The 144,179-nt window shown below is 41.1% G+C and overlaps 3 protein-coding genes, 2 long non-coding RNA genes and 2 pseudogenes across 16 annotated transcripts; 3 read left to right on the forward strand and 4 right to left on the reverse strand.

Annotated features, from left to right (window-relative positions):
• Positions 1-1,392: 1,392 nt before the first annotated feature.
• LOC309621880 (uncharacterized protein) lies at positions 1,393-7,148 on the reverse strand. Of its 3 annotated transcripts, XM_082409187.1 has the most exons (6): positions 6,980-7,148; positions 5,977-6,048; positions 4,926-5,054; positions 3,102-3,131; positions 2,123-2,284; positions 1,393-1,603 (listed from the first exon to the last, which is right to left on the reverse strand). In XM_082409187.1, exons 1-6 carry the CDS (start codon positions 7,131-7,133, stop codon positions 1,521-1,523), a joined length of 630 nt encoding a protein of 209 aa, XP_082265313.1. In that variant the 5' UTR covers positions 7,134-7,148; the 3' UTR covers positions 1,393-1,520. The 3 variants fall into 3 exon arrangements, with proteins under 3 accessions (XP_082265313.1, XP_082265315.1, XP_082265314.1); XM_082409189.1 differs by lacking the exon at positions 5,977-6,048 and having other exon boundaries at positions 7,016-7,148; XM_082409188.1 differs by lacking the exon at positions 5,977-6,048.
• On the forward strand, positions 3,138-27,632 carry LOC309621886. Of its 4 annotated transcripts, none has more exons than XR_014240307.1 (3): positions 3,138-4,363; positions 16,987-17,602; positions 27,281-27,632. It is a non-coding gene; the product is annotated as an uncharacterized lncRNA (long non-coding RNA). The 4 variants fall into 4 exon arrangements; XR_014240308.1 differs by lacking the exon at positions 27,281-27,632 and adding an exon at positions 26,367-26,833; XR_014240309.1 differs by lacking the exon at positions 27,281-27,632 and adding an exon at positions 26,467-26,833.
• LOC309621881 (uncharacterized protein) lies at positions 15,050-35,095 on the reverse strand. Of its 2 annotated transcripts, none has more exons than XM_082409190.1 (3): positions 34,924-35,095; positions 15,856-15,977; positions 15,050-15,306 (listed from the first exon to the last, which is right to left on the reverse strand). In XM_082409190.1, exons 1-3 carry the CDS (start codon positions 35,063-35,065, stop codon positions 15,118-15,120), a joined length of 453 nt encoding a protein of 150 aa, XP_082265316.1. In that variant the 5' UTR covers positions 35,066-35,095; the 3' UTR covers positions 15,050-15,117. The 2 variants fall into 2 exon arrangements, with proteins under 2 accessions (XP_082265316.1, XP_082265317.1); XM_082409191.1 differs by lacking the exon at positions 34,924-35,095 and adding an exon at positions 16,993-17,130.
• LOC309621887 (thioredoxin, mitochondrial pseudogene) lies at positions 22,617-23,665 on the forward strand (annotated as a pseudogene). Its single transcript has 2 exons — positions 22,617-22,628; positions 22,913-23,665. The product of its transcript is annotated as a thioredoxin, mitochondrial pseudogene (transcript).
• An 8,646-nt stretch (positions 35,096-43,741) lies between the features above and the next one.
• On the reverse strand, positions 43,742-50,468 carry LOC309621885. The gene is made up of 3 exons (XR_014240306.1): positions 49,389-50,468; positions 47,018-47,840; positions 43,742-46,702 (listed from the first exon to the last, which is right to left on the reverse strand). It is a non-coding gene; the product is annotated as an uncharacterized lncRNA (long non-coding RNA).
• Positions 50,469-63,455: 12,987 nt separating this feature from the next.
• On the reverse strand, positions 63,456-88,456 carry LOC309621883 (cyclin-Y-like protein 1). 4 transcript variants are annotated; one of them, XM_082409194.1, is made up of 4 exons: positions 80,991-81,233; positions 71,822-71,896; positions 69,901-69,935; positions 67,594-68,537 (listed from the first exon to the last, which is right to left on the reverse strand). In XM_082409194.1, exons 1-4 carry the CDS (start codon positions 81,214-81,216, stop codon positions 68,490-68,492), a joined length of 384 nt encoding a protein of 127 aa, XP_082265320.1. In that variant the 5' UTR covers positions 81,217-81,233; the 3' UTR covers positions 67,594-68,489. The 4 variants fall into 4 exon arrangements, 1 of the variants encoding a protein (XP_082265320.1); XR_014240303.1 differs by lacking the exons at positions 67,594-68,537; positions 71,822-71,896; positions 80,991-81,233 and adding an exon at positions 63,456-63,850 and having other exon boundaries at positions 69,901-70,485; XR_014240304.1 differs by lacking the exons at positions 67,594-68,537; positions 69,901-69,935; positions 80,991-81,233 and adding an exon at positions 87,986-88,456 and having other exon boundaries at positions 71,285-71,896.
• LOC309621884 (10 kDa heat shock protein, mitochondrial pseudogene) lies at positions 66,447-67,113 on the forward strand (annotated as a pseudogene). The gene has a single exon. The product of its transcript is annotated as a 10 kDa heat shock protein, mitochondrial pseudogene (transcript).
• Positions 88,457-144,179: the final 55,723 nt, after the last annotated feature.

Below are 144,179 nucleotides of genomic sequence, written 5' to 3' on the forward strand. Positions count from 1 at the left end.
GGGTGCCCCTTCCCAATCAAGTCTCTTGCTTTGCCAGCACCTGTGTCTCCTTGGACAATTCATTTCCAAGTGTTAGACAAGAGCCCACTCTCAGGACCTGGAAGGGGTCCCCCTTCTTGCAAAATAGGATCTGTGATAGGGTCATGGTCATATTGAAAACCCTTCAGTGTTTCTCCAAAACCCTCAGGATAGAATCCAAGCTCCCCTTCCCCAATATGCTTGTTATGGTCTGAATGTTTGTGTCCCCCCAGAATTCAGAAGTTGAAATATTAACCCCCAAAGTGATGGTATAAGGAGGAGGAAACATTGGGAAGTGCTTAGATCATGAGGGTGGAGCCCTCATGAATGGGATTAGTGTCCTTCTAATAGAGGCCACAAAGAGCTCTCTTTCCCCTTCCATCATGTGAGGACACAGTGAAAAGACAGCCACCTAGGAACCTAAGTCTGCTGCAGCCATGATCTCTGACTTCTCAGCCTCCAATACTGTGAGGAATAAATTTCTGTTGTTTATAAGCCACCCATTTTATGGTATTTTTGTTATAGCAGCCTGAACGGACTAAGACACTGCTGTTATGTGCCTTCCCTCTGGGCACCCCCAAAGCCCTGGGCTGGCCTTTGGTGTCATCAGAGGGCAACATCAATGGCTGTCTGCCTGTTGGTCCACCCACCCAGCAGACCAAGAGTGCTACCTAGGAAAGGCCAAGTTCCCTAGCACACAGCCCAGTGCCTGACCCACAGCACACGCTCAAAGAGTTTGTGGAAAGGAGGAGTGAATCAACATGTAAGCGAATTTTCTGATGTTCTGGGATAGATCCCATCCTGGTGATGAGAAGTTTCTACAAGACCTTGTACTGGGGGGAGAAGGATATTTAGGGACCATGGCCCCGAAGCAGAAAGATCAGAGCCCTTGACAAACTAGATTTTCTTTCTAGCTGTTGGGGGGAAAAGGCCAGGGCACTGGACTTTGACTTTGGGAGGAAGCAGTGACATCCGGGGGCTGTTGCTTTCTGAGCCTCAGCCAGGCCACTTAGGAAATAGCCATTGCAATGCAGAGGGTGGGAGTGGGGTGCGTGCAAATGAGGCTCCAAAGAGGATGCCCCCTCCCCTTCCATTCCTGACTCTGCACAGGAACTGAGCCAAAACACCCACCCTGGCTGGGACCTTTGAGGTCTTTCAGACCAACTCCCCATATAGAGAGGGCCGAATGCAGGCCCAGAGCGGAGGTGACCCACCCGGGGTCACACACAGAGTCAGAAGCTGGGCAAGGGCAGGTTCCAGGCTTCACGGTTTGACTCAGTCCATCTCTGGGCACCCCGACACCATGTCGCTCTAAGAGAAGTGAGCCTTCCCCGACCCCGACTTCAGGCAAACAAGAAGGAAGGGATCCAGAGGGGCTGCAACAACTCATTTTTATTTCTTATTTTCCTCTGGGGGTGCAGCGTTTGGTCCCTTACTGCATCAGGCTGGCGAGCAGGGCACTACCTGGTCCTCTTCTCTGCAAAGGGAGTGACAGGGAGCTGTCACAAGCCCACCACGAGGGACACAAGGGCAAACCCAGCGGGTCCCAGGAGGACTCTGGATGACAGGGAGAGTCCAGCTGATCCTGGGGGAGAAGCAGAGGGTGAGTAGAATGGGACAGGCAGCCTGGGGCAGCTTGTGGGGCAGAACCATGGGGTCCGAGACTCCAGGGCCTGTCAGGAGGGCCTCAGGCCCAGAGATCCCACCCAGAACCCTTCTCTGTTTCCCCAACCCCCGAGGATCTCTGTTTCGGAAAGGCTGCTGCAAGCAGGTACCCAAAGGCATGAACTCCAGTGGTGAAACCGATGGCTGGGAGCTGCCTCACTCTCTGGGAAAGAAGGCTGAACCCCAGGTGGGACAGAGATGCCCCAGCTAACTCAGAAAGTCTGCTTTGGGCAGAGTCAGCCTGAGCCGAGCACACCCTAGGCCAGAGCACCTGCCCCCGGCAACATGCCTGCTTCAGAGACCCAGAGAGAGAGTGACCACGGAGGGTGAGACAAAGGCACAGGCAGACTGGGGCTCACCAGGGCTAAGGTCAGGGCTGGATGCTCTGAGGCTCTTGTCCTCCCTCACCCTCCACAGCAAGCCCATCGGGGACACTTACCCACGGACTGGAAAGTGGCCACGAGGCTGCCGGCGGCAACTCCGCCCCCATTGGCGATGGCGGCCGCTGACATCATCTTGGCCGCTAAGGAGGAGGCGGCGATTCCTGCCCCGGTGAAGCCCATGGCGCCCAGCACCGTGGGCACAGCCCCCACGGCCAGGGCTGTAGGGGGAGAGGAGCTGGGTTGAGGGGGAGATGGACACGCCCCCAAATCACACACGCACAGCACATCAAGCTTGGGGGACTTCAGGGAGCCTGGAGAAGGGGTAAAGCCTGAGCTTGGGAGAGATTCCAGGCACGGCCCGCAGTCAGGAGTCGAGGAGGGCGGCACAGCTGGTGGGGAAAGCGGAGGGGAGGGCCGCGGGGTCACGGGGGTCGGGCCTCTGATCTTCAGCAGGACCTTCCTGGGGAAAGGCCTCAGTTTCTGCCTTAGTAAAATCCTGGAACTAAGTTGGGGGCGGGGCGGAGGTGTGCAAGCTTCTTGTGTTCGCTGAGGAAATCTTTAATACAAGCAAATCTTACCCAGGGCCCAGCATAAAGCAGGGAGCACGGTCTGAGCCCTGCTTGGATCCCAACTCTGGGTGTCCACGGCGTCACCGCAGAGCAATCGGAAGCCAGAGTCGCTGAGCCAGTGGCTTCTCCTTAACACACCTCCTGGGTCCAGACTGTGCGCATGTCTCATCCTACGTAACCCTCACAATAACCCTGAACGGGCAGCCTTGGCCTGTTTTTCACAAGGAAAGCTGAACCCAGAGGAGTTCAAAGCCACATCCGAAGCCACGCGGTGGAGGCTGGGCAAGGAGGTTGGGCCCCTGCTGGGGCTGCCTCTGTGCGAGCAGGGAAGCTCCTCATTTTTCTCATTCCAGCGCCTCCCACCCTACAACGTACAGGAAGCCTGGGGCAGGTGCAAGGCCAGCGGCTCCCCAGGTCCCAGGGCCTGGGGATGGGCCAGGAGCAGGTTCTCGCGGCAGGGACTTACCTCCTCCCACCACAGCTGCAGCAGCCTTGGCTGGAAACCGAAAGAACATTCCGTGAGTGGATCCACACTGGTTGCCCCTCCACTCCCTGAGCCCACAGCCCGCCTACGGGGGGGCTGCCCCAGGCTGGGAGACACAGGGAGGGAGGACCCCTGCCTGCTTCTTCCTGAGAAGGTGAGCCACAGCCCTGAGCTTGGCAAGGGCTGCTGGGGAGGCGGGTGACCTGTCCTCAGTGGACCTGCATGCGTGGGCCTAGAGTAATCTGGAGACGGGGTTTGCGGGCCTTGTTCCAGAAAAACCCAACCATCAGATAGGGGTTTTGTTGCGTGTCTTTTTAATGTCTGCGGACTGGTTGGTTGGGGGTTGTTTGTGGGAAGCACAGAAGTTCTTTTTTCTCTCTGCCTTCCAAGCCAGGTTTGGTCAAAACAAAAACAAACAAAACCTTACAGATTTGAGAAGGAAGGCGTGCAGCTACAGCCCCCTTCACAGTGAATGCGGGACTCTTGGCAAAGTAATTTAGGGCATGGTGGTTTGACTCGGGCAGGAAGAGGCGAAGAAGGAAGTGAGTGTCACGCCCTCTGAGCCGGGATGTTAGTTCATCTGAAATAGGGTTGGTGATTTATGAGTGTGTGTCTGGGGGGCCGTTATATAACCTTCTCCTTTCGTCCAGAGAAACCTCTTCCGACAGCAGTAAGTCCGTGTGGAGAGGTGTGTTTCATTTTGCAGGACCCGACTGAAATCAGGGCAAGCACTGCTGAAGGCCTGAAGGCTGCTTGAGAACAGTGCTGGAACGCATTGAATGTTCCTGATTCTGCCAGGCCCCACCTGTTGCCCCTTCCTCTGGAAAGCTGACCCTGACCCTCCCAATCAGAACCACCCTTGATCCCCTGTGGCTGGAGCCCCTCACAACACTGGACCAGAGTTGCCTGGCTCCCCAACACTGAGAGTCCCTGGAACTCCCTGGCGGAGCTCTCGGTCTGCAGCAGCCATGGCAGCCAGGACCGCAATCCTTGGGGCCAGTGGGGACCAGGAGTTCTAACACTAGCAAGGTGTGCAGGAGTGAGCTCAGCCAGCGCCCCAAGAAGAGCGCTTTGGGGTGGCAGCGAAGGAAGTAAAGAGATTAAGGGGTATGAAAGCTAAACCCTAAGTGACCAGTGGGCCACCTGGTTGGGGTATGGAACCAGAGACTCAGGAATCAAGAGCCCAGTTAAAGGGTATCTGAGGCTCAGCATTATTGTTTGGGAGGAGAGATGATGCCAGGCTGGCCAGCAGCTTGGCATACCTGGACCCCAACACACAGACGGCCCAGGGGAAAGGGTGCTGTCTGTCTGATGGCCTGCCTGCAGGGCTCCCCCAGTGGGCATCTCCGGGTGGAGGAGCATGGCCCTTCTGGGCTGTTCAGAACCTGCCCTGCCCTGAGCCTTCCTCCCAGGCCCCGGCGCCTGCATTTCTGTTCTACTTCCTGTCGCAGGCTCCGGAGCAGCTACCCACCCCACCTCACCTCCCAGCCCAGGGCCCTTGGACAACGCTTCCTTCATTTGTAAATAAGGGGCAATATCATCTTTCTCTGGGGTTGTTATGAGAATTAAATGAATTGATAAATGTCAAGCGCTAAGCTTAGTGACTCGGATGTCACAGCGTTTGATCAAATTCAGCTATTCTGATTCTTTTCATCTTATGAATTGTTTCTCATAAGCTGAGGAGTCCTCATATTTCTGACCATGAGGAAGACTGCCAGTTGTGGCCCAGGTCTTAACTTTCTTGTCATACTCCCATGTGCTGGGTAGGGGTCCATGGAGGGGTGTCTATCACCCAGGGCCAGTTACCTCCTAGTGGGAAAGCGGTCAGGGCCGCAGCAGGGCATCCTAGCAGGTAGGAGCCGTTCAGTGTCCCCAGCAAGGATCCCAGGGCAGATGTGGCCCCAGCCAGGGCAGCGCTGGATGACATGGTGAGCCCTAAGAACAGAGGGTGATGCACAGGAGTCAGAGGTCAGAGGTTGGGCGGTGGTTGGAGGCTGTGTCACCGCCCACCCCCCCCACCCCCAGCCAATTCCATGCTGTACAGTTTCTGTTGGCAGAGGTGGGAGGACCCCGGGGGTCCACCCTAGGGGCAGAAAGTTGAATGGTGGCGGATGCACATTGGAGCACTTTGCAGCGCTTGAAAGCAAGGATTAGAAGCTCACCTATCGACCCTGAGGGATCTCAGAAACATAGTTCTCAGTGTCGAATAAAAGAAATAAAATGAGATATACAATACACTTTTCTGTATGTAAATTAAACCACATCCAAACAAAAAGCAACACCCATTTTACAAAAAAAATACGAAAAACAGATACATGTTCAACATGTTAGAAAGGCTGACTTTCTAATATGAGAGGGGGGAATTGCAGGCAAAAGGGAAGATAAACAGCGAGAATAAATAAATAAAACCAGAAAGGGGGCTTGCAAGAACTAACTGAAGAAAACGGGCCTGAATTGAAGAATTTTGTTCAAATCAATGCTCTGGATCTGAGATCCATCAGGACAAACTTACGAAAGGCTGGTTGGACGCTTAGGTAAAAAACTAAAGGAGGAGAATTCTGGTGGTGAATCCCGGGGAAGTGAGAGCCAGAGAGCGGGCCTCAGTCGCAGGGTCCCTTAGGGTCCCCCCTCTCTAGGCGGGAGAGGGCAGGGGGCCCAGATCCCCTGTGCCCAGGGACCTGCCTCCCTCTGACCCCTCTCAGAGAGAAAGCCAGGGCAGACGCCCAAGGGGAAGGACAGGGGAGGGAGAGAGACTGAAGGTGATGCTATTGTCCCCTCCCATGGGTCCTTGGGCAGGACCCTGTGCCCTCCCTAGCCCCCATGCCACCTCCCACCAGTCCCTGCCAGGAACACTCACCCAAGGAAGTCCTGCCAAGATACCTCCAGAGGCTGCCCTGCCCTCTTTGACCAGGCTCCCTGCAGACAGTATCTGGGAAGCCAGGTTAGATGCTAAGAGGACAGTGCTGGTAAATTCTATGGCACAGAAAATGACCAGCACCAAAACTGCTGAAACAGTGGAGCTTTGATGGGGAGATGAGGACACCAGAACTGGGGTCACACCCACTGCCCTTAAAAATCTCAAGGGGCTCCAAGGGGTAGAGAGGCTGCTCTGAGCTTGTGGAAGATGCAGGCCTGGGAAGGGTCCAAGATATGGTACCGGGGTTACAGAAGGACCTGTGTGAGGGGAAGGTGGGGAGGGGGCTGGAGGGAGATCTTACTTCCCGAGGTGGGCTGCTTCCCTCCTCCTGAAACACAGATTTCTAGAACTCCCTTAAATCTCCATGGAGTAATTTAAAATGTGCCAGAATTAGGAAATCAGGACGAATTACGTTTTTAAGGCCTATACCACGGTCAGGTTGTTCTGGGTTCCTGTTCTCATGCACTCTCCTCACTAACTCAACGGGAAGGATGAGATTACTATCCCCATTTTACGATGAGGAAATACTGGCACAGAGACGGTAAGAGATTCATCCAAGATCACAAAGCTTGGCTTGGCAACGCGGGACTCGACCCAGGCCCAGCTGCTTCCAAAGCGTGGGCTTGGAATGGCTCTGATTTGGTTCCTCCTAATGCTTGTCTCTTCCCCCTGCCCACCTCACCCCTACCCAGGCTCACGGCTGGAGGGTCACCCGGGCACGGACTAGGCTTATGGCTTCCAGAGTCCCAGAGCCCAGCTGGGGGCTTAAGTCACTTCCCTACCAAGGCCCAGCTTCTCTGACTGCAGCCACCCAGATGAGAAACATGAGACAGTTCTTCCAGTGGATCCACACGGGTCTTCCCTCCACTCGCCGAGCCCACCCGCCCCCCGAAGGTAGGGGCGTCAGGAAGGAGCAGCCCCTGCCCACCCCTGCCTGTCTCACCCAAACGAGCAGACTTTCTGAAGATGTGGAACTGACCTGTGGGTCTTGAGCTTGTCTGTGTTCTGGGAAGGCCTGAGGCAGGATGTTTATAGCAGTTCCACCCACCTGAAGTACAGCCCAAAGGAATGCAGGCAGCCAGAGAGATAGCTTTCATTTTCCCAGGAAAACGAAAGCCAAGCCCATTTTTCTCCTGTCTTGGTAACCTTGCAGGGCCCTATGGGGCCTTCCCGGGACACCCTTCCCCCATGTCCTCTGCTTTAGCTCCTCTGAGAAGCACCTAGATAACAGTAGCTGATGCATATTTCCTGAGTTTTTCAGATGCTAAAACCACCGCCAAATGGAAGACGTTAACTGCTGGATGATTGTGAGCACACAGCCCCCAGAGCTTCTGGTGCTTAAGGATTGATCACCATCAGCCAACCAGAGAATTGTGCAGGAGCTGACTACATACCCTGGGACGCCCCTCCCTTACCTGGCCTTTAAAAATACTTTGCTGAAACCCTTCAGGGAGTTTGAGGTTTTGAGGGGGCTCAGCCCAGCAATAAACATCGCTCTACTCCAAACTCCAACGTTTGGGTTTGTTTGGCCTCCCTCTGCCTGGGGCACACGAGCTTGCGTTTGGTAACATCTTCCCCGAAGGACAAACTTATTTATTACAGAGATCAATTTTCTAATCACTTCCTGACCCCAAGATCTTGCCGAGTGCCATTTCATTTCTCTGCTGCCTTTACTACAAATTGTTGAAAGAGCCATAGACAGCTGCTCTTCTCTTTTTCACCTTACTCTTAAAATATGAGTATATACTATGACATATTATTATATAATCTGTCTAGAACATGAAATATTTTCAGGTATCCAAAAAGCTATAGATAATAATAAAACAAACACTTCTTTGCCCACCCCTCAGCTCAGGACTTCAAGCGTTACAGATACAATTTACATGACGCAAGAATCCCTTCTAATCTCCCTCCTTTCTCTGCCCCCTTCCCCACAGGGAGTCACCCTCCAGAATTTAGAGTTGATTATTCCCAGGCATGGTTTTATACTTTTACCACATACGAATGTTAAATGCAGAACTTTCTTGGAACTGGTTGAATGTTCATTGCTATCTTCAACTGAGGTTCAAAGACAGGGAACGGGTCAATCATGGGCCAAGAACCTCGACCTTCTAAGCTCTGCTGTGAAGCTATGCTAAGACACTGGAAAACCAGTTTTAAAAGTAGAGGATGAATTAGGGAGTTGAGATTGGAGAGGAAAGGAAAGGGAGAAGGGGAAAGAACAAGAGAGCACTGGTGGCCGTTGCTTTCCTTCAAGTGCCATAGGTGACAAGAGGGAAAGTGCTTTGGCCAGCTGCACCTCAGTGGGACCCCTTTTGGAAAGCTGGACATGAATCCCTTGGAATTTGAGGGAAACAAGGACAGGTGTCAGAGTTGGGCCTATAAGGGCTAAAGGCAGAAGACAGTAGCTGACAGGCCTTCCTGAGAAAGTGTTGCCGAAATCTCGGCTTCTCTGTGCACCGATGCCTTACAGAAATACAGAGACAGAGATCTTGGAGGATAAGGGAGATAGCTTTCTTCCTCTGCCAGGCAGAAGGGAAGACACAGCAGGCTAGTGCCTCAAAAACTGTGCCACCCCCTCCCTTCCCCACCCCTCCCGTCCCCTCCCTCACCCCTCCCCACACCTCCCCCACCCCCGCCTCAGGGACTCGGAGATTTTATATGTGGGGCTTGCAGTCCAGGGTATATGATAAGGATCAAAACAGTGAAGGTCTTGCATTCTTCTTCTTCCTGCATTATTTCAAAACAGTCACAGCTGGCATCAGACAGCCCTGTAATTGGGTCCCTTTGTCTCAGGGTTATTGGCAGGTGAACTTTTTGAAATGCAAATGCTACAAGGGTTGATTTGCTACAAGGCAGGCCAGGATGTAATTCACATAGTGTTAAAGAGTGATAGATTACCTTTGTGAAGTACAAATCTAGTTTTAGTAACAGTTAAAATAAAACTAGGCATGATTAACTCTTTCAGGCCAGGTTGTGTTTCTTCTCTAGCCTGTTCACTGTTGCCTTTATTTTCCTTGTTCTCAGGAAAGGGGAGACTTTATTTCTATTTTTGCTGCAACAAAAGGAGGGCAAGGGGACCACTCTGGGCGGGGAGCTGCTCCTTTAGAGCTCCTGACTGTTTCCCGTGGCCCAAATGTGGAATCAGGCAGGCAGAGCTGGAAGAGCTGAGAACTCGGACATAAACACAGCCCAGAAGGTCGAGGGGAACCCAGGATGCGTGGATTGCTGGAGAGCGGTGGCCGGAGACAGAATTGGAGGTGTCCAGCCAGGGGAAGCTTCCCCTTGGCAAGGACCCTGTGGGTGAGTGAACCCTGCTGACCGGAGGGTCCAAGAGCCTACAGAGAGCTGGCACTTTGAATCTTCCCCACCAGAGGGCGCCAAAGACAGATTGCCACAGCATCGGCAGAGCTCTCCTACAAGGGGACACTTTTGGGCCCGACTCTTGCTCTGGGCCAAGCACTGTGCTTGCGGGTATTAAGTATTTTAATCCTCACAACAACCCCCTGAAGAGGTCCTGTTATCCCCATTTTACAGATGAGCTAAAGAGTCATGCAGGGAGTTCTTTGCCGACTCCCCGTGGGGCCCTCCCATTTTGCTCTTTACCTGAGTTCTCTGGACCCTTTCTCTTTCTTTCCCCGTCCCCCTGCCCACTGCGCCCTGCCGCTGCTGCATCCATTTCTTCCCGGGTCTCCACACCTAGGCAGGCACCCTCCTGGCTGAGTCTTTTGAAGATGGTTCGAACCCCATTGCCTCTCCAAGCCTCCATGTGACCCTCAGGAACGCAGCTTCCTCATACTGCCAAGCTCCAGTGGTCCAACCTCTCCTCCACTGCCCACTCTGTGGGTAGACAGCCCTGGATGCACCCAACTGTCGCATGTGTGAGAGATCTCATACTGCATACCGCTGGGGCTCTGAGATCCGGACCAAGAAAAGCTAAAGCATCCTCCAGGCCCCCATCAAAGCTCCATGAGGACAGAGGTCTCTGTCCCATTAAACCCTGTGTCACAGCACTCAGAGCACGAGTGGGCATTCAGCAAATATTGGTTGAACGAATTGCTTTTAAAGCATCTTTTTCAATGAATCCCAAGCCCTCCCACATATAGACTGGATATAGGTGCTAGGGGCTGATAGTCACAGAACTGTTATCCCCAAGGGGCATGGTCAGCAGCGCTCTTTGGAAGTAAAGGTCCTTGTGCCCCACTGTTCTCAGCTCTGAAGTTTCAGTTGAGATGTCTCCAAAACAGGAAACGTCTTATTTTTTAACATTAAGCTACACGAATATTAGTAAAATGAGAAAAGGCTAAATAAAATATGGTGTATAATAACCATGGAATGCCAAACAGTAGTTAAAAATAATGAGAAACACCTATAGAATAGACAAAGGCCAGCTGCACAACAATATGTATGAGTTAAAACAAAACTATATCAATAAAAAATGCATATAACAGCACTACATTAAATGTATTTTCTGGGGCTTCCCTGGTGATGCAGTGCTTAAGAATCCTTCGAGCCCAGGTCCGGGAAGATCCCACATGCCGCGGAGCAGCTAAGCCCGTGCGCCACAACTACTGAGCCTGCACTCTAGAGCCTGTGCTCCACAACTACTGAGCCCACGTGCCACAACGAATGAAGCCCGTGCTCCGCTTCGTTCAAGGGAAGCCACCTTAATGAGAGGCCTGCACACTGCAACGAAGAGTAGCCCCCAACTCGCTGCAACTAAAAGAAAGCCCGCGTGCAGCAACGAAGACCCAACGCTGCCAAAAATTAATTAATTAATTAAGAATTTAAATAAATAAATATATTCTCTGAAGTCGTCTATCTCTCACGTCTATCTACCTATCTATCTATCATCTATCACAGGAAGTCACTATAAAAGAGAATGGAAACTATTGGGTTGGCCAAAAAGCTCGTTTGGGTTTTTCCATAACATCTTGTGGGAAAAACCTAACGAAATTTTTGGCCAACCGAATATTTATCAAATTGTAGCAGCACTTACTTCTGGGAGTGGGAGTGAGGGACTGTGATGATAGGAGAGGATGGTTGTCAGACCCAAATCAGCTGTAGCCTAATCTGTAGTCATTCAGATGGTTAAGAGCAAATGTGTTTATTAATAATATTTCTCAGGTGTGAATGTATTATTAGAATGAATATATATTAGGTAAATCTTTACTAGGTAATTGTTTTAATAGACTTTATTTTTCAGAGCAGTTTCAGGTTCCGAACAAAACTGAGGTTCATGGCAGAGATTTCCCCTATACTCCCTGCTCCCCAACATGCACGGCCTCCCCTGTTATCAACGTGCCCCACCTTAGGTAATTTAAGTGCAGGAAAATGTTAGTTTTCATTAGCAAGTCATAAAAACCCCGTTTTGTAACATTAAAGAATAAAAAGACAAAAACCTACCGATGGCCTGGCTTCAGGTCCATCATGCTCTTCCCTAATTGCTGAAGCAGTAGGAAGATTTTTAAAAGACAGAGAAAGGCACAGCCAGCCTGGCCGGGAGACTGCTCCGGTTTCCCCTACAAGGGCCAGTCTTCCGCCAGAGGACAAGCCTTGTGCTGTCTGTAGGGGACAGTCACTGTCTTCGGCCACGTAGCGTCCCAAGTTCCTGTCCTCTTAGAAACAGGAACTTACTTCTCTTTCGGGTACTGGAGCCCCTGCCCTGAGTCTGGGTTTATCAGAGGCCTGGGCTCTCCTCCCAGCCTCCAAACGCGACCCCAGACTGAGTGAAATCAATCATCACATCCATCCCTTGGGCCAAAGTAACCAGTTTAGGAATAAATAGATGACTCCGTTTAAGATACTTACAGGAACATCTGATTTTTAAAAATAAAGACTCATATTTAGTCTATTTTTAAAAATAAATTTATTTATTTATTTTTGGCTGTGTTGGGCCTTCATTGCGGCGCGTGGGCTTTTCTCTAGTTGCGGCGAGCGGGGGCTACTCTTCTTTGTGGTGTGCGGGCTACTCATTGCGGTGGCTTCTCTTGTTGCAGAGCACGGGCTCTAGGAATGCGGGCTCAGTAGTTGTGGCTCGTGAGCTCTAGAGCGCAGGCTCAGTAGTTGTGGCGCACGGGCTTAGTTGCTCCGTGGCATGTGGGATCTTCCCGGACCAGGGCTCGAACCCTTGTCCCCTGCATTGGCAGGCGTATTTCTAACCACTGCGCCACCAGGGAAGTCCATAAGATACTTACAGAAACATTTACCAGAGATATTTGGGAAGGAAGTTTCCTTGCTTTTCAGCAGAAGGTTCCTGAAAATATACTCTTTTGGGGGGAGACGTGAAATAGAAGGAGGTAGCCTTCAGCGTGTGCTAACAGCCCTCTTGTTAACCATGAGAGTCGGCAGCCATAGTGTGAAGCTGGTGCTTCAGAAAGCAGATGTAGCTGAGCAGGACCCTATAGGGACTTCGCGGGAGGGACAGACCCCTCCCCAGTATCCTCTGCTGTAGCTCCTCTCTAAAGTGCCCAGATAACAGTATCTCGTGCATATTTCCTGAGGTTTTCAGATGCTAAAAACCACCACCAAATGGAAGAGATTGATGACCATGAGCAGGTAGCCCCCAGACCTACTGGCATGTAAGGACTGATAATGTTAACTGCCCTGTTACCTCCACATCAACCAATCAGAGAATTGCGTGCGAGCCGATCACAGGCCCTGGGATGCCCGTCCCTCACCTGGCCTTTAAAAATGTTTTGCTGAAACCCTTTGGGGACTTGCAGTTTTTTGGGGCATGAGCCACCCCGTTCTTTCATGGCCCTGCAATAAACCCCAAACTCCAAAATTTCGGTTTGTCTGGCCTCACTGTGCCTCAGGCACACAAACTTGTGTTGGGTAACAAAGAGAGGAGGGATAGAAAAAAACAGGTCCTTGGCATCAGTGTTGAGCTGCTGAATCAAACTTTGCCTGAAGCCAAATGACTTTTCTATTGTTCAGTTAGCAAGCCAATAAAGTCCCTTGCACTCTGAGACAGTTTTAATCAAAATTCTATTATTTATAGCTACATAATCCTTAAATAAGCAGCACCTCCTCCAAGCAGTCTTCCCAGATAGCTACAATTAATGTCTGTCTTCTCTCTCCTCCAAGCAATTTAGCTTGAATCTCTCAATGGCTTGCACACATTGTGTCAGGTTATCAGTTAGCTATTGGTATGTAACAAATGCCCACCAAATTTAATGAATAAAGATATAGAGAGAGCTCAGGATTCGGTGGGTCAGCCGTTTAGACAGGTGGTTCCTCTGGTCTCAGCTGGGCTCCCTCATACATCAGCAGATAGCTGTGGGCTGGCTTTGTGGATCGTAGCTGGGCTCAGTCGTGTGTCTGGACCTCGTCTGGAAGAAATGGGTTGACTCCTGCATTCCGTTCTGTCCGTGTGTTTGTTGTCCCAGCAGGCCAGCCCAGATTCAGGGAGGGACAATAAATACCAGCCCTTGGTGAGAGGAGCTGCACAGATACATCGAAAGGGCTAGGAGAATGTGGTCATTACTGTAATTGACCACAGGTCCCTTAACGCCATCAACTGTGTGCTTGCCTCCCCCCACCCCTACCAACACTGCACCTGTTACCAAGTCTAAGCTCCTATGGCTTGCCACACGACAGGCCAATAAATTGAGAGACAAGTTGTTGGGGTGAATAGAGACTTTATTCGGAAAGCCAGCAGACCAAGAAGATGGGAGACTCCTGTCCCAGAGAACCATCTTCCCTGAGTTAGAATTCAGGTTTCTTTTATGCTAAAAGGGGAGGGGGTGTGGCAGGTTGTTGCAATCTTCTTGGTGCCTTTATTCTTGCAGCTGTCCCCCATAGGTCTGGTCACAATGTTCCTATAAACCTCCAAGAAGACAAATGTTATTCTCTGTTCTCCAGCTTTAATGGAGAAGTATTATACCTTTAAGGGTCAGAGCCTTGAGAATGGGCTGTCCTGTAGATTTCAGGCAACAGGAATATTCTGTTACAACAGGTGCAGAACCAGCATGACTAAGCACAGGCAATAGAGCACAGAGGTTAGAGCTCAAGGAATAGATCCATTGTGGAGTCAGGTTTGTTCTTCTCTGTTACACACCCTAAGCAGATAGGGACCCCTTGGATCCACTGAAGCCACAGAGCCTGGGATGGAGCCCTTGAGGCTAGCTGGGAGCTGTATGAGTGAGCTGAGGCAGCATCCGAGGGAGAGAGCCTGGTGGAGGAGGGGCAGTAAAGGAAGACAGGGGTGAAGGCCAGAGTGGGGACCTGGGCCGGGGTCCTGGAGCCAATAGGATGAGATCTGAGAGTCAAGTCTCAAGTGGAAGCAGGGCTGCCAGAAGCTGGGTGTGGGTTATCTGCATGGGCAGGCAGGCAGGTGGCAGAGGCCAGGTCAACACACGTAGAATGCCTGCCACCTGATCCAGGGCCAGGCAGCCAGTGGGCCTTAGGAGATAGATGAGTGTTCTGCATTGACAAGCCTCTTGGGAGCCCTACCAGGGGTGGGAGGCCTGTCTGTCCTTGCAGGTTCCGGCCAGTCTCCCTTGGAGCCTAAAGACCCTGAGCTCTACACCAACCGGGACAGAGCTCTCTGGAGAAATGCAAATTCTCTACCTACCTGAACAGCTCCAAAGGCCACCAGGCCAGGCAGACAGTGTTGCTGAGTTCCTAGACTCATGGTACAGTCAGACCCAGAGTCTTGGGTGGAGAGGGGAGGGGTCAATAATCCCTGAGGATAAAGTGTTTCATAACTGAGGGTCAATGGCTCAAACTGACCCCAGGGCCAAGCTATCCTATAATGCTGCCTCTGGCTGACATCTTTGAAGACATGTGATCCACGATCCCATCCAAGGAGCAGCAAACTGAGGCTCAAAGGGGAGACATGACCTTCCCAGGGTCACAGCTGGGTGGCAGGACTGCAACAGACGTGGCTTCCTGTTGCAGATATCAGTGCCCATTCTTACAGAGTTCCTGCTGCCCCCCAACCCGAAGCCACGGCTCTGCAGATGCGCTGCACCCTGCCTGGTAAACAAGAAGGCAGTGCGGACACTCGTGAAGGTCACAGCGTCTCGTCTTTATTTCCTGTGCTTCTTTGAAGAATTTTGGGAGGCAGAGGATTTGTCATTGGGGGACTGACATCCTGAGGCCCTGGAGGGTCCTCTCCAGCACGGGGGCCCCTCTCTGCTTCAGTACTGGATTCCGGTGGAGGAGACGAAGGGGCTTTCTTTTTTCTATCCCACAACCAGGCCCCCAAAGCTGACCCAGCCGAGCCCAGGATGATGTTGGATGACGTGGAAAGTCCGGCTGCCCCTGGGAGAGAGAAGGGAGTTAGAGCACAAGGGGACAGGCAGCCCCGGCAGCTCCCGGCAGGACAGTGGAGGTCAGAGAACCCAGGACCCTCAGGAGGCCCAAGACCCAGATGTCCCAGTCCTGTTCCTCCTCTACTTCCTGAAACCCCAGGAGGTCTGCTTTGGGGAGGGGCTGCTGCCCATGGCTGCCCGAAGAGCAGACACGCACTCTGGTGGTGACTCCACCAGCGACAGGACAGACCCTCTGAGAAGTGGCAGAGGGGCTCTGCCTCTCCCTCCCCAGCACGAGGCTGGGCCCAGCGAGGGGAGGGCCCGACGCAGGTTTTGTAGGGCTGATGGGGAACGCGCACCTGCTGCGCGGCACGCCCCCTGTGCCCCCAAACCCACCCGCAACCAGAAGAGGGGACAGTGAGGGAGACACAAAGGACCAGGGACACTGATGCCCACGAAGCTGGAGGAGGAGACAGGCCCTCCCTCCGGCTTAGCCTCTGGCCTGAATCCTGTGCTGGTGTGTCACACCCTCCCCCCCTCCTCCCGCCCGGACACTTACCCACGGACTGGAGAATGACCACCAGGCGAACATCAAATTGGTCGCTAAGGAGGAGGCGGCGATTCCTGCCCCGGTGAAGCCCATGGCGCCCAGCACCACGGGCACAGCCCCCACGGCCAGGGCTGTAAGGGGAGAGGAGCTTTAGGGTTGGCCCCTGGGGACAGACTCCCCAGATCTCCCTGATACCTTCCTGGGGGGATGAGGTGAGGGGTCCACTTGGCTTTTGTGAGACCCACGGGGCCTGAAGCAAAGGAAGGCTGTAGAAGTGGACACGAGTGGACTGGGCCCCCCCAAGAAGCTGGATCCCAGGCCTGTGCATTCCTCTGTTTTGCTGTGGTCCTGGAAGGCTCACCTGTCCTCCCTGTGCCTCAACTGCCCTTGTGTGAAATAAAATTAAAGGAGTGGTGGTCTTCAAGCACCCCCTTTTGGCAGGGAAAATAGTGTCTTTCCCCCAATCACAGGGCCCACAGAATAAGGACAGAGCTGCTCTTCTTAAGAGGTGCTGGTGTGGTAGCTTCTGCCCTCTGCCCTGCAGCTGCCTGTGGGCGTCCCCCCAGGGGCTCCCTACATCTCCAGAGACTGCAGTCATAGAACTTTCTGCAACCAGGAAACGTTCTGTATCTGCAGTGTCCAACACGCTGGCTGTATGTAGCCAATGAGCACTTGAGACTGTGGCTGGTGTGACAGAAATATTTTCATTTTCTTGAATTCTGGCCACCGTGTTAGAGGATGCTGGCCAGGGGCACAGCTGGAAACCTCTGGGCTCACAGGATAAGCTAGAAGGTTTGTAAACCAGTCCGAGGAATCCCTACAGCTCAGCTTACACATCCCCTACAACCCTCTGGAGGTACCCCTGGCCCTGCTTTCTGGGGAGGAATCATGGGTTCATACAGATTTAACAACCTGCCTGGAGAAGCTGAGATTAGACCTGGGTGCTTTGAATGGCTTTGCTTCGGTTCCTTCTTGGCAAGGTTCTTGTCACCTCGAGTGTTCCAACTCTGTCCCCTGCCCACTGCACCCTTACCCACCCATGTCCTGGGGCTCAAGGCAATCTTGGGCTTGGTCAAGGCCAGGTGGTCCCGGGGGCCCAGGGCCAGGGTCAGATGGGGGCTTGAGTTTCTTCCCAAAGAGACTCACCTCCTCCAATCACGGCTGCACAGGCCATTCCTGGAGACACAAAGCACGCCCATGGGAGCATGGCACTGGCCTCTCCCTGCACCCCCTGCTGCTGCCACAGTGGGAGGGGTTCCCTGGAGCTGGGATCAGAGAAGAGAGCAGACCCTGCCTGGCCTCTTCCTGCTTTTCCCGAGAAGTCTGATTTTCTGAGAATGCAGAGGTGGATGGACGAGAGTCCGGAGCTCTGTTATGCTCCAGATGACGAGGGGCACCTGCCTTGAAAAGGTTTCATGCTGCTCTGTGAAGTCAATACATTTGGCATCATTTTCTCAAAAAAAAAAACCCCCAAAAAACCCCAAGAAAAGCATGCTATTTTCATTTGCGATGGAATAAATTGGACTTTTCTGGTCTTTCCCTCTTCCAGACACCCTATACCCATCCCAGGCTACAGCTGGAGTGAAAGCCCCCCATCCTCCAGGGCTCAGCCTACTTGTCACTTTCTGCAGGAAGCATCTCTAATTCCCCCATCAGAAGTCACTCTGCTTCCTGACAGTCATCGCCAGGAAGACACTGGAACTCACCAAAAAAGATACCCCACATCCAAAGACAAAGGAGAAGCTGCAAAGAGACGGTAGGAGAGGCGCAATCACCATAAAATCAAATCCCATAACTGATGGGGGGGTGACTCACAAACTGGAGAACAATTATACCACAGAAGTCCGCCCACTGGAGTGAAGGTTCTGAACCCCACGTCAGGCTTCCCAACCTGGGGGTCCGGCAACAGGAGGAGGAATTCCTAGAGAATCACTGTGAAGGCTAGCGGGATTTGATTGCAGGACTTTGACAGGACTGGGGGAAACACAGACTTTGCTCTTTTTTCTTTTTTTATAAATTTATCTAGTTATTTATTTTTGGCTGCGTTGGGTGTTCGTTGCTGCAGGCAGGCTTTCTCTAGTTGTGGCGAGCGGGGGCTACTCTTCGATGCAGTGCACAGGCTTCTCATTGCGGTGGCTTCTCTTGTTGTAGAGCGTGGGCTCTAGGCGCGGGCTTCAGTAGTTGTGGCACGCGGGCTCAGTAGTTGTGGCACGCGGGCTCAGTAGTTGTGGCTCACGGGCTCTAGAGGCAGGCTCAGTAGTTCTGGCACACGGGCTTGGTCGCTCTGCGGCATGTTGGATCTTCCTGGACCAGGGCTTGAACCCATGTCCCCTGCATTGGCAGGCGGATTCTTAACTGCTGAGCCACCAGGGAAGTCCCAGACACTTCACTCTTGGAGGGCACACACAAAGTAGTGTGCATATCGGGACCCAGGGGAAGGAGCAGTGACCCCAGGGGAGACTGAAGCAGACCTACCTGCTAGTGTTGGAGGGTCTCCTGCAGAGGCAGGCAGTGGCTTTGGCTCACCAAGGGACAAGGACACTGGCAGCAGAAATTCTGGGAAGTACTCCTTGGTGTGAGACCTAACAGAGTCTGCCAATAACCCCACCAAAGAGCCTGGGTAGGCTCACCTCAGGCCAAACAACCAACAGGGAGGGAACCCAGCCCCACCCATCAGCAGACAAGGGGAATAAAGTTTTACTGAGCTCTGCCCACCAGAGCAACACCCAGCTCTACCCACCACCAGTCCCTCCCATCAGGAAACTTGCACAAGCCTCTTAGATAGCCTCATCCACCAGAGGGCAGATAGCAGAAGCAAGAAGAACTACAATCCTGCAGCCTGAGGAAATAAAACCACAATCACAGAAGATAGACAAAATGAAAAGGCAGAGGACTCTGTACCAGATGAAGAAAGAAGATAAAACCCCAGAAAAACAACTAAATGAAGTGGTTTCCAGAAAAATAATTCAGAATAATGACAGTGAAGGTGATCCAGGACCTTGGAAAAAGAATGCAGGCAAAGATCGAGAAGATGCAAGAAATGTTTAACAAAGACCTGGAAGAATTAAAGAACAAACAGAGATGAACAATACAGTAACTGAAATGAAAACTACACTAGAAGGAATCAATAGCAGAATAACTGAGGCAGAAGAACGGATAAGTGACCTGGAAGACAGAATGGTGGGATTCACTGCCGTGGAACAGTATAAAGAAAAAAGAATGAAAAGAAATGAAGACAGCCTAAGAGACTTCTGGGACAACATTAAACGTAACAACATTTGCATTACAGGGGTCCCAAAATGAGAAGAGAGAGAGAAAGGACCCAAGAAAATATTCGAAGAGATTATAGTTGAAAACTTCCCTAACATGGGAAAGGAAATAGCCACCCAAGTCCAGGAAGCACAGAGAGTCCCATACAGGATAAACCCAAGGAGAAACACGCTGAGACACACAGTAATCAAATTGGCAAAAATTAAAGACAAAGAAAAATTATTGAAAGCAGCAAGGGAAAAACAACAAATAACATACAAGGGAATTCCCATAAGGTTAGCAGCTGATTTCTCAGCAGAAACTCTACAAGCCAGAAGGGAGTGGCACGATATATTTAAAATGATGAAAGGGAAGAACCTACAACCAAGATTACTCTACCTGGCAAAGATCTCATTCAGATTTGATGGAGAAATCAAAAGCTTTACAGACAAGCAAAAGCTAAGAGAATTCAGCACTACCAAACCAGCTATACAACAAATGCTAAAGGAACTTCTCTAAGTGGGAAACACAAGAGAAGGAAAAGACCTATAAAAACAAACCGAAAACAAGTAAGAAAATGGTAATAGGAACATACATAGCGATAATTACCTTAAATGTAAATGGATTAAATGCGCCAACCAAAAGACACAGGCTCGCTGAATGGATACAAAAACAAGACCCAGGGCTTCCCTGGTGGCGCAGTGGTTGAGAGTCTGCCTGCCAATGCAGGGGACACAGGTTCGAGCCCTGGTCTGGGAAGATCCCGCATGGCACGGAGCAACTGGGCCCGTGAGCCACAATTACTGAGCCTGCGCGTCTGGAGCCTGTGCTCCGCAACAAGAGAGGTCGTGATGGTGAGAGGCCCGCGCACCGCGATGAAAAGTGGTCCCCACTTGCCGCAACTAGAGAGAGCCCTCGCGCAGAAATGAAGACTCAACACAGTCATAAATAAATAAATAAATAAATAAATAAAAGAACGTGAATTTCTTAAAAAAAAAAAAAGAGAAAAAAAAAAACAAGACCCACATATATGCTGTCTACAAGAGACCCACTTCAGACCTAGGGACACATACAGACTGAAAGTGAGGGGATGGAAAAAGATATTCCATGCAAATGGAAATCAAAAGAAAGCTGGAGTAGCAATACTCATATCAGATAAAATAGACTTTAAAATAAAGAATGTTACAAGAGACAAGGAAGGACACTACATAATGATCAAGGGATCAATCCAAGAAGAAGATATAACAATTATAAATATATATGCACCCAACACAGGAGCACCTCAATACATAAGGCAACTGCTAACAGCTATAAAAGAGGAAATTGACAGTAACACAATCATAGTGGGGGACTTTAACACCTCACTGACACCAATGGACAAATCATCCAAAATGAAAATAAATAAGGAAACAGAAGCTTTAAATGACACAATAGACCAGATAGATTTAATTGATATATATAGGACATTCCATCCAAAAACAGCAGATTACACGTTCTTCTCAAGTGCGCACGGAACATTCTCCAGGATAGATCACAATTTGGGTCACAAATCAAGCCTCAGTAAATTTAAAAAAATTGAAATCATATCAAGCATCTTTTCTGACCACAACGCTCTGCGATTAGAAATGAATTACAGGGAAAAAAACGTAAAAAAGACAAACACATGGAGGCTAAACAATACGTTACTAAATAACCAAGAGATCACTGAAGAAATCAAAGAGGAAATTAAAAAATACCTAGAGACAAATGACAGTAAAAACACGACGACCCAAAGCCTATGGGATGCAGCGAAAGCAGTTCTAAGAGGGAAGTTTATAGCTATACAAGCCTACCTAAAGAAACAAGAAAAATCTCAAGTAAACAATCTAACCTTACGCCTAAAGAAACTAGAGAAAGAAGAACAAACAAAACCCAAAGTTAGCAGAAGGAAAGAAATCATAAAGATCAGAGCAGAAATAAATGAAATAGAAACAAAGAAAACAATAGCAAAGATCAATAAAACTAAAAGCTGGTTCTTTGAGAAGATAAACAAAATTGATAAGCCATTAGCCAGACTCATCAAGAAAAATAGGGAGAGGACTCAAATCAATAAAATCAGAAATGAAAAAGGAGAAGTTACAACAGACACCGCAGAAATACAAAGCATCCTAAGAGACTACTACAAGCAACTTTATGCCAATAAAATGGACAACTTGGAAGAAATGGACACATTTTTAGGAAGGTATAACCTTCCAAGACTGAACCAGGAAGAAACAGAAAATATGAACAGACCAATCACAAGTAATGAAATTGAAATGGTGATTAAAAATCTTCCAACAAACAAAAGTCCAGGACCAGATGGCTTCACAGGTGAATTCTATCAAACATTTAGAGAAGAGCTAATACCCATCCTTCTCAAACTCTTCCAAAAAATTGCAGAGGAAGGAACACTCCCAAACTCGTTCTATGAGGCCACCATCACCCTGATACCAAAACCAGACAAAGACACTACAAAAAAAGAAAATTACAGACCAATATCACTGATGAATACAGATGCAAAAATCCTCAACAAAATACTAGCAAACAGAATCCAACAACACATGAAAAGGATCATACACCATGATCAAGTGGGATTTATCCCAGGGATGCAAGGATTCTTCAATATACGCAAATCAATCAATGTGATACACCATATTAACAAATTGAAGAATAAAAACCATATGATCATCTCAATAGATGCAGAAAAAGATTTTGACAAAATTCAACACCCATTTATGATAAAAAACTCTCCAGAAAGTGGGCGTAGAGGGAACCTACCTCAACATAATAAAGGCCATATATGACAAAGCCACAGCAAACATGATTCTCAATGGTGAAAAACTGAAAGCATTTCCTCTAAGATCAGGAATGAGACAAGGATGTCCACTCTCACCACTATTATTCAACATAGTTCTGGAAGTCCTAGCCACGGCAATCAGAGAAGAAAAAGAAATAAAAGGAATACAAATTGGAAAAGAAGAAGTAAAACTGTCACTGTTTGCGGAAGACATGATGCTATACATAGAGAATCCTAAAACTGCCACCAGAAAACTGCTAGAGCTAATTAATGAATATGGTAACGTTGCAGGATACAAAATGAATGCCCAGAAATCTCTTGCATTCCTATACACTAATGATGAAAAATCTGAAAGAGAAATTATGGAAACACTCCCATTTACCATTGCAACAAAAAGAATAAAATACCTAGGAATAAACCAAAAAAAAAAAAAAAAACTGGTAAATGAAAACAACATTTAAAATTGTGTTGTCATTAGAGTATACACAAAGTAATTGAAGCTGTAGGTATAGAAGTGATTGCCTTGAGAAGACATGTATAATAAGGGAAGGAAGGAAAGAAGGAAGGAAGGAGGGGAAGAAGGAAAGCAAGAAGGAAGGAAGGGAAGGAAAGAAGAGGTCTTCAAAAATAGGGAGATTTAAGTGGCATTTAAGTAAACCTGCCAAAGGGAGCAGTGGCAATCAAGGGACCTGAGTATTAATTAGGAATGACTGATCACGTGAGTCCCATGAGGGTAGGGATCACATCTGCTTCTCATTTCTGGAGCAGAGCACCTAGCACAGTACCTGGCCAGTAGATGCTCCATTCGCAATTGTCCAGTGTTGTCCGTGGGGCAGGAAAGCTACAAATACCATTGGCTGCGGCAACTGGGTGACTGGGGATGTGTGCAAGCTGGATGGCAGGCAGTGAGTAAAGAAATGAATAGGGAACAGAAGTGCCCTTGACCGGTGGGGAGGGCCGCGCTGTGCACCCCTCTGCTCTCGCTGCAGGGAGATGGCTTAGCGACTTCTCCTGGGGAGGTTCCTGGCCTCCATAATCTGCAGGAAGCCCTCTCAGAGTCAGTGGGCGCCCCTTGCCTCCAGGGCCCTGCAGACCCCACAGCGCAATCCTAATAACCTGACAGTAACACCCAGCCAAGCCCAGTCAATATACACCACCAGAGTCTGTACAATGACCTTTAACATCCAGGATGGACCAGACTTTCAAGACTGAGTTGTCAACAGTGAGACACCAGTGGTTGTGGATTTCCATGCACAGTGATGTGGTCGCTGCAAGATCCTGGGGCCAAGGTTAGAGAAGGTGGTGGCCAAGCAGCATGGAAAGGTGGTGATGGCCAAGGCGGATATTGATGACCACACAGACCTCGCCATAGTGTATGAGGTATCAGCTGTGCCCACCGTGCTGGCCATCAAGAATGGGGATGTGGTGGACAAGTTTGTGGGCATCAAGGATGAGGACCAGCTGGAGGCCTTCCTGAAGAAGCTGATTGTCTGACAGGCAGGGAAGCGTCCTGACTGCCCCTGCCCACCTGGGCCCCGTGGTCCCGGGGGACCCAGATAGAACTCACAGCCCTTCTGTGCCGGCCCTTCCTACCTCCTCCCTCTGCCTGGCCCCTGTGGGTCCGTGCTTTGGAGACCAGGCCTCCAAACACAGGAGCCTCAAGTGCTCCCAACCTGGCTGACCGCCAGGGTGGCCGCCCAAGGAGCGGTGCCGCCACCGAGCTGGGACAGCCATCTCCTCACCCACTCTCTGCTCCTTCTAGGGCTTGTTGCCGTGCTCCCAGGATGCTGGGACAGAGTCCCGGGGCCAGCCTGCAGTAACAGCTTGGTCTCCCTGCTCCCTTCTGATCTGAACCCCAGTGCCTGGCTCATCTGCCTCCTGCATTTTTCTTTCCTGCTGCTGTTTTGTAAAAAAAAAAAAAAAAAAACAGAAGAAGCAAAAAAGAAACCCAGGGCTTCCCTGGTGGCGCAGTGGTTGAGAATCTGCCTGCTAATGCAGGGGACACGGGTTTGAGCCCTCGTTTGGGAAGATCCCACATGCCGCGGAGCAACTGGGCCCGTGAGCCACAATTACTGAGCCTGCGCGTCTGGAGCCTGTGCTCCGCAACAAGAGAGGCCGCGATAGTGAGAGGCCCGCGCACCGCGATGAAGAGTGGCCCCCGCTTGCCACAGCTAGAGAAAGCCCTCGCACAGAAACGAAGACCCAACACAGCCATAAATAAATAAATTAATTAATTACAAAAAAAAAACAACCCATAGAATACAGTACCAACAGCGGACCCTAATACAATCCACGGTCATTGGTGATAACGATGTGTCAATGTAGGTCCATTGATTGTAACAAATGTACCACTCTGGTGTGGGATGTTGATGATGGGGAAGGCTGTGCATGTGTGAGGGCAGGGGGAGTATATGAGAAGTCGCTGTACTTTCTACTCATTTTGCTAATGTTTTGTTATTTGTAATTTCTTCTTCTAAAAAAAAGAGGATATTAAAAAAAAAAAAGAAATGAGTTATCAAGCCATGAAAAGACACGAAGGAACCTTAAGTGCATATTGCTAAGTAAAAGAAGCCAATCTGAAAAGGCTGCATACTGAATGACTCCAACTATATGACATTCTGGGAAAGAAAGTAAAAAGATGTGATAGTCAGGGGTCAAGGGTCAAGGCGGGGTGAGGAAGTGATGATTAGGTGAAACACAGGAGATATTGAAGGCAGTGAAACTATTCTGTAGGATACCGTATTGATGGATACATGACATTATTTGTCAAAACCTACGGAACTGTACAACACAAAGAGCGAATCCTAATGCAAACTATGGACTTTAGTTAGTAATGGTATATGAATATTGGTTCATCAATTGTAATAAATTGTAACTGCACTAAGGCAAGAGAACTAAGAGAGAACTAAGAACCGCACTAAGGAGAAACTGTGAGTGGGAAAAGGAGAGGATATATGGAAACTCTCTGTACTATCTGCTCAATTTTCTTTTTTTTAATTTTATTTTACTTTATTTCTTTATTTCTTTAGTTTTGGCTGTATTGGGTCTTCGTTGCTGCACGCGGGCTTTCTCTAGTTGTGGTGAGCGGGGCCACTCTTTGTTATGGTGCACAGGCTTCTCATTGTGGTGGCTTCTCTTGTTGTGGAGCACAGGCTCTAGGCGCACAGGCTTCAGTAGTTGTGGCACGCGGGCTCAGTAGTTGTGGCTCACGGGCTCTAGAGCGCAAGCTCAGTAGTTGTGGCACATGGGCTTAGTTGCTCTGTGGCATGTGGGATCTTCCCAGACCAGGGATCAAACCCGTGTCCCCTGCATTGGCAGGAGGATTGTTAACCACTGCACCACCAGGGAAGCCCTATCTGCTCAATTTTCTGTAAACCTAAAACTGCTTTAAAAAATTGTTTATTAATTTTGTAAAAAGTGCAACCCATGGCTTGACCAGTTCTGTATATACCACTTTCTTAGGCAGTAAATTATCTTTGCAGAGCGCCTTTGGGCAACAAGCAATGATGCAGCATAGCCCACATAGACAGAAGGGTTTTGAAGACAACAAGCCTTCAAACTCATCCCCCCGCTAGAGTGTGAGCAGGAATGACAGAAGGGGGAACAGAATGTGGTGTGTGGAACCCTGGGTCCCCCTTTTAGCTACAATCAAGGAGTCACTGAGCACACGAAGGCAGCCTCGCAGGGGTAGCACCGCTCTAAGAAACAAGCGACACTTCTGACTTGTTTTACCCAAATAACTTAAATAAGCAAATAATAACCAAGTGATTCATCCTACATGATCTTCAGTTTTCCCATTGATACAACTGACAGTATTATGCATTATAGATGCTGCTGTGCTGTTTTCAAGCCTTCCTTGAAAGCCTTAACAAAAACGTCAAAACATCCTCGCATATGATACTGATGATAAGGAAGTGGATATGTGTGATCACATATGAGATATCTTATTAAGGAAAGTGTGGGTGGGAGGGTTCTTCTTTAGAATAGTTTCAAAAAGCTCTTCTAAACACTAGATATATTTTTTATTACTTTTACTGCTGTTCTGAAGTTTTGTCTAAGGACCGCAGGGGTTTTCTTAACCTTACAAGTAAGTTTCTGTTGAGTAGAACCTCGTCATGCTACTTGTTGCTGTTGATAGAGTTTGTTAAGCCAACAGTGAAAGCAATCTGTCCTCTCAATGCATGGTAGCACTTCAATAGTGGAGATTCTGTAATGAATTTTAAAATCAGAGATGAGAAGCATTTCCCCCACCCACCTGGGATTGGAAAGAGAAAATTCAGTAAGACAAAACAGGATGCAGAGCTTAAGAAGTGGGTTAGAGCCCACGAAGTTCTAAGAATCACAACTGTTGAAGAAATATTAAGCAGACCAGAAAATTAGTGAAATGAGTCCAGGCTGAGTGAGACTGAATGCTTTCCCCAAGTCCCACGTGGTAACTGCCTTTTTTCTTCTGTAGGGAGAGAAAGAATTGGGAAGAGATTTCAGATTTCTAGAGATTCACTTGAATAGTTCCTACTGCACTGCTCACTGGGACAATATTCTTTCTCCTCCCCAAGGTGGCCATATGCAGCAGCAGTTCACCCCATCCATTCACTCTCATCACTTAGAATGGAGTTGTCCCCATGCAAACATCGAGCAATGGCACCGTGAGAATTGATAGGCTCATGAAAGCAAGGCTGATGGGAGCCCTGGGGTGCACCCCCAAACTAAAAGGACTCAGGTTGCAAGACCTGTCACTTAACAGTCACAGCAGGATATATTTTTGGTAATTGAAGCCTAATTTGGATTGTGTTTTTGGAAAATGATAACATTAGTTTTCTAAAAACTAGAAAATTTTTTAGGGGGGAGTGGTGGTTCTCTCCAACTCCACTTTGAAGCTAAAATGGCAAACTGTTTAGAATACAAACTTTTTCTTCCCGTGGATTTATGTAGTAGATGTTTCAAAATGACTGGCAAATACATAGAATTCATACAAAGTTAGAGGCAAAAGGGTGCTCCAGAACCCTCTGGTTGAATCTCTTCACTCTACAGTTGAGGAGAATGAGGTCCAGAGAGGCTAAGTGTTATGCCCAAGGGCACACAGCTGGCTCACAAGATGAGACTTGAATCCGGATTGCCTATGTACTGGCCAATGCTCTTCCCTTTCTACTGTGCTCTACTTCCCAGCACCACAAGAGGACACCTACTGTGTCTTGCAGAATCTAGACTATTTTTTGAAAGCTTGGAACTAAACTTGTGACTAATTAGAATACCGTGTGCCACCACCTTTAAGTCACCAGCTAAAATCCACTGCTCCCCGTCGCAGCACGCCCGAGGCCTTCTGGGTAACCAAAGAAAGATTATTGTCTCAACTCAGTTCTCTGTGTCTAGGTACCCACAAAATGGAAATCACTTTACCTGGGGAAGAGCAAGAGGACAAGATGAGATGAAAAGGAAGCATGTTTAAAATGGATAAAAGGAGGCACTTTTTTCCCACTACACACAATTGAACTGGGGAACTCACTGCAGCAGGATATTAAGATCAATGGTGAAGATTTGTGTTTTAAAAGATTAGACATTTCACATGCATATCATCAACAGCGACACTCAATGGGATGAAAGTAAGATGGATGAAAGTTCTCAAGCTTCAGTGCGTAAGCTGATCACCAACTGGGTCAGGTGAAAAGAAAACAAGTTGTCGACTGGATTAAAATTTCACAGAAAGGCAGATCTGGGGGGTCCAGTCATTGCTGCTGTGTAACAAACCACTCCAAAGTACTGGTGTGAACCAACAGGCATTTTATTATGTGCATGGATACGGTGGATCAGGAATTTGGAGAGGGCACAGCAGGGATGGCTTGTCTCTGATTCATGACATCTGGGGCCTCAGTTGGGAAGACTTGAACAACTAGGAATGACTTGAGGTTGGGGGCTGGAATCATCTGGAAGCTTCTTCACCTAACCTGGGATGACTTGAAGGCTCACTCAGCTGGGACTGTCAAGTGGAGCATCTATATGTAGGTGTCAAGAGGGAGTGTCCCAAGAAAAAGCACTTCCAAAAAACAAGTGTCCCAAGAGACCCAGGTAGAAACTACACGGCCTTTTATGACCTATCCATGGAAGTTTTAGAGCATCACTTCCAACACAGTCCATGGGTCAAAACCGTCACAAGCCCCCTGAGATTCAAGAGGAGGAAACTTAGGACCTCCTACATCCCTCCCCTATGGGGAATGGCAAGATCACATTGCAGAAAAACCTGTGGGATGGGAGAGGTTTTCGCAGCCATCTTTGGAAAATGCAATCCTCCAGGGAAGTGGTGGGTGATGTGAGGTTACAAGAACACACAATCTAGTGGAAAAAACTGACATATGAACAGAGAATCACAGTACAATAAAATAAATTTCAAGGTAGTTATTTCCCCCTCTTTTACAAGAATTCTTTTTCTTTCCCTTTGATAAGAGTCATCACATTAAAATTTTTTCATTCATTGTCTGTCTTCTACTAGATTGGAATCTCCATGCATTTAGTTTCCTACTGTAACCCCTGTGCCTAAAACACTACCAAGCCCAAAATAGGCACTCAATAAATATTTGCTGAAAGAGTATATGAGTAAAGTGCTGTAATAGAGAAGTAGTGGGAGGGCTGTGGGAGTACAGGCAATAACAAAGCACTCAGCTTGACAGAAATGACATTTGAGTGGGTCTTGAATGCTCTTGAAGGATAAACAACAATTTTTCTGGTGGAAACAAAAGGGAATAAATTTTTCTCCTTAAATCTCCTCCAGAGACTTCATTAGCCAAGTTTAAGTGGGCAGATCTCATCCTAAGTGTACAGACTGCATGTAGTAGTTACAATGTTCTTGGTTGCAAGTGAAAGAAAAGAGGGACTCAAATGTATTAAAAAATAAGCAGCGTATCGTATCACATAACAACAAGTCTGGAGGCCAACAGTTCAGGCAGCCTCAATGCCATCCTTCTTCACTGGGTCCACTTAGCTCCTTTGTGGTTGCAAGATGGTGCCCACAGTGGTAGGCATCACAGGCAGACAAAACAATACCCAGCAGGGGAGAGGACTACTTCCCCTTTGGAGTAAGATCTTTCCCGTAAGCCCCTGACAGACTTAGCTCACACTGGCCCCCACACCACGCCTTATTGGCTAGAACTGTGTCCCATGCATGTAGGTAACCTAAACGCTGATAAGAAGAAGGGGAGAAACACGAGCAGTTAGACTAATCACGTGTTACTCCTTGGGGCTTGACCTGAAGCTCCTGCCTCTCCTGAAGCACAGGGCTATGCAGAAAAGGGTGGATTCCCCAACAAAACAGAACAAAACAAATAACGGGGGTTTTGTTAGGAAGGAAAAAGGGGAGATGACTCCTCGGCACATAATCAACAGTGTTTGCAACATTAGGCTTGGGGAAGGTTAATGTTCTGTTTTCTTTGTGGATGACTATTACCTAACAATTTTATTTATTCTTTTTCATGCTTTTTGCTCCTTTCCTTTCTCCTCTGCGCTAGTAGTCAGTTGAATAAATCAAGCGCTGTATCAACAGGAAAGAGTGTCATGTGTACAGTGTACATACGAATCTAATTAATCAAAAATATGTTGATTAGACGTGAGTGCACTTTCAGGTAAAAACCTTGATTCAGATGCTTCTGATAGCATAGCCATGCCCAGCTGTTCACCACTTGAATCGTGCTCTTTCATGGCCTTGTGCCCGTTACTTGTGCTGATTCCTCTGTCTAGGAAGTCCTTCTCAGTTTCCTTACCTATAGTGGATACTAGTGATTGCCTCTCCAGCGTCCATTCTATCCTTCTAGTAATTTGCTTGAAGAGATGGCGAACTGCCAAGCTACTTTTTTCAGACTCCCTTGCAGCTAGGGTCTTGATCTGAAATAAGTTCAGTCAATCAGGTGCACTTGTGTAAGATTTGGAGGCAGATGCAAGGAGAAGGCATCATTCTGTTGCTGTTGCTGTTGGCCAGCAAGGTTTGAGCAATAATGTTAAGAGGCATTTAATGCTGTTGGACTCAATGTCCTGTTTCAGTGTCTAGTCACCAGTTTCATGGGTGTGAAGAGCCCTTGCTGCAGCACCATCCCAACTTCTGGAACATAGCTACTGTGGTAGGCCCGTGAACTCAATAGCCCAGGGGTACCCCCCTGACTTCTGCCCCTCCAGCTCATCAATTTTGTAAGCCTCTGTTTGGTTCTCAGTATTAAATATTTCTCTGTTTGAAACACCTAGAGTGGTTTCTTCCTGTACTAAACCCTGACTCATAGATCACCTAATTCATATTCAGCCTTCCAGGCACAGCCTGGGTCTTCCCTGAGCCACCAGGTTGGGCCAGGTGCTTCCTCTGTGCTCCCACCACGTCCTGCCTGGTAAGCCCATGCCTCTTCATCTTTGCACCCCTGGCACCAGTGTTTGGCTCACAGCATGTGCAGCAATCAATATTTACCGAACTGAAGCTCCCTCTGCCAAGATACCAGACAGGTCCTGAAATCTAGTCTAAAGGGTGCCCCACCTCATGCCTGGTCTGCAAAGCCCAAAGAACAAGTGGCTCTAGACTTACACTGGATTCTAGATGAATCCAGAGCCCTCAGCTTTTCCGTACTTTAGTCCCCCACACAAGAGGCCACACCAGAATTGAAAATTTGACCTGGTCCCCAGGAAAAGGATGATAAGGAACAAGGGAAGTTGCTTATCTCAAGAGTTACCATCTGGTGGTTTTCAGGACCCTCTACTGCTGGGCCTACAACGAGGCCTGCAATCAATGGCAGCATAGTCTTTGGAGCGAGGAAAACCCAAGTTGGAAGGTGTGTGCCGTTGTGTAGCAAGTTACTTTCTGAACCTCAGATTCTTAATCTATAAAATGGGGTTGATAATATCAACCTCACAGGATTCTTGGGGGTAAAAGAGATTATATATGTAAAATGCTTAGCACAGTGCACGCACATGGGAAATGCCCGATACCCATCAGTTACTGTTACGGCCACCATTGTTGTTGACTGTGCCATCCCTGTACCACAATTCTGTTACATATTTTTTACTTCATATACATATACTTTCCTTCAGCCCAAACAGACTCACATGCAGTTAGACTAGAACGTACTTCTCTATACTTTCTCCCGAGGTGTTCCATTTTACATCATGATGTGATTAACCCTTTTCTGCAGAAGATCCAGCTAGGCCCAAGTTTGGGGCTGTGCTGAGGAAATAACAAAACCATCTATGTCAGTGGCTCTCGACCCTAGCTGAAAATCAGGATCACCTGGAGAGCTAAAAACAAAACGGCAACAAAAATAAACAAATAAAACGAAACCAAGAAACAATGTCTGGGTCCGTCAACCAGAGATTCTGATTCAGTAGGGCCCAAGCATCAGTAGATCTTAAGGCTCCCCAGGTGATTGTAATGTGCAGCTGAGAGCCATGGCTGAGAGTGGGAAAGATTAGCGCTTCCATCGCCTCTGGGAAAGAAGAAAGAAGCTCTTACTTTTCTATAATCGCCACCACAGTGGAGGAGGGGAGAGGACTAAAGATTACAGTTGAATGATTCCACTTATAATGTGAACAAGGCATTCTTATTATGAACCTGGATAAATGACTCATCATGTTAATCCTCTGATTAGTGTCTGGGTTTCTCATCTAGAGGTGTCTGATCTGATGAGAAGAGGAGTTATCAGAAATGCTCTAGGACATGGAAAAAGCTAGCCTGGAAATACCTGTGAGGGATTTCAAGTTGGCTTGTGGGTGTCTGTCCTGTGCCAGCCCTGTGCACACTCGCACACTTGCGGGCTGGTTGCTGATGTCAGGTGTACGCACTTTGATCCAGGGCAAGTGAAATGATCCCTGCTTTGGCATAAAATCTAGCTAATATCTAAATGCTAGAGATAGCTGGTGACAGCTGGGAGTGTGCTCAGACATAAAGTACAGGCATACCTCATTTGATGGCGCTTTGCAGACTTTGCTTTTTCACAAATTGAAGGTTTGTGACAACCCTGAGTTGTCAGATGATGGTTAGCATTTTTTAGAAATAAAGTATTTTTAAATTAAAATATGTACTTTTTTTAAAGACAGAATGCTCTTGCACACTTAATAGACTGAAGAATAGTGTAAACATAAGTTTTATAGACATTACTGGAAAACCAAAAAATCCATGTGACTCACTTTATTGTGATATTTCCTTTATTGCAGTGGTCTGGAAGCAAACCCACAATATCTCTGAGGTATGCCTGTACATCTAAAAAATGTAACTTTTTTCCCATTATTAAAGTGATACACAAAAGAAAATAGAGTGAGAAAACAGAAAAATAGCATGAACCCAGTAGAAACTAATAACAGACTTACATAGAGTTACGAGGTGCTAGACATGGTTTTAAGCTCTTCACCATATAAATTCATTTACCCCTCACTACAACTCTATGAGGGGTAACTCCACTTTACAGATGAGGAAAGAGGACCTGGAGCTGTTGTGTGACTTGTCCAAAGTGGCAGCTAGTAAAGGAAGAGCCAAGGTTTGGACTCATGCTGCATTTAACAGGGTAGGGTCAACCTCAGAGATATATATAGCTCATAAGGTAAGCTTTATCCAAGGATTCAATGCCACTTGCTAAAGTTTAAAAAGTTAATCTCAGTTGCCATTTATTCATCCATTTATTTCACAAATATTTACCAAAGGCATCTATGGGCAGCACACTGTTCCAGGCTTGATTATCAAGATACTGAAGAGTATACAGAGGCTACCTGTCCAGTCATTCCTATAGCATTGAACTCTCAAGTGTCTCAATATGTATAATCAATACAAGTATAGTAAGATTAGAAATGCAATAACTATTCTCTGATTACAAAATCCAAAACCAATACTTCAAAACTTTCAAAATGTCACAGTCTTACTAGATGGAATGTTTGGCACGATCCTCCGTATTTTCATCAATTAATAAGTACACCTTGGACAGTAATTTAAGTTGAACCTCATGAATTCCACTTTGTAGCAACACGTTTAATATAACAGTAGTGTCTTCAAGTCAGAAATTTGGTGTTTTTGGATGGATGGATGGATGGATGGATGGATGGATGGCTAGATGGAAGGATAGATGAGTGAATTAATAGCTAAGAATGCCTGGCAATGTTCTGGTTGCTTAAAAATTGCATCTTTAAAAATAATTCAGTGTTTTCCAGTTTGTTAAACAATAACTATGACTCAGAAGAAAATTGTGATTTCTGTCCTTTCCATGGACTAAATATGTAACTTCAAGGAAGCCATTATGATGCCAGTCCCATCTGATTGTTGTGAGGATCAAATGAGCTAACTGAAATGAATTATGTAGCACCCTGCCTAATACATGTTAAACAGCATATTTTAAACTGCTTTTAAAGTGAAATACTATATGCAGAAAAGCAAAAATTCAAATGATACAAAAAGCTATACAATGCAAAATACGTTTCTTTTGGCCAAGTTTTCCCGCTATTATTACTACTATTATTAGAGATCTCCAAGCAAAAATAACATCTCCCTGTTGATTAAGAAGGGAGAGGTTTACAGACTAGGAGATAACATCCTTTGAGTCAGAACCAAGTGAAATAACACATGTATTCTGGTTAAATTCCAGCATGAGTGATTAACATTCTCCAACTTCAAATAATTTTTATTATTAGCCAACACTTGTCCATCCCCAATAATACACATGTTGCATACAGGCCACAGAATGAGGCAGCCTCTCTTGGCATGGTCACAATCTGTGCATACTTTCCACTGAGGTGAGGGTTTCCCTTTCTTTTTGATTGCTATTCCATAGCTTTCCAACTCCCACTACTTTCAACCCTGGGATGTTTGCCGACACTGAGTGCCAAGTAGTTCCAAAAACACCAAAACAATATAAGCACCTGTAGAATCCCAGGGAATGAAAGAGGTAAAGTACATTTTAAACATATTTATTAACGGTTTTAATGTTTGTGAAGAGATTTATATTTATTTCTTTTAACTTTGAGGCTGGGATTAATACACGTATTCCTCATTATTTCTCACAAAGTCTTGTTGATAAGCAGGAGGAAGAGGGCTATTCTGCAATTTTGTCTCCCAGTCTGTGGAAGTGGGATCCAGGACACAAGAACGACTCAGCCCTAAAGTGCAGTCCTGAGTCCCTCAAGAACTCAGGCCCTCCTGCCTTTTTCCCGCCTTCTTCCAGTAGAAGGAAGGGGTGGGGGGAGCGGGAAACAATTCAAACCCTCTTTGTAAGCGTGTGAATGAATTTCAAGAATGTTAAACACCTCAGTCTTCCAACCTAATTAGAACATGTAGAAAAGAGGCATTTTTAGGACATTTAAAACTTGCAGAGTAATAACCCATCTGGAGAGCGCCACAGTGCGTCCCAGTGGTCGAGGCGCCCAGCAGGTCTTCGCGCGGGCTCCCGCAGCTCCGTGCGCTCCGGATCCCCGGCGGCGCGCGGGTGCGCAGCTAAGCAGCGGGTAGCCCCCGGCGGTGGGGGGGGGGGCCGGCCCCTGCCCATCACAGAGCCCGGAGCCAGTGTTGCTTTTCTCTGCGGGCGACTTCGAACTGCCTGGATTTTTAACCCGATAAACTGATAAAGGACTAACATGTCTGGAGTCTTCCAAAGACAGAAAGAAAATCACTTTCTTGTCGCAACAGTAAGATTTTGTTACGAAATGCAAAAGTAAAGGTTAAAGCCTGGGAGATAACCGGTCGCATATGGGGGGAGGGGGGAGGAGGTGGTAAAAACTGTGGCTGTCGCGTCCCAACTATCTCGGTTCGAATCCCGGGTTTGCCATTTGAGAGCCTACTCTGTGCTAGGCGGTCGGAATACCGCGCTGAACAAGATTATCTAGGTTGTGGCTTTCTTGGGGGGAACTATCATTAGCTCGGTTCCCTTGGTATGCTTCTAAACTCTGTTTCTTCACCTATAAGAATTGTTGTAAGGATCTGAGACATCCTGTATTAAGATGAGAATGATTAACGCGCCGTCTGACACACAGTAGGGGCTCAGTAAGCATTTGTACTTCTCTCAATTTGAGCTCACCTGGTGAGGGCAGCGCAGAGAGGAGACAGGTGCCACGGTTAAGAATGATTCTTTGAGCAGTTCTTTTAAACAAGCGCTGGACTCTAAGGATGCTTAGCTGCAGATAGGAGAGCTGGTAGGTGCCCTGGAAGCTAGGGTTCATAAGCTAGAACATTACGGGAAAGTGAGCCCCGCACCACTGGACGCCAGCAGAGAACTCAGGAGGGACTTCTAGCTAGGGTTTCCCGCTCCGGGTCTCAAGAAGGCGTGATTAGCATTCGCCCCGCCCCCCCATAGCTTCCCGGCCGGCGATTGGCCCACGCTCCTCGGCTGCCAGCTCCAGGCGGGGCCGGAGGGCGCCTGGGGAGAGGCTGAGCCCGCGGGGCAGTGGGCGGGGACGCGCGGAGAGCGTGGCGGGGCGGCCCACCAACCGAGCCCCAGCGCGAAGGGGCGGGGCCGGGGCGGAGCCTCCCGGCGGGCATTAGAAGCAGGTGACCCAGGCTGGGCGGGAGAGGCCAGTCAGTCCGAGGCCGTGACTCCACTGCGGCCAGCGCGGCCGCCGCCGCCGCCGCCGCCGCCGCCGCGCGCAGTTCAATACCCGCCGGAGGTGGGCCAAAGGGTGCTAGAGCGCGGGGGAGGAGCGGAGCCCGGCGCGTCCCGGGAGAACCGCCACCGCCCCCAGGAGTCCGCTGGAGCGCGGATCCCCCTGCAGGGGAGGAGAAGAGCGGCGGGCGGGACGCGGCGGCGGGCGCGCACCATGCAGTCCTGTGAACAAACACTGGCAGCGATGGGGGAAAATAAGTGTCCCTGGACTTTGGACTAGATTACAGCCAGATATTCCAAAAGCATTGAGACACTGCTCTCTGCGGCCTCTGAAAACAAATGAGACCCATAACACCCTTGCATAAGCTTTTAAAACATGGATCAGTGTAGCAAAAGGAAAGCTGTTCCCCCCCCCCCACCTCAATATATTTTTCTCTTCCTCCTCTTCTGAGAAAGCCTATATAGTGATGAGCACACACTTTACTGTTAGAGAATTCTGTTTGCTTTTCTAATCTGTTGAACCATTCCCTCATTTATATATGAAAGCCTATGTATTGATGAATACACACGTACACACACCACGCATACATACTTTACTGTTAAAAATTCCGTTTGCTTTCCTAATCTATTTAACCATTCATTCAAGAAGAGTGTGAGGCCATTACTGGGGAAGGGGGTGACATTGCATTGGCCAGCAGAATACCAGTGACCAGGACTGAGTGGGGACTAAATTTAAGAAGCTAAAATGGCAAAAACAATTAAAATTTGAGGATGTCTCCCTAGAAAAACAGCAAGTGTAGGGATTTGCGCTTCATTTATACCAAAGTTGGAAAAGTCAGATTTAAGCCCAGGTCAGTTTTTACATTATGGATATTAAGTAAACAAGTGTATAGTTTCCATAGTGTATTTAAGCACTTTGCTGGTGGAAAGAAGCCTGGTGTTATAGTTTTCATGGACTTTCAGAAGCTATTCACGTTTATAAAAATGCACTGCTCTTACACACTCATCCTCTGAATCAAAATTTCAGTATATTCGACAAAACCTTGTACACAGAGCTCCAGAACTTTTTGCACATCTAATTCCTCTACTTGTTCAGAAGCTTCTTAGAACCTTGAAATAGATCCCCTGCCTGAGGGCCAGTTCCTCTCTTGTTTTTCAAATGAGGAACTTTTCTGATCACCTTGACCTCTTCCCTCAGTTAACATGTCTTCCCAGAAAGTACATAGATTATTCTGCTGCCTTAGGTCATTGTGCCTAATTTGGGTTTGTCCTCTTCCTTTTTTTTTTTTTTGTGGAGGAGTGTAAAGATGATGCAGAATGTATCTAAAAGTCGTGGGATGATGTGGTTGAAGTGATTTAATTCTTCCTGTTAAAACAACTATTTTTCATTTTGGCAACATACCAAACCTAAAAAGAACAACCAATTTACTTAAAAAAAAAAAAAAAGACAGTTAAGACAAAGGATACTAAGCCAAGGAGAGGCAATACAGGTAATGCATTTGGAGGTCTAGGTCCAGGCCAACTCTCAGAGCTGCCTCTGTTTTCAGCCTCTGTTCTCACCGCTGCTCTCCCCCTCCCTTCCCTCAAAGATGAAGCCCACCTGCTTCCCTCAAGTCTTACCTCAGCCACCCCTCCCGCTACCCAGGGCAGAGAAGCCCATCTATTTATGGTCGCCCCCTATTTCCATCTCATATGCTGTTTTCTTCTGATTTTTATTTTTATTAGGCAAACAATCCACACTCATGAAAACAATTATAAAATGGAAGGTTGTGGGGTGGTTTAGCAGCTTCTTCACAGCCAGCTCTGTGATTTTAGTGAGGATTTAAGGCCCAGTTTAGTTTCACATGTACAGCTTTTGGGCTGTCCCTTTCATGGTTCAATTGTAAGCAACGTCTCCCATCACAGATTAGGGGGTAAAGATTTAGAAGGAACTAATATGTGACCTCTCAGTAAATCAGTTGATAAGACTTAGGAAGTCATTTTAATTTCTATTATTAACCTCACACTTTGAAGTTGTCTAAATTGGCTGAAAATAAGTATTCTTGGTGCCTTATTGGTTTATCCTTGCAAACCTTTGTCTTGTTTTCTCGTAGTCATTTCCAGTGATAAGCCTGTGTGTGTGTTGTGTGTAATTGTGAGCAATGTACAAGCTTAAGTAACGTGCTGACACCACTGTTTCCAAGTTGGTATTCATTAGGCCGTTTCCTCCTGGGCTAGGGCTGCACTAATCCTGACACCGGCTGCCAGGAGAAAACCTCATGGATCCCACACCGCACCTTAATAACAGCATCCGTGACCTGCAGTCTCAAGTACAGAATGGGAACCCCAGAGCTAGGAAATGTAGTTGTATATTTTAATGAACTGCTACCCCTGCTAAAGAGGCTTCTTTCACTTTTGTGCTCTACAGAAAGACCAAGGGGGGTAGGAGGGACAAAGCTTTGAATAACTGCTTTCTAACACCGAATGTGGCCAACAGGACAGAGAACATCACAAATCTAGGCAGGTGTGAGGTACAGTGGCTGAGGATTTCCTGCTCCCCCTGCATGCCCTTTCTTGCCTCCAAAGTCCGATCAAGTGATCCTGGGAAAGAAATACGCCTGGGTTGAGGAGGGTGGTTTTGAAAGAAAAAGCTACCAAGACATTAAAGCAGGGTGAATGAAGGGTAGGCAGGATGAAAGTAACTAAGTAACCTGGCTCAGAACTCTCAAAAGCTTCTAGCAGCTTGATGACAGTTACAGGATTTATTTCAGTCTGTGGTACATCATTTGAAGACAATATTACTTCATGTTGTTCCAAACTGTATGTATAGTGTGTATGTGTTGTGGGTGTGTATCTAAATAATATCTATTATCTATACGAGAGATTTAGTGACTGTTGATTCGGGTCTGGTGCAGGTGACTTTATTACTGAGCCGAGCGAGGCACATCCTGCGTCAGTAGTGCGAGTCCAGGGCGTTCAGCGCTTTTTCTGACTTCCACGTGTGTGTAGTGCCTGTCCCACGCGGTATTGTCAGTGTCACGTCAAACCCAGAACTCTCAAAGCAGAGCCAGCGATACTTTCTTTGTAGACAATCAACTAGAATCTATAAAATTATTACTGGCAGGTGATTATAATTCCAGATCCCTAACACTAGCAAAAGGAAACCCAGAGCACCTTGATAAGAAGTTTTCTGTTTTTGTTTTGTTCCTGGAAGTCAGTAGAATAGCAGTTGTATGTGGTTATATTAGTGTCAAGATACTTAATTTGCTGACCTTATTATTTCAGAAAAAAAAAATTGTATGTATTATATTTGTGGGAAGTTAAAATAATGCTTTGAGATTTTTATCAACTCTGGAGAGTAGTTATTTATGAAAAACAAAGAAATGTCTATTTTTGTTTCTTTGTTCCCAATTACTGTAGATAAATTTTAAAGTGCATTAAAGCAATGGTAAAGCAAATAAGATGCTGTACAAGTATTTTTCTCATGCTTTCATGGAGAGACACTGTTTTCTAAGAGTATCTGAAGGAGGTATGTGCATTCTAACTTCATGATCCGATTTCTCGGATGTACTTTGAATATAAGTGGCAACGTTTTTATTGATAATAAAATCAAAGAAATTCCAATCACCAGAAGGAGAACTAATGAAAACATGTTTTACCTGAATATACTTCCTAGGTTTCTCCTGCTGATCCTGTGATTGTTTCATGATTCACTTGAAGAAATGAAGGAAAATACACATAAGAACAGAGACATTACCTGAGATTGTGTTCTATTTTATCAACCCTCCATCTATACTCTGTACTGAAGCAATTTGGCTAGAAGTGCTGCTGTTGTTGTGTGTGTCTGGTTTGCAGTCAGAAACTCCCAAAACTTCATCATTCAGCAGTTAGATCCACAACTTTGTATTAAGGTCTAAATACAAGTCAGGGAACCCAGATAAGATAAGAGGATATATGGTTCTCCCTCTGTATTTGTGGGTAATTGGTTCCAGTCGTCTCCCTCCCCCCCCGTGCCACCCCATACCAAAATCCATGGATGCTCAAGTCCCTTATAGAAAACGGTGCAGTATTTACATATAACCTACGCACAATCCTCCCATCTTCCCCCGCACCCTCCTTTATACTTTAAGTCATGTCTAGATTACTTATAACACCAAGTACAAATCCTAAGTAAGTAGTTGTAAATATAATGCAAATGGTTGGTGGTGTGCAGCAAATTCAAGTTTTGCTTTCTGTAACTTTCTGAAATTTTTTTCCCTAAATATTTTCAGTCCATGGTTGGTTGAATCCACTGATGCAGAACCTGTGGATACGGAGGGCCAACTGTAAATTGATTTAGAGTTGGCACTTCCCTGACAATCTGGACAGATGCTTAGTAAACCTGAGATAATTAATTTAGCATCAAAGTGAGTACTATGAGCATTATTAGATTGGTACATGTTAGGGCATTTGGGAGAAGAGAAAATACAGCAGTTGAGCTGGATCCTGGTGCAAGAGCCACTGTGCCTTACCCGTACAGGTCTCTAGTTGGCACATCTTCCCAATGCTTTCTCATTGTTCATTCCCCCCAGTGGAAAAGGGGGGCACTGTTGGACTTAGGAAGTTGGAGAAATAGGTAATAATGCTTCTTTTAGTGATTTAGTTACAGAGCTCTTACGTGCAACAGAATGAGAGGAAGTAGAATGGTTCTGTGCATAGATTTGGGAGCTAGACTGATTAGGGATTCAACTCCCAGCTCCATCATTCATGGGCTGTTGATCCTGAACAAATTACTTAAGCTCTTAGTACTTCACTTGTGTACTGCATCTGAGTACTTTCTCATCTGTGAAAGGGGGATAATGATAGTACTTATATTTTAGGGTTGAGAGGATCTAAAAGATTCAATCAGGTTAAGGTAAGTAAAACAAGGAGGAAGCAGCCATTCAGGCATGGAATGGAAAGGGAATTGAAAGACTAGTTTTCAAATTTGTGTCTGCATAAGAATCATTTGGGGTTCCTATTAGAAATGTAGATTCCCAGGCTTCAGCTCCAGGAATTGAGATTAATTTGGGATCCCAGAATTAGGTCTTTTTGTTCTGTTTTAGTAAACTTTTAGAATTATTTTAGGTTTACAGAAAAGTTGCAAAGATATATCCATTTTGCCCTAATACTAACATATTATCATAGCACATTTGTTAAACTAAGAAGTCAACATTAACGCACTACTGTTAACTCCAGACTTCATTTGGATTTCACCAGATTTTCCACTGATGTTCTTTATCTGTTCTAGGATTCCACATTGCATTTAGAGAAGCTTCATTTCTTACAGGGACTTTCAGCCCATGAGAGGCAGGTGGTCTGGAGACCACATCTTGAGAAACACTAGGACATGTCAAGGGCTGAGGAAGGTCAAATTGCCCCATCCTCACCACCATCCTGGTGGTGGGGGTGTTGGATATAGAAATTTGATTTGAAGAGTTGGGATGGAATCCTCTCCCTTAGATGAGAGGGGTTACCTTAAGAAGTGAGGCATCTATTCCTAATGCCAGATGAAATGAGTTTTGGAGTTTGGAAGGTGGGGTTGCTGCCTAGCCTGAGGAGATACATCTAGGGTTGTGGGCAGATCAGGGGAGTGAGTGCAGCAAATTGGGAACAACTACTTTGTGGGAACACAGGAGGGCTCAAGTAGTTGATTAAAGGGGATTACAAGGGGCCAGTTAGCCCGTGAGCCATATAAATCCTGTATTTCCTGGAACCTGGTGATAGTGTTTTAGAAATGGCTCATAGTAGTAACCAACATCAAGCACTGCCACATTGGACACGAGCAGAGAGTCAAAGGGTGAAGCTGAGATGACCTTGTTGAGAGAGGGCAGTGGGAGGTGGACAAAACACTGATGCCCTGCGTTTGGAAGAGTCGGTTCCCACAGTGAGGAGATAAAGGGCCACCATCTGGGGAGCTAGAAGTAAAGGTCAGTAGAATTGAGAACGGTAAGATGAAGGAATAGATGTTGTAAGAAAAAGCTAGCAGAGTAATTTGAGGTCTTGAAGTAGAGATCGACATATTCTTGAGGACCTTAGGTCCTGAGGCTGTCACTGACTTTCTCTAATCACATTCAAATTATTTAGCTGCCCTCACAGCAGTTAAGTAATCACCTAACCTGTTCCTTTTTTTTTTTTTTTTAAGAACATTAACCTCTTCATTTGACTCTGGATTTCTCTTAATTTCTATACTACTTCACTTTCCTGGTTCTTTCTGCATGTTAGAGATCCTAAACCATAAACCGGTATTCATAACATTTCTTTCACATGAAGTACATGTTATCTCATCTGCCAAACCCATTTAAAATGGACTAGTGGAAATTGCCTCAGAAGCCAAACAGATTGCACCTGTGTACAAGGGACCAGGTGTCTCTGAAGGGCTCCTAGATCTTTTGTCTTCTTGCTGGCACGGTGTCAGGCTGGCCAGGCTGGTGAGTGGCTAACAGTTAAGATTTTAGGTGATCTAATCCTTAACTTGATAGATGCTGGGTGTAATCTACAGATTCTGCATAGAAATTAGCACTTACCCCTGGGAGAGCCCCTACCAGCTGTCAAGTGCTTTACCAAATAGCTCTATACTCAAGAATGCGGCTTCTGGGTGAGGGAACAGTCGTAGTCATTTTACATGTGGTTAGAGAGAAGTCTTGGGTGATGAAAGATTTTAGCTAACCTACACGCTATAGGTAAACATTTCCAAAAACATTGCATAACCTGAATACAGAGTGAATTGTTTTCCAGTAAATACTGGCTTCAGCATTTTTCAAAAATCAAGGAATGGTATATTTTATAGAATGGGAAAACTAAGAAATGAAATTTGACCTGTTGTAAAACTAGGATTTAGTGCTGTTGAATTTCAATAATGGGCATACAGGGTACATTAGGAGTAAATGTGAAAGAATAGGGTCATGATGGAATCTGATACAGGGTGGAAAACATTTCTCTTAACCAGAAACACTGGGCCCTAAGAAGTTGTCTTAGGGTCAACCACATGAATTTAACATACAAAAATGGCAATTTAATTTGGTTCAAACATACATTTCAAACTTTTGTCTTTTCCTTGTAAAGAATAAAGTTCAGTTCACGGTATACCAGAGTTAAAATTGCACAGATGTCAGTATTCCAATAGAGAAAAATAATTTTTTTTAAAAAGCGAAAAAGTAAAATTTGAGTTCAGGTAGTCAGATATCCTTTTATAGTCTTACTACTTTAGGGAACCAACCCTTCCTCGGTATAAAAATCTGGAAAAAAATGCCATAGTTGCCACCCTCTTAATAACTAGTTTCCATGCCCCATATTTGTTGGAGAACCTACTTTGTGATGTTTAAATTTTTACCTTAAGTTGCCTCAACTTCCCATTTATTAAAATGGCTGTATTGCCTCTAGAATGAAAGCTGAAGGGGAAAAGCAATTTTTAGCGATTCCCCTTATTCTACCAACTTGTTCTTGAAGCTACAGTCATGCCCAATGTTCCTACCCCCAATTTTTTTTTTTAAACCTTCGACCACTCGAGATATGTCAGCATTTCTGCTTAGTAACTGGCATATTACTACGCGGTGCAAACTATTGATATAAACAGTGACTTGTGATAGATTTCTTTTCCCTTCTGTACTAAATCAGATCATTTCTCCTCATCAGCAACTTAACAAGAACAAAGTTAAAGATGTGACCTCAGGAAGGTAACTAAGGTGGATGAAATACTACGGCAATACTATCAGGACTGATGGAATATTGCTCAAGTGCAGTGGCTAGGGTCTAAAAGAAACTTTAGAGATCTGGTATATTTCCAACTGAATGTTAAGTGAAATAGCATGTTAAAGTCAAATTACGTGGCTTGTTTAAAAGTCACCCTCTTAACAGCAACCACAATTCTACTGCTTCCTGTTCTTCCATTTTCTTTCCTGTTCAATTGCTTGAAACCCTCAAACAACAAGTTCTGATTCTACAGTATTCCTGTAATTCCTTTCTCTGTGTATTTACCTACTTTTATCTTTCAATGTGCATTTCCATCTTGGCACCATAACAAACAATTCAAAAATGCCATCTAATGCATTATGCCACTGAGCACTGTAGCCAGTGATTTTAAGTGTACTAGATTATCTTCAGGTTGAAAAGAGCGTAAGCTGAAGAAATAAATGTCTACATCTTAACTAAAGGCAAAACAACTTATGAATGGTTAGTTTGAAAATGCTTTAAGGCCCGACTATCAGAGCTGACTGAAAACATTTGAGTTAGGCAGAGTTGTAATGTTATGTGAATAGTGAGAAGTGTTACAAACACAGTAGCCATATATTTTAATTAAAACAGAGTTTATTAGCTTTTCTTTTAATATAAACATGAGGAAGAAAAACCACATAAGTTGTAGCATTCTTTTCAAAATAAAACTGCAATCAGTACTTGAATTTCCAAGCTCCAAACTCCATAAACAATATTTTTTGAGGTGGTAGATTGTAGTATTTTATATACCATAATTTATCATTTATGTCTCTGTCCCTTAAAAATGATGGAACCTGCAGCACTCAGTATAATGTGAAGCCTTGCTATAAAGAGAGAAAGTACTTCTGGCCCAGAAATGCTTTGTTTACAGGCAAAATTCCTAGGATTACATTTGAGAAGGTAGGAGGAGAAAGATTTCACATAGTTGAGAACACTTTTTTTTTTTTTTTTTTAATATTTCGAGTTTAGGTGACATCGTTACCAATCTCCAAAAAGACTGATTACTGGACCTCCCTGCCTTTTAAAGCCTGAGGTAAGGGTTCCTAAGGTTTATATGCTTCCTCTTAAATAGAACTTGAAGTGAGACACCTACAGCCAGGTTAACACACAGGATAGAAAAGCTGTTTCGTATCACTTGCTCTCCTGTCCCTACTATTAGGGTCCAGTTCCTTTCAATTTATTACATGTGAATTAACACTGTTGTTCATAATTCCTTTACCAAATCTAGAAAAAAGAAACTTAAGTGATCAAGCAGGTAAGCAGCCCAGCCTTGCAAAGGACTATTTTAAAAAGAGGAGGGGAGGTATCCCCTCAAGTCTTAGTGCAATTTTAAGCTTTGATACTTGTAGAAGTATAAATGCCACAAACTTACAAAACATCATTTGAAAGTTTAATCGAATTTCTTCTAAACTCATTTAGTTTTGTAAATTTTAAACGTTAAGCGTTTATTGTTTTACTTTTTATTTTTTAAAATTTATGTATTTATTTATTTATGGCTGTGTTGGGTCTTCGTTTCTGTGCGAGGGCTTTCTCTAGTTGTGGCAAGTGGGGGCCACTCTTCATCGCGGTGTGCGGGCCTCTCATTATCGCGGCCTCTCTTGTTGCGGAGCACAGGCTCCAGACGCGCAGGCTCAGTAATTGTGGCTCACGGGCCTTCCCAAGCCAGGGCTCGAACCTGTGTCCCCAACAAGAGAGCCTGCGACAGTGAGAGGCCCGCGCACCGCGATGAAGAGTGGCCCCCGCTTGCCACAACTAGAGAAAGCCCTCACACAGAAACGACCCAACACGCCATTAAATAAATAAATTAATTTAAAAAAATAAAAAATAAAAAAATAAAAGCTTAATGTTTAAAATGTACAAAAGTAAATGAGTTTAGAAGAAATTCGATTAAAGTTTCAAGTGATGTTTTGCCAGTCTAGCATTTATACTTCTGCGACAGTGTTCTGGAGTATCTAAGCACACTATATTAAAGCTTAAAATTGTTGTAAGACTTTTCGGACACCTTCTATTTCATCACCGGCTTGTTAATTACTGGACCACCATGTTGGCTGGAATTATGAAAATATCCTTTAATACAAGTATATAACAAAGAGGAAAATCATCACAAAATCAGAAGCACCATTATAGTTAACAAGAAATGCAGCACAGACCCAACAGAAGGAAATAACCTACTTTCTCTGTTTATGATCGCAAACATGCTAATACGCTAATAAGTACTGCCTGCAAAGAATTTGGATGACATGTGTTATTCAGCAGCTTTTTGGTTTAAATTGATTGCCAATAATGACTAGCAGCTTCAATGATATAGTAGGGAGGAAGAACCCTGCAAAACCTAACGATGCTACGACAGTCTGTTCCGAAGTTTGGCTTTATGAGTTGTTAGGAGTCCCATGTTTTTTTTTTGTTTTTTTTTTCTTTCTCTGTTTATGATCGCAAACATGCTAATACGCTAATAAGTACTGCCTGCAAAGAATTTGGATGACATGTGTTATTCAGCAGCTTTTTGGTTTAAATTGATTGCCAATAATGACTAGCAGCTTCAATGATAAAGTAGGGAGGAAGAACCCTGCAAAACCTAACGATGCTACGACAGTCTGTTCCGAAGTTTGGCTTTATGAGTTGTTAGGAGTCCCATGTTTTTTTTTTGTTTTTTTTTTCTTTCTCTGTTTATGATCGCAAACATGCTAATACGCTAATAAGTACTGCCTGCAAAGAATTTGGATGACATGTGTTATTCAGCAGCTTTTTGGTTTAAATTGATTGCCAATAATGACTAGCAGCTTCAATGATATAGTAGGGAGGAAGAACCCTGCAAAACCTAACGATGCTACGACAGTCTGTTCCGAAGTTTGGCTTTATGAGTTGTTAGGAGTCCCATGTTTTTTTTTTGTTTTTTTTTTCTTTCTCTGTTTATGATCGCAAACATGCTAATATGCTAATAAGTACTGCCTGCAAAGAATTTGGATGACATGTGTTATTCAGCAGCTTTTTGGTTTAAATTGATTGCCAATAATGACTAGCAGCTTCAATGATATAGTAGGGAGGAAGAACCCTGCAAAACCTAACGATGCTACGACAGTCTGTTCCGAAGTTTGGCTTTATGAGTTGTTAGGAGTCCCATGTTTTTTTTTTGTTTTTTTTTTCTTTCTCTGTTTATGATCGCAAACATGCTAATACGCTAATAAGTACTGCCTGCAAAGAATTTGGATGACATGTGTTATTCAGCAGCTTTTTGGTTTAAATTGATTGCCAATAATGACTAGCAGCTTCAATGATATAGTAGGGAGGAAGAACCCTGCAAAACCTAACGATGCTACGACAGTCTGTTCCGAAGTTTGGCTTTATGAGTTGTTAGGAGTCCCATGTTTTTTTTTTGTTTTTTTTTTCTTTCTCTGTTTATGATCGCAAACATGCTAATACGCTAATAAGTACTGCCTGCAAAGAATTTGGATGACATGTGTTATTCAGCAGCTTTTTGGTTTAAATTGATTGCCAATAATGACTAGCAGCTTCAATGATATAGTAGGGAGGAAGAACCCTGCAAAACCTAACGATACTGCGACAGTCTGTTCCGAAGTTTGGCTTTATGAGTTGTTAGGAGTCCCATGTTTTTTTTTTGTTTTTTTTTCTTTTTTTTTGTTTTTTGTTTTTTTTTGTTTTTTTTTGTTTGTTTGTTTTTTTTGTTTTTTTTTGTTTTTTTTTTCTTTCTCTGTTTATGATCGCAAACATGCTAATATGCTAATAAGTACTGCCTGCAAAGAATTTGGATGACGTGTTATTCAGCAGCTTTTTGGTTTAAATTGATTGCCAATAATGACTAGCAGCTTCAATGATATAGTAGGGAGGAAGAACCCTGCAAAACCTAACGATGCTACAACAGTCTGTTCCGAAGTTTGGCTTTATGAGTTGTTAGGAGTCCTATGATTTTTTTTTTTTTTTTTCTTTTTTTTTGTTTTTTTTTTTTCTTTTTTTTTTGTTTTTTTTTCTTTTTTTTTGTTTTTTTTGTTTTTTTTTCTTTTTTTGTTTTTTTTGGTTTTTTTGTTTTTTTTTGTTTTTTTTTCTTTTTTTGTTTTTTTTGTTTTTTTGTTTTTTTTTTGTTTTTTTCTTTTTTTTTTGGAGTCCCATTTTTTGATGGTAATACTGCACTGATTCTAAAGGAATATGCAGCATTATGGGACAGTGAGTCAAGAAAAACATAGAAGTTATATAGTTAGTGTCTTTAAAGTCTAAAAATTTAAGCTATTAATTAAAAAACCTCACATAGTTTACAGCTATCAGATATCTGTGTGTGGATTGGGAGCAGATATCTGTGCATGGATTGGGAGCTTTTAGCTTTGGAGTGGTTTTTGTAACTCTGTTTACAATAAAAAGGACAGAAGAGCGTGTTACATTGACGAGGTCCCGTTCTTTCCTATGAGCATAATCTTCGCTTGTCCATGAGTCTCTTGAATTCAATGTCTTTCTTTAAGGTGAAAATACTAACTTTGCTGGTTTCTGAGCAGGAGAGGTGATACTTCTCCAGTCCTTGTTTCGAGGGGTTTATGATGTTACAACCCCTCACTTCTCCCTTAAGAGAGGATGGCATTGGAGCGCCGAATACCAATGAAATGATCAGCGCTGAAAGACCTTCTCATAGCAGCTCTACACACGTCTTTGTATTCGTCGTCACACAATCTGGAAATGGCCTAGGAGAGTCAATCAGGTAGAACATAGGTATAATTAGGGGGAAAAAAAAATGTTCGGACCTTAAAAAAACAAAAAAAGCATCATTGATAAGCCACACATCTACATTCGTTTAGATAGTTCATAGTTACTGCTACTTTGGATAGCTGATATCTACACTAACTGACAATTCCCTAAGGTAATAACCTTTAAGGGCTATGATTAGATTGCTGGGGCAAGGGGTAACTTGCCCTAATAACTTAGAGTTACTTAAAAATTGGGTTCCTAATGATAGGCTCCTAATAGCAATATCATCTGTTACCTACACGCGTGATCCTTAAACGTAATGGACATACACTTGGGCAAAATCAGTGTTTACTCAGCTATTCAACTTCTATTCAGTTTTCATTAGTTATTACATACTCTAAGAAAATTTTAATCAGGTAGGTATGTGCTGAAGGTAGGAGAGGTCTAATGACAAGCTCTGAAAGGTGCTATTTCACTTGCACATAAATTATGGTAGAAAAACATCTTATTCTAAAGTACCACCAAGGTACCACAGAAAGTATCAATTTTAAATGTGTTCATTTCAGTTGTGAATTTTGCTGTATACCCACCAAAAATCATAAGCCATAAGTATTACTTTGTTCCATGTACGTTACCATTTATATTAAAAACTCATGTACTTTCTACAGCCAGTATCTGAATCCACATTATACCTTCCAAGTATAGGTCTCTCAGGTTAGCCACGGATGCTTTGTCTAATAAACTCATGGGACTGAACTGTGATACACATACACACACACACACACACACACACACACACACATGAACTGCAAGCTGAGTAAAAAACAGTTAAGAGGGAATTCCCTGGTGGCGCAGTGGTTAAGAATCCGCCTGCCAATGCAGGGGACACGGGTTTGAGCCCTGGTCCGGGAAGATCCCACATGCCGAGGAGCAACTAAGCCCGTGCGCCACAACTACTGACCCTGCGCTCTAGAGCCCGTGCTCTGCAACAAGGGCAGCCACTGCAATGAGAAGCCTGCGCACCGCAATGAAGAGCAGCCCCCGCCCGCCGCAGCTAGAGAAAGCCCGCGTGCAGCAGCGAAGACCCAATGCAGCCATAAATAAATAAATACATTTCTTTATTTATTAAAAATATCAAGACAGTAGAAATAGTCCAAAACATCAATTATTAAAAAAAAAAAAAGACAGTTAAGAGTGGTAAGTAGATTATGTAGGTACATATGATTAGGGATACAATTTTAAGAAATTATTCATGTATGGTTATATGTAAGTGTAGAGGTTCAAATGGAAAACCATTAAGAACAGATTAAATATGATTTAAAGTATTCTGAATTATGGTTACAGAAGAGACAATTTTTTTTTTTATAATGTGGGATCCCTGTATAAACCATAAAAGACACAGGAAATATGATGCCAACGGGTCAATAAGCTCTTCAAACTGTTAACAGCTTTCCATTTTCCTAATCACTGCTTAATATAATTTAGCTACAGATGTGGCTTCCGTGGCTGACAGAAAACCCCAGTTAGTGATTTCACAGCCTTACCTGTAAGTTCTGTGCTCTTTCTTTGCTAAGAGGAGTGAATAGAACATTCAGGTTGTTGTCATCTGCTAAGGAGCGAAGGTCAAAGTAGTATTTGGCATACACTCTGAAAGGAACATGAATATTATTCAACTGAAGTAGCTCCAGGAAGTGCCTTTCCATCTCATTCCTGGGGGAGGAGGAGAAGACAAAACCAACACAGGACAATTTTAGTCAACTGGGCTATCTTCAAAAATACCATTCTGAGCTACTAGGATGGCTCTAAATACTGTTTTGAAACAAATAATGGCTACCCAGCTGGATTAATACCCTAATGTTCAAACAAGGTACAGCTATTTGTGGTCCTTTCTGCGTCCCAGCACTTTGAGTCTGGGACAAGGGGGAAGAGGTTATGGCCCTCTTATGCACTCATGCTGCTGACTCAGGGGCTCATTCTTCAGAGTTCCATTAGTGCAGCTGTACGATTCATGCTCCACACTCACTCACAAGGCCCCGCTATAGTGATCAGATGAAAGGAATGATGTATGCTGTTTATTAGCTCTGAAGAACTTGCAGACATTTTCACCGGGCTGATGACAGGAAGGGGCTTACTGAAGTAGAGACGAGCCAACAAAAGGAGTGGGCACATCACCACGGCAACAAAATGGATCCATCGAGAGCCACTGCTATTATCTCTGAGGGGGGAAAACTCTTGAGGCAACAAGGATTCATCTCAAGTAAATAAATAAATAAGCTACATTCGATGGGAAAGGGAATCCCCCCACCCCCACCCCGTGCATGGGGCTGTGTCAAAGGGCATAATGCAAGTTTTTGTTCACCTTAAAACCTTACTAGGGTGAGTTGTCGTCACCATGACAGGACAGGATGCACTTTTTAAGCTTAGGAAGGCAGTAAGATTATGTCTCAGCTAGACTAAACCCACTTTACGATACGACCTCTGATAGAGCAGTTGTTTCCCCCGGTGTTAGGAGAGCAGCCCAGAATGTTCAGACCTACCGCCCCTTGCCAGGACAGACTGCACACGCCCACAGAGGGCGAATTCAATGAAGTGGGAAAGTAGAGTGCTGGGAGCAGGCTTCTGCTCTATGACCACATCCAGCCATTTGCTTGCCAAATGTTTAAGTAAATAAATATAAAATTAGAGTAAATCTTACCACTTTCCACAGCAATCACTTTAGAGAGTTGATTATATAATAATGATAAATACCCAAACAAACATGCAAGTGGCTTATTTGACAATACATTTGGTTTCCTGGTTTTAAAGTGTTAACATTTTATCCATTGGATAAATCAACAAATGCTCCATGTTCTCCTGTATGGAGAGCAGAGTATGAGCAGAAATGAGGTTTCTCATTTGTTGAACTTTAAACCTAACTGAACCTACTTCCAAAATTCATTTCCTGTTCATACGGCCAGAAGTCTATAGAAATGTAAACCAGATAATGTTTTGATAATCAGCTAATCAGGACTTAATTTACTACAGGAATAAATGCACTTCACTATCCCTTTTATATTTTCTCCACTAATACATTTTAATTGTGTGGAAATACAGTACTTCATAGGATTAACATGTCTATTCATAGAGCTTTAATCACTGAAGAAAAGCATTATGCCTACAGAATATGCATCTTCTGTGTTTTTTGCTGTTTTTAAATGGCTAGGTGGCTGAAGAGCCTACCACTTACAGGCGCAGCAAACTGTCTGAACAGCAGCTGCTCAGTTTAACTTACTCTTTTGAAGGGAAATATATATTTAACAAGACACAGAGATGTTAGAAAGTTTTAAGGAAAAGCTGATAGACAGCAAGTTTTCAATTCAGACTCAAAATGAGACCATTACGAATAGTAGTCAACAGCAGAGGGATGAAACAAATGTGTATTAAACACTTTGTTGTAATGCTTTCCAACTCCCAAAGATCATAAACAAAAGCAGCCTATTATAAACATAACTCCTGGTGATTCTCCGTTCTACACAGAAAAGCGTTTAGAATTAGTTTCTTCATAGCTGGACAGTGCCGCCAATGCTCCTGGGCTCAATGTCTATGAACACCCACACGTTTCCCTGCATGTTCTCGGATCTTGTACCTGGAACCAGAGCCCCAGTCAGCTCAGTTGCAGATTCTGAGAAAATTTCAGCTGCCATCATGGCAGGGATGGTGTTCACGATTACAAATTTTCCTTCCTTCAAGGGACCAGTTTAAAGACTGATGATAGTGTTGGTCAACGTCACTTTAGTTTCTGCAACTTCCAAAAGTACTTCTATTCATTTCAAATTCCTTATCTGCTGTTACACTGTTTGCTAAGATTGCTACCAGCAATATCACCATGACCACCTGGTTTACATGATCACCAAACTGGGCATTTTCACCAAAAGCCACTTTGACAGCTACTGACAGTCACTGGTCCCTTCTCTTAGTCACAACTTTCCTCGCTTCAGCTGTAAATATGCACTTTGGTAATTGTGAATTATCTAGAGTAAGGGGCAAAGGTAACAAAAACCAACTCTTGCCCCTGCCTGCCATCTTGATCGGCCTCTGCTGTCCAATATAATCAAGAGGTGTCCTTTCCCATTTTCCTGAATGCCACCCACAAAGACAGGTTCACTGTCAAGCGGGCACTTCGAGAGTCTGCTGGAATTACCTCTCTGGCTCATCCTGCTTCCCACCCTTGGGGCCCTTCACCAGAGCCAGACTGGAAGCCTGGCGTTTCATGCCAATGTGAGCGTGCCATCTGTGAGGAGAACCTGCCTAGTTAACTCAAGGCCCCACAAAGTGCCGCTGTGTTTGCTGAGTGCCCTGGGGGAGGCCCCAGGGTTGCTTCCCGGACTACCTGAGAGGTAGGTGTTTCCTAACTCAGCAGACTTTAGGGGAGGAGACAGGAACACAGGGATCTGAAACCTTTATATGTGGCTACCTGTACATCATAGTTTCTGTAACAACAGAACCTCAGATAAAAAGGAGAAAAAGACCAGCAAAAGCAAATACACAATGTGTGACTCAGGTTGAAATTATAACCTGTCAGTAGTCTAGAGGCCCTAAGACCTTAACAGTGGCCACTTGCTTCAAAGACCAGGCATGTGCCCCTTAAAAATGGACTGGACCTGGTAGACAGCTTTAAGAAAGCTGTCAAGTTACTGACTGTACCATGTTGTTCTGGTAGTGAGCTTGTAAAATGTTTGGCAAAAACCACCAGAAAAATAATTTCAATTTATCAAGCAGAATATTACAACAATAACACATCAAGACCTACCAATTAATGAGGGGAAATACAAATTGTTATACTACAGCTAGATAGAAAGAAGTCTGTCATTTTATGTCTATTTCAGCTCTCTGCACAAGGTAACCTTTCTTAAAATGTAACATTTCTTAAAAATGCAAACTTTATGAGAGCAAATGAGGTATCGGAAAATGGTTAGAAAGTTCACGGTAACCTTACAAACTCACATGTCCTCAACTGTAACGTCCTTGAGGATCTGTCTGTAGTCCACATTCTGTACAGTGTCATCGCCCCAAAGCTCCGAGGCAAGAAGAATGGCTCCCAAAACAATTCTTTTCCAGTTAGTGGGGCAAATGTCGATCTCAGCATAAGTTAAAAGCCTTTCTAAGTAAATCTGCAAAAGTAGAGCACTGATCTTTGATTTTAGTTCAGTTTAAGTGCTGTGATAAGAATTGTTAGGAATGACAGATTTCATCTCTTTTTGACACCCCTTTTATTCCTAGGTTCTACAAAGACTTTGCTCAGCCAAGCCAAGGCCAGAGGCCAGGTCACAGTTGTAAGTCAGATATTTCTGTTAGTCTGATATTTCTACTCTGCCCGTGTGAATTTCCAACCCAATTTTGGTCACAGGAATGAAAGGACCTCTCAGCAAAGGGCATTCTAAAGACACGCATTGTATTATTACCTTCCCACTTGTCAAGGGCAGCACACACAGCCCAGTGTCGACTTCAACTGTTCAGTAAATGCTTGAGTGCCTATCACGTGCAATGTTAACTACAAGACTGGTGGTGGTTGCATGGCGATTTTACATAACGCTTGAGTGTGTAAAATTCTGGTAAGACTGAGCACATCTTTACCTTCTCTTCAGAGTCACCAGTCCTTTTGTGGCATGAACTTGAAGATAAAAACTGGTGGTCAAGAGAGCCTCCCAGTGGCTGCTGCGTGGCACAGCAGGACAGGCAGTACAGAGGGGCTTTGCAGCTGTCAAGTATTCCCATATTTGAGTGCCTTTTTCAGGGACACACATGCATACAAAGGGTAGTCCTTTTCATATCCCCAATTTTTCACATCTCCATTATCATTTCATTATTCATTTCTGTCTTACATAATCTGCAGCTTAGTCAATTCTTTTGGTTTTAAGGTGGGAAGACCTGCCTGTGTCTGTATCCCTGGGGCTCCTCTAAACCTGCCGGTTTGTGAGATGATTTCATGGTTTCTTTTACATGTATCAAATGTCTACCCTACAAAGAACTGGATGGAGTTAACAGCTGAGCAAAGATTTGAGAGGTAAGCTGTGATTTGTTGTTACCTCTGTAGAAGAGTGTATATGCCATTTGACAAAAAGAAAAATGTCCAGTTTTAAAGAGTCTGTTTACTCTCTGAAGGGTTATCAGATTGACAGCTCAGATTCGCCCATGCCCTCCAAACTCTACTGTGTTTTCAAACACGGGTATTGAGATTATATGTCCTTAGTGAAATTCGGCTCCCATTCCCCAAAGAACTCAGCACTCTCTAGTACCCTAAGAACGACTCTCCCCGCAAGGTTCAACTCTCTACTTTATGGGACTAATCAGAGGCACTGAAACGACACTGGCAATCTCTCAACTTCCTCTCACCTTTGTACTGGCAAACTTGGTACACGTGCCGACATTCATTTACCCCACTTGCCCTCCTGTCTCGGAGGAAGCGAGACGTCTTTCTTTTCACTGAAGCTCGCTCTCCTGCGAGTGACGTTGATCCCACCTCGCTTCTGCAGAGCACTGTGCCCACAGTTAGTCTCTTTTGGAACAACTTCTCCCTCTCTGTCAGAGGCTTCCTCCAGTGTGAATGCTTCCATGTCCCCAGCCTGTCCCCCACTGCCCCTCGACGGCGTCCTCAGGGCTGAGGCCAGCTCCTCATCTCCCATCCTCTCCTTAACCCACTTCAGTCAGCCTCCTGCTGCTACCACTCTACAGAGACTACCCTTGCCGTGGTCACCGGTGCCTTCACACAAACCACCCAGAGCTCTTCGTCCCAGAGCTCCACTCCCCAGGCCTTCCCTCATAAATGAAAGAGCACTGCCACACGCCCAGTCGCTGAGACCAAACACCTGCACTTGAGTGTATCCTGCTCCAATCTGTTAGAACTTCTTGTTATCTCTACCTTCACTGGTACCCTGACCGCTTTTCTGTCTGTCACTTCTGACTTGTATCGCTGCCACTGCCTAACTTCTCTGCCTCCCAACAGACTACAGTCTGTTCTCCCCAAAGCAGCCAGGAGAGCCTCTTAAATTAAGAGTACTTTATGCGCCTGCTCCAGATCTGCCAGAGGTTTCCCATCAAACAAATACCTTCTTCCCGTGGCCTGCAAGTTACGAGGCCCTGTGCGGTACGGCCTTGTCCTTCCGTGACCTCATCACCTATGCTCTTTCCCTCATTCCCCGCTCGGATCACAATGGCCACCTTGCTTTCCCTTGAACACACAGAACAAGTTCCTGTCTCAGAGCCTTGCACTTGTCCCCTCTGCCCGTAATGCCAGCGTACCTGATCTTCCTCAGTTCAGCCAGGTCCTGGGTTCAAACATTACCTCTTTAAAGAGGCTCTTCCTGAGCTTTCTAGTAAGCCCCTCTAATCACTTTATCCCTTTACCTTGCTTTCTCTTCATGGTTTTTACCACTACTTGAAATAGTCATCTTTTAAAAAACACTCATTAAAAAAAAACACTTATACTTTGCTATACACCTGAAACTAACACGACACTGTAAATCAACTGTACTCCGATTAAAAAAAAAAAAAAAAAAAAAAAATTTACGTCTTCCACACTTGCTCCATAAAGGCAAGAACTTTATTTATCCAACTTGTTCTCTCCTCCACCCCCCACATGTAGAAAAGTGACACAGAGTAGGTATTCAGTGACATGGTATTTATGACATGAGCAACTTCTTGGTAGCATTTAGCGTACTCTCCTTCTTGAACCTCTCCTGGTGTCTCTTAGGGTTCTCTGCTGGGTTTCCTACCACTGTAGCCACTCCTCTGGGGGTCTGTCCCTTAAGTGCTGACAGTCCCTACAGATCTATCTTCTACCCACTTTTTATTTTACATACTTTCTCTGCATTTGAACAGCTACACTTAATTCCCTCCCTCTAGCTCAGATTCATGCTCCAATCCCATATATTCAAATGATTACTAGACACTGCCATTCTGCTGTCTCGCAGGTACATCAAGCTTAACTTGTCTACAAAGAAATGCCCCTCTTCCAACCCAAATACTCTCCTTCCTGCAGTTCCTAGCTCTCCATATGCAAGCACCATTCCTGCCTCTCTCAAGCATGTGCTAAGCACTCCAAGTGGCCTGTAGCTCCAAGAAAAGGCCTGTGTCTGATCCAGTACCCGCTGAGGGGTCTCTCTTCAAAAGGACAAGCCTCCCGTCCTCAGTTCTGCCTTGACAGGCGCCGGCAGTGAGGGGCCTAAGTATTCCTTCCCTGCAGACCACGCAGCTGACTTCCCCCCTACAGGTTTGCTATAGGGAGGAGTAAAACAATCCCAGCTACCTCTCACTTGAATATGATTTAGTATTCAAATGATAAAATCTTACCATAGGAATTAGGAATGGATGACAAAAAGGTCCTTACACAGCTGTAGCTTAGCAGGCTAACTAGAGGAAAGCCTTCTGAAGTCCTACTGGCACCCTAGTCCTGGGCAACTTCACATGCAGGCAATAAGAGGACAGCAGGGATGGTTAACACCATTATCCATTACCCAAGGAACAGAGAACTGAGGGCAGTAGTTCTCAATCAGGACACACATCAGAACTGCCTAGGCAGTACAGTCTGGGACTCAGCTTCAAACTACCCGGCACCTGCTTCTGCCTGTGGACCAGAGCGTTCAGTTATGGCCCCGCCCTAGCACCACAACATGCGCCGTCTGTGTGTGCGTGTGTGCACTGTGCGTGCATGTGTCCCCTCAGGTGTGGAAGGAGAAACCAGAAATCTCTCCTGCTGCCTTTAATAGCAATTGTTTTGTGATGAGAAAAGCAATGGCAACATTTTAAATCATAATGATTATTAAAGCTCAAATGTGTATACTTTACTTTCTTTTGATAGGTTTCTCTTAATAAAGTTCTAATGATCATTTCAGGAACCTACTTTCATTTGGGAAAAACAGGACCATACCATGTGTACAAGACAGAAATTTCTACAGATGCTTTATGAAAGAAAAAATATCTTACCCAAGTTACTATTGCACAGTCAGCAGTTAGCAGTGCGGCACTACAAAGAGTATGAACAAATCTGTAAATGACTTCGTGTTCAGGATCGTGCTCGAAGTATTCCTCTGGAAGCTTTTCTCGCTGAAAGGAGAAAAAATGCAATTTAAGTATCCATGGAAGAAAAATACTTAAAAGTACCCTTAAGATAGCAGTCTTCACACTTGGGCCCACGTGCCCCTTAAAATAATTTTGGTTGGGTGACATGTCTTGTAGTCTTTTAAATATAAACAATGGGATCCTAAAATACCACAGTGATCCAGTACTCACCACCATTCATTAAAGAAAAATACAGGCACAACCGCAGAAAATTTATGTATTTCCACGTTCCTCCCCACAGAATTCTAACCAAATGTAAACTATTGGGTTGGCCAAAAAGTTCATTTGGTTTTAAGTAAAAATAAACGACACAGTTTTCATTTTCACCAAGCATTTTATTGAACAATATATTCACTAACCAAACAAACTTTTTGGCCAACCCAATATTTTTAGGCTCAAAAGTCTTGCTGATCACCATATGTCATACTTTTCTGTAATCAACTTTGAAAACACATTCCCAGTGTCCTGTAACCATAAGGCTCTAAGAATGTGCTGTCCTGTACAGCAGTCGCCAGCCACGTGTGGCTACAGAGCACCCGAAGAAGTGAATTTTAAAACTTTGTCATTTTAATTCGTTTAAAATTTAAACAGTTTTCTAATTTTCTTCTTAGAGGCCTTATCATATTAGGTTTATTTACAAATATTTATATTGTTTGATGCTATGGAAAATCATCCTTTAAAAAGATACATTTTCTGTTACTTGGGTATGTTTACTTACCTGCTCACTATTCATACAAAGTGCAACTCGGTTCATATCCATCAACCCCTTATACAACACGCCTTCGGGAAAATGACTAGACACAACATGGCGTGGGGAAGAAGACTTAAAGGAAGATGAATTTGACTTCGAGCTGGAGGAAGTAATTTTCTTCTAGTAATTAATTTCAAAGCAAATCAGCATGAAATAAACACAACTGTATAAGAGAAAAATACCACTTCAATAAAACTGACACTCACTGTGAGTGGATGTAATCTCTCATCAAAAATATCCAAGGATCTATCTGCATCTCTATAAAATAAGAATGTGCATTTAAAAAATTAATTCAGGAGTTACTATCTTAGTAAAATATCTGCTAGGAGTAGAGAGAGGGGTAGAGGAAGCTTAACCTTCAACAAAGCAAACAGTTTTATAAATTCTTCTCCTGGATTCCACCCTTAGAAAGGTTTCCTGACCTATTTTTACTCAGCACATCAAGTTCCGTGAAATCTTTTCTACAACAACCAGCCAGAGTTGCCTCTATAAGCACTGACCCTCCCTAACAGGCAATGCTAGTAAACCAATATATTTTCACTCCTCTAACCTCACACTGGAATATGCAAGAACATTTTATAAAGCAGTGGTGGTGGGCAATAAATTCTTCTAACTTCAATCAATGTGAATATGAGATTCATGGTTTTTTCCCGTTTTTTTCTCTTTAGTTCTTTATATTCTGATTGTGTATTTCTTCTTGTCTCTTTTAAATAGTTTGAGTTAAAAATGTAATTGTCTTTTTATTTTAAAAGAAACCAGGCTTTTTAATTTAAAATTTCACCACACTAATACACTGCGCTCATTTGAACAGCGGTTCTCTAAATGTGGTCTGCAGGCCTCTGGGATTCTCCCCTATCCCCTCCTTCAGGAGGCCCAAGAGGTCAAAACTGCTTTTATAAGAATACTAAGACACTACCTGCCCTTCACATTGTGTGACATTTGGTATGGATGTATAAAAGCAAAAGTGGGTAAAACTGCTGGTTTCTGAGCATGAATCAAGGCAGTGGTACCAAACTGAATTAGAAGTCATTCAATTATTCACTGCCACTTGCAGTTAAAAATCTGCTTTAAGAACATCCTTGATAAAAGAGTAAAAATTAATAGTGTTCTTAAACCTTGGTCCTTCTTTTTAATATTCTGAATAAGTGGAAAGTATGCATTAAGCACTTTTACATACTGAAATATGGCTGTGTTAAGGAAAAGCACTTGTGACTTGGCGGTAAGTCATTTTTTTCATAGAACACCATCTTTATTTGAAACACTTTTTTCATCGAACACCATCGTTATTTGAATGTACAACTGACACAGTCATTCTTTCACAAATGAACAAAGTGAGCCTGTCACTTCAAGGAAAATAACTCTAAAGTTATTTGTTGCCAATGACAAAATTCAAGCCATCAAGCTAAAAATATCAGGATTTTTGGAAAACTTCTACCTTCTATTGTGAACTTGACAACTTCTCAACACTTAAAAGACTTTTCTGGTAAGACTGGTGGTGATACTAACAAAAGTGAGTTTTTGACACTGTCTAAAGAAATGTGAACCAATACTTTCCAAATGACCAATGTATAATATTATAAAGTCAGGTACAGGTAAAAAGATCTACTCAGTATGCATGACAGATCAATGGGTATTAATTTAACATAGTATTTATTACAAGTTCATTGATATGACTTAGAATTCCATTTTAACTAATTTAAGAAACTAGCACATGCAGACTTTTGGTAGAGTATCAAAGAATATACCAAATTATCTGAAGGCTTTAAAAATACATCTTTTTCCAACTATATATCTGCAAGCAGCTGGATCTTCTTCATATTGTTTCTTCAAAACAAATGACTGAAGACAGAATAGATATGAGAATCAGCTGTCTTCTATTAAGGAGATACTTTTCTCTCAATATTTTTTGTTGTGGAAAATAGTTATTTTTCATTAAAAAAAAAATGACTTATGTTAAACACTGGGGTTCCCAATCAGGGGTTATTTCGTCCCCCAGGGGACTTCTGGCCATGGCTGGAGACAGTTTTGGTTGTCGTAATGTGGAGGGAAGAAGGTGCTACTGGCATCTAGTGAGTAGAGGCCAAGGGTGCTGCTATATATCCTATAACACACAGGACGACACCCCACAACAAAGCATTATCTAGCTCAAAATTTCAATAGTGCTAAGGCAAACCCTGTTTGAACATACAATGGATTTAATTTTTTAAATTCTCAATTTCAATTTCTAATACAGTAAATTATCAATATAACCCATATAAACAAATACTCTTTGGGATGCTCAGTAACCTAAGAATTAAGGGTCCTAAGATAAAAATAAATGATTCACTTCTATATTGTAATAAAAGCACTCGAATAATAAAAGCTTATGCCAGTAACACCTATAGTTATTACCTAACACTAAACTTGATACCTTGTAAATTAATTAGCTGGAATAACAAGATAGGTTTTAAAAGAGCTCACCTGTTCTTTATGTGGTTATATATTGCTAAGGTCATACTGTGGAGGAAAAAAAAATACATTGTAATAACTGATTTTTATCATATCAGGCCTGAAGACATTTTTAAAAAGGGGTTAGCAAGGAGGGAAGACCTTCCAGAGGCCCAGTGGCCCCGAAATCCTCGAATTCAGAACAGTACCACATGGGTGCTTTCCCCCTTGTTTTAGGTTCTTCAGCTTTTAGCAAAATTAGGAGACCCAAAATGCTAGATATGCTGTTAGAAGGCATGTTTTGGTTGATTATTATAATATATAAATTATTACATATTTCCCCTGTCATTTGTCCTTCTACCCACAAAACCTTCTGTCCTGTACAAGTTCTATCTATCTATACACATGCTTAAATTTAAGCCATATAGTAGTTTGTGTGTGTGGGGGTGTGTGTGTGTGTGTGGTTTTTCTGTTAGCCCCTGAATTTCAGTTGATTTAGTTCGCTATCCACCTACCCATCCGTTTTCCATTATTTCCCTAAAAGTAAATAATAAAAGTGCTCTATACCAAAATGATTTAAAATCACTTTTACATAATTATTAGAAAATTTAATAGCAAAATTTTATAGCCACAAAACTGATGATAGGTCTAGCTATCCTGAAATAAGCAGTGCTAATAATACAGCATAATACTACACAGTATACTATTAATGACAGGTATTTCCAAATTATTTCAAATAAAGTATTAACGAACAGATAGATACAAGTCCTTAGGTAGTCTTTTTTAAGTTACTATATTCCTAAGTTATTCACAGCTGTTGTATATTAGGCAACAAAGGGGTTCTCTGGTTAAGTTATATGCTCCCCTTTGTTCTCAGTGTCTAAAATGAAACTCAAAATAATTGAGGGAAGGCAAATCTGAATTTTATAATAGGTCTATAGAATCTTAGCACTTGTATAAAGGCCTGTAACAGCGTTAGCATCAAAGATGGACACTTCTATAGTGCTTCAAAGTTTCATCTTCAAATTGATTTTAAAATCACAGCATTAGAAGTTTTACGATGGAAAGGACCACTGAACCGTAGATGACATTTAATTAAACAACCCATTTTACAGAGAAGGGAACCAAGGCTTAAAACTGACTTACCTAAGGTCCCACTAATTATCAGAAGCAGTTCTCTTTCTCCTGCCCTCTAACCAAATAGTGGCTCCCAAGCTCAGCTGCACACTGGGATCATCTGAGAAGCTTTAAAAACTGCCTGGCTTCTGCTTCAAGATGTTCTGATTTAACCGGCACTGGGTATGACTTGGGCATCAGGACTGTTTTTAAAGATTCCCAGATGACTGCAGCGTGCAGCAAAGTTTAGGGATGAATGAGTTAGGGTTAAGATCGGAGAATCACTCGGGATGCTTTTGTCCATATAATCATGCTTCACATCATTCCCCATCTTGTCAAAAGGTGTGTGTGCGTGGGTGAGAGAGAGACAGACAGACAGACAGACAGACACACAGACACTGTGTCTTGGAGGCGGGGGCAGGCGGGTGGACTTTGTGCATCCAGAAACATATATCTTGAAAAGTTGCATAAGTGATTCTAATAAGGCTCACCTACCCCACTGAGAACAACTACCCCACTGAAAACTAACCCCATGATAAACATTTTCAAAATCATTCCTAAAAGCCAGTTGGCCCTATTAATTTTCTCAGTAAACCTTTATTTCACCAATAATGAATGTGATGAATGATCATTTTTAAAACTTCATGAGAGCAAATTAAAATTTACTGTACTTCCAAAAATTAGACTAGGTCGGGAAAAAAAAAGGATGACACCTACTTGTCTGAGCAAGGTTAATCTTTTTTTTTTTTTTTTAATTTTATTTAATTTTACTTATTTTTGGCTGCATGGGGTCTTTGTTACTGCGCGCGGGCTTTCTCTAGTTGCCAAGAGCGGGGGCTGCTCTTTGTCGTGGTGCGCGGCCTTCTCACTGTGGTGGCTTCTCTTGTTGCACAGCACGGGCTCTAGGTGCGTGGGCTTCAGTAGTTGTGGCACACGGGCTCAGGAGCTGTGGCTCGCGGGCTCTACGGCACAGGCTCAGTAGTTGTGGCGCACGGGTTTAATTGCTCTGCGGCATGTGGGATCTTCCCAGACCAGGGCTCGAACCTGTGTCCCCTGCGTTGGCAGGCAGATTCTTAACCACTACACCACCAGGGAAGTCCCTGAGCAAGGTTAACCTTCAAAGGTACTTTTGAATTATATACTGGACATCAGACTCTTTTGAATTCAAAAGAAGCTGCGACTCTAGCCAAAGTAGAGTGGTTTTTGTACCCACAGATTCAGTGTCTTGGCTGAATAAAAACATTCAGTGATGATGTGATAAGTGCCCAAACTCAGGACTTTAGAGATGGGGCTCAGTTTTTGCTGAAACATGATTTGACTTCAACTATTATTGTAAGCAAGAGAGGAAAGTTACATTATTATGACTGTGAACTTGCTGTCTTTAATTAAAGTAGAAGTTACTGATAATTTAAATAGCTAAAAAAAAAGCTGGCACATTAAAAACCAATTAAAAATATAATTAGCTTTTAAAATTAAGACAACAAATAAAATTAAGGATAAGGACATTAATATTTTCAAATAGCATTTCCCAAACTGTGTTCTGGAAAATCAACATTCATATCCTAAGGAGATGTTAATGTTTCGTGGACAACCGCGAGGGAGGAGGCAAGAAGCTCTGCATCCCGTTTGGTTTTTCTCTCTTAAATAAGCTTGAAAGGTTCATCATTAGGGTGTTTTGAAAGTGCATCTCCAATTGTGGACTATGAGGTGCTCCCAGAAATTAAAGAATAGTTTCCATCATCATGACACTGTTCGTGTCTCCTTAAGTATAAGCCTGACGACAGCCATGTTTCCGAAACCTCACCTCTTTTATTGTTCTCTGCTGTGATTGATACAGTGTGTTGGAGATATATTTATATATATAAACAAAAATTAAATGTGTCTATTAAGTTAAAACCTCAGTTGAACAAATTTCGTCTACACAGAAATTAAGCTTGAGTGTGTATTTCTTAAGACTGGTTTGATATATTCTCCCCCTCTTTGGGGGACAGGAAGGAGAAGTAAAATTTCATACAGAAATAGTGCAGGAAAAAAAAAAATGCACAGTGGGATAAATCTGACAAAATCCAATTAAATTTAAATGCAGATTCGCTTTGGTGCCAGTAGGGGACAAGCTGTTCCTTCTTCTAAGAGTAGCTTCCAAAGTAGTATACATTGTTTGAGGACTACAACTCATAAAGAAATAATTTTTTCTAGAAATAGCCAATAAAAAGTACCTCTCTTTCTCATTATGTTCAACAATGGCTTAACAACAGAAATGCGTCAAATAAAGATTTATACTTTTTCTGGGATTTCTTATTTGCTAACTGGCTTTCCCTTCTATCATGCGCTCTAAGATTAAAATGGAAACTGAAAATTCATATTTAGGTCCTTGAAATCAATGTATAGTTGACACCAGTTTTTTAACCTGATCACTGAAAAGGACAATTCAAATGAATGAAATTATGTATGGCTAGGATGCTTTTAGCGATAAGGGGGTCTGTCACTCAGCCCTTGGCAACCTACTTGTACTCACCATTTTACTGTGGTTCTAAGATTAGGACGGCTGATTGTGCTGTCATCTAGAAATATCGTTGAGCATGAGCTATACTTTTTAGTAAGCTGCCCTGGAGATACCTGAAGGGGAAGGGAAATAGAAGAAAATGTCACAGTAAGTTAAACCTATAAAGTGTGTTTTTTTCCTTGGTTAAAATGTCAAACGATAAAGCATTAAGATTTTTCTTACACTCCATGAACTGCCTGAGTGTGATATCATGTGCAGCTCTATGGGAAACCTCTATACTCTGACTTCCACAGACGAGCTTTGAGAAATGGGTTATAAAATGCTGCCTTGATATAGTACCTATAATCAAACCTGGCAAGCGCCTATTATAAATTACCTTTATAATAATGTAAAAAGTTTAGAATAAGATTTCAGGGTTTTTTCCTTAAGCAATGAAATGCAGCTGAGATTTCCCATTTCTATTCATTTACTACAATAAAACGTCATGCTTTCTGTAATACCGATGTCGGAGCATTTCACTGCAGTCAATGCACGCCGATAACAAATGTACTCGTTCAGGAGACAGTGTGACGAGACAAGCGTTTTCGAATCAGAGGCTGGGCATGCCAGGGCTGCTCTATCACTAAAAAGCTGGGGGCCGTAAGTCTCTCTGGGCCTCAACTTCCTTATCTGGAGGACAAATAGGTACTGCTTAAAGATTCTCTCGCATCCAAAAAAAACGGATAAAACAACTCTGAGAATTTAACTTCTCACTTCATGTTTAAGTAAGACTGCCATTACATTACTCAAGTGAGAACCTCAGAGAATACTTGCCATTCATTTCAAAATTGTACTACTTCTGTTCTACGTGTTATTTGACACTCCTGCCTCACCCATGCTGCTCTCTGCCTGCAGTGCCTTTTTCTTCCTCCTGTCCCAGCAAGCTTGACCCCATCTTCCTCTAGGATCCCTTTGCCAGCAGGCACACCACAAAACTTCTCACTTCCTGCACACTCACTCATCTAATTTACCAACTGTTCCATGGTCTCAGCTGCTTGCATAGTACCACCCTCTTAAGTAAACAAGCTTCTCCAGGTTAGGAAGATTCTTCTCCTACCTCCAGCTACTGAGCACAGAATCTGGGACAAATTAGGATTCAACAAGTGTTTGAGAAATTATTTAAGATCAGTTACAACTGGAGGTAAATCTTACTAAAGATACAAATTCGTGAGACTTTATCTACAGTGGTGTTGGATAGGTGACAAAGAACTTTTTGAGACCCTCTAGAGAATGAACTATCTTTAAAACACTTTAGAAGTATCCATTTATTTGTGAAGAGCCCATGAACATGGCAATAGTCAAATACTAAAATGGCCTAAACTATGTTAGGACAACTCTCTTCCTTAAAGTAAGGCCAATAACCAAATCCCAATCACTGAAAGCCACTGGAAGGAAGAGTAGCATTCTTTAATACCACAGAATACAAACAATTTTAAAGCTGGGTTTTGTTTTTGGTTTTTGTTTGTTTACTAATTCAGATGAGCCTTCCTTCCTCCTATTAATATAAAATAGTTTTCACCATGCTGTCACACTCTCCCATCAATGTCCTCCACAAATACATGAAAGGTGAGGCAGGGAGAAAATCTAGTTGATGCTTTTTAAAATACAGAGCATTTAAATAAAAATTGCCAGTATCCAATAATCAGAAATATCCAAATGGCATATATAAAACACCATTTTGCTTGTTTCAGATGCTTTATGCAAAGCCACTTATTCCTTATTAACAAAAAGTTCTAGATGTAACATATTTGAAAAGTATCACTATTTGGAAGACTAATTTCTCCTTCAAGCTAGAAATGTTTTAAACTAAAACTCTGATATGGTCCTTAAGCTATTTGGTTAATGTGTAATTTTAGAATCTCAAAAAACAGATACAGCATGAAAAATGAAAATTCACTCATTCAAATACTTTGATTCTAAACGAAGCAGGTTATCTTTTAAGGTCACTACTATTAGGGTATAATATGACATACACTACACGTAATAAAAGTCAATTCTGACCAAAAATCTATATATATGAGGGGAATAAAAATAGTAAGGAAATGTACCAAAATATAGACTAGTTGGTAGAGCTTTGGGTGCTATTTATCCTGTTTTCCTCTATTAAAAACTTTTTTTTCTATTATGAATGTATATTGATTTGTCTTTGGAAATATTACTGCTAAAACATTTAAAATTTTTAATTAGATGTGGTCTATAGTCCTATGGGGGCTCATTTAATGTATCAGCAACTTACAGTCTACTGGCTCGATCCTACAAAAGAAACACTTCCACAGGCCTACTCCTGAAACTATTCAAACTTTCCAGCATCTAGGGTTCACTAAAGGATGGCAGAATTGAAGCCTCTGAGCAAAGCCTAGATATGTTAGCTGCCAGCAGATTACTTTCCTCTCATCTTGCTTGAAAATTTAAGATAACTGTCCTTTATGATTAAAGCCTTACCATTGCTGGCTCACAACCTCAATAAACTGCACTGACACACATAAGGGTATAAAATGCAAATACAAAAAAAAAAAAAACAAGTAGCAAAAAACACTACTGACAGTTTAATGTTCATAGGTATTATTTCAATTGGTCACTGAAGAAGAGTATTTATCTTCATTCAGCACTAAGGACAAAATACATGGACTTTTACAATCTTTATAAGGGGAAAGGTTGCTTAAAGTAGACTTCAGGTTTAATGGTGAAGACTAGAAAATAATCATACCTAGGAGGCTAGTAAGTAACAACCCTCAAAGCTTATCATTAAAGGTCAAGTACCTGTTGAAATCCTGCCCCCACCCAATGACTCTTCCCATTGTGCCTACTGCCTCTGATTTTAACCCATTAAAAGAATAAAGCTGGAGAGAGCGAGAGTACGAAGTGCGGCAACCGGAGTCATGGCAGGACAGGCATTTAGAAAGTTTCTTCCCCTCTTTGACCGAGTATTAGTTGAAAGAAGTGCACCCGAAGTTGTAACCAAAGGAGGCATTATGCTTCCAGAAAAATCGCAAGGAAAAGTATTGCAAGCAATGGTAGTAGCTGTTGGATCAGGCTCTAAAGGAAAGGGTGGAGAGATTCAACCAGTTAGTGTGAAAGTTGGAGATAAAGTTCTTCTCCCAGAATATGGAGGCACCAAAGTAGTTCTAGATGACAAGGATTATTTCTTATTTAGAGATGGTGACATTCTTGGAAAATATGTCGACTAAAATAAGTCACTATTGAAATGGCATCACGTGAAGCTGCCCGTTCCCCCAATGGCATCACGTGAAGCTGCCACTGAAGTTCTGAAATCTTTCATCCTGTAAATAATTTCCGTGTTTCTTTTATAATAAAGTAATGATATCCAAACTAATGATATTCAGTGTCTCTGAAATTTAGTTTTCTCTGTATTGATTTAAACATTCCCAAATAAAAGTATATAAATGAAAAAAAAAAAAAAAAGAGAATAAAGCTGAAGTTCACTTTTTTCTTCCCCCTTTTCACAAGTTTTGGATACGTTTATTAAGAATCAATGACTTTAACTGAAAAGTCTGTAATACTCCATCTATGTTGCACACTAATGGACAATATGGTAGGGTGAGTGGTTTGAATAGAATTCATACTCCAGGCCTTAGTAGAAAAGTATAATATTCTAATTATAGGTATAATCAAAAATATTGTCTGAATTAATATCGTTAATTATATTGAATTAAACTTCAAACTCAGAACCTATATTCAAAGAATAAATCTAAGTTTGAGTAGACTGACCACAAACCTATTTCCTCTCCCCCTTCTTTCAGATATCATCTCATTAGAATTAAAGGCATTTTTTAAAAAAGCTATACATAAGACAGGATAAACAGCAGATGATTTTTAATGTTTGAAAGGTGAAAAGACTAGATAAAGGAGTGGTAACTGACATGGCAGAACAGAGGAAGCACAACCTTGGTACCTACAGAGAGTGACTAGGACAGGAACAAGAAAACCAGTTTGTCTTACAGAACCCAAGGCAGGCTCAGAGTTCAGAGGCGTGGTCCCCAAATCCTTGCAGTGAGGCCCATCAGTTAACGAGTTGTCCAAGTGATGCTTCCAATTAGATCTTAACAGACAGCCAAGGACCATCACACGTTTGAGGGAAGCCCCCAACAAGTAAGAGATCAAAACAGGAAGAAGGAATGGGACTTCCCTGGTGGCGCAGTGGTTAAGAATCCGCCTGCCAATGCAGGGGACACGGGTTCGAGCCCTGGCCCAGAAAGATCCCACATACCACAGAGCAACTGAGCCCATGCGCCACAACTACTGAGCCTGCGCTCTAGAGCCCATGAGCCACAACTACTGAAGCCCACACGCCCTAGAGCCTGTGCTCCGCAACAAGAGAAGCCACTGCAATGAGAAGCCCACGCACCCAACAAAGAGTAGGCCCAGCTCACCGCAACCAGAGAAAGCCCACGTGCAGAAACCAAGACCCAATGCAGCCAAAGAATAAATAAATAAAATAAAATATAAGGATGCTTTAAAAAAAAACAAAACCAAACAGGAAGAAGGAATTGATGGGAGTGATAAAAACTCAGGAGCAAATGAAAACTTGAAATTGCATCAGTGAAAAAAAGAATGACAGGATATAAGAGAACTCTATAAACTGAAAATAAGGTAGACAAAACAATATATTCAATAGAAGGATTAGAGCACAGTCAAGGAAACCTCCAGGAAGCAGGACAAAACGACAAAATGCAAAGCAGGAGGGGAAAAAAGTTAGCCATCTGGTAAGTCTAAGACTTCCAACATCCGAATAATAGGAACCTGGAAGAAAAAAACAGAATATCAAAGAAACACACAAAAAAGGTCTATACCAAACCAAATTATGAAATTTCAAAATCCCAGGGAGAGGGAAGGTACTAAAAGGTTCCCGAGAAGGAAGGGATGGGGGGAAATGACTAAAATCGGTAATGTACAATGTACCATACAATGTCAACAGGTTTAAGAGCAACAGTGTAAATGAGAAGATGAGAGGGAAGTGTCTTTAGAATGGCAAAAATTAGTTTCAGCTGAGAATTCTATACTTTATCAAATAGAAGGAGTTTCAGAGAGGCTAGATCTCTATAAACTTTCTGCCCATGTGCCCTTTTCCCAGGAAAATGTGCTCCAGTAAAACAAGGAAGTATAACAAGACAAGAGGGAAACAGAATCTAGGACATAGGGGATCCAACATAAGAGAGCAGAGTTATGTGAGATCCCAGATGACTTCACACAGATATCCCAGGAAAAGAGGCATAGAGCAGGCCTAGGGGAACACTAGTCTATATGGGAGTAGGAAGACAAAAGATTGGGGAAAAGTGTCTCCAAGAAAAAAATGGAACAGATGTGGCTTAGTAGACGGAAAATATTTTTGATAGGCATGTGACAAATGTTAAAACATTTGGGGAAAAAAATAGCTGTTAGAAAACAGGCAAGTGAATAGAGTCAGGAAATTAATTCCACAGAAAAAATGAAGAATGTGAAAGCAGGGAGACCGGGCAGGGAGCTACTTACTGCATTTGGCTGTGTGAGATCACGTTGGCTAGGAAAAGGGGGGTTGGGTTATCCTAGAGAAGTGCAGAAGTGCTCCAATTTCATTAATATTTAAGAAGAAGAATGAAGGGTGTACAAGGAGGAGGCACAGTCAGAGAACTATATGGCTCAGCAATGCACAATATTTGCAGAGTCGTAGTAATGTAAACATTGATTCTGATTTAATAAAAACTGATACATGTTGAGGGAACACAGGGAGGGAAATAACGTCATGGTGGACCGAAGAAGCTAAGCTGTCACCTGCTATGACAAGAAGTCAATGGACAGTGCTAAAAATTAACTTACCTGTTATACTTTTATTACTTTGGTTAAAAAATGAGATCAAAAAAATAAGGCAAAAGAATTTAAGGCAGATCTTTATACTACAACCATATTAGTGAAATTTAACTTAAATGTCAGAACCCTTCAAAAATGGGCACTACTAAGTCAAAGACTTTCCTGAATACATTTGATAATTAGGAAAACAGAGATTTAGAAAATCTACCAAAAAGAGGTCCATGCTAACAGTATTGGATCCATCATATTTTTAGGAATCATGGCAGACATATTTTTAATTCAAACTATTAATTTCTTAACTTTTCAACTGTTTACTTACATGGTTTAAATGGTTGCTCTTCCTCTTTTCCCGCACTAAGAATAAAAAAAATTAACTGATGAATTCTGATACAAATGCCATAGAAAAATAAAAGTAGTCACTAATTATTTGATGGATTACCAATAACACAATGAGATAAAATTCCATTCTATTTTTTAAAATAATTTCCAACAAAATATATAATTTAAATCACCCAGCAAGATGAGTCCTATAAATAAAATCTAAAAACTTAGTTTCACTTTTTTGACCTAATAGATATTCTGGATTAGGTACAAATGAAAGACTCCCCATTTACAAAAGAAAAGGACAAAGCAAATTAGGCCAGGTGAGAAACTTAGCTAATAAAAAAATTTACCTGCTGCATAGCTGAACTACTAGCCAGGAGTATTTTCTAATTCTTCATTTACACACAGCTTACTTTAATTACCACAATCTACAGATGACAACTCTAAGAACCAGTTTCTGGCCAGGCACTCATCTCCGAACGCACCAGTATCTCTGGAAGCATCCTGAACCACTTAATGGTAACCTACTCAAATACCTTACTGAAAAAATACACAACTGGAAAGTAACCTACGTTAAACGTAAATTGTAAAATGAGTGTGCTGACCTAAATGAACATATCTACAGCACACAAAACTGTTTTGCTCCAACAAAGGCCAGAAGAATAAAAGCCTGAAGAGGGTCTTAGGCCACACTCTTGCTCACATTGCCTCCTTTAACTCCAGACAGGCATCACAGGCACGGATTCCTTAAGGCTGAAGAGAGAGACAGGCATGGGACAGCTTTTCTTTTACTGTCTCCAGCGCCCCTCTACATGTGAGCAGCTCATGGCTCTGGAAGAAACTGAGAAATAGAGCAATCCTAACCAGAAATGAGTGGCTCAAGTACACACACTAGAAAAATGCAAGTTAGAAACCCCAGGAGCTTCCAGGTTGGTGAACACGTAGTACCCTTGCAGAGGGCATCAAAGCTCTGTGCCCTGTCCCCATGCCTGGCCCTATGCATCTCTTCCATCTGGCTGTTCCTGAGTTATATCCTTTTATAAAAACCAGTGATCTAACGGAAAAAAACAAAAAGCAAAACAACAACAACAAAAAACCAAACCTCCGTTTTTTATTGTGCTGCTTCACTTTAAATATTATGGAATGTTCACTTCTTGTATTCCTGCCCTCGTAATCAACTGAAAAACTTGGTCACGTATGGCTTTTTAGCAAATAAACTAGGATTTAACATAACATTAAGGAAGACAAGCAGGCAAGCAGGAGTGCAAAAAATTCTACGGTTCTGATTCTCATCTTAAAACAAGGAGGACACAGGAAATTTATATGAGTTTCACATGCTGAGGATAATCTTCTGGAAAACCCCATATGGCATGTTGCTCTTATTACCCTGGCACAGCACTACATTAGGATGAGAAAGTTTTGAATAGCTTAAAAGTTCTGAGTAGCATAAATCTGGATGTGAGATAGGCTCGTCTGGTTGAACACTGTGGAAAACAGGGCCAAAATCACAAGGCTCAATTCCCATATATAACAACTGATTTTTCTGATTTGATCAAATGAAAACCTAACTGTGACCTAAACCCTATCATTTGTCTTTAACATATGTGCTCTTCGGAGCAAGGGGAAAAGGACAAAGTAGCATGGAGAAATAGACCACATCTAAATCATGTGGCCAGTTGACTATGTTGATAAAGAGGTGGCAAAATGTATAAACAGATAGTCTAAGTGTTCTCCTCCCTAAAACACTGACAACTAAAGGAAACTGTATCATCAACATATTAAAATAAGACAAGTGAATACATAAAAAAAGTGAAACATTTAAACCACTGTAAGAGTTTTTCTAAATACCTCCTATAATACACAAAACAAAAACAGTTTTCACTCTTTTTCTCAGGGAAAAAAAAGCATTGCCTTACCATCTGTTTGAGGTTTGCTCAGAAAAACTGTGCTTGCCCTTGGGTGGTCAGAAGGGTTTGGTTCCAAAGCTAAGTCTGTATAGGAAGAAGAGAAAAAGGTGTGGTGATTTAGTTGAGTAGAAAAATACATGATTTTAAAGATAGCTACACATTGATTGAAACCACTTTTAATAGTCTTGAGAAGAGCTTTTAGTAATGACAAAAAGGCAATTTTAGTAAAGGCACAATATAAAAATTCTATTGGGAAACAGCAAAATTGTAGAAACTCTCCATACATGTGGAATAAAACCATGGCTATGTCTTAGACTTCTTTAACTTGCACCTAAATAATCTATGCCATTTTTAGATGAATCATATATGTGACTCCCCTCCTATTTATCAATTAAAAATTCAGTCACCCTCTTTTAAAGCTGATATTACTAGCACATTCCAGGAACAGTCTCAAGAAGCAAGTTATGCTGTGGCCAACTACTGTCAGATACCAGCTCAATATATCAAATATGCCAAAACGAAGTGAGTTGCTTTTGGCAAATGTTCTTCAGACAATCAAATGGCTAATTCTAACTCCATTCAACAAATGAACTCATTTAATTGGCTGTGGTTTATCTGGGGGCTATTCATCATGGCAGATTTAAGAGGACTACATAAAAGTTCAATGTTCTAATCTAGAGGAACACTTCCATGATAGTGATTTTTAACTTTGCCCTCTATTTCCAAAGCTAAACTCACTTCTTCTTCATTCCACGCTGCATGATTAATTGGGGGCTTCAATAAGAGTACTTTCTGGAGCAGATCATAGGGCTACTAGAAAAAAATTTTGGCCATACCTACACGAAAAGGTGGGTCTGCCTGTAGCCCACCTTGCACCAAGGTGGGATAGCGTCTTCTATTTAGGCAGAAATACAAAACAAGCACAAGCTACCACACAGGATAGTAAGGTTGTTGTTTAAAACAAACAAACAAACATAAAAGCCCTATGACACTTCCTCAGCAAAGTCCATCTCAAACCATTTAACCAATCTTTTAAGAAACTGGACCAAGATTCAGATAAAGAGTAATGGTTAAGGCAATTATTTCCCAAACCACATAATAACTGATCTGTTTTTGAAAGATGGCTTTGATGGTCAAAGTGAAATACAAATATATCCCTGCCTCTTAGAGAAGCCAAAGAATACACACATTGATATATTAAAAACGAATTAGTCTAGTAGTGAATTCTGTCTAACCCAGCATTCCACAAATGTAGCTACCTAGAATCCCCTTTTCCCACCCAGAAAGAATTTTGCACGAACAGTAATTTTGGACTTCCCGTTTTAACAGGAATCTGAGCCATCCATTTTAATGTCATTGCCAGCACTAGTAATTTACAGAGCTAAACCAACTGCTTTGTTCTTCATGAAAATTCCTTCACTGAATTTGAAGTTTATCAAGCTGCTTTTGGAGAAAATATTCTATTCAACATTTTTATGTAAAAGACCCATATAATTATTTTAAAGTTTTTTTCTCCTACATATTTGAAAAACTAAGACAATGGGAAAATAAATTATTTCAGCTGTACACAAAATGGCAGGCAGAGACTTTCACAGCTGCCTCTAACCTATAGCTTCCGAAAGAATTCATGACTACTTACCTATACCAAAAAGAAAGTAAATAGACTACATTTGAATCTAAAAAATAAGCAGAAATGTTTGCAAAGTAGCTGTATTATTTATCAGTGTCTATGGCATGGTAAAACTTAACAATTTTCAATGGAAGTCCAGGAAAATTAAGTGCCAGAATCAAAGAGAAGCAAGCTTTAACACACACACACACACACACACACACCCGCCAAACCAAGATGTGCTACTACAGATCTAAATACAAAAATCAAGAAGGCCGGGATAAAAGAAATGACAACATGCAAAAAAAAAAAAGTAAACTTAGCCCAAGTGACCAGAAAAAAGCTGGCACTCTCCCTACTCTATCCTAGGGGGTTCAAAGGTAGGCACAGGACCCAGGACCGGCCAATCAATCACAGCTGTCCTGGGACTTCCCAAGAAAAGAGAAAGGCAGAACTGTACTCTAGGATCCTTAGCTAGTCTTGAGCTGCTGGACACTCCCCTTGCTATCATGAGGGGAAAGGCTTTTCAGGAGACATCAACAGAGGAGAGCAGAACTGAGGAGATCATTTAACTCCTGGGTCAAGTAGTGCTTAACGCTGTGATGTTCTTTTAACTTGCAACTGAAGGAGACCTGGTTAATCGGCAGTACTGATGATCACACTAAAGGTGGGGAAAGGTAAAAGTCACTTGCTCATTCCTTTAACAAATATCATGAACAAAAATCTGCATGAGACAAAACGATGCTCTGTTTAAAAATTACACACAACCATTCACAATCATTAACACACAATGATTCACAACCGTTACTTTTAGTTGCTTTTCTTATACGTTAAAAAAAGCTCTAATTAGTGTACAATTTATGTCTTCTTGTTACTAACAAGCGCTCTCCACCCCACTGTTGCATATTTATTGTCTAATGAATACACACTGGCCCATCAAGTGTTATTCCTATCCTGGACTTAGCCAATCCCCTATTGCTGGGGATTGGTGCTTACAAAGTTCTATTCTTAAAATATTATGAGGAAAATCTTCATGTACATAGGTTTTTAAAATAATGGTCTTATCTCCTTAGCAAAGATCTTCGGAAGTGGAATGACTAAGCCAAAAGGTTAGATCACTTTCACGGCTCCATGTACAATGCTAAATTGCTTCCTAAAGAAGGTGGGGGGCACATTAGGGTATAATGCTACCAATCATGACATTTTGAGTTCCTACCCTTGCTTTGGATACTTGAAAAAAAAAAAAAAATTCCTACTGATATGAATGAGGAACCTCACTGTAGATCTAATTTGTATTTCTTTTGATTACACAGTTTGACCATTTTCCCACAGTTATCAGTGTTATTTCCACTTTGGTGAGTTGGCCTATCATTTGAATGTACTGTAAACACCAGGGCCCTACTGCTGTCAGTTTGCATGAGGTTTTCAGAAAATATTAATCTTTTGTTTATAGTCTATATAACTAACAATTTTCTATATAACTTGCACTTTTTGCTAATGAAAAATACCACATCACTATCTTATAGAATGGACATGTGAGCCATTAGACAGTAAACTCATACATACACACAATATTTCTGCACTTCCCATTAACTATCTTCCCAAGAGCCTAAGGAGACTATGATAAAACCTACCACACTCTTCACTATCACAAAGGTAAGACTGCCAACTATTAAGCAAAGCTTTACCACCCACCATCCCTCTCATCCCTCTCCCCACCACATGCACACACAGTAATTTAGAGACTTCAGGAAATTACTGTGCATTCAGGAAATTACATGGATTCTTCCGAAAGTTATTTCTTTAGAAACCTCTAAGAATGTTTTACCCAGGAGAAATATTCTTGAGCTCATGATTAGGGGTTATGATTAAAACTGTATTTTAAGACCCATCATTTTTGTATTATCAATTTAAATTGCAACTTATTTGACAGCACGATAGGTCGATGTAGAAAAAGTATGATTAAAAAAAAATTCAACTCGGTCTTAATGTAAACATTCCTCAGAGGAAACCTGTAAAACACCACCGACACTGAATACTGTTTTTCCTCCAATCTAAGATTCTACCAGTTGTTAAGATCCATCTCGACTGCAGTTGTTAAAAGTGTGAAAACATAGGCAACTTAGAACAAATGAAATGCATTACTGAAGGCTAAAAGTGTTAAAACTATGCTATCAAACTGTCGATAAATGATTTTTCCTTGTTAAAATATTAGAGGGAGAGGGAAGTGACCAAGAAAGCATCTGACAGAAGCAGCATATTTCAGAAAGCGATTAATATCAACATATTGATTTCAATATATTCCAAATAAACAGGAGATGTCAGCAGTTTCTGGGCCAACTGCTGAGCACCAGTTCACTTAACGGTAACCACTGCATTTACTGAACTGCCCTAGCACCCCTATACTGCACAGTGTATTAGTTTTATGGCTCATAAGACAAACATTACAGTCCTTACAATTACCACGGAAACTGATGGCTTCATCTCTCTGAGTCCACACTTGCCACCGCAGTCAGGGAGTTCCCGCCAGCCGGCCCCGAGCTGGGCTGCCTCACCAGCGGGGACACAGCAGGCTCCTGCACCTGCCAGGCTACGGCTCACCCACGCCTTGACCCTGCTTCCCTAGCTTCTGACCATCCTGGCTTCCCAACTTCCCAGCTCTGGTTTCCAACTGCTTCTGTACCTGCCTCTACCCTGGTTCTCAGTTTTGCCTTATTTTAATCCTCAATCAGTGTTACAGTGATCATGACTGAGAGGTGACACATAGGTAAGTACACCTGGCTTTATATATTTCTAAAGAGTACTTTACTCAGTTTCTTGGACTTTTAAGAACCTTTGTGGGTTGCAAGTTGCCTTCATTTCATTTCACATTACGCAGTGTTACTGTTTTAACTCTTAAGTTTTATTACTTTAATACACTAAACCAACAACAACAAAAAAGGGTGAGAAAAAAGGTAGTATTCCAAAGAAGCTCACATAATGTCAACAATAAATTCTGTTCCTATATGCCATGCATTTGGAATTTACAGTCCTACTCTCTATCAATACTCATTTTTAAAACCTTGGACAGCTCAATTTATACCTAAGAGAAGAATTCCTACACTACCTAACTCAGAACATGGTGAGAATCAAATGAAATGCAAGAGCAATCTATATACTACAGCCTATTTTAGACCCTTATTAATATCGCTTTTTTGTTCAAGCCACTGTTGGCTCTCACCTGAGCTACCGCACCAGCCTCCTAACTGGTCTCCCTCTCTGCTTCCTTCCACCCTTACAGTCTATTCTCACACAGTAGCTGGTCTGATCTCCCTCCACCCTCTCTACCCCCCTTCCCTTTTTCTAAGAATTAACATCATTCCCCTGCATATAATCCTTCAATGGTTTCCCATTACAATTAGACTAAAATTCATATTTTTTGGTCAAGGCCCACTAGGCATACAAGGTCTTAATCCCCCATATTCCTCCTGGCATTCATTCACTCAGCTGCAGCCACCCATCTTTCTGTCCTTGGCACGCATCAAGCACATTCCCTTCTTAGGAACTGCACAGAAGCCTCTTCTCCCACAGCCTCACATGGCTCTCTTAGGACTGCTCATGGGTCGCTAAAGGAGAGAAGCTGTCTTTAACCACCCCTTGTAAAACTGTCCTCCTCCCCAGCCCATTACCTTCATTTTCTTTCTTAGTGTTCTCACTACCTGATGTTATTCTTGTGTCGTCAGCCCCCAGGCACCTCTAGAAAGTAAGGACCTGAGTTAGGCTACGGGTTTTGTCTTGTCTAACCACTGTTTGTCCTGCCTCTGGAATGGTGCCTAATAATCATGTTTCAGTGTACCCAAAACCAGTTAAGTTTCTCCCAATTTTCCCACATCATCTAAGATTTCTTCTAATGCTGTCTTTTGATGTGTCTGTCACCTAAGACCAGAGTTAATTTCAGATCTCTTAGAGTAGTAGTTTAGTTACTCAGAATCAAAGACACAAGACAGGTTACCAAGAACCACGAAAACCTAAAAGAGGAAATCTAATGTTCAGTGAAAAATCAATGGTAACTTTAATTTGGGAAAAGAACATTTAATGTTAAAATACCTTTACTACAAAATGACTCACCCTATGAATTTAATGAAGTCGTAAGACAGAGTGTACAATCAGAATGCTATAGGGAAGTATCAATACAATGCATCAGTTTTTACCTGTGTCCCCTGAATAAAGCATTATAATGGGATTATAAAAGATGCTCAACCATAAAGGCTGGGTAAATGAATTATGCTCCAACCATTCGATGGCACAGTAAACAGCTGGTAAAAGGCAGGCTGTAGAGCCATGCGCAGTTGCATGGAATACGTCACCCTGGAGCACTCTCTAGGTGCCAGCACGGTTCCCGGAGCTGCATGCCGTTACTTTTCTTTACAACAAAAAGTGACAAAGTGGCACATAAAGAACAGTCCCATCTTTGTAAAATAAACACAATGTTATGTTTATATGCATACAAAAGGTTCAGGAAGAATCAACACCAAAATATTCATAAAAATTCTGGATATTCTGAGTGTGAGTGCAGGACTTTTCTGTGTTTTCTAAATCTTTTACATCAAATGTTTATTAATACTGTCACCAAAAAAAGGAAAGATCTGTTGCTCAGAGGTTTTTCCACATCATATTGCCAATTCCTTCCCTACCCACTCTTCAGGGGGATGGGAGGTAGGGGTCACTTGAGAGAGCACCTTTCACCAGAAAATTAGCAAAGCTCCTAAGGTCAGAACATAAAGGCTGTATGAAAAGTTGATGAATAAAAATAAAATCAGATAATAGGACCGTAGCATCTTATTTTCTATTATGACACTACCATCAGTTATATTAGATATACTGTTAAAGACAAAGTAGTAAAAAATTCTTTTGAGTCTATCTGAAATCTATACTACGTTCTTAGGAGTTACTTTTTTGAGATGGCTTGAAGAAATCATGTTCGTCTCCAATGTTTCTGAAGAACAAGACAGAGCATCATTTATGTACGATTTTCTCTAAGTAACCAAATAATTCTTCACTGTAGAAAAGCCCAAATGTTTTATATCTGAGTAGGTATTTCTCAGTTTCCAGGGAAACTGATACAAAATTGTCTGAAATAAAGACATAAAGAGCAAACTTCCAATGTGCCTGTGCTTTATATTTGGTGTTCTGACCTTGTTTCTATGGAAACTTCATTAATAGGCAAATGCTGAAATTGAGGTTTCTCTTATCACTTTATTGAATGCCCCCCCAAAAAAGACAAATTGAAATGAAATTTTAACAATCCTGTTAAACATAAAAAGGTAAGTCCTGTACTCATGAACTCTATTTTCCAGTTCCTGATTGAGCACTCCTTCCTTAGCATACATAGTCGTGTGCTACATGCTTAGTACCTCACCTGCCCGCTCACCAGCTTCCCCCAGTGTCCCTCTGTGCAGGGCATTCTCGGCTTCAATTGGATTTCACCAGAACAAACTCTTTAAATTATATCAACGTGTCTACCTGACTGATAAATTTAGGCTATTTCATGACTTCTACTTTTATTCATATCCATTGCAATGTATGTACAGACAGAGAATGGAGAGGTAAATGTTGCTTCTGAGTTGTGTACAATCAACTGGAATGGCAATAATCAAAACTGGAGTATGCTGAGATAGGCCTAACTTATGGATAAATTATCAAATATAAGGTGCACTCTAAACAGTTTCTTAAGCATCCCAAGAACTGAATTTGGCATATCTACCACCTCCCAAGTCTGTCTCTTTTGTTCAGTAGCTGTGTTACACAGTCATTTCAGATCTCTAAGTCTTGGCTTCTTCATCGGCAACAGAGGGAGAACATATACGGGCCTTATTTGTAGATGGAAGGGCCAAGTGAAATACACAAGAAAATGCATTGTAAATCTTAAAAGAATTCTATAAAGGTCCAATTTTCGTCTCTCATCCTACACTAGCCAACTACTAACTGTTTTGAAAAATCATTTAGAGGCTTACCTTATAGCAACAAGCAGAGCAGTTTTCACAAGTACTTACATGCTTTGTGTTTAAAGCTACAATTAATTCACATAATTTGTTCATTCTTTCACAATATCTAACTATTCTGAAAAGGGAGTACTTTCCACTTACAAAGCCACGTCCATCATAAGGGTGAATCCACAGGCTTAATTATTCTAACTTTTAAAGAAATTAAATAAACCCAACTAAAATTTAAATAGAAGAGCTGTAAGACATTTCGTCTATGAAATAATGAAATAATCTCTGGCATTTCAATGAAACAAATGGGCCAGTGGGGCTTTAACATCTTTATGATACAATGTTTTATACTTCAAAGAACAGTCTTTATTAAAGTGCCACTATGCTACCCAGAAATTTTTTTTTTTAACCTAGAGCCATCCCTTTCCAAAATTCTAGAGGCAAAAATCAAACATTTCCTCTCTTCTCTCTCTCCTCTCCTCCCCGACAACACCCACCCCCAGCCACTTAGTCTTCAGAACTTTTACCTGAACATTCTTAAAGTTAAATAGTATTCTACTGGGGGGGGGGGGGCGGAGGAGGGAGCCATGGAGACATTTTTCTGCAGGATGGATGTGGTATGTTAACTCCCAAACCTTTATATTACAAATTACAATCTGAATTTGTTTTTTCTCCTTTGAAACTTCTGTCCAGCAGTCTCAGGAACCACCTCACCCCTCCCTTAGAACAGGCAACGTGCAAAAGAAGTCGGTTAAGGCCGTGCAGCTGAAGACATACTTGTGTCAAAGTGGGAATTTAAAAGTAATCAGAACTCCATGGGGTCTCCTTTGGTAAAGAAAAAAAACCCAACAACTATTCTCTGCAGCCGTGGCAGTAACGTTTCACACCGTTCACAGTTATTTTAAGCCCCTCTCCCACCATTTTCTTTCCTATCGTGTTCAAATTATAGTTAGAAGGGATAAAGTAGCTTTTATCAGGGCGACTGAAAACATTAAAATCCAAAGAATTTTAGTTAAGAACACCACACTGACTCTGTCCATCTCTATTTTGAATTTAAATGACAAATCCTCTAATGTTTGTCTTAATTGTCTCGAGTATCAACTACCTTAACGAATAGAAGTCTATCATCAGGCCCTTACCTAGTTCCTTCGCTTAGGTACCATCTGGATAGGGAGACGGGATGGATACGCCGAAGTTAGAGTATTTAAGTTTTCATTAAGAAAAGAGAGAATACACCAGAAAGTCTCTGCTAAGTCCCACGAGATGTTAAATAGAACCACGAACAGGAAGGGCCGCGGATTGGAGGGTCTCAGGCCGGGCTGGGAAATGGGAACGGGGGAAAGAATTGGGCATTCGGGTAGGGAAGAGGGAAGGAGACTGGCCGGACGCGACTGGTAAAGAATAAGGGGTGGGGACGCCAAGCAGAGCCAGCCTTCGTCCCCGGTGCCCCGCCCTGGGAGAGCCAACTCCGGGCAAGAAGGAGCCCTAGGCGGCGTCTCCCTCCCGGGGGACCCTGGGGGCGGCGGAGGCCAGAGGTAAGCCCGAGAGCAGACGGCGCCGACCCCGCGAGGGGCGAGGCGCGCCCGCCGCTTCTTACCTTCGGGCATCTCCCGGTCGCTGCTGTGCTGCAGGTGGTGGCCTTCGCCACCTGCGAAATCCAACTCGGCGGGTTCCACGGTAGCCGCCGCCGGAGCTACTGCCACCGCGTTCCCGGCCGCCGCCTTGTAGACCTCAGACTCGCAGTCCGGCTCCGCTGACCCCCTGCGCCGGCCCAACTTGGGGCAGGCATTGCGGGACAGGCAACAAGACAGCGAGTTCCCCATGGGGCGCCTTCACTCCTCGCCGCCGCCGCCGCCGCCGCCGCCGCCGCCGCCTCCGCTCGTCCCCCGACTCCGCCGAGCTCAGAAGCCGCCCCCTCCCCCAACAATGGCGCGGCGGGCACTGGCAGCCCCGGGCTATGCCGGGGCTGTGCCGCACATGCAGACGCGACTTCGCCCGCCGCTCTCCTGTCCGCCCAGCCGCCGGGCCCCGGGCAGGGGCCCGGCCCCGGCCGCACCCCCGCCGCCTCCGCCGCCGCCTCCCTGGAACCAACTAGTCTGTGAGGGCGGTGACCAGACCGGCTTAGTTAAAAGGGGTGGGAACAACCAGACAAGCGCTGAGACGCGCAGCCACTGCAGGGAGAGAGCGCAGCCGGACCTCCTCCTCCTTCCGCCGCCGCCTCCTGACTGAAAGTAGCTAGCCCGGCCAGCCCTTGCCTACCGGAACGTGTCCTTCGGTAACCTGGTTACGACGGACCAATCACGACCAGAGTTCCCTCCACGCGCCCTCCTCAGAGCGCAGGCATGGAACTCACAATGCCCCGCCCCCGCCCGCGGCTGCCCCGCCCCCCGAGCGGCGCGCCCCAGACTCTGGTTTCCATTCATCTCTCGCGCTCCGAGCTTTCCGGTCCTGCGGGAAGCGCCGCGGGAGTTTGTGAATGGAAGCCGTCCTGAGTCAGTGGGCTCTGTAGAAAGCCCCTGTTCATAAAATGCCAGTTCAGTTAGCAACTCGGTTTCACCGGGTCGACAGTTGACTCATTTGATGTATTGCTCAACGATCTTAGTTTCACCCCAAGTTTTGACCGTTTTTTATAACTGAATGCTCCTCCTGTCTTGCCTTCCAAAGAGTGTTAGTTTCCGCCTACAGTTTAACCATAGCAACCCCCGGGGCCCTGGTCCTCCTCTCAATAAAGAGCTGTGGCTGTGTCTTGAATGAGACTCGAGGACACGTCACCCCTCCACTTCCTCATCAGTAAATTCCTCATCAGTAAATTACCGAACTCCTCCCTCCCACCTCTGAGGCGCTGGGATTCAGCAACTCGCTTTTCTCGCCTGTTTCTCTCTTCCACGGCAGGAGTTTCCAGGTTTCCCTACTTTAGCCAACAACAACGCATAAAGTACGATTTTCTCATACAAACTTGAGAGTCACAAAGTGAAGTACCACGGTCTTGATTTGATGAAGATGATAACGATAGTTAACATTTGGCAAACACTATGCGCCCGCCCCCGTTCCAAGTGAGGTACTCATTTAACCCTCGGGAACAAAATCCTCAGAAACCTTCATTTTACAGATTTTACAGAAGCTAAGTAACGTTCCCAAGGTCACATGATTGCTCAGGGGTGTGGCCAGGATTTGATCCCTGATTGTGTGGATCCCCAAAGGCACCTTATTGTGATCATCAGAAAATAAAGGTAGAAGTCAAATTTGGTTGGAAGTGGCATAGTGTATCAGGATTTTCCTTTTTTAAGGAGGAACAATTTTTTGATGTGGATTTTAAAATACTTTCCCTTCATTCAACATTGATTAGTCCCTCCTACATGCCAGGCACCCGTGTGTGAAAAATAGTCCTGCCCTCAGTGACCTCAGGCACGGTGAGAAAACAAAGGCTTAGAGAGCCCAATAGTCTGAGGTCACACTGCTGCAAAGTCCTTAAACCTGAAATTCAAACCTAGATCTATTAACCCCAAGTAGATGCTGGGGTAAAGAGCTTGGTTTTCTTCCCAGAAACATGAGAGCCATTGAATGTTGTGAAGTTAAGGAGTCACTATCAGGTGGTTTGTAGTGAGGTCACGCTTGAGAATAAGTAGGACTGATGGAAGCAACAAAACCCATTAAGAGACTTTCGATTCATCTAAGCGAGGAGTGAGGGTTCAAACTAAAGGCAGTGGCAGAGATTGGAGTGGAGGGAAAGGATCTGAGGTCATTTGGGAGGTAGAATAGAAGTGCTCAGTGACTAGATATGGAGCGGGAAGGGGAAAAGAGAAGCAAAAATGGCTGCTAGGGTTCTGGCTTAGGGAACTATGTAGAGTGTGGTTACTTTTTCTTAGATAGTGCAGGAAAAGGAAGAGGTTTGGGAAGGAAGACCATTTTGGGTTCTGTTAAGCGGAACATGGAAATGGAGCTCTCTGGTTGAAAGTAAGCCTCTGCAGGCTAAGTCCATTTTGTGATATCCCAACTTATGTTTTCAAAAATAACACATTAAATCAATTTAAAAATGTGATTGGGGAAATTCCCTAATGTTGACAGCTAAGAATATCACATTTTTCATGGAGCAACTTGGAATCTATGGTTTTAGTAAATGAGGCATCCTATGTAAAATAAAACTGGTAAATGAGAGCTCTACCCACCACCAGAGCCTCCCATCAAGCCTCTTAGATAGCCTCAACCACCAGAGGGCAGACAGCAGAAGCAAGAAAAACTACAATCCTGCAGCCTGTGGACCAAAAACCACAGTTACAGAAAGATAGAGAAGATGAAAAGGCAGAGGGCTATGTACCAGATGAAGGAACAAGAAAAAACCCCAGAAAAACAACTAAATGAAGTGGAGATAGGCAACCTTCCAGAGAAAGAATTCAGAATAATGAGAGTGAAGATGATCCAGGACCTCGGAATAAGAATGGAGGCAAAGATTGAGAAGATGCAAGAAATGATTAACAAAGACCTAGAAGAATTAAAGAACAAACAAACAGAGATGACCAACACAATAACTGAAATGAAAACTACACTAGAAGGAATCAATAGCAGAATAACTGAGGCAGAAGAATGGATAAGTGACCTGGAAGACAGAATGGTGGAATTCACTGCTGCGGAACAGACTAAAGAAGAAAGAATGAAAAGAAATGAAGGCAGCCTAAGAGACCTCTGGGACAACATTAAACGCAACAACATTCGCATTATAGGGGTCCCAGAAGGAGAAGAGAGAGAGAAAGGACCAGAGAAAATATTTGAAGAGATTATAGTCGAAAACTTCCCTAACATGGGAAAGGAAATAGCCACCCAAGTCCAGGAAGCGCAGAGAGTCCCATACAGGATAAACCCAAGGAGAAACACGCCGAGACACATAGTAATCAAAGTGGCAAAAATTAAAGACAAAGAAAAATTATTGAAAGCAGCAAGGGAAAAACGACACATAACATACAAGGGAACTCCCATAAGGTTAACAGCTGATTTCTCAGCAGAAACTCTGCAAGCCAGAAGGGAGTGGCATGATATACTTAAAGTGATGAAAGGGAAGAACCTACAACCAAGATTACTCTACCCGGCAAGGATCTCATTTAGATTTGATGGAGAAATCAAAAGCTTTAGAGACAAGCAAAAGCTAAGAGAATTCAGCACCACCAAACCAGCTCTACAACAAATGCTAAAGGAACTTCTCTAAGTGGGAAACACAAGAGAAGAAAAGGACCTACAAAAACGAACCCAAAACAATTAAGAAAATGGTCATAGGAACATCCATATCGATAATTACCTTAAACGTGAATGGATTAAATGCCCCAACCAAAAGACATAGACTGGCTGAATGGATACAAAAACAAGACCCATATATATGCTGTCTACAAGAGACCCACTTTAGACCTAGGGACACATACAGACTGAAAGTGAGGGGATGGAAAAAGATATTCCATGCAAATGGAAATCAAAAGAAAGCTGGAGTAGCTATACTCATATCAGATAAAATAGACTTTAAAATAAAGAATGTTACAAGAGACAAGGAAGGACACTACATAATGATCCAGGGATCAATCCAAGAAGAAGATATAACAATTATAAATATATATGCACCCAACATAGGAGCACCTCAATACATAAGGCAACTGCTAACAGCTATAAAAGAGGAAATCGACAGTAACACAATCATAGTGGGGGACTTTAACACCTCACTTACACCAATGGACAGATCATCCAAAATGAAAATAAATGAGGAAACAGAAGCTTTAAGTGACACAATAGACCAGATAGATTTAATTGATACATATAGGACATTCCATCCAAAAACAGCAGAGTACACGTTCTTCTCAAGTGCGCACGGAACATTCTCCAGGATAGATCACATCTTGGGTCACAAATCAAGCCTCAGTAAATTTAAGAAAATTGAAATCATATCAAGCATCTTTTCTGATCACAACGCTATGAGATTAGAAATGAATTACAGGGGAAAAAACGTAATAAACACAAACACAAGGAGGCTAAACAATACGTTACTAAATAACCAAGAGATCACTGAAGAAATCAAAGAGGAAATAAAAAACATACCTAGAGACAAATGACAATAAAAACACGATGACCCAAAACCTATGGGATGCAGCAAAAGCAGTTCTAAGAGGGAAGTTTATAGCTATACAAGCCTACCTAAAGAAACAAGAAAAATCTCAAGTAAACAATCTAACCTTACACCTAAAGAAACTAGAGAAAGAAGAACAAACAAAACCCAAAGTTAGCAGAAGGAAAGAAATCATAAAGATCAGAGCAGAAATAAATGAAATAGAAACAAAGAAAACGATAGCAAAGATCAATAAAACTAGAAGTTGGTTCTTTGAGAAGATAAACAAAATTGATAAGCCATTAGCCAGACTCATCAAGAAAAAGAGGGAGAGGACTCAAATCAATAAAATCAGAAATGAAAAAGGAGAAGTTACAACAGACGCCGCAGAAATACAAAGCATCCTAAGAGACTACTACAAGCAACTTTATGCCAATAAAATGGACAACCTGGAAGAAATGGACAAATTCTTAGAAAGGTATAACCTTCCAAGACTGAACCAGGAAGAAACAGAAAATATGAACAGACCAATCACAAGTAATGAAATTGAAACTGTGATTAAAAATCTTCCAACAAACAAAAGTCCAGGACCAGATGGCTTCACAGGTGAATTCTATCAAACATTTAGAGAAGAGCTAACACCCATCCTTCTCAAACTCTTCCAAAAAATTGCAGAGGAAGGAACACTCCCAAACTCATTCTATGAGGCCACCATCACCCTGATACCAAAACCAGACAAAGACACTACAAAAAAAGAAAATTACAGACCAATATCACCGATGAATATAGATGCAACAATCCTCAACAAAATACTAGCAAACAGAATCCAACAACACATTAAAAGGATCATACACCACGATCAAGTGGGATTTATCCCAGGGATGCAAGGATTCTTCAATATATGCAAATCAATCAATGTGATACACCATATTAACAAATTGAAGAATAAAAACCATATGATCATCTCAATAGATGCAGAAAAAGCTTTTGACAAAATTCAACACCCATTTATGATAAAAACTCTCCAGAAAGCGGGCATAGAGGGAACCTACCTCAACATAATAAAGGCCATATATGACAAACCCACAGCAAACATCATCCTCAATGGTGAAAAACTGAAAGCATTTCCTCTAAGATCAGGAACGAGACAAGGATGTCCACTCTCACCACTATTATTCAGCATAGTTCTGGAAGTCCTAGCCACGGCAATCAGAGAAGAAAAAGAAATCAAAGGAATACAAATTGGAAAAGAAGAAGTAAAACTGTCACTGTTTGCGGATGACATGATACTATACATAGAGAATCCTAAAACTGCCACCAGAAAACTACTAGAGCTAATTAATGAATTTGGTAAAGTTGCAGGATACAAAATGAATGCACAGAAATCTCTTGCATTCCTATACACTAATGATGAAAAATCTGAAAGAGAAATTAAGGAAACACTCCCATTTACCATTGCAACAAAAAGAATAAAATACCTAGGAATAAACCTACCTAGGGAGACAAAAGACCTGTATGCAGAAAACTATAAGACACTGATGAAAGAAATTAAAGATGATACCAACAGATGGAGAGATATACCATGTTCTTGGATTGGAAGAATCAACATTGTGAAAATGAGTATACTACCCAAAGCAATCTACAGATTCAATGCAATCCCTATCAAATTACCAATGGCATTTTTTACGGAGCTAGAACAAATCATCTTAAAATTTGTATGGAGACACAAAAGACCCCGAATAGCCAAAGCAGTCTTGAGGGAAAAAAATGGAGCTGGAGGAATCAGATTCCCTGACTTCAGACTATACTACAAAGCTACAGTAATCAAGACAATATGCTACTGGCACAAAAACAGAAACATAGATCAATGGAACAAGATAGAAAGCCCAGAGATTAACCCACGCACCTATGGTCAACTAATCTATGACAAAGGAGGCAAAGATATACAATGGGGAAAAGACAGTCTCTTCAATAAGTGGTGCTGGGAAAACTGGATAGCTACATGTAAAAGAATGAAATTAGAATACTCCCTAACACCATACACAAAAATAAACTCAAAATGGATTAGAGACCTAAATATAAGACTGGACACTATAAAACTCTTAGAGGAAAACATAGGAAGAACTCTCTTTGACATAAATCACAGCAAGATCTTTTTTGATCCACCTCCTAGAGTAACGGAAATAAAAATAAAAATAAACAAGTGGGACCTAATGAAACTTCAAAGCTTTTGCACAGCAAAGGAAACCATAAACAAGACGAAAAGACAACCCTCAGAATGGGAGAAAATATTTGCAAATGAATCAACGGACAAAGGATTAATCTCCAAAATATATAAACAGCTCATTCAGCTCAATATTAAAGAAACAAACACCCCAATCCAAAAATGGGCAGAAGACCTAAATAGACATTTCCCCAAAGAAGACATACAGACAGCCACGAAGCACATGAAAAGATGCTCAACATCACTAATTATTAGAGAAATGCAAATCAAAACTACAATGAGGTATCACCTCACACCAGTTAGAATGGGCATCATCAGAAAATCTACAAACAACAAATGCTGGAGAGGGTGTGGAGAAAAGGGAACCCTCTTGCACTGTTGGTGGGAATGTAAATTGATACAGCCACTATGGAGAACAATATGGAGGTTCCTTAAAAAACTAAAAATAGAATTACCATATGACCCAGCAATCCCACTACTGGGCATATACCCAGAGAAAACCGTAATTCAAAAAGACACATGCACCCGAATGTTCATTGCAGCACTATTTACAATAGCCAGGTCATGGAAGCAACCTAAATGCCCATCAACAGACGAATGGATAAAGAAGATGTGGTACATATATACAATGGAATATTACTCAGCCATAAAAAGGAACGAAATTGAGTCATTTGTTGAGACGTGGATGGATCTAGAGACTGTCATACAGAGTGAAGTAAGTCAGAAAGAGAAAAACAAATATCGTATATTAATGCATGTATGTGGGACCTAAAAAATGGTACAGATGAGCCATTTTGCAGGGCAGAGTTTGAGACACAGGTGTAGAGAATGGACATATGGACACCAAGGGGGGAAAACTGCGGTGGGGTGGGGATGGTGGTGTGCTGAATTGGGCGATTGGGATTGATATGTATACACTGATGTGTATAAAATTGATTAAAAAAAAATGATTAACATTTAAATTGGTAGACTTTGAGTATAGCAGATTTCCTTCCATAATGTGGGTGGGTCTCATCAGATCAGTTGAAGGCCTTAAGAGAAAAGACTAAGGTCCCTGGAGGAAGAAGGAAATCTGCCTCCAGGCTGTTTTTCAGACTCAAGACTGCACCATCAACTTATCCTTGGGTCTACAGCCTAGCAGCTTGTTCTGAGGATTTTGAAGCTGCCAGCCCATGCAATCATGTAAGCCAATTCCATAAGATAAATCTTTCTCCATTTAAATGTATATCACATTTGTTCTGTTCCTCATGAGGACCCTGACTAATATGATCTTTATATTGCTAAAACACATATATGGATGCTCAGACTCAGGGAATAGGGGTTGATACTTCTGATGGGACCTTCAGGAAATATTTTTACATAGTTACCTAAATTGTAGGTGAGCACATTTTTAGTGCTGCCATGCTACATTCTGGGGGAAAAAAAATTATATAAAGCTCTCTGAACTCCAATTTTATCAAGTGCAAAATAACTGAGTTAGAAGGCTCAAAAATGAAGTAAGGGGCAAAGACTCTAAAACTTCTGTTTTTCCACTAAAGAATCAGTAAAATAAAATTATTTCAAATTATATTTTACATAGAAAATATAATTTAAAATTAATAGATATAAATAATTTATAAAGTTTTACCATATATTAATATACAAAACAAACTATCTTCATAACTCTCTTTTTGTTTGGTTAGTATGGGATCATAAAATTTATGGTAGCAGGAGTCTGACAGAATAAAGAGTAACTGTTTAGATATTGAAATATGAAAAGAAAGAAAAATACAATGACAGTACATAAATGTTTTTCACAAAAACTAGCAGTGATGGAAACAGCTAAAATGTACATTTCTGATTTCAGTGAAACATGTATTTTTTTTTAAGGTTTAGGTACAGTTTTGCATGTCATTTGGCTAGTAGATTAGTTCTTACTATAACTATAATTCAGAGGTATTATAGTAGAATAGTCTTCAAAAAAAATGGATAAATCCTGGTTTCTATCATTCTTTAGTTTTCAAGTCAAAGGTGTTGCAATTTTTGACAAAAATATGAAGGCTGGGATTTTCCATTCTAGAAAACACATACTCCTCTCTTCCCCTTTGATCTTGCTGCTTAAAAGGTATAGTTGTGCAATCATTTCAAGAAGGATACAAATCTTCCATAAATTGTAACTGAATTTTTCTTTTATAGAGTGGTAAGAAACAAACAAATTTTTATATAATGTTAAAATTAAATCCTCAACTATTTCTCTGGAACATTTAATTTTCTCATCTTAATGTCGTGTAGACTTTTATTTTGAGCTGTGAATGACAATGAGAGATGGCTTGTCACAATCAGTTCTCTATTGCATCTGAAATATAAAATAAAATTACCTACAAAAATTACATTTAATGAAATATTCAGGAAAAGCAAGATAGGTTTTATTAGTTGTTTCTCAGTTGATGTTCCTTTATGAAGTACTCCAATTCATAGATTCTTGTAGTTGTGGAATAAACAAAATTAAAATATAACAAGAAATGGACTTTCTAATTCCTTTCAATGTCAAAGTAAGTTAACCTCTCTATCTGTACCTGTACTACTTTTATATTATTAAATTTTGTTTTGTTTAATTTTTACTGTGTTAGCTGTATTAGATTTCAAACTTGGCCCACTGTTAGTTCAAATTCTCCTTATCAAAAATATTTATTTATTTTATATGCAGTATGGATAGATTCAGCTCATCATTTCTATCTCTGGATATCATTTGAATTATTGTGTTTGCATCCCTTCTAGAATCTTGTCATCGGAAAATGTGATAACCATTACCTCTAAGGTTTTTCCAACATACTGATAATACAAATAATGTGCTCTGTGATATATTTTTAAAGACATGCCTTCACACAAGTCGTCATCAACTATTAAAACTCTAGAATTTGCATGACTGTTTTCATTGAGCCCATATATTGCAATTTCTTCGTGGATAGTGTTGAAAAATTAAACACCATGTTTTTAACATTCCCTGCTCACCAGGCATGATAATTTGTTCTCAAAGAAACTATTATTATATTTTTTCCTTCATAATGCTTCCAAGGGTTCCACATTATTATTTTTATCAAGACCACATGCTAGAGTTTGGAACATTTCAGTTAAGTTTAGAGATGCTAGTAATTCAAGAAACATCATTTTACTGACTGGCAGGAGAAATAAAATTACTATAAAATTGTTGCTTAGTGTCCATATTAGCTTTTTATTTTACTATATTTTATTTTACTATAAACTCAATAGCTCAGGCAAGACCAAGTAGTAATGCCTCTCATTTCCCCCCTTATCTGTAGAATCTGGCCTGAAGGACTAAGGGGAGAAACAACCTCAAAAGAACTTCATGCTTTTCTGGTATGAGAAATATTTAAATAATAGGCAGGTGGTTCTTGTCAGTAGTGGCTTTCTGTGCAGTTATCCAGCAGCCTAACTTTTCTTTCTTGCTGAAAGTTGTTATAAAGCTCTTCTTCACTTATCTGTTCCATAAACAGGACAAAGGGATTACAAATGTATGGGAATAGACGTGCCCAGGACTTTTATTTGGGATACATTTCAAATCATAGATGTAGACAAGCTATAACTATCTTTTAAAAAAAGTTGTATGGTTTAGTCCTTGCATACTGTAGCAAATTTATTTTTCACAACTTGACCTTAGCATTTGCAATGCTTTGGGCTTTTTCAGGTCTTCTTGTTGTTGTTCAGGAATAACAAATTAACTTTATTATGTAACATAAAAAATGCAATAGGAAAGCAAAATAGCTTATATCACAAAATACCTACATACACACATACTATGATACATAAATTATTTATGTATTCTAAACATTATTATATCCCTTACCTACTAGGGATAATTGAGATATGACTGAATATCCCAAAGAAAACTGTCTCTAACTAAGGAAAATTGATCCTTACAAAAATTGGCTGAAATTATTCAAGTAATTTTTTAAAAAGATGAGTGTTTTGAAATTTTCTATCCTTTGCACTCCTTTTTTCTATCTATCCTGCCAGGGGGCCATAAGAGCTTAAAAGATTTTTGAGAAAATGCCCATCTTCCAGAACTTAAACCACTTGATGTCCCTCTTTACACACAGTGAAAAAGTACAGCGAGTATGAACTACTTCACACACTGCAGGAAGATACTGTCCAATCCTGCTTGTATTATTAAGATAAGATTTGAGACTTCAATCGTTTAAATTTAAATTTTTGCTCTTCAGGTAAGCTGAATGGTAGGTCACTAGTGGGTAGTTCACAGTGTTTGGTGAAATAAATTTAATATTAATTCTTCTCCAAATGTATAGCTCTACTCTGTGTCTCTGTATGGATACTCCAAAGAGGTATTTTGAGGAATCTTACAAGTACTTTTTTTTTAACATCTTTATTGGAGTATAGTTGCTTTATAATGGCATGTTAGTTTCTGCTTTATAGCAACGTGAATCCGCTATACATATACATAAAAATATGGAATGCTTCACGAATTTGCATGTCATCCTTGCACAGGGACCATGCTAATCTTCTCCGTATCATTCCAATTTTAGTGTATGTGCTGCCGAAGCGAGCACACAAGTACTTATAATTATGTTTGGTGAGATGTTTTAAAATCAATTATAACTCCTTTAGGAGGTCCTGGGGGACTTTTTGCTCTGAAGGGGGAAGAATTTTCCGCCGCCTAATGTCAGGAAATGTACATGCTTTGGAAGCTCTTTAGTTAGTTCAGAAACCATATTGTAGGAAACCCAGTTCTGTAACCTGCCCTCTAGGTAGGTCTCACATCAGTGTCTGGGGAAATTCGTGAGTTTAGGACTGATAAACTGCAACCTTATTCCTCCAAGGAGATGTATTTTTCCTGTGACTTACATACCATGATTGGTTTTGAAGTTAATTCTTCCTCTGGATTATCTTGCAGTTGTTGCTAGAAAGTAAGTGTCCAGATATGGGTGTTTGGTTGTGTGATAAATGTAACTTTAATATAAAGCATTTGGCAGAGGAAGATTCTGTAAGGTCATGGTTTTCATGATATTTTAAGTGTTAGGGCTGGAAATTTTCTTAAAGATCTCTAATCAACTCTTTAACTCATTAGGAAACTGTGGCTCCAACAAAGTTAAGCAGCTAGTGGCAATTCCAGGACTAGAGAGATCATATTGAACCATGGTTAGGTGTTTTGGCTCTGAAGTCCCACAGTCTGCCCCTGCCACTTATTAGCTGTGTGACCTTGTGCAAGTCATATCACCTCTCTGTGCTTCAGTTTCCACATCTGAAAATAGGATAGTCATAGTACATAGTTTGCAGGGATATTATAAGGATTAAATAAATGAATATGAGTTAAACATTTAGCACAGTGCGTGGTATACATTGAGTACTGAATAAATGCTGTTAGAATTAGAATTCATGTTTCTTACCTCTCAGTTGATTGCTTTATAGTTGTGCCACATTGTCTCTCCTGACATCCCTTAAATATATTTGATATAGCATTAAAAATGTTTCATTAGTGTTATTTCTCATTAGAATTGATAAAATATTTTAGAAAAGAACACATATTTAACAAGTATCATGACTATTTTTTTTTCTGTGTAAGAGATGGCCATGTAATAAATGAGGAATTTGGAATGAAATGAAAAAATTAAATGATGTATGTCTGAGTATATTCGGATAGCACTTTATTATTCTTTTTTTTTGAATTTTATTATTTTTTTTTATACAGCAGGTTCTTATTATTTATCCATTTTATACATATTAGTATATATACGTCAATCCCAATCTCCCAATTCATCATCACCCCCCCAACACCCCCGCTGCTTTCACGCCTTGGTGTCCATACGTTTGTTTTCTATATCTGTGTCTCAATTTCTGCCCTGAAAACCGGTTCATCTGTACCACTTTTCTAGGTTCCACATATATGCGTTAATATACGATATTTGTTTTTCTCTTTCTGACTTACTTCACTCTGTATGACAGTCTCTAGATTCATCCACGTCTCTACAAATGACCCAATTTTGTTCCTTTTTCTAGCTGAGTAATATTCCATTGTATATATGTACCACATCTTCTTTATCCATTCATCTGTCGATGGGCATTTAGGTTGCTTCCATAACCTGGCTATTGTAAATAGTGCTGCAATGAACATTGGGGTGCATGTGTCTTTTTGACTTATGGTTTTCTCTGGGTATACGCACAGTAGTGGGATTGCTGGGTCATATGGTAATTCTATTTTTAATTTTTTAAGGAACCTCCATACTGTTCTCCATAGTGGCTGTATCAATTTACATTCCCACCAACAGTGCAAGAGCGTTCCCTTTGCTCCACACCCTCTCCAGCATTTGTTGTTTGTAGATTTTCTGATGATGCCCATTTGAACTGGTGTGAGGTGATACCTCATTGTAGTTTTGATTTGCATTTCTCTAATAATTAGTGATGTTGAGCAGCTTTTCATGTGCTTCTTGGCCATCTGTATGTCTTCTTTGGAGAAATGTCGACTTAAGTTTCTGCCCATTTTTTGATTGGGTTGTTTTTTTAATATTGAGCTGCATGAGCTGTTTATATATTTTGGAGATTAATCCTTTGTCCGTTGATTCGTTTGCAAATGTTTTCTCCCATTCTGAGGGTTGTCTTTTCGTCTTGTTTGTAGTTTCCTTTGCTTTGCAAAAGCTTTGAAGTTTCATTAGGTCCCATTTGTTTATTTTTGTTTTTATTTCCATTACTCTAGGAGGTGGATCAAAAAAGATCTTGCTGTCATTTATGTCAGAGTGTTCTTCCTATGTTTTCCTCTAAGAGTTTTATCGTGTCCGGTCTTACACTTAGGTTTCTAACCCATTTTGAGTTTATTTTTGTGTATGGTGTTAGGGAGTATTCTAGTTTCATTCTTTTACATGTAGCTGTCCAGTTTTCCCAGCACCACTTATTGAAGAGACTGTCTTTTCTCCATTGTATATCCTTGCCTCCTTTGTCATAGATTAGTTGACCATAGGTGCGTGGGTTTATCTCTGGGCTTTCTATCCTTTTCCATTGATCTATATTTCTCTTTTTGTACCAGTACCATATCGTCTTGATGACTGTAGCTTTGTAGTATAGTCTGAAGTCAGGGAGTCTGAGTCCTCCAGCTCCGTTTTTTTCCCTCAAGACTGCTTTGGCTATTCGGGGTCTTTTGTGTCTCCATACAAATTTTAAGATTTTTTTGTTCTAGTTCTGTAAAAAATGCCATTGGTAATTTGATAGGAATTGCATTGAATCTGTAGATTGCTTTGGGTAGTAAAGTCATTTTCACAATATTGATTCTTCCAATCCAAGAACATGGTATATCTCTCCATCTGTTGGTATCATCTTTAATTTCTTTCATCAGTGTCTTATAGTTTTCTGCATATGGGTCTTTTGTCTCCCTAGGTAGGTTTATTCCTAGGTATTTTATTATTTTTGTTGCAGTGGTAAATGGGATTGTTTCCTTAATTTCTCTTTCAGATTTTTCATCATTAGTGTATAGGAATGCAAGAGATTTCTGTGCATTCATTTTGTATCCTGCAACTTTACCAAATTCATTGATTAGCTCTAGTAGTTTTCTGGTGGCATCTTTAGGATTCTCTATGTATAGTATCATGTCATCTGCAAACAGTGACAGCTTTACTTCTTCTTTTCCAATTTGGATTCCTTTTATTTCTTTTTCTTCTCTGATTGCTGTGGCTAAAACTTCCAAAACTATGTTGAATAATAGTGGTGAGAGTGGGCAACCTTGTCTTGTTCCTGATCTTAGTGGAAATGGTTTCAGTTTTTCACCATTGAGGAAGATGTTGGCTGTAGGTTTTTCATATATGGCCTTTATTATGTTGAGGAAAGTTCCCTCTATGCCTGCTTTCTGGAGGGTTTTTATCATAAATGGTTGTTGAATTTTGTCAAGAGCTTTCTCTGCATCTACTGAGATGATCATATGGTTTTTCTCCTTCAATTTGTTAATATGGTGTATCACATTGATTGACTTGCGTATATTGAAGAATCCTTGCATTCCTGGGATAAACCCCACTTGATCATGGTGGATGATCCTTTTAATGTGCTGTTGGATTCTGTTTGCTAGTATTTTGTTGAGGATTTTTGCATCTATGTTCATCAGCGATATTGGCCTGTAGTTTTCTTTCTTTGTGACATCTTTGTCTGGTTTTGGTATCCGGGTATCAGGGTGATGGTGGCCTCGTAGAATGAGTTTGGGAGTGCTCCTCCCTCTGCTATATTTTGGAAGAGTTTGAGAAGGATAGGTGTTAGCTCTTCTCTAAATGTTTGATAGAAATCCCCTGTGAATCCATCTGGTCCTGGGCTTTTGTTTGTTGGAAGATTTTTAATCACAGTTTCAATTTCAGTGCTTGTGATTGGACTGTTCATATTTTCTATTTCTTCCTGGTTCAGTCTCAGAGAGTTGTGCATTTCTAAGAATTTCCATTTCTTCCAGGTTGTCCGTTTTATTGGCATAGAGTTGCTTGTAGTAATCTCTCATGATCCTTTGTATTTCTGCAGTGTCAGTTGTTACTTCTCCGTTTTCATTTCTAATTCTGTTGATTTGAGTCTTCTCCCTTTTTTTCTTGATGAGTCTGGCTAATGGTTTATCAATTTTGCTTATCTTCTCAAAGAACCAGCTTTTAGTTTTATTGATCTTTGCTATCCTTTCCTTCATTTCTTTTTCATTTATTTCTGATCTGATCTTTATGATTTTTTTCCTTCTGCTAACTTTGGGGGTTTTTTGTTCTTCTTTCTCTAATTGCTTTAGGTGTAAGGTTAGGTTGTTTTTTTGAGATGTTTCTTGTTTCTTAAGGTAGGATTTTATTGCTATAAACTTCCCTCTTAGAACTGCTTTTGCTGCATCCCATAGGTTTTGGGTCGTCGTGTTTTCATTATCGTTTGTTTCTAGGTATTTTTTGATTTCCTCTTTGATTTCTTCAGTGATCTCTTGGTTATTAAGTAGTGTATTGTTTAGCCTCCATGTGTTTGTATTTTTTACAGATTTTTTCCTGTAATTGATATCTAGTCTTATAGTGTTGTGGTTGGAAAAGATACTTGATATGATTTCAATTTTCTTAAATTTACGAAGGCTTGATTTGTGACCCAAGGTGTGATCTATCCTGGAGAATGTTCCATGAGCACTTGAGAAGGATGTGTATTCTGTTGTTTTTGGATGGAATGTCCTATATATATCAATTAAGTCCATCTTGTTTAATGTATCATTTAAATCTTGAGTTTCCTTATTTATTTTCATTTTGGATGATTTGTCCACTGGTGAAAGTGGGGTGTTAAAGTCCCCTACTACGATTGTGTTACTGTTGATTTCCACTTTTATGGCTGTTAGCCTTTGCCTTATGTATTGAGGTGCTCCTATGTTGGGTGCATAAATATTTACAATTGTTATATCTTCTTCTTGGATCGATCCCTTGATCATTATGTAGTGTCCTTCTTTGTCTCTTGTCATAGTCTTTATTTTAAAGTCTATTTTGTCTGATATGAGAATTGCTACTCCAGCTTTCTTTTGATTTCCATTCACATGGAATATCTTTTTCCATCCCCTCACTTTCAGTCTGTATGTGTCCCTAGGTCTGAAGTGGGTCTCTTGTAGACAGCATATGTACGGGTCTTGTTTTTGTATCCATTCAGGCAGTCTATGTCTTTTGGTTGGAGCATTTAATCCATTTACATTTAAGGTAATTATCGATATGTATGTTTCTATTACCATTTTCTTAATTGTTTTGGGTTGTTTATTTTAGATCTTTTTCTTCTCATGTGTTTCCTGCCTAGAGACGTTCCTTTAGCATTTGTTGTAAAGCTGGTTTGGTCGTGCTGAATTCTCTTAGTTTGTCTGTAAGGGTTTTAATTTCTCTGTCGAATCTGAATGAGATCCTTGCTGGGTAGAGTAATCTTGGTTGTAGCTTTTTCCGTTTCATCACTTTGAATATATTCTGCCACTCCCTTCTGGCTTGCAGAGTTTCTGTTGAATGATCAGCTGTTAACCTTATGGGGATTCCCTTGTGTGTTATTTGTTGTTTTTCCCTTGCTGCTTTTAATATTTTTTCTTTGTATTTAATTTTTGATAGTTTGATTAATATGTGTGTTGGCTTGTTTCTCCTTGGATTTATCCTGTATGGCACTCTCTGTGCTTCCTAGACTTGATTAACTATTTCCTTTCCCATATTAGGGAAATTTTCAACTATAATCTGTTCAAATATTTTCTCAGTCCCTTTCTTTTTCTCTTCTTCTTCTGTTCCCCTATAATTCGAATGTTGGTGCATTTAATGTTGTCCCAGAGGTCTCTGAGACTGCCCTCAATTCTTTTCATTCTTTTTTCTTTATTCTGCTCTGCAGTAGTTATTTCCACTATTTTATCTTCCAGGTCACTTATCTGTTCTTCTGCCTCAGTTATTCTGCTATTGATCCCTTCTAGAGAATTTTTAGTTTCATTTATTGTGTTGTTCATCACTTTTTGTTTGCTCTTTAGTTCTTCTAGGTCCTTGTTAAACCTTTCTTGTAGTTTCTCCATTCTACTTCCAAGATTTTGGATCATCTTTACTATCATTATTCTGAATTCTTTTTCAGGTAGACTGCCTATTTCCTCTTCATTTGTTAGGTCTGGTGGGTTTTTGCCTTGCTCCTTCATCTGCTGTGTGTTTCTCTGTCTTCTCATTTTGCTTAACTTACTGTGTTTGGGGTCTCCTTTTCGCAGGTGCATGTTCGTAGTTCCTGTTGTTTTTGGTGTCTGTCCCCAGTGGCTAAGGTGGGTTCAGTGGTTTGTGTAGGCTTCCTGGTGGAGGGGACTAGTGCCTGTGTTCTGGTGGATGAGGCAGGATGTTGTCTTTCTGGGGGGCAGTTCCACGTCTGGTGGTGTGTTTTGCAGTGTTTGTGTCCTTAGTATGATTTTGGGCAGCCTCTCTGCTAATGGATGGGGTTGTGTTCCTGTCTTGCTAGTTGTTTGTCATAGGGTGTCCAGCACTGTATCTTGCTGTTGTTGAATGGAGCTGGGTCTTGGCGTTGAGATGGAGATCTCTGGGAGATTTTTGCCGTTTGATATTACATGGAGCTGGGAGGTCTCTTGTGAACCAGTGTCCTGAACTTGGCTCTCCCACCTCAGAGGCACAGCCCTGACGCCTGGCTGGAGCACCAAGAGCCTGTCATCCACATGGCTCAGAATAAAAGGGAGAAAAGAAAGAAAGAAAGAAGAAGATAAAATAAAATAAAGTAAAATAAAATAAAATAATTAAAGTAAAAAATAATTATTAAAAAAATTTTTTAAAGTAAAAAAAAAAAAAAGGAGAGAAAGAAGAGAGCCACCAAACCAAAAAACAAATCCACCCATGATAACAAGTGCTAAAAACCATACTAAAAAAAAAAAAGAAAAAACAAACCAACAGAGAGAACCCTAGGACAAATGGTAAAAGCAAAGCTATACAGAGAAAATGACACACAGAAGCATACACATACACACTCACAAAAAGAGAAAAAGGAAAAAAAAAATATCGTTTCCCCCAAAGTCCATCTCCTCAATTTGGGATGATTCGTTGTCTCTTCAGGTATTCCACAGATGCAGGTACATCATGTTGATTGTGGCGATTTAACCCGCTGTTCCTGAGGCTGCTGGGAGAGATTTCCCTTTCTCTTCTTTGTTTGCACAGCTCCCGGGGTTCAGCTTTGGATTTGGACCTGCCTCTGCGTGTAGGTCGCCTAAGGGCATCTGTTCTTTGCTCAGACAGGACGGGGTTAAAGGAGCAGCTGATGAGGGGGCTCTGACTCACTCAGGCCGGGGGGAGGGAGGGGCAGGGAATGCGAGGCGAGCCTGTGGCCGCAGAGGCCGGCGTGACGTTGCACCAGACTGAGGCACGCCGTGTGTTCTCCCGGGGAAGTTGTCCCTGCATCACGGAACCCTGGCAGTGGTGGGCTGCACAGGGTCCCGGGAGGGGCAGTGTGGATAGTGACCTGTGCTTGCACACAGGCTTCTTGGTGGCTGCAGCAGCAGCCTTAGCGTCTCATGCCCGTCTCTGGGGTGTGCGCTGATAGCCGCGCCACGCACCCGTCTCTGGAGCTCCTTTAAGCGGCGCTCTTAATCCCCTCTCCTCGCGCACCAGGAAACAAAGAGGCAAGAAAATGTCTCCTGCCTCTTCGTCAGCTCCAGACCTTTTCCCGGACTCCCTCCCCGCTAGCTGTGGCGCTCTAGCCCCTCCAGGCTGTGTTCACGCAGCCAACCCCCGTCCTCTCCCTGGGATCCGACTGAAGCCCGAGCCTCAGCTCCCAGCCCGCACCCGTCCCGGCGGGTGAGACAACAAGCCTCTCGGGCTGGTGAGTGCTGGTCGGCACCGATCCTCTGTGTGGGGATCTCTCCGCTTTGCCCTCCGCACCCCTGTTGCTGCGCTCTCCTCCATGGCTCTGAAGCTTACCCCCTCCGCCACCCGCAGTCTCTGCCCGCGAAGGGGCTTCCTAGTGTGTGGAAACCTTTCCTCCTTCACAGCTCCCTCACACTGGTGCAGATCCCATCCCTATTCTTTTGTCTCTGTTTTTTCTTTTTTCTTTTGCCATACCCAGGTACATGGGGAGTTTCTTGCCTTTTGGGAGGTCTGAGGTCTTCTGCCAGCGTTCAGTAGGTGTTCTGTAGGAGTTGTTCCACGTGTAGATGTATTTCTGATGTATCTGTGGGGAGGAAGGTGATCTCCGCGTCTTACTCTTCTGCCATCTTGAAGCTCTGCCCCCCGGCTCCTTCTTGATGTTGTTGAATTACTCAGTGAACTCACTGGAGCTATTCTACCTCTGGACGTCCTGTTTTGTGAATATAGTAAAAGTCATTGTTTAAGCCAATTTTACTCAGCCTTTTACTATTTTCAATGGAAACATGCTAATTGATACAGTGTAATGTCATGTAATTATAATTCTGGTTTCTGTGTCTTCTTTAATCGTAGTTGCCAGAATGAGCTGACGTCTGAAAATTGCTCAGCAGGACCAGGCATAGCATGGGCCTCTTCTCTTGTGGTTTCACTTGCCAATGACCACTATCTTGATAATTGTAAGTATTTAAACTTATATTAACCAGTTATATTTCTTCGTACCTTGAGTTAATGTTTTAGGTACAATTATGTAAATATTGAATTATAAAATTATTAATCTTATAGGGTCCCATTTTGCTGCAATTTCATTTCCTCTCTTAAGTTCGTTGGATACCATCATTCTGGGGCCAACCTGAATGGGTGATTACTTCCGACAGTATAAGGAATGCTATAGATCTTTTGTTACGTTAGCACAGCCATCGCCTTTGAATTGACATAGTGTTTTCCTAACGGAAATGCGACTTAAAATGTGTCTTAGGTCTTAAAATTAGGTGTCTTAAAATTAACTTTCCTCCTTTTTTTTAAAAGTCATGAGGACAGGATCATGCACTAGCAGCTGTAGATTAAGAAGACTGAACATATGTGAATTGGGATACGTGTTGTGATAAATGAAACAAAAAATTAACTTGACATATATTTCAGATATATTTAATTTTTCTGCTGGATGATTACTAGACATAGGTGTTAATTCATTCGTGTAAATCACCAGGGTTACAATTTATAGGAGCCTTATAAAATAAATACTGTTGGATAATGATCAAGTCTATACGGAGGCCTTACCACCTTTAGGAAATCTTCCTTAATTAATTTCACTCCTGAATAAGACACTCCGTTTTGGCTACTATCTCTTTACACTCTCTTACTGTGTATAGTTACTGACCGAGTAGTATCCCCCTTTCATAGTAAAGGGGGAGTAACCTTTCTTTTAAGGAGGTTCCATGAAGAGATTTGTCATTAGCTACCAGACCACGAATTTAGAGGATGGGGGTCTCAGTTAAGGGTGACAGGGTACCCTTAGGTATTTTATCAGTCATCTAGGCAAAGTAAACTGTGAGTGAGCTGCACAGATGGGGCCTGTTCAGAGAGACCCTTAGGAAAGTACTCACGTGGGACCCGGGCCCTTGGCATTGCAGTATAGTGATTTCTTCTTTTCTTGGTGTTCAGTAGACTAATAGATTATGATCACTGTTCTTAATCAAAGACCAACACCCCTATTCCCCTTTCTGGTAGATAGGCTGCTGTATATTTAGAATGAGGAGGAAGAAAAGAAATAGCTGCATAAAGCTTAAGAAATACCTGCTTAAAGCCTGTTAATTGAGAACACCTGCTTGCCAGCACTTTTAGTAGGTATGTCTGTAGAGAGAGACTGGGAAGAAACTGTTCTTTCCTGTTCCATATAAGGCAAAACAAAGGTGTGAAGGATGTCACTGTGGGTTTTTGATTTCTGTCCATAGACAAGTCAAAACCTTTTTCAGGATTCTGTCTACTTTCTGGGAAAACTTCCTCCAATTCAGTCCCTACAGAAACTCACCTGTAGGGGTGAAATGTCTTTTCATTTTCCGCTTCACTCCCTAATTGAGCAATACCAGCTTTGGATGATTAAAATTCTTTCACTTTCAGGCAGACTTCTGGAAGTAGTATGAGTAATATTGAGATATTGTTTGGCATTTCATTTGATAGGAAATAAAAAACATGTGAGTCTCAATCTTCTGGCATCCTGAAATTTCCACCCCATCTTGATATAAAGAATTAAAGTACAGTTTATGCTGGAGATGAGAGGTTTCCGTAATCTGGGAGAATATTAGGACAGGCCCTAAAAATTCTGTCTTTAATGGCATCCATGAGGCCCACAGTCTCAGATTAGTGTTGAATCACTAGCTCCTTTGGGGAATAAGAATGTGAATATTTGTTGGGACCAAGGGGTTGATGTAGCTATTATGCTGGACTCCATAAGCTTGACTGCTTTTTATGTTTCTTACACAAAGTGAAATAGTAAAGTCTTTTTGAAAATTTTAGTGTGTCTCATTTGTATTAAGGAGTGCCAAGAAAACTGTGTGTGTGTGTGTGTGTGTGTGTGTCTGTGAAAAATCACAGGGCAGAGCAGTGATCACTTGTTAGCCCCTCTGTCCTCTGGGAGAAACTTTTTCAAATGCTAAAAGCTTTCAAATTCTGTGTTTCATTTCAATAAGGGAGGTGAAATTCCATTGTAGGGTCACATAAAGCCCCATCTAATTATATAATAGATCACATCCATTTCCACATTTCAGAGTATTCTTACATGTTTTGCAAGTGTTTTTGTCCAGTTTCTATCCTATAATGCCTGTAAGCCTTTTTGTAAACAAATCTGTATTCTAATTCTTTTGTATCTTGCACATGACACACTGCAAACTGCAGGGATTCAGTAAATCCTTATAACTTGTCAGTTTTAACTAGTAGATAAGATAGTCCTTTAAAGGTTACAAAAAAACTTTAGCAATTAGCAGCAGGAGCAGCCTTAAGCTCTTTTTTTAAGGAATACATTCAGGGAAGGATGTGTAAACATTTCAGTTGTCTTAGTAGCATTCTGCCTGTGATTTCCTCTTCTTAAGTAATAGACTTATATAATTTAAGCACATTAGCTACTGTCATCATCTAATCTATTCAGTATATAATTGTCCGATATAGATTTTCTTTTTTACATCCCTGTTGACTATACCTTACTTCCTGTTTTGTTTTTCAGGATCTTTCCGTTGTTAGTTCAAATGCCAGTTTTCTTGCCTAGTCAAGTAAGACGTAAAGTACAGGAGGGAGGCTGGGTCTTTGGGGTATCAAGACTGCTCTTTCCCCTGGGCTCATTTGACTCATTATTTGCCTTCTATCTGCTAGAGTGCACAACTGACCAACAATTGGCATTTAATGGTGACAATGAAGCCTATAGTCTCAGAGAGATGCAGGTACCCAAGGCTACAGCTGAAGGAAGAAACAAACACACCAAAATAGATGTATCTGCCTTGGTTAATAAAGATCACAGATGGAAATACGTTTTTTCCCCCTGCGGACATTCTGGGATTTTAGAACTGATGCTATCAATCAATCTGTCCCCAAACAGAAACAGTTGCAAATATGTAATATAGAGTATCCGTGGAATAGAAAACAAACCTTTAACTAAGCCTCTTTTTTTTTGAAGTTGGAAAATGTTGCCAGCCTGTTTTTGATGTAACTGAAAATGTTTAGAAGCTTTCATGAAGAGTTGATTAATATATCAAAATCAAAAAAGGCAATTTTCACTGTTGGTGGGAATGTAAATTGATACAGCCACTATGGAGAACAGTATGGAGTTTCCTTATAAAACTAAAAATAGAACTACCATACGACCCAGCAATCCCACTACTGGGTATATACCCTGAGAAAACCGTAATTCAAAAAGAGTCATGTACCACAGTGTTCCTTGCAGCTCTATTTACAATAGCCAGGACATGGAAGCAACCTAAGTGTCCATCGACAGATGAATGAATAAAGATGTGGCACATATATACAATGGAATATTACTCAGCCATGAAAAGAAACGGAGTTGAGTTATTTGTAGTGAGGTGGATGGACCTAGAGTCTGTCATACAGAGTGAAGTAAGTCAGAAAGAGAAAAACAAATACTGTATGGAATCGTATTTAAAAAATCCATATATATAGAATCTTAAAAAAGGAAATGGTTCTGAAGAACCTAGGGACAGGACAGGACTAAAGACACAGATGTAGAGAATGGACTTGAGGACACGGGGAGGGGGAAGAGTAAGCTGGGACGAAATGAGAGAGTGGCATGGACATACATACACTACCAAATGTAAAACAGATAGCTAGTGGGAAGCAGCCACATAGCACAGGGAGATCAGCTCGGTGCTTTGTGACCACCTAGAGGGGTGGGATAGGGAGGGTGGGAGGGAGACGCAAGAGGGAGGAGATATGGGGATATATGTATACGTATAGTTGATTCACTTTGTTATAAAGCAGAAACCAACACAACATGGTGAAGCAATTATACTCCAATAAAGAGGTTAAAAAAAAAAAGGCAATTTTGAGTCTAATTTTGATTGTTTACTGTGTAATACAGGATTCTTGGCTTTGAAATTCTGCCATGCAGGGTGAAAAATGACTGTCAGTGTGAAACAAAGTAGTCTATTGAAAAGAACATTGTGTCTAGTAGGGAACAGCTGATACCAGCCCGATGAGTGATATCTTGAACTGTAATTCCAGAAGGAGAGAGAGCCCAGATTTGGCCAAGGCTGGGGGTGGGGGTTCTTTGGCCCCACCCACCTCTGAAGCAAGAATCCCAAGGTGGGGAGTTGGTTGGGAGGCACTCTGGTCTGGAGGCTGGAGGAACCAGGATAGTTTGGGAGCTTGATTAGCTGCACAGACTAGAGTATCCCCACAAAGGTGGAAGTGATATCATGAGGGAAGTGTTGGCATAGCTTCTGTAGGAGGGCCTTGGAGTTTTACTATGCTCCAAGAAGCTTTTCTGAGGGCTGCTTGATTTTCTAAATATGAATGAATTGAAGTAGTTATATTTTCATTCTCAGCTTTTGGAAGAAGGGGCCATAGTTCAAGAAAACTTGCTGTACTAGGAAAGAAACGAGTGAACGCTAACCAAGAGCTTCTGCCTATTTGGGTAAAAGATGAGTACTCAAGGAGAGAAAAATGCCTGCCCTAGAGTGATTTTACAAATTCCCTTTTCCAGGAAAGTCCTAATTTCAAACATTTTCCCCATTATTTCAATCATTGACATCTCCCAGAAACTCAGTATTCTGGTAGCTAATAGCACTATATCTGCTGGACTGTCTTTCGAACCCAGAAGCAACACAACAGCCTGTTTAGAACCACAGGTCTTGGTTTGGGGTTCAGAAAATAATGTCACTGTATGTAGAAGGAGGAGATTGAACAAAAATACACAAAATCAACTAAATTTCATACCTCGTTGGGGAGATACTAAAGTATCTGGGCCAGTTGTCGTGTAGCCTCTGCTTGAATATCTTCCCTGATAGACTGGGGAGAAGGCATCTAATTATTAGTAAGCTTTGTATCTTTAGTCAAACCTGTTTCATCTGGATCAACAGAGAATGTCCTTTTGTTTGTCGTGATGATCCTTTTCAGATAGGCAGATGGTTATTTTATCCCTGTGAGTCTTTTCTCTCCCAGGCCAAGCTTCACCAAGCCTTATGTTCATAACAATATTTTCACCATTCTAGTGGCCGTAGCACTCTACTTTGGCTGTGGTTTTCCTAGTCTAGTTTCTGCAGAACTGCATCCCCCCTCCCTTTAAAAAGTCTTGAATAATACAGTTTAATATCATTTTAGTTCATTTGACAGCCACATCTTAATGATGTTTTATATTAAGCTTGTGGTCGATTGATGCCTCTTGGCCTGTTTCAAATAAATGAGTATTTCCCCCATCTCTTCCTTCCCGCACCATGTACCTGCATTTGACTCTTAAAATTGGCATATGGGTCTTTACCTTTATACCTAATATATATGTTTTTGGAATTCTGACCTGCCATTTAAATCTGTCAAACTCTTGTAAAATCTTTTTTTTTTTTTTTTTTTCTTGTAAAATCTTGATCCTTCATCTAATGTACTGGCTTTCCTGTCAGCTGCACATTTAAGTAGGTTTTTCCATGTTTTTGTAAGTGTTATCATAGTATTGTAAAAAAGGCATGCACTTTGCAGTGGGACAATCTTGGTTTTTAATCCCAGCTTCCTGTACCTGCTGTCTAATGTTGCCATGTTATTGAAACTCCCCAAGCCCAGTTTCCTCATATCAAAATGAAGGTGATAACAATTTCTACCTTTTAGGTTTGTTGTGAGCATTCACAATAATATAAGTACCTGTTGCTGAGTAGGTGATGGTTTTGGTAATAAGAAGAAGAAGAAGAAGAAGAAATGTTTTTGTGACATGGGCTCAGAATCAATTCTCTTATTTTCTTTCTCCTTATTTGAGTCAAATTTAATATGTTGGATAGGGCTAAGAACAGAGCCATAGAGCCTCTAGAGACCATTCTCTAGGTTGACATCCATTAATTAGGCAAATATTATTGAGAAATAAATATTTATTGAGCACAGCTATACTTCAGTACTGTTCTAGTGATTAGGGGTATAGTGGTAAAAAAAAAAAAGACAGCAAAATCCCAGCCCTCATGGAGCTGATGTTCAAAAGGGCAGGGCTACCATATAACGTAGGGACATCATTCACATAGAATTTGTTGGCTCTGCAAAAGGAGGAGACAGACATACATACATATATAAATATATACATACATACATACAGACACACACATACATCTCATAGTGTATATAATACAATGTCAGATGGTAGTAAGAGCTAGAATGTATAATGTGACATTAGCTAATTGCAAGAACTATGTAGACAAATAAAACAAGGTACTCAGAGTATGATAGGGGGCAAATGCTATCTTAGATGATTAGAGAAGACCTCTCTAAGGAGGAGACATTGGGGAGAGTCCTGTTGGAGGGAGGATGAGAGCTATGCAACTCTCTGCAGGGAAAGGCTCTAGTCAGAAGGACACTGATTTATAAATTCAAGCATTTTTGGTATGAATGGTCAACCAGACATTTATTTTCTTAAAAACAATGTCTTACTTACCCATCAGATGTCAAGAGTATTAAGAGACTTTGTAAATATGCTTGCCCTAATTGATATAAACCACAGATGGATCTGAGCTTGTTTGGGGGTTTTGGGAAGGCACAGGATTTGTATTCCCTTGTTCATATGAAGGTTTTTCTCTCTCTGGTGTTTCTCTCTGAGAAGATGTACGACTTCATGGAATGTAAAGCAAAGGGGACCCCATCAGCCAGCCAGATCATCTGAGTCAACCCTGGTAACCCAAAGAGTTATAGGAGCCTCAGCCAGGTTGCTCTCACATCTCTCATGGTGTAGATGGCATCCCCACTTTCACCAGTCCTTAAACCTACGAAGAAGAGGAATGCAGGATCTTTATTACTTTTCCCCAGTGAATTCGTCCTGAATCCTAGTGATTGCCACTTCCCTTTCTAAGGGCTCACAAATTGTCTATATAATCATTTTAGAGTATTACCAAGTTTCGAAGTCAAGCTTGTGGATCTGTACATCACGGAATACACCGTTTTTCTCATGTTCAAAAATTGGTATACTGTATTTCTAGCTCCATTGCCCTGGTACCTTTTCTAGTCTCTATGATCCCTTAAAGATTACTGACAGTGACGCTTAGATTACATCTGCAAAGTCTCTCCATACTCTGGGATGTAATTTGTTTAGGCCTGGAGGCTTGAACTCATTTAAAACAGCAAGATGGTCTCTTGCTATCACCTTACTTATCTCATATTTCAATTCCTTCTAAACTACATTTATTCAACCCTCCTGAGTTTAAAGATCATTCTCCTTGATAAAGAAGATGGAAATACAACAGAAGTTGAGATATATGACTTTCTCTTTGTTGATTGTTAATGTTGTATCATGTGCCCCAAGCAGTGAGTGTGTTTTTTAGGTTCATCCTTTTTACTTTGATTGTAGCTGATAAGGGATGTGTGTGTGTTTCCGAGTTTGTGGATGAAAGGCTTAAGCATATTTCACATAAGCATATCCCTACAATGCATTGAGGGATTAACTCTCCTATCATGTTCTTTCAGTTCAATACTCCTATGCACATTTTCTCTTGTTTTAGCATTTAGTTATGAGCGAAAGCTCTGGAACCACACAGTCCAAGGGCAGATCCTGGCTGTTCTACTTCCTGTAGCAGTGAGACCATGGGCAGGTTAGTTAACCTCTCCGAACCTGATTTACCTCACCTGTAAAAGGGAGGTAATAATGCCTACCTCCTAGGACTTCAGAGTCAATGATTTAATACACATAAAGTGCTTAGAATAGTGTTTGGTACATAGTAAGTGCTTATCACAACCAACACCACCATAATCATTTGTAATGCATTCCTGTGATCTTTCAAATATATTTAAAGAGTCTGACCTCATCCGAGAGCTTCCTGGTCAGCCACAGTTTGCCCATTCAATCCAATTTTTGTATCTTGTGTTTCTGTGTATCCAGTACCAAACAGTGAGAATTCATAGGAATAGTGATGATGTGAGGCTCTCACAGATCATGAATCATCAAAGAAAGATTAAATTACATTTAGTGTGCTTATGGTAGCAGCAAAATAAATGGATGAATTTTTTTAAAGACTGTCATTTGAAATTTTAAAAAAAGGACTTTCTTCCTCATCAGGGAATTCAAGTAACCAGTACACCCATTTCCAAGCCTTCTGGCTTAGTTTGAATGCTAAAGGAAAGCTTATCTTAGTCCCAGATGAAGCCAAACCGCTCCGTAACACCTCATGGGAATCCTAAAATATTGTTTCATAACAATATGAAAAGGTAAACTTGCAATCACCAAGGGAATCCGGAGTTATCAGATCTTGGGACAATAGTAGGGACTTTGGTGGAAGCTTTGATAGATTTGAGTGGTTGCTGTATGCAAGGGACTCTCCATTCCCCTGCCTTTATGTTTTCATGACGGATTTCCTTTGTCATAACAATCATAACATTCCTGGCATTTTCTGATAGGAGGAAGAACTAAACTTACTTAACTCAGGCCTTTTTTCTTGGAGGTCTCCATTCTACAGGGTACTGACACATATTAGAAACTTACAGAAGCAGCTCCTGCCTGGGTGGGTAGGGTTCTACAGTAGTGTAGTGATGCCTGTGATTGGTGGGTAAATCTGCCTAGTCAAGAAGTAGTGTTAGCAAGTCCATTTGTGCCCAAACATCAAGCCAAATTCTCAAATCAGTTTTATCAGTAATAATAATAAAGCTGATGTTTTGATCTCTATTTGTCTGTCTTCCTTGTCTTGTTTCTCAATATATTCTTAACTTGAGAACTTGATATTATTTATTGATCCTCTCCTACCTCCAATGATGCAAACAATAAGGCTGAAGATAAGCAATATTCAGTATCTCCTTTCTTCAAATGTAACCAAGATATGAACCAAGACTGTCTTTAAGCAGCCTGTGCAAAAATAACCTGGTTGACTTTTCCCTGGGAAAGCCTGCCCTTATTTCTACCTTTCATCAGGGTCAAACAGACAAACAAATAAACCTAGAAACCTGTGATGAAAAAGGAGCTATTGGCGGCACCTAGGCAGAGGGAAAAGCTATTTTGAGCTGATTGGAAAATGACTTTCAGAACTGGGGTGGGAGGCTATTTTTTTAGAATAGAAGGTAGTGGAGTGTCAGTGTCCCAGGGAAAAGGTAAAGTTTGAGCAGCATGAAGGGCAGAGGTCATGTAGATGCACAAAAACTAAGATTGGAAGTTTCTTAAAATTGTTGTCTGTACAAAGATCCATGCGGTGCCTAGATGCATTTTTAATCTCTCTTAACAAGTTCATACCAAGCTTCATCCTTATTGAGCTAGAGAGAGTTAAAGAGTAGACTAGAGAGTGGAAATAGGGCAAAAGATGGCCTGGATGTACAGGAAATGGGATGGATGTGAAGAACCCAAGAAGTAGGACCAGTTTTGAAAACTAGTTGATGAGCACAATTCAAACAGATTGACCAGAAGAGCAAACCCTAGAAGTGCTATACAGGACCTTCCAGGAGTGGAAGGAAATGAGCAGAGGAAAAATTAGAGTTCTTAAGGTGGAGAACCAAGGAGAACTCCAGTGAACCACAGAGTTAATTCCAGGAAAGCCCAAAGATAGTGAGCATTCTTTGGAATTCAAATGGGAGATTGGTTTTCCTAGAGGCCAGATACCAGAGTTGAATCTAAATCCAAAATTCATGAACTATTTATTGATCAATTGCTATATGCCCATCACCGTGCTGGAAACTGGTAAAAAAAATGGTGAGGCAACATGACGTAAGTCTTGCTGTCTTGGAGCTTACAATCTGGTGAGAGGTAGGGTCAATGAAGAAGTTGCAAGTGCCATGTGGTGCAGGGTGCCATGGCAACACAGAGGCTGTACCTGATCCAGTAGCTGGGAGGTAGGTCAGGAAAATCTTTCTGGAGAAAGTTCCTTCTAAGCTGAGACCAAAAGACAAGTCAGAATTAGGTGATCAGGGAAGAGCATTCCAGGCCAAATGAGTAGGAAGTGGCAAGGCCTGGGGGTTGGGTGAGAAAGAGCTTCAGAGTTAGGCACTCAGAAAGCTGCAAGTGGGTCAACATCATGCTCCAGGTACTTTTTGTAGGTAGTCACTTTGCCTGAGGTTTGAGTCTGCAGAAAAAATAAAAATGGGCCTTGGCAAGGTCTCCAGGTGGAGAATGTCCTTTGGTGTCTGTTCGTTGGGATGCAAAGGATAGAGGAATAAAAAGTGGCATTGATGGGAGCTCCAGGCGAGTGGAGTGGGTGTTGTGAGATTCTCTGGATGCTGAGGCAGTGGGCAGAGGGACAGCATGCCACTCAGTCCAGAAGAAAAGAATAATACTGCATAGGAAATTGAACCTTGTGCATGGCCAGGAAAAAAACACAATTTAGTTTTATACGTTACATTTTAATAATAGTCACTTGTAACTGCATAATGAAATTTGCGAACAAAAGTTCATTTCCAGAAGAATAATCTCTAACTGATATGCAGCGCCTCAGTAGGATTTGGCCAGGTTTTAATTTTAGTTTGAATAAATAATGTAAGATACTAGGCTGGTGAGATAAAAGGAAATCTCTGTACTTTCATCTCTCCATGATGGAAATAATAACTACTTTATTTCAAAACAAGTTTCCAATTAGTTTCTGTGAAATATTATTATCCCCTTTTTTCAGATGCTGTAGCTCATTTTGAAACTTAATTTTGATAATATATAAACATTTCTGAAACTTGCTCTACAGGAATGACAGTTATATTTGGAGGGAGGAATGCTGTTGAGCTGTAACTGTAATATTTGGGTCTACTCTAAATAATAGTAAAAATAAATAAAAGAGAATTAGTCAAAGTAATCTTGTTTCATGGCTGTTCATGACCTGGCATGAACTTAACTTTACCCTAGAGTATAGATGAAGGTTACTTCCTCCAAAGTTGTTCAATGGACTTTTTTTCCTTCAAGACTAGTTATGCTTCACTTGAGGTTATATATTGCCTTTTCCCCATTTAAATAGGTGATATTATTTAAATAATTAATGTACTCATTCATTAAACACAATGAGCACTAACTGTGTAACAGACACTGGGCCAGGTACTGGGGTTTGTGTGGTGAATCAGGCACCTTTCTTTTGAGGTGCTTAGGTTAGAGGTACTTGAGGAATTCCAGAGGTACTTAGTGGGGAGAGGTTCTTCCACCCAAGTTTTCCCCTAGAGCCTGTAAAAATAAAGACCACATATTTTAATTAGTATTTTAACTCAGGACCTGACCGTTATCTCTGAATCATTCCAGATGGATAAACTGAGGCACAGATTACTTAGGCTCAAATGTAATAAAGTGTGATTGTAATGAAGTGGTGATTTCAGCTGAGAGGTTGGTCCCCTGATGAGTTCCTCACTCCCTAGGCCCCATAAGCTCACTTTTCTATGATTGCAGTGTACTGTTCACTCTGTTTTTGTTCCCTCAATGCGGAAAGGCAGACTGGTGATGCTATTTTTCAGATGAAGAAGACAAGGCAGGGGAAGTTTACCCAAGGCCACTTAACACTTTTATGGAGGAGCCAGAATCACAACTCCTACCCCTTGAGTTTCCAGGCTGTTGCCTAGCTACCAAACCTCCCTGCCTCTTCCACGGCACAGCAGCCGAGCAGGCACTTAATAATCATAATTGATGGTGCTGGCTAAAAGGGAGAGCTCAGAGTGATTCTGGGAGTTTGTTTTCACATACCAGTGAATTTTATTCTTCTTGTGGTCAGTAACCTCTACCCATTTGTTTTAGATAACATCCTTGTCTTAGTCCACAGTGTAGCTTTCTTATCTACATTGGTGACTTCTCTCTCTTTCTCAACTATTCTCTGGGGGAATTCAGTTGCTGTCTACAGGTATTACATATTAAAAAACAAAAACAGAACAATGTCTGCCCTGGGGCTTCCCAGAGAAGTCTCACTGTAGCAGTCTATACGATCCGAGTGATAGAAAACTCAATACAAACTTGCTTAAACAGAAAGAATTAGTTGACTCATATTAAAAAAAAAAAAGGGTAAACTGGCTTTAGGAATGGCTTGTCTAGGGGCCAAACAGTGTGACAGGGATCAGTCTCTTGGGTCCCTTTGGCCACTTAGAGAAGCAAGATGACCACATACTCATACCACCATACAGGAAGAGGGATTTGCTCTTGAGGAGCCCCAGCTAAGGCATCACTGTGACTCAGTTGCTCTGATTGGATTATATGCCCACAGTCCAAGAGACATCCTGCCCAGGGTGATGGGAGGGATGGGATATGTGGATTAGTTTAGGTTAATTACTGTCCATCCCTAGAACTGGGGATGAGGGTGTGGTCAGCCTCATGGAGACCAGATTGGTCAACAGTGGGAGCGGTGAAGTCCTTAAAGGAAATTAGGACATTACTGCGGTAAGGAGGGGGAAACGAGTACTGGGAAGGTAACCAAAAGTGCTCATTACCAGGGAGAAAGTTCCTGACTTCTGTTTTGAGCATGTGTGTGAGGTTCTTTTAAGGCATTCAAGAGATGATGGATGCATGGACTAAATCTCAGAGGAGAGTTCTGGGCTGGATACACCTTGGGAGTAATTTGCATAAAAGTAGTCATTGAAACTAAGGGAGTGGATACAGTCAACTAGGGGGAGGAATATACACTGAGAAGAGAAGAGGACGAAGGACCAAGTATGGAAGGATTCTAGCATTGAGTTGGAATTCTTCTAGTTAAAGGAGAATTAACCTGAAAATAGAAGAAGGAATAGCCAGAAAGGTAGGAAGAAATCCTGGACTCATTTAATAAGCAATAAAATATAACAACAATAGCTGCTTCCTTGGAATCCATATTCCAGAAACAAGACTTGAGTTCAAAACTGATGGTAATGTAGAGAATTTCAGTTCCACGAGTTAAGTGTTATATTGGAGGTATGAACCCCCAGCGCCTCCAATGGGAGCACAAAGAAGAGCATGGCTAATTGTTCTTGGGGGAGAAAGGGATCATGTGAGAAGTCTTGAAAGATGAAAAAGATGTTGCCAGTTGGAGAAGGAAAAAACTCCAGGTCCAAGCTGAACTTACATAGGAGATTTAGGAAGGAATCAGAACTAAGAGAGGGTAACCTAAACTATGAGCACTTTAGGAAATAGGCAAGGACTGAGTAGGGTTATGTTGGCTAAGGGAGAAAAGCTGGAGGTATCATACAGGTCATGTTTGTGGATGGCTATTTATCTTAGGGCTTGACTGTATCACTCCATCACTTCAAAAAGTAACTTGACTGGCCTTTATCCTGGATTGGCTGGTTGGTTGACATATTATCTGTGTGTGTGTGTGTGTGTGTGTGTGTGTGTGTGTGTGTGTGTGTATGTTGCATTAGAAAGATAGACTCTAAATTAAAAGGTTTTTATTAGGTTGATATTGACTTCTTGCTTACTGTTACTTCCAAAGCGAGGACAGGAAGAACTATGGTTACATTTCAACAAAGGTGATTTAAGTTAGACATTAGGAAGTGTTTTCTTATCAGTGACATTTGTCTGCATCAGCCTTCCAAGTTATAGGCTCAGTCAGACAATGATAACAGTCAAAGAACGGAAGACTGTACAACTAACAAGCAAACAAACAAAAACCGAAATAACTAAAATCTGTAAAGTTTATTGGGGATGGGAGAGTTGAGGAAGTTAAATCTGGAGGGATCACCACAACAATTTCAATTACCTAGGGACCTGTTTCTAAAGGAGTTAAGATTTAGGGATCTGGGTTTTAGGATAGGGCATAATTTCCAGGCATTTCTGGTAGAGGATAGCTGTGATAGGCAGATAAAAATGGCCCCTAAAAAATGTCTACATCCTAATTTTTGGAACCAGTGAGTATATTGTTGCATGGCAAGGAAGAATTTAGGTTGTAGATGAATTTAAGGTTGTTAATCAGCTGACTTTAATATAGGGAAATTATTCTGGATTATCCTGGTAAGCCTCATTTTAAATCATAAGGGTACTTTGAAGTGGAAGAAGAAGACAGAAAAGGGAGTCAGAGAAAGATTTGAAGATGCTATGCTGCTGGTTTTGAAGATGGAGGTAAGGGCCATGAACCAAGGAATGCAGACAGCCTCTAGACGCTGGAAAAGTCAAGGAAGCAGATTATCTTCTAGAGCCTCCAGAAAGGAAGGCTACAGCTCTGCTGACACCTTGGTTGTAGCCCAGTACCAGTCCTTTTGGACTTCTGACCTGCAGAACTATAAGATAATACATTTGTGTTGTTTTAAGCCACTAACTTTGTGGTAATATGTTATATCAACCACAGAAAATGAAACAGTGGCTGAGATGGTCTTATGAATGATAGACATAGAGTCAGTTTTCTTCTGGCATAGACAGAAGGTGGACATAGGGGAGGCCACAGACTCAAGGTGTTGTTATTACCTCTCTTTTGTTAATTTTTAAAACCTTTCATTTTGGGTTAATTTCAGACTTTTAGAAAAGTTACAAAAATAGTACCAAGAGTTCACATTGGTCTCCTAAATGTAAACGTTTTAACACATTTGTTTTATCATATATATAATAAATATTCTATCTATAATTTCATTCTCTATGTGTGTTTATATATTATATATGTATGTATTCTTTTCTTTTTTTTTCACACACACACACTGTATTTTATTTTTACAAGAGATAAATAGACTGACACCAAGCATTGCACATGGATGACCACAACAAAAGCAACAATGATTGCAATTACCAAACATGAAACACACTTATACTATGTCATAATATTGACATTCAGTCCAGGAATCCTCCACTGTAACAGCTCCTTTACTTTGCAGTGAAAATTGATTTGTATGTATTATTTTCTTCTTGAATTGTTTGAGAGTAAGTTGTAGATATGATGCCCCATTCCCCAAATACTTAATTGTGTGATTCCTAAAAAACATAGCCACGGACAAAATCAGGAAGTTAAAATGACACAACACTATTAGCCAACCTGAAAGCCTATTTAAATGTTGCCAATTGCCACATTAATGTCCTTTACAGCAAAGAGAATATTTTTTTCTGATCCAGGGTCTAACCCAGATCGCCTATTGCATTTGGATCTCACATATCATTTGTCTCCTTTAATCTGGAGCAGTAATTCAGCCTGTCTCTATCTTTCATGATCTCCACATTTTTAAAGAGTACAGACCAGTCATTTTGTAGAATGTCCCTCAGTTTGGTTTTGTGTAATGCTTCTGAATGATTAGGACTCACATGCATTTTGGGCAGGAATACAAGAAATGGTACTGTGTCGTTCTCTGTGCATGATATCAGGAGGTACTTGGTTAAGATGTTTGCCAGGCTACTTCACTGTAAAGTTACTATCATTCTCTTTATATTTAGTAAGTGTCTTGTGGGGAGATATTTTGAGACAATATATATCTTGTTTCTCACAACAGTTTCACTCACTAATTTTAGCGTTCATGAATCTTGCATGAAACAAGTAATTCTATGGGGGTTGCCATTTAGTGATTTTTCTGATTATTTAAAATTTAAATTTATGTCTCTAAGAGGTAAGGATTTTAAAAACATAACCCTAATACCTTCATCTCACCCCAAAACAAATTAACGATAATTCCTTAATTGTCCCAATTATAATTTTAAAAATATTTTATTTTGAGGTAATTTTAGATTTATGGAAGAATTTCAAAAGCAGTATAGAGGGTTGTTGTATACCAGTGATTTTGTGTTGAATATATAGATCATATTGGAAAGAATTGACATCTTAATAATACTGAGTCTTCCAATCCACGAATGTGATTATTTGGTTCTTCTTTGTTTCCTCCTTCAGTATTTTATAAATTTCACCGTACAAATCTTTCACACATATGAAACTAAATTTCATTTTTGGTGTACTATTGTAAATTGAATTTTTAAGAAATTTGAATTCTTATTTGTCATAGAAAAATTGACTTTATATCTGGTAAACTTGCCAAACTCACATACTAGTTCTAAGATGTATTTTTTTGATATATATTTTGGAGTTTTCTATGTAGATAATCATGTCATCTGCGAATGGAGACCATTTTCTTTCTTCCTCTCCAATCTGTAAGCCTTTGATTTCCTTTTTCTTTTCACTTTTAAAAATTGAGATATAGTTGATATATAATGTTATATAAGTTACAGGTGTACAACATAGTGATTCGCAATTTTTAAAGGTTATACTCTGTTTATAGTTATTGTAAAGTAATATGTCTATTTTCCCTGTGTTGTATAATATATACTTATAGCTTATTTATTATATACATAACAGTTTGTATCTCTTAATCCCCTACCACTATCTTGCCCTTCTTCCTTTCCCTCTCTTCACTGGTAACCGCTAGTTTGTTCTCTATATCTGTGAGTCTTTTTTCCTTTTTGTCATATTCACTAGTTTGTTTTATTTTTTAGATTCTACATATAAGTGGTATCATACGGTATTTGTCTTTCTCTGTCTGACTTATTTCACTTAGCATAACACCCTCCAACTCCATCCATGTTGTTGCAAATGGCAAAATTTCCATCTTTTTTATGGCTGAGTAGTATTCGTGTGTGTGTGTGTGTGTGTGTGTGTGTGTGTGTGTGTGTGTATCACTTCTCCTTAACCATTCATCTATTGATGGACACTTAGGTTGCCTCCATACCTTGGCAATTGTAAATAATGCTTCTATGAACATTGGGGTACAGGTATCTTAGAATTAGTGTTTTTTTTTTTTTTTTTTTTTTTTTTTTTGATATATGTCCAGGCCTGGAATTTCTGGGTCCTATGGTAGTTCTCGTTTTAATTTTTTGAGAAACCTCCATACTGTTTTCCATAGTGGCTGCACCAGTTTACATTCCTACCAACAGTGAATGAGGGTTTCCTTTTCTCTACATCCTCACCAATGTTTGTTATTTGTTATTTGTGGTCTTTATGATGATAGCCATTCCAGGTGTGAGGTGATTTGCATTTCCCTGATGATTAGCAATGTTGAATACCTTTTCCTGTGCCTGTATGTCTTCTTTGGTAAAATGTCTGTTCAGGTCTTCTGCCCATTTTTTAAATCAGATTGTTTGTTTTTTTGATGTTGAGTTGTATGAGCTATTTATATATTTTGGATATTAACCCCTTATTGGTCATATCATTAGCAAATATTTTCTCCCATTCAGTAGGTTGTGTTTTAATTTTGTCGATGGTTTCCTTTGCTGTGCAAAACTTTTACGTCTAATTGGGTCCCATTTCTTTGTTTTTGCTTTTATTTCCTTTGCTTTAGGAGACAGATTAAAAAAAACATATTGCTACGATTTATGCTAAAGAGTGTTCTGCCTATGTTTTCTTCTAGGAGTTTTATGGTTTCTGGTCTTACATTTAGGTCTTTAATCCATTGTGAGTTTATTTTTGTGTATGGTGTTAGAGAATGTTCTAATTTCATTCTTTTACATGTAGCTGGTCAGTTTTCCCAGCACCACATATTGAAGGGACTGTCTTTTCTCCATTGTATATTCTTGACTTCTTTGTCATAGATTAATTGACCGTAAGTATGTGGGTTTATTTCTGGGCTGTCAGTTTTGTTCCATTGATCTATGTGTATGCTTTTGTGCCAGTACCATGCTGTTTTGATTACTGTAGCTTTGTAGTATAGTCTGAAGTCAGGGCACATGATACCTTCAGCTCTTTTCTTCTTTCTGAAGATTGTTTTGGCTATTCAGGGTCTTTTGTGTTACCATACAAATTTTAAAATTATGTGTTCTAGTTCTGTGAAAAATGCCCTTGGAATTTTCTGTGTAGACAATCATGTCATCAGTGAATGGAGACCATTTTCTTTCTTCCTCTCCAATCTGTAAGCCTTTGACTTCCTTTTCTTGTTTTATTGTATTGGCTAGAATGTATCCAGTGTGATGCATCCAGTATGATGTTGAATGGAAGTGGTGAGAGAGGTCATCCCTGCTTGTTCTTAGTGGGTACATTCAGTCTTTTACCATTAGATATTATTATTTTCTTCTTTTTTTCTGTTAGCATGGTGAAGTACATTGATTGATTTTTCAAATCAGCATTCCTGGGATAAACTTAACTTGGTTGTGAGATATTATTCTTTATATATAATGCTCTATCTGATTTGCTAATATTATGTTAACTATTTTAGTTGAGCTCTTCTCATAAGTGTCCATCCAGTGACATCTACCCCAGGTAAGGGTATGGTCACATCTCTTTGCTCCCTATAGGTATCTATCTCTCCTTGTATTTTGGACCAGTTGATACCTCAGTTCTCAAACCCATTAGAGAACTGATACCTCAGTTCTCTAATGGGTTTGAGAAAAGTCATAAATTTGCAGTCATCTGGCCTTTTTTTTTTTTTGATTGTTGCTGTTGTACAGGTGAGAGCAATGCTCTATCCAGCTCTCTATATCCCTGATTGGAAACTGGAGGCTCCACAGCTTTTTCCCCACAATTGTTTGTTTTAGTCAGAATCCAAATAAAATTTATACAACATAATGTTTATATGTCCTTTAAATCTTTTTTGATCTATATTTTCTTCCTCTTTTTCTCTCTTCTTGTTTTTCCTTGCTACTTTTTTTCTGTTATGTCATCGAAGACACTGGGGCTGTCTATCTTATAGAGTTTTTCCCAGTCTGAATTTTGCTGGTGCATCTCTGTGGTGTGGTTTAATATGGTGCCCTGCCTCCTGTTTCCTGTAAACTGGTAGTTATATCTTGAGGCTTTATCAGAATCAGGTTTATTTTTCCTTGTTAATTCATAATCTAGATATTTCTTTTTGTGTATGATGTTATTAGCTATGATATTCAATGCCTAGCTCTATTAATTCACTAGAGCTTTTTTTAAAGTCTCTCTTTTACTGTAATGAACTTTACAGTAAAAATCTGCAATGAAAATTCTGTAGTGAAGATGAAGAAAATGAGTCTCAGAGAGGTTAAGTGACTTTCCTAAGGCAATACAGCCAGTTAGTAAAGGTTGTAGCCAGGCCTAGAACCTGTGTCTAATAAATGCAAGTCCTATATGCTTTCTATAGCATACTGCCTCTCTAGACTTTGCATTATTAAGCAATAGGAAGATCGATGTTCCATCCCTAGGCACATGAGACATATTTATCTCTTTTAGGAAGATTGAATTCTGTTTTGCTTAGAGGCATTGGACCATACCAAATGATTATTCAAAAATTTTTCCCCTCAAGTTCTGGGTTATATTCATTTTTATGGATACAATTAAATTTTTTTATGCTAATGCTAGTGTCTGAAATGATAACTCAACTCAAAATCCTGAGCACATTTGGGTTTTTGCTTGCTCCTCCAGTGCTACGGAAGAGAAGACAACAAAAGATGCAAGAGGGAAGAGATATGGGAACATATGTATATGTATAACTGATTTACTTTGTTATAAAGCAGAAACTAACACACCATTGGAAAGCAATTAGACTCCAATAAAGATGTTAAAAAAAAAAACTATCACATGTAGATTAATTACTTAGCAATTTGTTTCTTTTGTATACTGTACTCAAGACTTGCTGCTGAAGTTTTTCTTCAGCTTGGAGAGAGAGAGCGAGAGAGAGGGAGAAAGAGAAAGAGGAGATAAAGAGGGAGACTGTTGCAGTTGGTTTTAATCTATCACCTAAATTTTTCATGAGTTTGTTAGTAAGGTGATATAGTATCTCTCTTGGGGGGCAAGAAATTCCATGAATTATTGGTTAGAGTTTTGTGGAGACAACTGAAGAAAAAGATATTTTTAACACTATAAAAAATAAATGTATCATGTTCACATCAACCAGGGACAGACATATATCTTGACCTGAGCATTCACTTTTCAACAGAAGTGGATGTACTTAGATACCCAGCCTATGTCATCTGATACCTGAATCATGGTCCTAAGCTTATTTTACAAAAGAGGGCATGAGCTTCCCACACTGCAAGTATTTCCTGAAATCTCTATAATTTATTCAATCTATAATAATAAAGATTATTATTGAAACAACTTTTAATCTGTTTCAAATCCAATTTATGAAATAAGGAAGGATGAACTTGGCTTTACGTTTTAACCACAGGGTTCTGGGAATTCCCAAACAGAGGAAGGGCTCTACCTCCCCTACTACCTTTCATGCAGACTTAGAAACTCTTAGGTATGAATGGACTTTTTGGACTGGATAGAACTTTTTGGTCTGGGTTGGGTCAAATGGAGGTACTGGAATCCTGTTGGACATGGGAGAAAATCCAAAGAACCTTTCCAACTTTGAAAACTGTGTCAAGGGTCCAGCACAAGGACCAGGGTGAACAGACGTAAAGTGGGAATTACATTTAGATTCCTAGAATCCTTAGAATATTAAGGTATTGTGGAGTTGTAGTGATTTTCTGGTCCAGCTCATTTCGGTGAGGTGACTTACCTAAAGTCCCCAAATTGCCACTGGCTAAGCAGATGTTGGAATTTTGTTCTCTGGAGCGTTTCCTTAAACTTCTTTACCCCTGGCCTCTGAATTCAGAAGACCTGGGCAAGGGTCTGGCTCTACTGTTAACTGCATCTGTGATCGTGTATAAATCACTAATTGTCAGTGAAACTCATTTTCCCCATCTGAAAAATGTGAATAATAATACCTTTCAGGATGTAGTGGATTAAATGGGATAATGTGTTTGGAAGCCCTTTGTAAACTGTAAAGTGCATAGAGAAATTATTAGAGCTGAGGAATCAAACTGAGTCTGGTTAGATCCACTGACATTCCTTAGGAAATTGAACGATAGAGCTAGACTTTAGACTTGCCTTCTTCCTGAAAACTTTGGGTGTGAATTGAAGCCCATTAATATCTCATGCAATAAGCTGTGGTGAGGTCGTCAGTCACCACCTCAGTAGGATCATCCAGAAGGGCCCATTTATACTCTGGAAGGAATCTGACTCTTGAGAGTTGTTAGAAGGACTTTGTGGGCATCCCCTACATATTCTTTCTGCTGTGAGAAAAAAATATGTTTAATAGATTTCACTAATGTCTATAGAAGTGTTCACCAGGGATGTTTGGAAAGAGTAGTCTTCACGTTTACAAATATTATCTCATTACGGATAATGGGATGATGAGGTGAAAAATGATCTTGGCTACTTTATGATGCTGCAAAGCCTTCAGACTGAATAATGTATGGTGAATTAGACATAATGGTAGCAAAGAAACAGCTCATTTACTACAAGGTCCACTTAGTTATTTCATCACTTTTACTGTCATATAAATACATACTGCCATGCAAAGTGGTGAAAAGTTAGTAATGGCATAAGATGCAATTGTATAATGACAGCCTAGCAAATACTGTAAAGGGAGAGCCTAATTCTGGACAGTTCTATGATTGAGTCAAGACTCCTCGTGGTGTGTACATTGTAGAAGAGCAGTGATTGGAATCCCTCACTTTATCCCTATATTATTATACATTGTGGAACAGAGAGGCATAAAATTGGCCAGTTAGAGCTGAATCCTGTTTGGGCTTAAGTGAAATCATTAGAGTGAAAATAGTTTGGGAAAATACTAGTGGAATATAGAGTTATTATTACATTAATTTAAATTTTTAGATAATTTAGGCCAGCAAATGGAATGGACACTATTAGACACGTATGCTGAAAATATCTATTACCAGAAAAACCTGTCCTGGTGTTATGACAGGCATCAAAATGCCCCATCTGGATTCTGGTGTCGCCTGAAAGAATAACCAAAGCACAATTGCCAAATCATGTTACAGATACCAAGTGAGCAGGAACTCGGTGATTAAGAGCAGTCAGTGAGAAGTGGAGTAATTAGAGGGAGCTATACGAAGACCTTGAAGAATGGGAGAAATTTAGGGGAGAGCAGAAAGGTGGATTCCAGGCTGGTTTGTGTTTCAAGAAATTACTCAAGGATAGCAGCTGGAAATGTATGGTTCTAAAATTTTGGCTGGTCCTATTGTTGTAGCCTTGCCCTTCTTCTGGGCCTCCAAGGAGTTTTCAACAAAGAATCAATCTGGGGATCTTGCTCAAAGATGAGCACAAGGGTAGTCTTGACACAGAAGATGCCAGCAGTGGTTAATGAAAGTTTTCTCCCTTCTCAGTCCATTAAATTGTAACGCAAGTATTCTCTCCTTTAAAAGACCTGTAATAGTTGTCATCATCCTCTGGGCTTAACTCTGCTTCTTAGCAAGATCTATGACAGAAAACGTATTTGTCAGAGTAGTGCTGTCCAATAGAAGCATAATGCAAGCCATGTATGCAAGCCACATATGCAACTTAAAATTTTCTAGTAGCCACATTAAAAAAGTAAAATCAATCTGATGAAATTATTTTAAAGATTTTTTTGATGTGAACCATTTTTAAAGTCTTTATTGAATTTGTTACAACATTGCTTCTGTTTTGGTTTTTTGGCTGTGAGGCATGTGGGATCTTAGCTCCCCCACCAGGGATCGAACCCATACCCTCCACATTGGAAGGTGAAGTCTTAACCACTGGACCGCCAGGGAAGTCCCTGATGAAATTATTTTAATATATAAAATATATTTAATCCAATATATGTAATCAATATAAAATTATTAATGAGCTATCTTACATTCTTCTTCTCATACTTGATCTTCAAAATCTGATGTGTATTTTACTTTTTTTAAGCACATCTCAATTTGGACTAGCCACATTTAAGCACTCAGCAGCCATGTGGCTGGGTGGCTACTGTACTGGACACCACAAAATTTTCTTCCTCCTTTGCAGAGTGGCACTGCTTGAGTTTAATTCTGTATTTGAGGATGTATGTCCAGAGTGTCTGGGGTGGGGTGGGGACATCTGTCCATACCTAAAGAGCCATCCAAAATCAACTCCATATGATCTAAAAAGTTAAAATATTTACCAGAAGAATTTGTATGAATAATGGTTTACTTAATTTTGAAGAGAAAAAAGTCACAAAGGAAAAGATTGATAGATTTACTATTATGAAATGGAAAACTTTTAGAATAATGAAAAAGTCAAAATTATCATTGAAAAAGGGCACCCAACAGATTGGGGGAGATATTTGCCTTTATTATGAGATAGGTTTTAATGAATACTTATACTATGTAAAACTCATTCAAATATAAGAAATAAAATAATACCTCATTTGATTAATGAGATATTTAACAATTTGTAGAAGAAAGCCAATAACTAAGAAAATGTTTAATCTGTCTATTCCTTAAAAAAAGAAAACTAAATCATCATTTAAACAAGGTAACTTCTTGGGACTTCCCTGGTGGCACAGTGGTTAAGAACCCACCTGCCAGTGCAGGGGACATGGGTTCAAGCCCTGGTCTGGGAAGATCCCACATGCTGCGGGTCAACTAGGCCTGTGTGCCACAACTACTGAGCCTGTGTTCTAGAGCCTGCGAGCCACAACTACTGAAGCCCACGCGACTAGAGCCCGTGCTCCGCAGCAAGAGAAGCCACCGCAATGAGAAGCCTGCGCACCGCAATGACGAGTAGCCCCCACTTGCTGCAACTAGAGAAAGCCTGTGCACAGCAACGAAGACTCAATGCAGCTAAAAATAAATAAAAACAAAAAACAAAACAGAAAACAAAAAACAAGGTAACTTCTTATACTTATTTTTGAAGCAAAAATGATAGTGTCCAGTGCTGATAAAATTATAGTAAAAAGTGTACATTGGTAAAATCCTTTTGAGATACAATATGACACAACAGCACTAAAACCTTAAAACTATTCCTATCCTCTTACCTGCAATTCCATTCCTGGGTATATATTCTAAGGAAGTAATACATCAGAAGAAAAGAAAGTATATGTTTGAAAATGTTCATTTCCACTTGTCTATAATAGTGAAAAACTAGAGGGTGGTTAAACAAATGATACTAGATCACCTAAATGTACAATTATGCAGCTGTTAAATTGGTAATTATGACGATTACATGGAAAAATGTTTAAGGCATATTAAGTGGAAAAGAAGAATGCAAAATTGTGAGTACATTTTGATTATAGCAATATGGAACTATATGTGTGGACAAAGACCAGAAGTGAGTAGATAAAAATAAAAACACCTGTGTAAGAGGTGGAGAGATTATGAATGATTTGGTGTCTTGTTTTACAAATTCCAAGAGATTGTTTCAAGATAATAGGAAAGGAGCATATGTACCTATGCTCCTCCTATCCAAAACCTCATTAAATATAAGAAATGGTATGAGAAAAGAACTTAAATTTATAATCATCCTGGAAAGCATGGATGAGTGCAATCCGGGATACCTTAAAAAAAAACAAAACAAAAAAGCAGATATAATTACATTGATGGAGGAAAATGTAGCAAAATGCCTACAGGTGAGGACTGCTGCAGAGGTGGGGTCAGCCCTGGAGATCATACAACCCGAGTCAGAGTTAAAGCAAAGCTTTTCCTCTATTCGCACAAACACCTCTGACACCAAATGTGTGGGTTTTCTATTTCAAGCTATTCTCCAATTCTCTGTGGACATCAACTGGGTGTCCTACAATTTATTTCAGGTCTAATACTAACTACCCAGAATTAGCACAGACCCCACAGGTTAAGGGCTCAGACCCACAAGGCCAACCCCCACTTCAGACATCAATTGCAAATCTGAGTCTCCTGTACTTTTGACCAACTGGCTGTAAGGGAGTTCCCATGCTCCCTTCCTTGGGCTTGATAATTTACTAGAATAGCTCACAGTACCTGGGAAACATTTACTTACATTTACCAGTTTATTATAAAGGAGACTACAAAGTAATACAGATGAAGAGCCAGATGAAGAAGTACATAGGACGAGGTATAGGGAAGGGGGTTTGGAGCTTCCATGACTTCTCTGGACATACCACCTTCCCAGCACCTCTGTGTGGTTGCCAAGTGGGAAGCTCTTTGATGGAAGTTTTAATGGAAGTTTCATTATATAAGATGACATGATAACAGTTTGTAAAGGTAATTTATTTTCCTTTTTTAAAAAATAAATTTCGGATAAGACCAATTTGCTTGAATTGGACAAAGGGACGCTAAAGTTTGTATAAGAGGAACAGTGGGTATACCAAGAAAAAATAGCCAAAAATGATGTAAAACATATTGTGAAGCTATAGTAGTTTTAAAAGTGTGGGTATTAATTTACAAATAGATAAAGTGAAGAATAGAATGAGGCAGAATTCAGAAACAGACTTAGGTAAATATGGGAATTCAGTTTGTGATGAAGTATTTAATCAATAGAAAAATAACAGACCATTTAATAAATGATGTTGGGATCACAGTCTCTTCATTCAGAAAAAAATCTAGACAGACATCTAGATTATGTCATATTTTGTGTATTATACACAAAAATAAATTCCAAGTGTATTAATGAACTAGATGCAAAAACCACCACTACCACAAACCATGCAAGCAAACAAAGCTGTAAAGCTACCATATTGGGAAGTAAAAAAAATATTTGAAAATAATTTTAGATTTACATAGAAGTGCAAAGATAGTCCAGAGAGTTTTTGTATATCTTTCTCCCAGATTCCCCTAATGCAAACATCTTACATAACCAAAAAAAAAAAAAATTGATGACCTCAAGTAAAAAACTAAGCCTATCAAAGACAAATTAACAAAGATTATGTTGAAATTAAGATTTTGTTCTGAGAGGACAGACTGATATAAAATATTTTCAACATAAATAACAGGAATTTTATTAATATCCAAACATGAGCTCCTACAAATCAGTAACTATAAATGGCAAACACCTCAGTAAAAGTGTGCAGAAAAAAATTAGGCAATTCACAAAAGAAGAAAAACCTAATATGCAAAACATTTATGAAAATAAACTCATCCAAATTGTAATTAGGAAAATAAAAATAAGATAAAAATATTCATCCTTTAGAATATAAAACATCAAAAAACTTGGTAATACCAGATTTCTCCAACAATGCAGTGAAATACATTTTCTGATATACTGTTTGTAGAAATATGAATTGTTCAAGTCTATTTGGAAGGCACTTGGTTAGTATTAATCAAACTTTAAAATTCACACACTCTTTGACTCCGTATTCGATTTCTAGAAGATTTTTCACCCCAAACACCTAAGCACATGTGTAAAGATCTATATGTAAGAAAGCTCATTTCAGCATTGCTTATAATAGCAAAAAATTGGAGACAGCATAAATGTTAGTAATTAATAAATTATCGTACACCTTTTCTATGTAATAATATGCAGCCATTAAAAAGAATGAGGTATCTCCACCTTAGGGAACTAGCAAAAGAGGGCAAATTAAATCCAAGGTAAGCAGAAGAAAAGAGATAATAAGAATTAGAGCAAAGAAATTGAAAACAGTGAATCAATAGAGAAAATGAAACCAAAAACTGTTTCTTTGAAAAGGTCAATAAAATCAGTAAGCCTCTAGCCATGCTAACTAAGAAAAAAAAGACAGGACACAAATTTCTAGTATCAGAAATGAAAGAGGGGACATCATTACAGATCCTATGGAAACTAAAAGGATAAAAAAGAATACTATGGACAACTCTGTGGACACAAATTTGATTACCTAGTGAAATGGACCAATTCCTTGAAAGACACAATCTGCCAAAACTTACTCGAGAAGAAATAGATGATCTGAATAGGCCTGTATCTGTTTAAAAAATTGAATCAATAATTAATACCCTTCCAAAACAGAAAGCACCAGGGACAGATGGGTTCACTGGTGAATTCTACCAAACATTTAAGGAAGAAATTATACTAATTCTCTACAGTCTTTCAGCGATAGAAGCAGAAGGTATACTTCCTAACTTATTCTATGAAGCCAGCATTATGCAAATACCAAAACCATGCAAAGATATTACAAGAAAAGAAAACTGAAGACCAATATCCCTCATGAATATAAAAGCAAAAACCTCAATAAAATATTAGCAAATTGAATCCAAAAAAGTATAAAACATTATATACCATGACCAAGTGGGATTTATCCTAGGTATGCAAAGCTGGTTCAACATTTGAAAATCAATTAGTATAATCCAATCACATCAACAGGCTAAAAAAGAAAAATGACATGGTCATGTCAGTAGATGCAGAAAAAGCATTTGACAAAATCCAGCACCCATTCATGGTAAAAATTCTCAGTAAACTATGGATAGAGGGGCACTTTCTCAACTTGATAAGGAATATCTACAAAAAACCTACAGATAACATCATACTAAATGGTGAGAAACTTAAAGCTTTCCCACTAATATCAGGTACAAGGCAAAGATGTCCTCTCTCAATACTTCTTTTCAACATCATACTGCAAGTCCTTGCTAATGCAATAATGCAAGAAAACAAAATGAAATAAAAAGTATACAGATGAAGAAGGAAGACATAGAAACTAGTTTTGTTTGAAGATGACATGATCATCTACATAGAAAATCTGAAGAATTAAAAGAATCAACAAAAACTCTCTTGGAACTAATGTGTGATTTTAGCAAGGTTGCAGAATACAAGGTTAATATACAGAAGGCAATTGCTTTCCTGTATACCAACAATGAACAAGTAAGATTTGAAATTAAAAACAATACCATTTTTATTAGCATTCCCCAAAAGTGAAATACTTAGGTATAAATCTAACAAAACATGTAGAAGATCTATATGAGGGAACTACAAAACTCTTACAAAATCAAAGAACTAAATAAATGGAGAGATAGTCCATGTTCATGGATAGGAAGACTCAATGTTGTCAATATGGCAGTTCTTCCCAACTTGATCTATAGATTCAATGCAACCCGAATCAAAATCTCAGCAAGTTATTTTGTGGATATTGATGAACTGATTCCAAAATGTATATAGAGAGGCACAAGATCCAAAATAGCAAACACAGTATTGATGGAGAAAAACAAAGTTGAAGGACTGACACAACTTGACTTCAAGACTTTAGTAATCAAGACAGTGTGTTAAGGTGAAATAATAGGCAATGGAACAGAATAAAGAAATAGATCCCCGTAAATATAGTCAATCTTTGAAGAAGGAGCGAAGGCAATTCAGTGGAGTAAAGATAGTCTCTTCAACAAATGGTTCTGGAACAACTGAATATCCATATGCCAAAAAAAAAAAAAAATTATACACAGAACTTACATCCTTCACAAAAATGAACTAATAATGGAACATAGACCTAAAGGTAAAAAGCAAACCTATAAAACTCCTAGCAGATAACACAGGCAAAAACTCAGATGGCCTTGGGTAATGCCTTTTTAGAAACAACACTCAAGACACGATCCATGAAAGAAATAATTGGTAAGCTGGACTTCATTAAAATTAAAAACTTCTGCTCTGTGGAAAACAGTAACTATCAAGAGAACTAGAAGATAAGCCACAGACTGGGAGAAAATATTTGCAAAAGACAAATCTGATAATGGACTGTTATCCAACATATACACAGAACTCTTAAAATTCAATAATGTAAAACAAACAACCCAATTAAAAAATGGACCAAAGACTTTAACAGACACCTCACCAAAGAAGATAAACAGATGGCAAAGAAGCACATGAAAAGATGATCCATATCCTATACCATCAGGGAAATGCAAATTAAAACAATAGTGAGATACCATTATACACCTCTTAGAATGGCCACAATCCAGAACATTGACACCAAATGCTGGTGAGGATGTGGAGCAATAGGAATTCTCATACATTGCTGGTGGGAATGCAAAATGGTATTGTGTTTTGGAAGACAGTTCCATGGTTTCTTACAAGACTAAACATACCCTTACCATACAATCCAGCAATCGAGTTCCTTGGTATTTACCCAAGGAGTTGAAAACTTAGGTCTACACAGAAACCTGCACAGGCCTGTTTATATCAACTTTATTTGTAATTGCCAAAACTTGGAAACAACCAGGGTACCCTTTAGTAGGTGAATGGGTAAATAAACTGTGATACATCAGAGAATGGAACTATTCAGCACTAAAACTGAATAGTACTATTTAGTACTATTCAGCACTAAAAAGAAATGAGTTATCAATCCATGAAAAGACATGGAGGAAACTTAAATGCTTATTACTAAGTGAAAGAAGCCAATCTGAAAAGGTCACATACTGTATGATTCCATCTATATGATATCCTTGAAAAGGCAAAGCTATGTAGACAGTGAAAAGATCAGTGGTTGTGGGGTAGAGGGTGAAGAGGAGAGATGAATAGGCAGAGCACAGAAGATTTAAAGGGCAGTGAAAATACTCTGCATGATACTATAGTGGTGGATACATATCATTATACATTTGTCCAAACCTGTAGAATGTACAACACTGAGAGCGAATCCTAAGGTAAGCTATGGATTTTGGGTGATAATGATGTGTCAGTGTAGATTCATCTTTGGTAAAAAATGTACCATTCTAGTGAGTGATGTTGATAGTGGGGAGGCTCTGTGTGAGGGGCAGGGACTATATGCGAAATCTGTGTATCTCTCTCTAAATTTTGTTTAATAAACCTAAACTGCTCTAAAAAAGTAAAGTCTTGAAAAAAAGGAGATAGAGCCGTGTGTTCAGACTTGGGATGATATGATCTCTAGGATGTGTTGTTAAAGTGAAAAAAGCAAGTCACAGGATGAAGAGTAGAGTCTAATCCCCTTTGTGTTAAGAAAGTGTTCATATATGTAAGTAAATCCTTGCAAAAATGATATGAAGGGCACCTGTCAAGGAATAGGGGAAGGAATCATTCATGTTTTAAATTATGTAATTTTGGATGTTTGAATCTTTCACAACATGGATATATCCCCATTCTATTTATGTAATGCAAATTGAAATGAGAAAAGAAATGGCAGATTTTATTTTCTTGTTATCTTTTTACTTTAAGAATATAAAACAATACTTTTCTATTTATAGTGTAAAATGGGGATTTAGAAAGAATGAGGATACCTGAATATGTCCCTCCACAAAAAGCGTCTCTTGATACTGGCTCACATTTCTAAATAGGTCAGGCCACCTTTTGGGAGCACAGCTCTCCATATCAGTTTCTTATAACTGTCAGGGACTTCCTAACTGGCTCCCCAACCCTGGCCTAGAGCTAAGGAGCCTTCAGTTTCCAGGCACAGGCTGGCAGTTGGAAGTATTTGCTCAAAGGCAGGCTGACGTCCTAATCAGAGTGCTTTGCCTTTAGCACTGGCATTTCAGAAACACTGACAACGGAGGAGGAAGTGACAGATAAGGAGCAGATCACTGGCCAGAATGGGCCTTCCTATTTCTCAGATTAAATTGAAACATATGCCCAATTGTGAATTTTAAACAGTATCATCAGGATGTTTGACAGCTCATCCAGGAATATAATATGGTTCTATTGAGAAGGCAAAAGCTGCAGTCCAAATCTCAAAATTTCCCTTCATACATCAGTGAATGAGAGTGCTACATGTATAGCTTTCATATACTTGGGATTGGTGTATATATGTGTGTGTGTGTGTGCATGTGTTCACCTGTGTGCATGCACACTTCATATGAGTACATGCATGTGTGTCTATGTAACAGCCCCAATCTAAAATATTTTATGTTGTTTTCCTTGACAACCATTTAAATATTTCCCAAAGATAAAATTTTGATGTTGAAGTCACATTCCCAAGGGGTTGGGGGACAGAGTGGGTAGGTGTGTAGGAGATAGCATGGAGAGCAAATTCTGGTTGTGGCTATGCTGTTTAATGGTTTAGGATATCAATTCTAACTGTGTGTCATCCATCCGTCCACTCAACAAGTGTATTTTATTTGTTAAAAAAAAAAAAAGCCAGGAAAAAGTACTGTAGATTTCTGAATGTAGAAAGCAACGCAAGTATTAATCTTTCATGGAACGATTTTGAAAATGGTTCCATTCTGAGAATCTTTTAAATTTTAATTTAAAAACAATTTTTAAACAATTGATGTATTTATGGCCATAATTTTGTGTTCTTGAAAGGAATAGCTTGGATGATCAAGATGTTGCCAGTTTCTACATCCTGTGCAAGATGTGTGGGGCTGAGGCAAGTGTCAAAGAAGTAGTGTATGTGTGTGGTTGTGTGTGTGTGTGAGTGGTGGCTGTGTGGAGTGAGGATAGGAAAGGTCAGGATTAGACCAAGAGCCAAAGTGAGAGCCTTTGTTTTAGCCCCTTCTCTCCTTCCCTTTTTTTTCCCCTCCTTTCCCCCTTTCTTCCTTTTCTCTCTTCTCCTGACTACTCCTACCTTCTCTCCCCCTTCCCCCTTTTATTCTGTCTTCCCTTTTCATATCCGCTGTTCTTGTTTTCCCTCTCCCACCTCTTTTGTATACACAGGTATGGGATTTTTAAAGTGTTTTATTATGCTTTTAGAAAGCATCTTTAGCAGAAGACAAACTCATATGAATTAGTACAGTGCTTCAAATCATACTTGTTCCAGGAATATATCCCAAGTAGCTTTGATAGGGAACATTACTGAACAATTAATAAGTTATATTAATAGTAATCATTGTGAAGAATAAAAACAAATAGTTTTTTTAAAAAAGAAAAAATACTTCTAATTCCAAAAAATCATGTTTTTATTGGAATTATCTTCATTTACTTGAATACAAAGAAATCAAAACATTATAAGAAAATGTAGGTTCAAGAAAGTCTCATATTCCCTGTTTTCAGTTCACCTTTTTGCTCAAGAAGTACCTGAATTCAGTTGTGACATTAAATTCTCAAAGTTTGCTTGTGTATTGTTAGTGCCTATTTGTGATTTTTGTTGCTGGTTTAAAATAATAGAAAGTACTTGGTGTGCACAGATTTGAATTGACAACTAGAATGGCCTATTGCTTAAGATTTAATAAGCGGATGCCAAACCAGAACATCATAAGAATGTCCAAACTAATCAAAACAAAGATTTCATTGTGTCTTAGTGTTTGCTGCTGCTCTCTCCAGAAAGGATGGTGCCCTAGTGGGTTGTGTTGGTTGTCCAGGAGAAAGAAAAAAAAGTGGGTTTACGTTTATTAAATTTTCTGATCTTCAGTTTCTTCTTCTGTGAAATGGGGAGAGTAGTAGTAATATCTACTTAACAGATATTACGAAGTAGATATAGATATAAATGACAAATCTAAGTACTCATGAATTCACTTATGAATTTATAGATATTATACTTCATAGGTATTCATACTATTTTGAATACAAAATAAGAGAAATGAGGTGTGTGACAAATGCTATCTAAATATTACTTATTATTCAATGCTCAGAAGGGAAAGAGGTCATGGTTTTCAAAAGTTTTGCTCTAAGTTTCATGTTTATGTTTCTAATTTATGGTTTGACCCGCAGCAGCCATGGATATTTATTGATGAAAACTTGGTATGTTTATTGAAAATTTTCTGAAAGAATAATAACATATTCATTAGAAAATTTAAATGGCTATGGTCGTTATCCTCAAAGAGTCCCTGGGACTGTGTTTCTTGAGGAAAACCCATGTATTATTATTCATCTTCACATTCCTGTCACAGTACCTAGTTCACATTGATGCTCAGTAAATATTTGTATCATGACTGGATCTATAACCCCATCTGTGGAAGGCAATGGTGGTCCAGTCCGTTATTGAACAGTTAATACTTGGGAATCAAGCACAAAGAGTCCAAAAGAATACTCCAAATGATCCTTTATCTTCAGGTTGAACTGAGACCATAGGTAGAAGCAGCTTTCAGAGCGGCTCTCTTTTTGTCTTCAGCTTCTATCAACTCCCAGACTCTCAGGGCTCTTAGACTCTTCAAACCTGGCTTTTGGGGGTGCCCCACATATCCAGTCCCCAACCATTCTCTTTGTACCCTCTCTCTCTTCTTCCTCCCATCCCTAATCTCTCCACCCCCATTTTTTCCTCTTCCCCGGGACCTGTGTCTTCTCCTTGGCCTCTGCAGCAACTTGTCAACCATCCAGTTCCAGTCAGCTCTACTCTAGAATGAGTGGTGGTAGTGATGGGGGCAGCTTTTGATCCTAAAACCAGACCTTTTATGTTGCCAGTGTTGATATCCCCATGGCATGGCCACCATCTGTTATGATGCTAATAGAGTCTATATCTTCTTCCACCTTGAATCATATTACCAAATTCCTCTTCTGGTACCCAAGCTTAGTATGTACCATGCCCTAGAAGGAGGATGAGGCTGGGATCAGGCTGGGGAGAAAAAAAGAAAGATCATTCCATCACAAATGAATGAACATACTAACATTTCATCGTAGAGAATATTCAATTAAGATCTAAAATGTTGTTCCCTCTACACAGACGACCAGAGCTTTGATTATTTTCAGTGAAAGCTAAAGTTACCAGCACCACTGAGGTTGCAATAGGATCTTTTCTGGCAGCTGAAAGTAAAACGAATGAGTTGTAGCAACTGAGAGTGAGTTGTGTATGAAAGCAGGCAGAGTCCCAGGCTCACTGGCCAGTAATTAAATGGTCAGAGAGCACTGCCCAGTGGAAGAAACGAAGGAGTGAGGCCAGTTTAAGATAGTGCTGATGGCCAGCAGCTGAATTCCCTGATAAGATTTTTCTTCCTCAAGAGCCTTCCCGTGAGCAGTGCAAATGGAGTCCTAGCTCCACCACTCATGGCTGTGGAATCTTAGGCAAGTCTCTTGAGCTCTCTGAATCTGAATTTCTTAACCACAAAATGAGATAACAATAACTGATAATATCTGCTCTATTTCACAGGATTGTTGCAAGTATAAGAAAGGGTAAAAATAAATGACCCAAAGAGTTAATCAAATGCTTGTCTTAGATGAGCCAACAGATCCCACTTAGAAAAGGAATTATGGACTAAAAGCCAGAATTAACACTCATTTGTAGCTCTTTGCACCAAAATATATAATTTTTTCCTATATTGAACACTGAATCAATGTATTTAAAAATGATATTCATTATAAGTCCATTCAATCTAGAATCAAGCCAATTTGTTTTGTAATTAATATAGACACAAAGCAAAACTGGCTCTTCAGAATCTTCAAATTGACTTTATCAAATTGATATTGTGTTCAATTCAGATCTCAGATATTGACTTGTGATGAAACATCCTTTTCAGACTCATTATCATCTATGTTAGTGCTTTTAATAATCTCTTACAAGTGAAACCAGGGAAAGCCTGTCTCTCAAGACGCCTGCCCTTTTCAATGTGGGCCCTGGTCATTTTTGCTCAGGAACACAGTGTGACACAGTCACAGTCTCCCTAGCCACTGCTGTCCTTGCCTGTCAGCATTCTAACAGGGAGGGTTTGTCACTCTACGAGTTGGCTCCTCGACTTTGACATTTAGCCATAGTGGCTTGCACTAAACTCCAGACGACAAGAATGTGGCCTAATTAGCAAGGCCATCTCACGCCCCTACCCACTCCTCCCCAGAAGCTTCCTCCAAAGGCCAGCTTTAGAGTGAGGTTAGTGCTGGATTCATAGGTTGCAAACCTGGATTTTGATTTCAGCCCCTCATTATATAGAGAGGGGCCTCAGCATTGAGGAGAAAACAAGTCTGACTCTCAGGGGATATGAGATCCAGAGCCTGGTGGGCCCAGAGGGAGAGAGTTAGATATGGGCAGAGGGCCTGTTAGGTGGAACTGGGCAAGAAGGGGAGGAGGCAGAGGTGGCAGTGTTTATGACGGGTTTCGGTGGTAGGAGAAGCAGATAAATGCAATTTTCTCTAGATTCATAAATGTGGCTATTCCTGCTGCAGGACTTTTTGTGATCTGCATATGGAGGGGTGACCAAAGGAATGGACAGTATGCTGAGTCCATCAGTAATTTCAGGAATAGGTGACTTGATAAAGTTCCTTGGAGGCAAGCTCAAATAGACTGCTAGCAAAATATAATCTTATTAGTAGTAAAAGGATCCTGGCTGTCAACAGGCACACGAAAGGTGCTTGGCATCACTAACCATTAGGGAAATGCAAATCAAAACCACAATGAGATATCACCTCACACCTGTCAGAATGGCTGTCCTCAAAAGATCAAAAGGCAACAAATAATAAGTGTTGGCAAGAATATGGAGAAAGGGAACCCTTGTGCACTGTTGGTGGGAATGTAAATTGGTGCAGCCAGTATGGAAAACAGTATGGAGACTCCTCGAAAAATTAAAAATGGAACTACCATATGATCTAGCAATTCTACTCCTGGGTATTTATTTGAAGAAAATGAAAACACTGATTAGAAAAGTATATGCACCCCTATGTTTGTTGCAGCATTGTTTACAATAGCCAAGGAATGGATAAAGAAGATGTGGGGTGTGTGTGTGTGTGTGTGTGTGTGTGTGTGTGTGTATACACATTGTGTGTGTATATATATGTATATGTGTGTGTGTGTGTATATATACAATGTATATATATATAAAATGGAATGATAGCCACAAAAAGAATGAAATCATGCTATTTGTGACAACATGGATGGGACATAGAGGGTATTAATGCTCAGTGAAATAAGTCAGACCGAGAAAGAAAATTCTGTATGATTTCACTTATTTGTGGAATCTAAAAAACAGAACAAATGTACAAACATAACTAAACAGAAACAGAGTCATAGATGCAAACAGGTGTTTGCCAGAGGAAAGGGGGATGCGGGGAAGAGAGAAATAGGTGAGGGAGATTAAGAGGTATAAACCTCTAGTTGCATAATAAATGTGCCATGGGTATGAAATGTTCAGTGGGAAGAGTATAGTCAGTAGTTGTATAATATCTTTGTGTAGTGACAGATGATAACTAGACTTATCATGGTGATAATTTAAAAATGTCCAGAAATACCAAATCATTACATTGTATGAGAGGAACTAACATAGTGTTGTATATCAGTTATACTTCAAAACCAACCAACCAACCAACCAAACTCATTGAAAAAGAGATCAGATTTATGGTCACCAGAAATGGGGGGTGGGGGGAGGGGGAATTGGAAGGAAGTCAAAAGGTACAAACTTTGAGTTATAAGATAAGTATTAGGGATATAATGTACAACATGATAATTATAATGAACACTGCTGTACGTTGTATATGGAAGTTGTTAAGAGAGTAAATCCTAAGAGTTCTCATCACAAGGAAAACTTTTTTTTCTATTTCTTTAATTTTACATTTATATGAGAGGATGGATGTTCACTAAACTTACTGTGGTAATCAGTTCATGATGTATGTAAGTCAAATCATTATGCTGTACAGCTTAAACTTCTACAGTGCTGTATGTCAATTATATCTCAATAAAACTGGAAGGAAAAAAAAGCCAAAAAAAAAAAAAAGGATCCTATTACTGAGATGTATTCATAATGATCAGTTAAACCTTATGATGTATTATACTTAATTCTGATTTTTGAGAGATGTTACTTGGCCAGGGTATGAAAGAATGAATTTATGAATATATCAAATTGCTTATTTTCTCACTTTCAGGTTTGTGTAAAAGAGGATATTACATTCAAGTTAAAGAATACCACTGAGCTCATGTTGTTGAAAAGAAGGGGCTATTTCCTTGGTATGGGATTGTATAGAGTCTCTGTCTTCAAGCAGAAGACCAACTAATGAAGTCAACAGCATAAAAAATGCTGTCAATAACAGACACAGATAACACAGAGCTCTCAATTGTCTCTGTGTGTTTTACATTTTTGTAAGTTAAACAATGGCTAATGAATACAAATCTCTCATGGCTGATTACACGTATGTACAGAATGGAATGCAAAGTTGTTGCTAAGTTATAGTAAGCCAAATACAAAAGATGCAAAATCCATAATGAAAAAAATTGGCTACTAATGAATCCATTCTTTATTCAGCAAATATTAAAAAGCACCTACTATGTACCATGCACTGGAGACACAGGGTGAACAAAACATACAGACTGCTTACTCCCACAGAGCAGACACTCCGGTGCAGTGTAGATGACTCTACAGAAAGGAGTGATGAAGAAAATACCGTCAGTTAGTGAGACAGTGGCAGTGATTCCCAGAAGAGTGGTGTCAGGTGAACAGTATTGTTGTCACCCAGGAGTTTGTTAGAAATGCAACTTCTCAGAATTCTCAGATCCACCCTAGACCTGCTGAATCAGAAACTCTGGAGGATTGGGCACAGGAATTTGTGTTTTAACAAGTTCTCCGTGTGATTCAGATGTTTATTCAAGGTTGAGAACAGCCTTGCACTCACTATGCACAGAAGTAACATTGCATAATGTAGTTGAGAGTGCTCAGGTAGTTCATTTGGATTGAGTGCTGGGGGAAGGCCTCTCTGAAGAGCTGATATTTAATTCAAAATCTAATGTCAAGAAAACTCATCCATGGTTCCAGACAGAGAGGACAGAGAGGACAGAGACCCTATGTTGAGAATGAGCATGGTATATTGGAGAAGCAGAAACGTTGGTATGGCTAGAATATATAGTGACCATATGGTGTTCATGGGGTAGAAGAGTTCAAATTATGGTCAGAGGTGTATGTAGTCAGGGCTCAGGTGGTGAACAGGGCTTCTCAAATTTAATAGGCATGCAAATCACCTGGGGTTTCTGTTTAAGTGCAGATTCTGATTCAATAGATCTAGGGGTGGGGATTGAGATTCTGCATTTTAGCAACCTCCTTGGTAATGATGCTGGTGCTGGTCCATTGACCACACTTGGAGTAGCAAGAGTGTAGGACTTTGCAATTATGAAATGCAATCCAACACCAAAGCTCTGTGGGTGTGGTTTGGGTTTATTTGTTTTAAATTCTCTGCTCCTGGCTAATTGAGCTTTGACGTAAACTGGGGTGTTGTTCAGTGAGGAAACAGTTGATTGGATCAGGTGATAATTGGGACAGTTGGGAGATTTTTGCCATTAATTTAAAAGGGAAGGATGTAATTTAGTGCTGAGGGGCAGAGTCTTGCCAGGTGTGGCTTGTCTGGGCCTCAAGTGGGCCAAGGGAGAGTCTTGGTTCCTTCAAAACACAGCTGTGTCATCCTCTCCCACTCAGGTCCTGTGCTTTTGGAATTCCTGAGCTGACCAGTGGAACCTTCTCCTTATTGCTGCCTTTTACTTAGGGTTTCTCTGCCTGCTCAACTTCTGCCTCAGTGGCCTTTGGACTGTCTAATCTTTACCTCTCTCCAAAGTCCTAGCTTCCCATTAGTGATCCAGTTGTAAGATGTTTAGATTTGTTCTCCATCATCTCCCTCTGGAGCCCCAGGACCTTGAGATCAGCTGAGGGACATTCCCTGCTGGGGCCAGGGCTATGGACCTTCAGATGATGCCCTGCCCCCAAAATACAATCCATCCAAATTATTTTGGACCCACTATAGGTGTCTTATGTGTCCTAACCTCCTCATACATTCCTGCCAGGTTCAGTGTCCTACATGAGCATCCCATGACATCTAACAATGACATGTCCCTGATTTTTGGTGTCTTTGGGGTTGTCCTCCCTCCCTGCTATGTGGCCTTTCCCACTGGCAGTCTCAGGAGAACTTTCTTCTGGGGAGTTAGCTTTTGCTCCTTAGTTCTCTGCTGGCCTCTGCTGGGTCCTGGGAGCCAGAGCCCTTCACTTGGCTCTACCTTGGAGCCCTTTCTCTCGGAGTACTAAGCACCCACCAAGAGGCTCCACTCTTCCCACATTCCTTCATTCTTTTCCCATTCAGCAAGAACTTATTGAGGATATTCTATGTGCTAGAAACTGTATAAGGCCCTGGGGTGCAAAGGTGAACAAACTTAGTCCCTGTCCGGAGGGAAGACAGAAGGTAAACAACAATTAGAAGACAGTTTGAGAAGGGCCAGATGAGAGACGGCAGAAGAGAGATGAAACTGGAGAAAAGAAACATTAGCATTGCTGGCGAAGGTAGGGAAGCCTCCATGAGGATTTCAATATTTGAATTGGATTTTAAAGGATGGTCAGGAGTGGGCAGGCTGCTGGGGTCTTAGGTTTACAGACTAGGAGGGATGGAAAAATTACATTCTTGTTCACTGAATAATGAGCCATCCAGAGTGTTAGAGGACAATGTCATAGATCATTTAAATTCATATCATCTTCACCTTGAGGCTTAAACACTGGGGTCTTCTTATAGTCCTGATACCTTGTATTTAAGCATATAAATACCCAACAAAAACTAAGTACCAGAGTTTTCCTGTTTAAAATCAGGCCAAAAAAAAAAAAAAAAAAAGAGAGGAAAACTTCATAAAGAAAGAAAGAAATAGGGTTCCATGAATCTCTGTACTTTTTTTTTTAAACCTGAGAGAATGTATGCTGTGCCTTTCCTAAAAGCTGAGGAATTTGATATTTTCATTCTTGTATTATTTGGGATTTCTGTGCTATATACCAAATAATAACAGTAAATACATTATCCCCAGAAAGTTGTTTTGTTCTTATTGCTGGTGAAAAAAATTAGCTCACTAACACTTCACCCCACAATTATGCTGTTCTTTCACTGGAGCACTGCTCATCAAGATAACTGACAGTTTCAATTGCTATTTGTAAAGAGTTGACATCCAGCCTGGGCATCCTGCCTGTAGAATGGCATAGGCTGAGGATGAATGGTAAGTTAACAAGCCTACCTACCTTTCCCCCTCTCCCAGCTCCACCCTGCATGAGGTACAGTAAACAGCATCTGGCTTAGTAATGCAAGTAGAGAGACATTGGAACTCCAAGGAAGATGAAGTTACTATATCCTTACCTGGATAAAAAATGAAAATGTAGAACTCTTATCCGTGAAAGGAGTACATGTCTCATCATAGAGCCTGGCCCTGGCATTATCTCTTTTTATGTCCCTGGTTCCTCTCATAGGATCTGTCCTGTAGTAGGTACTTTCAAAATGTTAGTATAATTGAGTTAAATTCTATTGCCCTTCAGGCAGAAGCACCATCTTTATGTCTTCCTACTTGGTAGAGCTCCTAGAAAAGCATTTGCTTAGCTTAGTATTCCATGGCACATGCACAAGCTTATCATAGGAACTACGGAGGGGCCCTGTTTCTTTATACTTACTCATTGTGTTCCCTTTTCTGAAGCTTCAGGCTGCCCTGGATTCTAGTATGATTCAGAAAACTACTAACAGCCTTTGCCAGTCCTTCCTAAGGATTCATCTCTTTCCTGAAATAATTCGTTGGTGATGGAGATGTGACATCAAAGATGAGACAGATAGAAGGAGATATCATGACATAGCATAGATAAAAGTCTTTCTCTTGGAGTATGAACTCCCAGTGAAAAAAGCATGGCAAAAATTGAAGAGTCTTACGGAAGCTCTATGCCCCAGCTAGAAGGGTAAAGTAAGTGGGTCTGAGATTGAGCTTACCACTCAAAGAGCCTCTTAAATTCCTACAATCATAGAATATGAGACTAGAGAGCCTTTGGAATCATGTATTCACAATTTGTGTTTTTTTATTAGTGGTGTATTTATATTTGTTCAGCCACTAGAAACAGATATACTGATTTACAGTAGTTTAAAGAGAATAGGGTTTTATTTTTCTTACACAAAGAAGTCTGATAGTGTTGGCTCAGTGGCTCAAAAATGTCAGGATCCATCATCACTGCAGTTTTTCTGGCCTTTATCTGCTGCTTATTTCCTCATGGTTGCAAGAAGGCTGCCACAGCTCTAGACCTCATATCCATATTCAGGGCAGGAAGAGGGGGTGATAATGGTTTTGGCCACAGCTGTCCCTTTTGTAAGAAAGCAAAAGTTTTCCAGAAGTTCTCCAGATGGCTTCCTCTTACATCTCTTTAGCCAGAACTGGATTTGTAGGGCGCCCCTAGACATAAGGGGAGTGGATAAAGTGGAGACTGGATTTAATGCTGCCATGGAAAACACTGAGGGGCTATTAGCAAGAAAGAGGTGGAGGCAGTGACAGTGTCTACCACAGATGGAGAAGCATACCAGTACTCAATACTCGTGGACAAAATATTTTTAACAATGTTCATATGATGCAAACATGTTAATGCTAGATTTTTATTCCAATTACTATGCCCAGTGCCCTGGCAGAATGTAAAATAGAGGTGGGTTACCTGGTTTTGACCACTCTGGGCAACAGGTGGCTCTGACAGTCAGATGTGGTCATCCTAGTGAGATTTATCTGCATTATGGGAGATAATATGCGTTTTTGCATGTTATGATTCTAATACTTAATAGTATTGAGCTATACAGTAGACTCTTGGTGTTTGTCCTGAGACTTCCAAGAATCGCCCAGATTTATGAAAAGCACTAGTGAGCAACAAACTAACATCAAATGCGGGTACTGGATCACTCACTACCTAAATGACTAATTCCCTACAAACCAGCTCACAGTGGGGATGATTCAAATTAGTGCCTTAGCAAAATTACAAATTGCTACATGTCATAGTCCTCCAGGGTCTCTTTCACATCGTCAAAACCATGACTGTTAAATTTGCAAATGGAAAAATGCCTACTGTGCATTTTTCAAAATGCTTTCATGTCATCAGTGAAATATCAGAGCATAATGACAATAAGGCTTTTCCGTATTTATGTAAGAAAATATTGAAATGGCTACATTTTTACTATTTTATTTGATTAAGAAGTGATAAGAGACTACTGTCCTCATTTACCTATTGTCCTCAGATATTGTTCCACCTGATAGATGACCAGGCCAAAGGCTGAGCTTCCTTCACCTTCCAGGCTTGAATCTCTCCAGGAAGGATAGTTGGGAGCCAAAGTCCTGATTAAAATACATGACCCTAGCATAGTTCGGTTCAGGTCTTAATAGAAGGGATGGTGGCCTGGAGGTAAAAGAGAAGCAGAGTGAGTCGGGTAATCTAGCTCTGAAGAAAGATAGATGGTTAACATCAGGGGAAGTCCTGGAAATTGGGTCTAGGAGTCTCCCTTCCTCCTTTCTCTCTTCACTATCCTGTTGTCCCTCTGAGACTTTCCTCTCTTTTTTTTTTTTTTTTTTTTAACACCCTTTCTCATAGACCGAACTCTGGAAAAAGGAGTATGCTAAGGTGCCTGGGTACATAATATCCATACCTGTACCCACACCCACACTCACACCCATACCTATACCTGTACCTATACCTGACCTATCTATCTGTATCTATTGGTATTTGGCCAACAAAATGACCAATATATTCGCACTTACAAAAATGACAAGATATATCTAAATACTGCAGACTGGTATTACAATCACAGATTTTATTATCTAATGTGAGATATACAACAACTCTATAAGAGTGAAAGTCCATGCATTAATTTCAGCATTCCCCTGATTTTGTACACAATGTTCTCTTGAAAACTTGTGGCAAGTGAAATGTGTAAAACTTAAACAAGATTTCATGGGGGTTCTGTTACCAGAGAGCTGAAAAACATACTGACATTCCTAATCACACTTTGCCTTTTAGGCATCGTCCTTGATGACTCATACATTTCATATATGTTCTTTCACTTTCTTCTTTCACTTCAGAAGGTTGACCAGCTTGCAGTCTATGAGCATCTGATTGAGGCTAATGACATCACTTTCCACAGGCCTAATGATTTCTCTCTTTGCCTCAATTGCGTTGAGTTAATGAGACCTCTGCTTCTTATCACAGGTATCAGCACTTTCATTTCTCCTTTCTCTGCTCATTTTTGTAACCTAATAAGGGAGAAATGCAATAAAATAGTCATATAATTGCACAAACATTGCTTTACCTTCAAAAATGGGGAGGCATCTGGCCAGCAGTGCTACTGTGAAATAGCCAACCATGTACAGATACAAAAAAGCTCTTATTTACGGAGTTAAATCAATAAAGTATTAACACATGGGTTGCTTGGAAGTTGGATATGTGGAAATGAAACATAGCCTTATCACAGTTTTAGAGTTGGCCTTTAGTCATATACTGAGTGTCCAAAGCTGAGACCAAGAGTCAGTTCTCCTAATTCCAAATAAGTGTTCATTAATTCATTCAGCAAATATTTATTGAACATCTACTCTTATATGACAGATGCTGTTCCAAGTGGTAATGCTCTGTTTCATGTGATCCTGAGCTAGAGTCATTAGTGACAACCCTCTGACTCCAAATTGAGTTTTCATCTTTGTAACCCCTTTGATGAACTCTTTGGCTTTGTGTCTGGTGTTTTCTGCAGTGGAGAAGATTTTCTGCTTGTAACATCTGCCCACTTGGATTTTTCTTTTTTCTTGGAGTAGAAGCCAGGCCTTTTCAGAGTCCAAGCATCTCTGTTAATGTGGCTGCATTATCCTGCAGTGTGAACAAGGAGCTTTGGGAGAGTCTCTGTTGAGTGACAGTGATAAATGCCTACAGACCCTGCAGCCAAGCATTAAAATTTAGCACTCTCAAGTGATAACCAAATGGGGAGAGAAATTCTTTCCTATTGTTCTACCTCTACTCCGGAAGTTTTTTTGTGAAGCTGATGGTCTGGTAGGGAAAACAATTTCACTGTCTTTTATGAAATAGCATGGAAAATCATTTTGCTATGTAAGGAGAGTCACAGGTTGAGTTGTTGGACATAGGGATCAAGGTAGAATTAGTGTGCAGGATGTTTATTAGAAATTAAGATCTGTGGAAGGGAGGAGGAAGAAGCAGGATTAGGCAGAGGGAGAAGTTGAACTGTGATACAGGCCAGGCACAGCTTTCCCTGACTCCATGGGGAGCTCTGAGCATATGTTTTTCATCAGAGTTGACCATCATTGGGCTGAAATGGCTGTGCCTTTTCAACACACCCCTTATCAGTCACTGAATGTGGGCTACCCCAGGAAGAATGTTCCCTTGGGCAAGGTGGCTGTCTGCAGCTGAGGCATACCTTGATGGAGCTGATAGCTGGGCAACAAGTCATCCCGTGAAGGGGGAATCTAGTA

The sequence above is a fragment of the Balaenoptera borealis genome (genome assembly GCF_965194805.1).
Source record: "Balaenoptera borealis genome assembly, contig: HAP1_SCAFFOLD_1119, whole genome shotgun sequence".
NCBI lineage: Eukaryota > Metazoa > Chordata > Mammalia > Artiodactyla > Balaenopteridae > Balaenoptera > Balaenoptera borealis.

What these genes read in the sequence shown, in the direction of transcription:
- LOC309621880 (XM_082409187.1), bottom strand. Translation starts at nt 7,133, where the DNA reads ATGAAAGCTATCTCTCTGGCTGCCTGCATTCCTTTGGGCTGTACTTCA. An exon ending in GACCGCTTTCCCACTAGGAG is followed by an intron (nt 3,132 to 4,925) that starts GTAACTGGCCCT and finishes TTCGGTTTCCAG; the next exon opens with CCAAGGCTGCTGCAGCTGTG. An exon ending in GGCCACTTTCCAGTCCGTGG is followed by an intron (nt 1,604 to 2,122) that starts GTAAGTGTCCCC and finishes CTTCTCCCCCAG; the next exon opens with GATCAGCTGGACTCTCCCTG.
- LOC309621881 (XM_082409190.1), bottom strand. Translation starts at nt 35,065, where the DNA reads ATGAACCCTAGCTTCCAGGGCACCTACCAGCTCTCCTATCTGCAGCTA. An exon ending in CTCTGCGCTGCCCTCACCAG is followed by an intron (nt 15,978 to 34,923) that starts GTGAGCTCAAAT and finishes CTCCCCTTACAG; the next exon opens with CCCTGGCCGTGGGGGCTGTG. An exon ending in GGTCATTCTCCAGTCCGTGG is followed by an intron (nt 15,307 to 15,855) that starts GTAAGTGTCCGG and finishes TCTCTCTCCCAG; the next exon opens with GGGCAGCCGGACTTTCCACG.
- LOC309621883 (XM_082409194.1), bottom strand. Translation starts at nt 81,216, where the DNA reads ATGGGGAACTCGCTGTCTTGTTGCCTGTCCCGCAATGCCTGCCCCAAG. An exon ending in CGACCGGGAGATGCCCGAAG is followed by an intron (nt 71,897 to 80,990) that starts GTAAGAAGCGGC and finishes CTTCCTATACAG; the next exon opens with ACTTAGCTTTGGAACCAAAC. An exon ending in GAGCAAACCTCAAACAGATG is followed by an intron (nt 69,936 to 71,821) that starts GTAAGGCAATGC and finishes TTTTATTCTTAG; the next exon opens with TGCGGGAAAAGAGGAAGAGC.